General features: G+C 32.5%; 14 protein-coding genes across 16 annotated transcripts in view; 6 read left to right on the top strand and 8 right to left on the bottom strand.

The window, feature by feature from the left end:
• Positions 1-72,244, bottom strand: part of LOC148304711 (uncharacterized) — a 123,827-nt gene extending 51,583 nt beyond the window's left edge. Inside the window, exons 1-6 of the mRNA XM_088267906.1 lie at positions 71,928-72,244; positions 57,862-58,068; positions 20,280-20,402; positions 6,756-6,970; positions 5,273-5,440; positions 2,680-2,809 (exon numbers count right to left, since the gene is read on the bottom strand). Of these exons, the coding sequence (XP_088124032.1) occupies positions 2,680-2,809; positions 5,273-5,440; positions 6,756-6,970; positions 20,280-20,402; positions 57,862-58,068; positions 71,928-72,023 (939 nt within the window). The 5' untranslated portion in view covers positions 72,024-72,244. The remainder of the gene's footprint in view (positions 1-2,679; positions 2,810-5,272; positions 5,441-6,755; positions 6,971-20,279; positions 20,403-57,861; positions 58,069-71,927) is intronic.
• Positions 72,245-78,418: 6,174 nt separating this feature from the next.
• Positions 78,419-81,770, bottom strand: Pfdn4 (prefoldin subunit 4). Its single transcript, XM_088267897.1, has 3 exons — positions 81,612-81,770; positions 81,126-81,353; positions 78,419-78,919 (listed from the first exon to the last, which is right to left on the bottom strand). The coding sequence occupies exons 1-3, from the start codon at positions 81,654-81,656 to the stop codon at positions 78,767-78,769; spliced, it is 426 nt and encodes a 141-aa protein (XP_088124023.1). The 5' UTR covers positions 81,657-81,770; the 3' UTR covers positions 78,419-78,766.
• Positions 81,771-82,691: 921 nt separating this feature from the next.
• On the top strand, positions 82,692-85,819 carry Rtel1 (Regulator of telomere elongation helicase 1). Its single transcript, XM_088267903.1, has one exon. The coding sequence runs from the start codon at positions 82,790-82,792 to the stop codon at positions 85,715-85,717; it is 2,928 nt and encodes a 975-aa protein (XP_088124029.1). The 5' UTR covers positions 82,692-82,789; the 3' UTR covers positions 85,718-85,819.
• Positions 85,813-90,164, bottom strand: LOC148304708 (uncharacterized). Its single transcript, XM_088267904.1, has 4 exons — positions 89,122-90,164; positions 87,926-88,130; positions 87,197-87,442; positions 85,813-86,625 (listed from the first exon to the last, which is right to left on the bottom strand). The coding sequence occupies exons 1-4, from the start codon at positions 90,060-90,062 to the stop codon at positions 86,443-86,445; spliced, it is 1,575 nt and encodes a 524-aa protein (XP_088124030.1). The 5' UTR covers positions 90,063-90,164; the 3' UTR covers positions 85,813-86,442.
• A 626-nt stretch (positions 90,165-90,790) lies between these two features.
• Positions 90,791-97,551, top strand: Aps (diphosphoinositol polyphosphate phosphohydrolase 1 Aps). The gene is made up of 3 exons (XM_088267880.1): positions 90,791-91,247; positions 93,315-93,470; positions 94,704-97,551. Exons 1-3 carry the CDS (start codon positions 91,149-91,151, stop codon positions 94,902-94,904), a joined length of 456 nt encoding a protein of 151 aa, XP_088124006.1. The 5' UTR covers positions 90,791-91,148; the 3' UTR covers positions 94,905-97,551.
• A 2,823-nt stretch (positions 97,552-100,374) lies between these two features.
• Positions 100,375-110,856, bottom strand: Cc2d2a (Coiled-coil and C2 domain containing 2A). 2 transcript variants are annotated; one of them, XM_088267845.1, is made up of 10 exons: positions 110,082-110,856; positions 107,549-109,465; positions 107,279-107,466; positions 107,052-107,175; positions 106,226-106,388; positions 104,715-105,425; positions 103,812-104,135; positions 102,422-102,684; positions 101,681-101,798; positions 100,375-101,606 (listed from the first exon to the last, which is right to left on the bottom strand). In XM_088267845.1, exons 1-10 carry the CDS (start codon positions 110,729-110,731, stop codon positions 101,508-101,510), a joined length of 4,557 nt encoding a protein of 1,518 aa, XP_088123971.1. In that variant the 5' UTR covers positions 110,732-110,856; the 3' UTR covers positions 100,375-101,507. The 2 variants fall into 2 exon arrangements, with proteins under 2 accessions (XP_088123971.1, XP_088123970.1); XM_088267844.1 differs by having other exon boundaries at positions 100,375-101,593.
• A 165-nt stretch (positions 110,857-111,021) lies between these two features.
• Positions 111,022-112,812, top strand: Fdh (alcohol dehydrogenase class-3 Fdh). Its single transcript, XM_088267915.1, has 2 exons — positions 111,022-111,101; positions 111,277-112,812. Exons 1-2 carry the CDS (start codon positions 111,083-111,085, stop codon positions 112,413-112,415), a joined length of 1,158 nt encoding a protein of 385 aa, XP_088124041.1. The 5' UTR covers positions 111,022-111,082; the 3' UTR covers positions 112,416-112,812.
• Positions 112,813-112,975: 163 nt separating this feature from the next.
• Bulli (regulator of MON1-CCZ1 complex protein bulli) lies at positions 112,976-123,431 on the bottom strand. 2 transcript variants are annotated; one of them, XM_088267914.1, is made up of 10 exons: positions 123,138-123,431; positions 122,615-122,973; positions 120,682-120,803; positions 119,600-119,820; positions 118,734-118,866; positions 117,712-117,958; positions 116,973-117,144; positions 115,613-115,855; positions 114,630-114,876; positions 112,976-113,151 (listed from the first exon to the last, which is right to left on the bottom strand). In XM_088267914.1, exons 1-10 carry the CDS (start codon positions 123,261-123,263, stop codon positions 113,090-113,092), a joined length of 1,932 nt encoding a protein of 643 aa, XP_088124040.1. In that variant the 5' UTR covers positions 123,264-123,431; the 3' UTR covers positions 112,976-113,089. The 2 variants fall into 2 exon arrangements, with proteins under 2 accessions (XP_088124040.1, XP_088124039.1); XM_088267913.1 differs by having other exon boundaries at positions 116,973-117,140; positions 117,708-117,958; positions 123,138-123,393.
• An 838-nt stretch (positions 123,432-124,269) lies between these two features.
• On the top strand, positions 124,270-126,404 carry LOC148304703 (RNA-binding region-containing protein 3-like). The gene has a single exon (XM_088267909.1). It carries the CDS (start codon positions 124,294-124,296, stop codon positions 125,713-125,715), a length of 1,422 nt encoding a protein of 473 aa, XP_088124035.1. The 5' UTR covers positions 124,270-124,293; the 3' UTR covers positions 125,716-126,404.
• Positions 126,405-126,436: 32 nt separating this feature from the next.
• LOC148304702 (nucleolar protein 11) lies at positions 126,437-130,008 on the bottom strand. The gene is made up of 4 exons (XM_088267908.1): positions 129,789-130,008; positions 129,457-129,621; positions 128,382-128,757; positions 126,437-127,546 (listed from the first exon to the last, which is right to left on the bottom strand). The coding sequence occupies exons 1-4, from the start codon at positions 129,918-129,920 to the stop codon at positions 126,465-126,467; spliced, it is 1,755 nt and encodes a 584-aa protein (XP_088124034.1). The 5' UTR covers positions 129,921-130,008; the 3' UTR covers positions 126,437-126,464.
• A 138-nt stretch (positions 130,009-130,146) lies between these two features.
• Alg1 (ALG1, chitobiosyldiphosphodolichol beta-mannosyltransferase) lies at positions 130,147-133,693 on the top strand. Its single transcript, XM_088267911.1, has 4 exons — positions 130,147-130,779; positions 131,450-131,730; positions 132,285-132,573; positions 133,020-133,693. The coding sequence occupies exons 1-4, from the start codon at positions 130,244-130,246 to the stop codon at positions 133,228-133,230; spliced, it is 1,317 nt and encodes a 438-aa protein (XP_088124037.1). The 5' UTR covers positions 130,147-130,243; the 3' UTR covers positions 133,231-133,693.
• A 972-nt stretch (positions 133,694-134,665) lies between these two features.
• On the bottom strand, positions 134,666-136,344 carry hoip (NHP2-like protein 1 hoip). Its single transcript, XM_088267912.1, has 2 exons — positions 136,167-136,344; positions 134,666-136,079 (listed from the first exon to the last, which is right to left on the bottom strand). The coding sequence occupies exons 1-2, from the start codon at positions 136,167-136,169 to the stop codon at positions 135,699-135,701; spliced, it is 384 nt and encodes a 127-aa protein (XP_088124038.1). The 5' UTR covers positions 136,170-136,344; the 3' UTR covers positions 134,666-135,698.
• Positions 136,345-138,583: 2,239 nt separating this feature from the next.
• LOC148304699 (uncharacterized) lies at positions 138,584-140,072 on the top strand. The gene is made up of 2 exons (XM_088267833.1): positions 138,584-138,750; positions 138,860-140,072. The coding sequence occupies exon 2, from the start codon at positions 138,884-138,886 to the stop codon at positions 139,568-139,570; it is 687 nt and encodes a 228-aa protein (XP_088123959.1). The 5' UTR covers positions 138,584-138,750; positions 138,860-138,883; the 3' UTR covers positions 139,571-140,072.
• Positions 140,073-142,442: 2,370 nt separating this feature from the next.
• LOC148304698 (lipase 3-like) overlaps positions 142,443-144,179 on the bottom strand; it is a 1,826-nt gene continuing 89 nt past the window's right edge. Inside the window, exons 1-4 of the mRNA XM_088267797.1 lie at positions 144,134-144,179; positions 143,682-144,052; positions 143,417-143,575; positions 142,443-142,947 (exon numbers count right to left, since the gene is read on the bottom strand). The exon at positions 144,134-144,179 is cut by the window's right edge and continues 89 nt beyond it. Of these exons, the coding sequence (XP_088123923.1) occupies positions 142,567-142,947; positions 143,417-143,575; positions 143,682-144,052; positions 144,134-144,179 (957 nt within the window). The 3' untranslated portion in view covers positions 142,443-142,566. The remainder of the gene's footprint in view (positions 142,948-143,416; positions 143,576-143,681; positions 144,053-144,133) is intronic.

The following is a 144,179-nucleotide window of genomic DNA, read 5'->3' as shown; positions in this document are numbered from 1 at the left end:
AGATTGATCAATATATCTAGCAGTTCCAAAAATTTTAGTGTTGTGGTTGTTAATCATGCGTAGAAAGGTGGTAAAGTGATCACTTAACCAGCCTATGACAAGACAAACAGCCTGTACCATACCCATTATCCATATTCTTCTTCATCTATGTTGAGATGCCAAATTTTTAACATTACCAATACGCCGCTTTCCCGTAGACAGAGTGAAAAGAACGCCACACCAATCAGCGTTTGCAAACAATCTTCGCCTATTCGACACTCATGTATCTTCTCATACATACCCGCCGATTATTTCGACTCCTGACCCGTCCATTTTAAAGTATTTTAAAATACTTTTGCTTCTCACATACTGACATATGAAATCATTTTAAACTATTTTTCATACAAAAAATTAAAAATTTGACGTGAAAGTAAAATTAAACAAGACATCCTAGGATGTTATTAGTTTTTGTCTTCATTTCTTCAGGATTATTTCGACAGCCCCTACGTTAAGTACTCTATCTGCAAATCTGTTACTTTACGGGAGAGAGCTTAGAAGATATTTTCAATGTATTTTCTTTATTAATTAACGGTTTTATCTGAATTTTCAAACTAGTATTATACATTCAAAAACACGATAAAATAATTCAATCGTTTTGAAACTTTATGCTTTGTACAAATTAATATAGTTCAGTTCATTTCGAAAATTCGATGTAGATAGCGTCCTATACGCCTGAAAACTAGGCGGTTTTTTTTTATTTGTTTGTTTATATTTGTAGATAACAGTCAGTTCATAACATACACCAAATATCTCAAAATTGACAAAAATGTAGTTAGAGCACTTTACGTAGGGCACGTCGATTTCATCTCAATGATTACTTTTTGAGTTAAGTTCACTGAAATCGTTTTTTTTGGCTGCACGATATTTATGTTCAAAACAAATCATAATTCAATATACCATATTTCAATACATGCAGATGTTTTTTTATATCGTCGCCGTTTTGATACAATTTATTACTTTTAATTCTTGCTCATGCGATTGTGCAATTGGTATGATAAATGTGAAATGCATTTTTCGAGTCCTAAATTGAATGCATTGTAGGCAAGTCAATTATTACAATGATTAATGAAAATATAGACTGTAGTAGACTGAATGCAGTCGAAATGCGATCTCTCAGAAGAATGTGCGACAAAACGATGTATGATAGATGTACGAATAGTGAAATAAGGAAGGAATGCAAAGCTGAGATAAGCATTATCGATAAAATTAAGAAAGGTGTGTTGAGATGGTTTGGACATGTAGAACGAATGAGTGAGGAAAGAACGGTAAAACAAATTTATGAGGCGAATGTTAGCGGGAAAAGAAGCAGAGGAAGACCGAGAAAAACATGGCACGATCAGGTACGCCAAATACTTGAAAGTGGTCAGGTTAGGAGTCGTAACAATCGGCGGGTATGTATGAGGAGATGCATGAACGTGGAAGAGGCGAATAATGTTTGCAAGGACAGAGTGGTGTGGCGCTCTATTCTCTCTGCCTACCCCTGCGGGAAAGCGGCGTGATGGTTAGTTAGTTAGATCTGTTGCACAATAAAAAGTTCAATAAGTGGCTTGATATTTATTTTCAATACGTTTTATTATATTATTAACCTTAAAAACGATATATCAAATACGATTGACGTACGACGTCATTTGCAAACATTATAACATTTTCCGTTAAGGAGAATTATTTTGTGCCACCCTGTACATAAAAAAAACTACTTTTTTACTAAAGTGTTAATAAAATATTCGCAAGTGGTGAAGAATTTCGTTCTTCGATTGTACGCAAATAAGTTTATGGCTTAACATATCAGTGATAAAAGGCTTTAAGTAGGTTAAATGTTAATGTTGTGGAAATATGGTCATTAGAGCCATTGTGCGGAAAGCCTTTATTTAAATGCGTTGAAATCAGGAATTACGCCTTTGTGTATTTATAAAGTCAACAAATAAATAAGGACATTATCCTGAAATGTGTGTTGCAACCAGAATAACACTTATTTAAAAAGACTCGAGGAGCCAAAAAAATTATAGGAAGCCAAAAAGATTTTGCTGTAAATACACCTTATAAAATTGATATAATGATGTTTGGTACTTTGAAATTCAATATAAACAAAACAGAAATACTATATTTTATTTATCAATTGTTTTATATATCTTATATGTACCATTATTGCAAATAAGTAAAGTTTATACAGACTTAAAGCTCCTTTCCGCACCCTATGGTGCATAGGGCACTGCATCGTATATAAGCATCTTGTTATTGATCGTTAAATACATGGACGAAATGCCATCAGACAGCATAGTAGTAATAAAGTTAAAGATACCTACAGTTTTTTTATATAAATTCATAAGTAGATTATACAACAACAAAAAAACAAACACAAACCGTGTTTTTTACGACTTTTATTTTTGCTACTATTTTTCCAACCGGTATAGGCAAGAATCTTGTCTTCTTCAGGGATGGATACGTACATTTCTGACAAAGTCAAGGTGCTTGTCGAAATCGGTAAGAAAAATAGTACCAAGAATAAACTTGGATAAAAACATACATTGATTGCGTTTTATTTAATTTCAATTCACAAGTTTATAAAATTTACTACAAAGGATCAGAAAAAACAGGTAAGGTATTTTTTTTATAATATGAAACAAATGTGTTAGGTCCTACCTGCATGTGTTGAGCGGGCATGGGGGGGCGGAAGGGGGCCTGCGGGACGGGGAAGTGCAGGGGGAGACGTACGGGACCGCCCAGAGGTACGGGGAATCCGCTCAGTACTTCTACGTTCTCGGGCATGTCACTGAAAATAAACATTTTTTTCATATTATTTTTTGACATCTCAAAGATGAAGAAGAATATGGAAGTCTGGGCATTTACGGGGCTGACGACCGTCAAAGGCTGGTTTAAGTGATCACTTTACACACGTGTAACATTCACCAATTCTACCCATTATTGACAACCACACTACTCAAATTCTTGGAAGTTCTATATATATGAACCAATTTAGAAACCGTGTTCTTGAATCAATAGAACTTCACTAGAGACATCTATTGGTTAGGTGTAAAGAAGCTTTTTATTAAATAACTCCTGTAATTGGAGATAATCCAGATTTTGTGAACATGTATTTGGACACACTCAAAATGTTGTAAAGATTTTTTAATTATTAATTAATATAATTATAACAGACAAAACGTTCATTAAAGCCCAAATATCAAGCGTTCAAATCAAAACACGCTCGGTCGGGCTCAGGACCAGACGTTTGTTTTGTATTTTTTAGAATGTGTTTTGGAATTCTTTTGTTTTTTAGAATATATATTTAAAATTAATTTTTATTTTTATAAAACTCATTTCAATAACTCTTTTCTTTTCAACACCATATAACTATTCCGAACAAATCCTTCTATAACGCTGATATAGGTACCGCGTTATCGGAGTGGACGTTATAGGGAAGTCATTATTTTAAATTGTATTTAAATTTAAATTACTCATTATAATAATATCAGCTTATTAAAATGTAAAAATACAATTTAGAACATTATCCCCTTATAAAATTCCGTTAGATAAAGGGGTACGTATGTCAACGTCGTAGGGGGGGTTTACTGTATTTGACATTCGAAAAAACAAAAACAAAAAATTAATCGTCTTATCATAACTTAGTATTATCAATTTATGTTCAATTTTCTTAGGAACCATTTTGAAAAAATCATATTTATTTATTTACAAAGCTTATGATGGTATAAATTACATATCGCTCACTCCTTTCAACAACATATATCAAAAATCGTCAATTTTCAGCTGTGCCATATTCATATTTTCGGAATGCCCAGAAGATGTACTATATCCCAGCAAAAGCGGCATATTTTTAACTTAATATTCACCCGCTACAGAGCAGAAAGTGTTGTTTTTGCATTTTGAAGAAATCGTACTGTTTCATTATTTTTCTTAAATATACTAAATATTTTTCAAATGTTGAAAAAACATTCAGGTTTTACCTAAAAAGATCTGTTGCATAGTAAAAAGTTTAATAAGTAGCTTGATATTTATTTTTAATACATTTTATTATATTCTTAAACTTTAAAAACGATCTCCTGAAAAATCAAGTTTTTCGATAAATGACGTTGTTGAAAGGAGTGAGCTATAAGTATGTGTATTTTAGCTCGTTACACACAGCCTCTGTGGAGCCAAAATATGTAATTTCAATTAAAAATTACTATGACAAATATGTAATTTGAATAAAAATTAAAAACAGCCAATTTTTTTTGCTTAAGAAGCAAATTACCAAAGAAATATTTACACAATATAAAAGTATAAAGTAAAAGATCAATTATATAAAATGTATTTATCCGAGATTCCAACCAAAATATCGAACTAAAAGAAAAGTCATTTTATTCTTCAGATGAAATGGGGCCTTGCTAAAGAGGCTTAATACTACTCGAGTCAAGGTAACACAGATGGCGCTATATTTACTCGATGCACCATCTACCGTTAGATATTTGAAGCAAGTTCACTTCTATAAGACAGAAGGTAGTATTTATTATAACATTATATTATTTGCTACAGTAAATATGTAATTTTAATTTCTACATCATATTAACATGCATTTTATATGTATTACTAATATTTCTGAAAGTTATGCCTATCCACTAAATGTAATATCATAAATATTATACTATTTTTTAACTGCAGGCCATCTTAATTGTTATGAATAAATATTCTAAATGTTTATGCCTAGAATTTTCACTAATGAATTACAATAAATTGTAGTAAATTTTAACGTACAGAGTCAATCCACTCACGAGTAGGTATAGGCTATAAACCATGTAACATTAAAGCCTAAGTAGGGCCATGATAAGCGGTGTTACATAAGCCGTAGCTAGATTTCAGAGTCGCTTGTACGTTAGGCAACTTTTAAAAATATCGTGTGACATTTTCGTGTTTTTATCACTCTAGCGGCTATTTTAATAAACAAAAAACATTTTCCCCAAAATGGAACATCAATTTTTGGGGTCAAATAAATATAAGTAATTTTTTCACTATAACATTTATTCTTTATTACCCTGGACTGGTACCAGATGCAGAGGGCTGATCACCTTTCCTTCACATGAACACCTTCCAACACATGTTAGCAATCAAGATAAAACTGTGTGTATATGATGAAGTGCCCTATGAACCATCGGGCGCTGATAAGGGTTTGAATGAAAGTGGAGAAAATCCAGATTCATAAACAAGTATTTGGACACACTCAAGAATATTTAATTCATACCGGTTATCGTTTCCACTCTCGCAGAAAATCGCCATCCTCTCCCCGGTGACCCTCTCCAGACGAGGGTTGGTTGTGAGGTTCAGGCCGAAGGGGAGCTGCAGGCTCCGGGGCTGGTGGTCAACGAGCTCTTCCGCCTTGCGTTTCTCGACCACGCAGTTCATGCGAGACCTGGAAAACGAGATTTGATGATTTACTACGGAAAAACTATTTTTTTTATTTGAGTTCTAGAGAGGAAATAATAGCTTGAAATAGAAGCTTGGAATTCAATATTTAGGAATCGATTACTTCAATAAACTCCCTAAAGAAATTAAAAAAAAAAAACAGATTAAAATTCTAACGAAAATAATTAATGCCCATTACATGTAAAGCCTTAAAAATTTTATAAAGGAAATAAAAAAGACTATTATACCATTAATCAAATAAAACAATAAACCTTGAGTGTAAGTCCCTCACCAAGCACGAGAGCTTTTATATTTCTATAAACTTTTTTTTGAGAGACAAAGCTTTACTGTAAAATAATGTTACAGTTTCGCAATAAAACAGGCTAGGGATTTTAGAATAAAATTTAATAATAATTATTATATTTGTAATTGTATATAGATGTTTAATTATACAATAACCCACAAGTTGAATGAACTAAATGTGTATGAGTAACTCTATAAGGCATATTACATACGCGCATGCATATTAATAAACTAGAATTATGCTACATAAATTACTTCAAACTTCTTATTACTTCATAATTAATTAACTCCATAATTAATTTTATGTAAAGATTTTCAAAAGAAGTGATTTAAGATAAATATCTAAGAAACATTTTAGAACGAGACATTGGAAATTAAATTAAATCTTTCAAATGTTCATGAAAACTTTAATAAAACAACAACTACATGTATAGTTTTATTCAACATTTATTTAATTGAAAAGTGACAGAGTTTGACAGTCTGATGATATCGATAACGATGAAACCCGGTCACTGGTCAAATAAAATAAAAGTAGAAAAAATATAATATTGTTTTATCATACATTGAAATCTTCTACCGCATTTCCTTTCTGACAGAATCTCCAATCTTGCAATACCATTTTAATCTACATATTTTATATATGTATATATATATATATATATGTATATATATATATATATGTATATATATATATATATATATATATATATATATATATATATATATATATATATATATATATATATATATATATATATATATATATATATATATATATATATATATATATATATATATATATATATATATATATATATATATATATATATATATATATATATATATATATATATATATATATATATATATATATATATATATATATATATATATATATATATATATATATATATATATATATATATATATATATATATATATATATATATATATATATATATATATATATATATACATATATTTATTTATATATTTATTCATCATTTGAAATTTGGTACCTCTGATTCTTTTCCATCAAAGCTCCGGCAAGTTCATCAAAGTCCAGTTGAAGAGGCAGGGTAATCCTGATGGGCTCCCTTCCGACCTCACCCGAGGTGGACTCGTCTGAGGAGTCATCGGATTCGGAGGACGAGTCAGATTCTGAGTTGGAGTCTGAGTTAGAAGAACCTGAATCTCCTTCCTGATTGTCGTCGTCCTGGTGATCATCCAGTGACTGCAAATAAACAGAATAGTGGCTTATTATACAAGTTATTATAAATATAATCTCGTTTTTTTTTCTCATTTTATGCATCTCTGCTTAGTTTAAAAAAATCTTACTCTACTCAAATATCTACGGTTCTAGAGTTCCAAGAGCTGGCATGTGAAAGAATGTGTCAATTTAAGAATATATTACGTTTACATCGTCCAAAATTTGAGATGTGTTGTCAATCATAGGCAGAATATTAAATGTTTCACGGGTTTAAAGTGATCACTCACATCAGTCTATGATAGGTACCAGTAAAAAACCAGACTATATTATTCTTCACCTATCACATATCGCTCACTCCTTTCAAGAACGTCATAAATCAAAAATCGTCAATTTTCAGTTGTGCATGTTTTCGGAATGTCCAGAAAATGTACTATATCCCAGCAAAAGAGGCATATTTTAAATTTAATATTTACCTGCTATAGGGGAGAAAGTATTTAATTATTTTTTTAAATTAACTAAATATTTTTCAAATGGAGAAAAAACCTTCAGGTTTTACTTCAAAAGATGTGTTGCACAGTAAAAAGTTCAGTGAGTGGCTTGATATTTATTTTTAATACATTGTATTATATTTTTATACATGAAAAACGTTCTCTTGAAAAATCAAGTTTTTTGATTTATGACGTTCTTGAAAGGAGTGAGCGATATGAGTAGTTAAATCAAGATTTATGAAGATTTAAGATTTGGACACACTCATAATATTGTTAGTAAAATAACTGGTTTATTCAAAGGTTTAATTAAAATTGAAAAAGGTTTAATTAAAGTAATTCAATATGTAAAATAATCCGGTTAGGATCATTCATTAGTTATTTCTTCTTTATATAAGAACATTAATAAACACTAAAAAATATTAAAATTTAGCAGATAAAATTTATTCAATATCACAAATTTAGTCAATATTATACGTGAATAGTATTTCAATAGATTCTGTCTGACAATCATCAGAAATCCATTTCAGAGACGGTGTTATTGAGATTTTTTACGTCATTCTTCAAATTCAAACAAATCTATCACATTATGCAGTCAAAAATGATATTTTTTGTAGAAACATGGCCAGTTTTCAATGTCACAATAACGAACTCAGCAACAATCACCTGCTTCACTTTTACCACTCAAGGTTTCTGTGTGAGCTTAGAACTGCAAACATAACTCGCTCATAGCTGTTCAAAAACACTGTCTCACGCTTATATAAACACAAAATAATTCTTTATTGTGGCTGGAGTTACATAAGATTTCCTTTTAAAAAACCTTTAGAGTTAGTACAATTACCAGCGGCTTAATCCATTGTACTTCGATGTTTTGAAATACCTGGTTATTTACTGTAATGTTGAATACTATTATTTGATTAAAAATGCATCTGGCTCCTGAGAATTGCATTCAAATCTCACGTCTTCGGATAACAATGATTATAATATCATTAATTATTATCAGGTCGTGTCCTTTGCAATCACAGTACTATTTTTACATTTTGATATCGACATAAATATCCAACATAAATGAAGAACATACACACTATGGATGTCTAAGTATTTACGGGACTGTCGTAGGCTGGTTAAGTGATAACTTTGCACAAATATAACATTCACCATTCTAACCAAGATTGACAATCTCACCACTCAAATTTTTGGAACATGAGTTCATGAGTTGTATGAACATATATCAATTTTGGAATTCATACAAATCTCATAACGCTTGGATATGTGTGTTGTGTAGAATGAAAATAAAATTCTAATTTTTAAAACTAAATTACTAAATCTGGATTATCTCCAATTAAAGGAGTTATTTTTCATATTATTTTTTTCAACAAAGATGTAGAAGAATATGGATGTATTTTTTTATTGAAAGCAGTTTTTCGGTCCCAAACGTTAAATTACATATACTGTTGTGCCACAAATTTAAATGTTAAATTTTTCATGCCCGGGCAAGTTGTTACGGCTCGGGTTCGCAATGTGGAATTATTCAGAGATCACGATTTCCAAAAAATATGTGAATTCTAAACGAATTTCGTGATTCACGAAGAGGATCTGAAGCGAAGAAGAGATGGGACTTTGTGCTGAGTCACGTCGCCATACACATGACATTCTGAACCATTCTCCTCGCAGTACCGTAATACTGCATACTACACTCCACTTGTGTATGTATATACATATATACATATGTGCATATACGAGGGTTGTTCAATTAATACGTGGACGTTATAAAAATGTACTTTATTTAGAATTTACATTTCTGGATCTCCTTCAAAATATTCACCTCCCCGAGGCACTTATTTATCTTTCCGCTATTTCCACTTTTGGAAACAGTCCTGGAACGCTTCTTTGCGATGTCTTTCAGTTCTTTTGTCGCTTTTGCCTTAATCTCGGCAATCTTGTTTATATATATATATATATATATATATATATATATATATATATATATATATATATATATATATATATATATATATATATATATATATATATATATATATATATATATATATATATATATATATATATCTATATATATATATATATATATATATATATATATATGTATTTATATATATATATATATATATATGTATTTATATATATATATATATATATATATATATATATATATATATATATATATATATATATATATATATATATATATATATATATATATATATATATATATATATATATATATATATATATATATATATATATATATATATATATGGGTATGTGTGTGTACCGGCGTAACACAAGAGTGCAAATCCCAGACATGTCACAGTACAAGAAGGTCATCTCGGTATCATTTTGTAATATAAAACGAATAATAATATATAATACATCACGTTGCGCAACAGTGCCAGTATGAACATTTTAGGCCACTTCTTTTTTTAAAGTTTTTTATCTCATATATTTAAGAAAGAACTGTGTATTTTGTATCGTAACGATTTCATACAAAATTTGTTATCATTTTTTACATTATGTAACATTAACCTCTCTACCCATATATATAATAAATGTTTAACTTGAGATGAAACCTGAGCCATAAAGTTTGAGCATTCCAAAGCCTCCGTACAGCCTGATAGCTCTGGCTTATGTGATCACTTTATATATTTATGTTACATTCTGCCCGTTATTGAGCAGCATCCCTATTGCATTAACTTTATTTAAATTTGTGCATGTAAAATGTTGATGGATTTCTTCAACTTAACCAATCTAAAGCAATCTAAGCAATCGTCTAAGCTAGAGAAATGACACTTCGTAAGCCTTGAGATGCTCAGACTTCCATCGTATTTTATGCATAAAAAATCAAAGACGTTTCCTCGCAAGACATCTATAATATCAAATAAGTTTCATTCATACTTGCGTCTATATGCATTGTATTAGTTAGCGGACATTTATTACCGCATTGTCTTTGTAATTCTATTCATTCCAGCTACAGATTGCAACTAGATCGAATTGCTCTTATCTCTTCCACCATTCTTCAAAGATTCGAGTGAAGGTGCCCTCATAAGATGCACAAGCAAAGCTTAATGTAGGTCTGTAGGATTGTAAGCGTTCAATACACGTTATCCACAGTTCTCCATCCTTAAGACATCTCGCGTAGGCGGATCTGCTCTCGATTCGCTGGAGTTTCTACTCCACAACAAAGATTGCAAACTTAACGGTTATTTGGGAAAGTAATATAATATGATCTTAGATAAAAGTATTATAATTCTACATTTACTGGGTCAGAGTGGAATTAACTCTCCTTGTTGAAACGATCTGCCAACAAATCGTCTCTTTTTTAACACCTTAATGGCAGGTAAGAAAGTCAAAATATGCAAGAAATTTCTAAAATTAAACAGTAAATTTAAATCGTTGTTATGGTTAGCGTATTAAGCTACCGTGTTGGAGGTCCCGGATTCGATTCCCAAGGTGGGGGGGGGGGTAAGTAAAAATACATATTAGTGATTTTACACTCTAAGATGAGGATTAATCACCTTTTCTTCGTGTAAGCAACGATCAATATAACACTTTCTCAATACAGAGCAGTGCCCTATGCACCAGTGGGTGCGGATAAGGGTTAGAAGAAGATCGTGTAACATTCACCAATTTTACCCATTATTGACAACCACACTACTCAAATTAATTCAACTCGTATATGTGTTTAACTTGATGCTACTGAACTGTTAAATACCCATAAAATATAATATGAAATAACCGTCAATAACTTTGACCAAATAAAATCCGAAGTTACATAATAAATAATCGATTGAATTCACTGTATAACTAGTTGGTCATAGAAGACAACCGATGGTAATCTATCATTGTTTGCGATTCGAATGTTTATTTTACTTTACGAGTATATTTTCACACAATTCGCCAAACTTTCTGGCATGATTTCATAATAAAACAAAAATTTTACTGCTATAATGTTTTTATTTTTGAGAGTTGCAGAATTTTTTTTATTTATTTTAAAGATACATTTTATTTTTAATTATATGTATTACGCCTCTTTAGGCGTATACCTGTACTGAGCCGAAATACTTACAGGAGTTTCAAAAAATGAGTAGTTGTGGTTGTCAATCATGGGTAGAATTAGCGAATGTTACACGTGTGTAAAGTGATCACTTTACCAGCCTATGACGGATCATATGCCCTGTAAATACCCAAACTTCCATATTCTTCCTCATCTTTGTTGAGATTAAAAAATTAATAAATATTTTGTTATTTTTTACACTTTACTTATCAATATGCGCGTTTCATAATAAAAGCGTAATATGGTCTAGAAAACATTGGATTTCACATATTAAATTACCCGTTCATCTGAGCTCTTATTGTTTATATATATATATATATATATATATATATATATATATATATATATATATATATATATATATATATATATATATATATATATATATATATATATATATATATATATATATATATATATATATATATATATATATATATATATATATACATATTCATATATATATACTATTAATTGTAATAATGTCTATTGTATTCTTGCCAGCGCCCTTATTGTAGCCTAAAATATAATGTATACCCACACACAAGCCGGTATATACCGGTGAGATCTTTTTTTGCATTAATATTTTATTATTATAGCACTTAATTATAATTTGTCCACCTCCGTAGCGTAATGGTCAGCACGCTCGGCTCCCGTTCTGGAGGTCTCGGGTTCGGTCAAATAAGTGATTTTTTCACTCTAATATTTATTCAATATTACCCTGGACCGGTACTTTAAACGGGGGGCTGAACAACTTTTCTTCATGTGTTAACGATCAAAATAACACTGCGTTTTATGATGCAGTGCCCTATGCACCATTGGGTTACGGATAAGGTTTTGAAGAAGAAGAATTAGAATGTATTGTGAAATGCAAAACAATTTAAAATAAAGAAAAAATATTTATAAAATGGCTGACATTTCCTAAACGATGGAGGGATAGCTGGTCTTCCACCTTCCAGGAGCGGACCGGAGAATGACAGGACCTAGTCCTAAAAGAAGAAGAAGAAGAAAAGAATTTAAAATATCCAGTGCCCTATGCACCATTTGGGTGCGGACAAGGGTTTGAAGAAGAAGAATTGGAATGTATTGTGAAATGCAAAAGAATTTAAAATAAAGAAAAAAATAATTTAATGGCTGACATTTCGGTATCAAAAATAACCATGACGAGTATTTGAACGCACGGTCAAGCACCGTACCGGGCACAGAACACTGCACACCGCTCGCAGTACACCTTTCACGATCTCTGATCGTATCCGTTCTCATAGTCCGTCTAGTCGGGTCATCGATCGCACTAATAAATATTATTAACAGCATTATACAATCACCGCAAAATATCGTTATTGATCACCTTTCACGAGATTATGCCTGATATCTTTCTCTTCGCTAAAAAATACTAAACGTACAGCAAAATATTTTGTTTGTATTATTAGTATTTTTCACGTTTAAAGCGTTTACTTTGTGATTAGTCATTTTTACTTTCTCAACAACAAAAAAACTATGGCTTATGCAATACCGCTTATTATGGCCCTACGTAGGCTTCAAATTAATAAGTTTTGTAGCCTCTACCTACTCGTGAGTGGATTTACTACGTTTAAAGTTACTATAATTTTGTAGGTAAAAATTTTAGGAAAAACGGAAGACAAAAATCTGTGTAAAAGAGTTAGAAGTTGAAGAAGGCTCACATTTTTGTTAATAAAAATCTAATCTTATTCTAATATATGTTTTAACTTTATCATTTCGCTCACTCCTTTCAACAAAGTCATATCTCAAAAAATAGATTTTTCAGGATATCGTTTTTAAAGTTTAAAAATATAATTGAATATATTAAAAATAAATATCAAGCCACTTATTGAACTTTTTACTGTGCAACATATTTTTTTTTGGTAAAACCTGAATGTTTTTTCTCCATTTGAAAAATATTTAGTATATTTAAAAAAATAATTAAACAATACCTTTTTCTTCAAAATTCAAAAACAACACTTTCCTTTTCAAAAACAACCAGTTAAAAATATGCCACTTTTTCTGGGATATGGTACATTTTCTGGGCATTCTGAAAACACGCACAACTGAAAATTGTCAATTTTTTATATATGACGTTGTTGAAAGGAGTGAGCGATATGATCTTCATTATACCATGACTTCGCCATGAATTCACGGGTTAAGTTGTACCATCGAGTGAAATCTCGACGAATCTAGGTGAGGACCATCCATCCATTCTCCATCGCCATCGGATATTGCAACAGTCTAGTACAGGGATAGTGAACCTATGGTACGCGTACCATAGAGAAAAAACAAAAGTTATTATTTTAAAAAAATAAAAAATTTTCGAAATAGTATAAAAAGAATTCAAAACATATTTAAATAGCCATGTGTATTGCGTTGAGTATAATAGTCTCAGAAACAACGAAAACGAAGGATACGACATAAGAAGTAGACATACAGACGAAAATACTTCTGCTTGTTTTCTATTAAAAGCTACCAGCTATGAACTCGATATAAAAATTTTGTCATCTAGCATACAACAAAAAATCTTCACTAAGAAGTTTTAAGGGTTCTATTTTTTTAAATTTTACAAAGTCTATTTTTTATTTATATGTTTTATTTTGCTATTAAAAAGTACTTAATATTTTTTTGGTTTAGGTATACATGCTTTGAAACACTCATATTCATTCATCGTTTACTTTATGTAATACCGCTTTTTTTCGTTGTTTTTTTTTTAATTTATCTTCGAGTCCACTTTTAAAAATATTCCTATTGTGATTCGTTTGTCTTCTTTCTCTCTTTCTAAATTTAATTTTCTTACAAATGTCAAATCGTAATAATTTTATTGTAATGACCTGATGATGAATTGATTTTCCGAAACCAGTAGTCACGAATAAGTGATAACTTTATAAACGTGTATTACACAAAGTAAACGATGAATGATAAGGAGAGTGTTATATTACCATAGCACAAAGTTATCAATGCTTTTAATTTACCAAATATATGAATGATCTGAAGTAACACAAACTTTTGATGCATTTTTATTTCCATGGTATGTGGCACGCGACATATTATTGTATTTAAAAAAATTGGCTCTCAGGTTCAAAGAGGTTTGCTACCCCTGGTCTAGTACGTTCCGCCTCGTACGAGTGTGTAAGCCACTTGAAGATACATATTAATGCAGTATACCAAACATGGCTTCATTTCTAGTCTGTTGGACTTTAGCAGAGTTGCGTCACTGAAGACGCTAATAAACTTTTCTAAGCTTAGACAGGCAAATGTAATATGCAATATAAGCGAATGACCTATGGAGCATTCAAAACAAAATATTTAAAGAGCAAGGTTCAAGACCATTTAAAATGCGCTGTGATACAAATATTTACCATTTATAAATCCTAAAATACACCTTAAACTAAACATCTTTGTATTTTATTCAATCTTAAAATAGAATGTACGATTATATACACTTACTTGCTGTTCTTAGCAATATGTTGTGTGTTTGTCTCTGATATTATTTATTTCACAATGCTTCAGAAGCAGTGAAAATGTTTAATATTAAACATCGATGCAATAGAAAAAAATGAAAATGCTAAGTGACAACAGCTGTCTTCAAGCACGTTGTCCGGCGTTAGCAATGCACTGCTGTAACGTTCAACAAATGGGGCTGCCATTGTGATAAAAAATGTTTTTACCTAATAAAATTACCGGTCACAAGTGTACATTAAAAGAGGTAATGAGGGGATCCCGAGGGGTGGGGATGAAGTGTCGACCTCTGTCCGTACATCCTTCTCCCCCCTCATTAATTGAATAGAGCAATATTTATTTCTTCAGAAATATTTTGAAGATTTTCCTCTATGTGCAGCTGACAGAGAGTCCCTCAGGACTCTATAACTGCTGCGGGTGGATGGTGGGCTCAGATTCCAAAAAAAAAAAAGTGTACATTGAAATACCCGAGTATTTAACGCAACGTGTCAAATTTTAAAAGCAATAGGTGAATAACTTTAGGAGATTTAAGATTTTGAACAAACAAACATTTATAATAAGCTCTTCTTATTTTTATTACACGATAACTTGCATTACGTGTCGAACCGAAAAAGTATTAAATTTACAATACAATATACTTCAGTACCTAATTGATATCTACTATAACAAAAATTCAGGATAACAGCCAAAAACCATTGATAATATTGTATAATAAAGAAATAAATAAGAATTCTACGTTTGAATTAAATGTAGGTACAATAATAATCAGTTTCAAGGCATAAAAAGATCGTTAAAATTTATTATGTATATTATAGCATAAGAATGTCTGTCAGTACAGCTAAATTTAACAAAAATATCTAATGATAGCCAAAAACATTTAGTGCTATTAGAAAATTCAATGTATTGTAATATATCAACAAAGGTTTGATAGTCCCAAGAATTAACAATAAATATGGAAGTCGAACACTGCAATATATCATTCCGAGCATTTTTAATTTGTTGCCAATGAAGGTTAGATGTCAAAATAAAATATGGAACAAAGGCAAAATAAAGGAATGGGTAAATGATCGAGAGTTTATTCTATGAAAATTGTAAAATAGTTGTATATTTTTAATTTTTTTCTCTCTTTTTTGTGTGTATATCAATAAAATATGTATGTAAAAAGAACTCCACCACCGAGACACACAAGGTGGTTTGGTGGATCTCTGCAAAAAAAAGGTTTTAATTGTTTTTTAAATAAATGTATACAATTTATGATTTTAAAAAATAATTATAAATAATTATTGTACTAAATAGTTTTTGGATATTTTTTTAAATTATTTATTAAATAATTGCGCGTATAAATTTATATTTCTATAATACTCGAATATACACTTGACCAATTTATCATAAACAACAATTTCACGAGTAAACACTATTTATGAAACAACTTAAATTAAATTTAATAATGAGAGTATTTGTACAATATGTATATATGGACATATGTATATTGCATTTATGTGGGTTCACTTATCAAGATTTTCATATAATTTTCTACGGTTGTTGGTATTTTTCGTCATATTTTATAATTTTTATAAATTACAAAATTCACCAAAATAGAGAGCGCTGCCTTGGAAATATTTGCTATCGCAATCACAAGATTAAAAAACGAGCACTCATCACCTGCTTGAAACTATTTATCGTTAGTCAATACAGTGTTTTATTTTTAATATATTTTGGTGGAGAAATCGAGTGTATTTTAAACTCACTTATTTTTACGTTGAAATTAAAAATATATGTATGTGCGTGTGTGTGTATTTAGAAGTTATATGATTAAACTAATGGATAAATATGTTTACAACGTTTTGTGTCTGTCCAAATACTTGTTCACAAATCAGTCTTATCTCCAATTATAGGAGTTACTTTTCATGTTATGTTTTAACATCTCAACAAAAGAAGAATATGGAAGTTTGGGCCAGAAATTCAGATTTGTGAACAAGTATTTGGATACACTCAAAATGTTGTAAATAAATTAACTGGTCAAATTATAAGCTAAAATAATAAAAATAAAAAGGATATTTTCTGGCGTTTTTCATGTATGTAATTATAATGCAGGATTCGGACCTCACATACAAATAAAAGAGTTTCTGCTCAACAAAAAGCTTCTTTTCATCTCATCAATAGATGTCTAGTGAAATTCTTGTGATTCAAGAACAATGTTTCGAAATTGGATCATATATATAAAACTTCCAATGATTTTAGTAGTTTGTCAATCATGGATAGAATTGGTGAATGTTACACGTATGTAAAGTGATCACTTAAACCAGCCTATGATGGTCGTAAGCCCCGTATTGCCTAGAATTCCATATTTTTCTTCATCTTTGTTGAGATGTTAAAAAATAATAGGATAAATACGTATTTACGTCCAACCTAAGGCAGTATTATTTCAATTTCATCTAGGTACTTGTTTTGAAAACTCTGCATTTAAATGACATACTAATTATAATTAAAAACTGATTTAAATTTATTTTTTTTATTGCTCGATTATCGATTGTTCAAAACCTTAAATCTCCTTAATCTATTTGTTATTTGCTTTGATATTTTGATACAACATCCCATTTGATTTATCAATGTCTTAATAAAAAAATGTAACCTAGGAACAAGGATTTTACTTTACTTGTGACAGGTAAAAGAAAGCCTTTTTGGTCGCAGTGGCAGGGTCATCTTTTGAACGTAACTGTATACACAATACCAGACATTTTTTACGGCTAACAGCGTGTTTTTTACAGCTGCTTAAATATTTTACACCCATAAGCATTGTGAATTTTTTTTTTATAGAAATGTGTACTTTTTCTTTTCTTTCTTTTCCATTTTGTCACACTAAGCCACAGCAACGTGTGGCTCAGGTACATCAAGTTTTAAGTGATAATCAATATATATACTGTTAAAATTTACAGTTAAAACTAATTTCTAAAACGAGATTATGTTTCACTCAAATCACACAAATTAAAATGTAAAATATATTTGAATGTCACCTGGACGTCACGAAACTTTAGTTGGTAATTAAAATCAGCAGATTTCTCTTCTCTGCGTCAGTGCAAATAATTATCTATCTCAGTGTCAATACAAAACACTTGTCAAGTCTCGGGAAATTGACGGAAAGCGTTCAGTTTATTTGCTCATTCAACTATGCGAATTAGTCTCTCTCAATGATAAATACCAAAATGATAAATCTTTTCAAACGACTGAAACATGAACACTACTTATATCTATAGACAAGACTCTATGACGAGGTCATTGGTTATTTTTCAAAAATCCTGAAGGAAAAATATACATTTTTTCATTTTTATACTTACGTGAACGAATAATATATTTTTTTATTACATAAATAGTGAACATTTATTTAAAGAACAATTTTAAACATATTAAAAATATTTTTTGCAGAGACCCACCAAGCCACCTTTTGTGTCTTGACGGTGAAGTTCTTTTTACATACTTTTTTGATGTTTTTATCCATTTTAACCTAACATACACCCAAAAAAAGAAAGAAAATCAAGAACATTTTACAATTTTCATAGAATTAACTCTTGATCATTTACCCATTCCTTTATTTTGCCTTTGTTCCATATTTTATTTTGACCTCTAACCTTGAATGGACACTGCTGCTACTGACCGTTAACTGCACCTAATGGTGCATAGGGCACTAAATGAACATTTCATCAAATTGATGCAATGTTAATTTAATCGTTTATTAGATTTCAAATTTGTACGGATATTTCTTGTTGGAACTGCATTTTATGCCATAAAATAACTATACATTTAATTTGATCAGTGACCGGGTTTCATCGTTACCGACATCATCAGACCAGTGATCGTTTGTTATATTTGGGGTAGTATTAAATAAAAATGATTTATTTTGACCCCCTGGGAATTTAACCGAGGAACTCCAGCATGGTTGCCAAGTGAATGATCAAAGTCAATACAAAAATTGTTTTAATATATATTTTCCTACCATCGGTGTATGAGAAAAACATTAAAATATATCATTTTATATGATTAAACTGTAAAAAGTGCATGTCTTTCCAAATATGTATTAAAAAAACACTCGTAAGAGCTAATAAGTACCTACCTAAATATATTTATGACGATTTTTCCTTAACAATCTAGTTTCAAAAATGGATTAATTTAAAAAATAAAAAAAAACTTATATCATTTATTTTGTAGTAATCGTTCACTTACTCTAACGTAAGAAAGAAGCATCTTCCTAACAACTAAACAGAATTATAAATTAATCGTTCATCAGTGTACCTATTGTAAAATAAATTAATTTTATTCGTGTCTCTATGTGTGAATAAAAATAAATCTTCGAGTCGTAATGAGTTTCTATTCAAATAAGTTAATAATGTACTTTGCAAACGTGCAAAAATACCATAATATAAGCTTGCGTTATATAAACTTGTGTATGTGGCAACGATAATAGTACCTGGCCATAATAAAATCGTAGATTTGGCAACGTCGCAATCCGTCATCACCATAACTAATTTAAACAACGTCGCAAAAAAATTCCTCGGAGCGTCTTGTACGTAACACTGAATGCGGAAGCCTTAAGGGTAGAAATTTTACTAGTTTGTCTTATTTTTTTAATTATTTAAACGTACATAAGTTACATATATACTACTCCCGATAAGTGATTTCCATTACTCATTATGGGACATGGGATTAATATTAACGAGATTGAAAAACAAATTAGAACGTAACAAATAAGAAAACAGGGCAAAATGTAAAATATTAATCCATAAAATGTATAGTAAATAGGCGTATAAAAAACATAAGGTAAGAAGCATGTTTAGAGGAAAAAAATGAGAAAATATAACTAATCGCTAACGCAAATATTTTTCCATAAAGTATTTTTTTATAATTAAAATGTAACTTTGTTTCAAAATCACTATAAATATATTTAAAAATATACTATTTTATAGTGATTTTAAAACAAAGTAACATTTTAATTGTAAAATGGAAAATCACAAAGTTAGTACTTCAAATACAAATTGTATTTTTTTAGTTCATCCATTTTGGATTCCTGACGGGGTTCTAATTTATATATGTCAGGCAACTGGTATATTTGGGTATAGGCAATATATTTTAAGGACCTTACTCCAAGCTTAGTTGTAACTATCGGCTCCAAATTATTTTTATTATGTCCTCGTGTAATATAATGATGAATTTCTGTGTTAAAAATCGGTTTGGTGTTGCTGTGAGTCGTTTTAAACATTATTTTAAACATTGGGTTTGTAATCTGATATGTTGGGAGAATGTCAATATGACTAACCTGCAGTTTGTCTTCGTTCTTGATGTGCGAGGACTCTTGTCCTTGGAGTGCGTCGTCCTTCTTCGTGGCTGATACTGGAGCATCCTGGTGAAGGGCTTGGGGAAGCCCAGGAAGGTGAGAAAACTGAGAAAAGGAAGGAAAATAGGTTAATTTTAAATCCACGCCACAAAGTTTTAAGAAATAAAATTATATATTTTTACTACGTAGTAGATAAACTTAACTGTAAAAACAAATACACATTGCTTTTTGTGTCACCAAAAAAGCAATGTGTATTTGTTTTTACTGATTGGAAATATAAACTAACATTATCTAACAATAATAACCTACGTAGTTAAAACGTTAATTTCCGTATTTAATTGATCCCATGTAACTGGGTCTTTATTACTTTTGTTGTTATTTTTTGTTAAATGTTTCAATAAAAATAAAACAACAAAATTAAACCTTTAGGACAGGCCATGTGACGTAAATGCTCGACTGCGAAACTGGCATCGAGGGTTCGATTCCCGACAATTACAAAATGAACTCTAAAGATTAATTTTTAATTGAAGTATTTATGATGTATCTTTCACATTTACTTCTCGAATACTTTGCAGGTCATTCCTTTCTAAAAAAAATATTTTTTGAAAATCATTCATTGACAATTCACTGTTATTATTAAAATGAATTCAAGAAAAAAATATTTTTAATTTTTCCAAGTGTTTGTGATGTATAATATATATTTACCATCCCTATTCTTACTATCCTACCTGCAAACAAGCCACTATAATAAAGGCTTTGTATGTTATCCCTTTTTAAAAAATGTTTTTATAAATAGTAAATTTACAATTCACTTTATTTTATAATATATGTAATATATTAAACATATTTAAACGTTTTTTCCATTTTAAACATCTTACATATTTAAACATTTGATAAACTAAAAATTGTAATTCATTTTAACTATTTTATTATTTAAACATTTGAAAAACTAAAAATTATAATTGATACTTAGTTTCCAATGATAAACAAGTAAAAAACATTTATTATTCAATAAAAAAACATATTAAAAATGAAGAGATAAAATTAAAGCTCCATTAAACCGAGAGAAAGCAATAACGACTCGTGTATTTCTAAAATGACGCTGCAAAATTTCTTTCTGAGCGTATCTTTAAGTGTTGCCAACATTACGCCTCATAACTTTTCAGAGATGACATTTAGACGGAGTCGACCTCTGCAACTTTCACTCATTATTCCCCGCACTAACCCACACTCTGAGCCAAGAGGTCGACTTTATTAGTACAAATATAATCCTGAACAATGCGTACGAAAAAGGGAGAGAATAGAAATTGATGAAGGGTTGTCAAAATGATAATGCATCACGAATAAAACCAATTTTCACATTTTGGATGTATCCAAAGCCTTGTTCACAAATCTGGTATTCTCCTCATATGAGATATTATTATTAGTAAAAATATTTACTTAAGGCAAATAACGGAATGGATCAAGACTTATCAAAGATAAAGAAGAGTATGGAAGTCTGGGCATAACTCTTGTAATTGGAGATAATCTAGATTTTGTGAACAAGTATTTGGACACACTCAAAATGTTGGATCAAGACCTAATATTGTAAAAATGTTAAACTACATTTTTTTTTCATTTCTATTATTTATTAAACCATATAACCGGACATTCATATTTTTTTCAAAATGGTATTTTTTTGCAGAGACCCACCAAGCCACCTTATGTGTCTAGCCAGTTGCGTTCTTTTTGCATACGATTTTTATCTGTTTCAACATAATACATGTACAAACAAAAAAGGAAAAAAAATTAAAACTATTTTACAATTGTTACAATGTTATATGTAACATAACAATTTGTATATCCTCCCACCGGTCTGATGATGTCGGTAACGACGAAACCCGGTCGCTGGTCAAATAAAAATAAAGTGGAAAAGCTAAAAATATTGGTTTTAATCTAATAATATATTAAAAATGCAATTCCATCACGAAGTGTTAGTGGATATTATAAATGTATTAAATTGTTACAATATTATCTCATAATCTATTTCGTTATTTTTCCTTTGGTTCATATTTATATAAATTGGTAGTGTAAAGGCAAAGGGGTATATCTGTCTCAGACCAAATTTTACAGGAAAGCAAAAACCAACTTGTGAAATTAAATAACTCATTGGTTTTATGTATTTTTTTATTAAAATATCTTAATAAAGTATTGCAACTACAGCTATCCCTTTGCCAGATTATGGAATATACTATTTTAGACATATTGTGGAACAAACTTAGAAAATGAAAAATTTGACAGATATACCCGTTTGCCATTACACTACCGAAAGAATAATAATAACTTCTAAGTGAAGAAACGCAAATTTGTGAAGAAGGATTTGGACGCACCTGAAATATAGTGAATATAATAACTGGTCAAATTATAAGCTTCATAAAAAAAATGTTTTCAAGTGTCTCACAGTATGAAAAATAATCCGATCAGGATCATACATACTCGTTTATTTAAATAAAGGAATCTCTACTAAATAATAGTTACTTAACTGCCAAATCATCAATGTTATTCACATAAATATCAACTTATTAATATTTTTTGCAGATTTTGCTGACAATTCGTGGATTGTCTGAATTCAAACTGAAATTGAATCTTTTCAAAATTTGAAAATAAAATAAAATATGTAAATATGTAAACCACGGCCATTTTAACAAGATATGTGTAATAAATATTTTTGAGAGAAAAAGAGAAACATACTTTTGAAACAATCAAAAGCTTACTTTAAGTATCATCGTCTAATCTCTTAGAACATAAAATTTTTCACGTAAACTTACTAATTCAAATTTTCACAATGAATAATCACTTTTAAGTCTTAACTTAAACCTATTTTAAGACCGTCTTAAAAATGTATGAAATAAATATTTACGTAATTATTGCTGATGCGGTTTTTTCTTCTTCTTTAATCTTATTAACACTCGGTTAAGAATGATAAAACGTAACCTAAATTGCTTTTTACACATGTAATAATAAACAAAGTTTATTTCCAAATGACTCTAATAAATACTACATGCATGTTCCATATACTGGTGAACATTAACATCAGTCTTTACGGCTTTTTATAATGCGATATTACAAAACAATTTTTTACATACATGAATATTACGAGTTCATTTAATCTACGAAAAAGAGTTACTGAAATAAATAAACATACTGGTAACGTTTAATTTTTAAAAAATACTCTATATAAATTTTATGCACGAGGAATATAAATAAATTGCATGTGATTGCTTTATTTTGAAAGCAATGTGTTTATTTTTATGAATTTAAGTTTTATTTCGTAAATATCACTATTTCTTTAAATCTAATGTGACACGTTTTTCGGTGAATATCGCATCATTTTCAAACATGCAGTTTTTGAAAATGATGCAGAGTGCATCCAACCATACAATTTAAAGGAAAAGTGGTATTAACCAAGTAAAACATAAATTAAAAATGGAAAGATAATTCCACAAAGTGACTTATGAAATTATATTTTCATGTTTACAGAAGTTCCACAAATCAACTAATGAAATTATATTTTCGTGTTTACAAAATTTATGGAGAACATTTCATTATTCACTTCTTTTATATAATTTACATATTTAAATATAAATTCGTATTTATTTATCGTAATCATAATTTTTAATTCGCAATGGCAGCGACCTCTGTTAACCATAACAGCAACACTAAATTGCTGATGCTGGACAGAGTGCTTCTTGACAGCTGCTGTCACTTAACGATAACTTTTTCAATGTTTTCGAAAGCCTTGTTGTTTAATTTTTTTATTAATATCAAAAGATTTTTCATATTTAAAAAATTTGTGCTTTCGGATTTCTTTATTTTCCATTTTAACAGACTGAGTTACAGAAACGCGTGGACGGGTACAGAAAGTCAATGTTTTTTTTATTGAGTATGAAAAAAATGCGATATATCTAATCTATACATATAATTACTTTATTATAATAATTCTCAATAAATGATCTAAACCTGAATATGTTTCTTTGTTAATATCTCATTATTGTCAGTTCTGTATTTTACAAACACCATTAGTTATTAGAAAGTAAGAGTGATTTCAAACAAGTATTATTTACAATTTCACAGATAATTACATTTACAAATGCAAGTTCTCTAAAACTATGATAAAGACCAACGAAGGCAAGTACTTTTTTTATATATCGGCATACATACTCGTGAGAAGCGAATGAACATGAAATTTATAGAAAATAACAAGATTTTCATTGTGCCAAGTACCCACATATGTGTGCATATACCGACTTTAAGCTTTATACGACTGCATTAGGTATATTATTACTATTGTTCAAAGTTCCCACATTTTTTCACTACAATTTTCACTAAAAACAATGACGTATAATAATGTCATTCGCGCGATGAACACACTTCATTTTCAGTACGATTTTATATTGAAAACTGAAAATTGTTTGGACTGAAAAGGAGCTTTTTATTGAGCAGAAACTCTTTTATTAGTATGTGAGGTCCGAATACTGGATCATAATCACACACATGAGAAACGCCAGAAAATATCATTTAAATTTTTATTTTTCATCTCACCAATAGATGTCTCTAGTGAAGTTCTAGTGATTCAAGAACAATGTTTCAAAATTGGTTCATAAATATATAGAACTTCCAAGAATTCTATCAGTGTGTTAATGCGTGTGTGTAAAGGCCCAGACTTCCATATTCTTCTTCATCTTTGATGAGATGTCAAAAAATAATTTGAAAAATAACTCCTATAATTGAAGATAATCCAGATTTGTGAACCAGTATTTGGACAAACTCAAAATGTTGTAAACAAATCGCTCACTCCTTTCAAGAACGTCATAAATCAAAAATCGACAATTTTCAGTTGTGCTTGTTTTCGGATTGCCCTTATTGCCCAGAAAATGTACTATATCCCAGCAAAAGCGGCATATTTTTAACTTAATATTTACCCGCTACAGAGCAGAAAGTGTTGTTTTTGCATTTTGAAGAAAAAGTATCGTTTAAATTTTTTTAATATACTAAATATTTCTCGAATAGAGAAAAAACCTTCAGGTTTTACCAAAAAAGATCTGTTGCACAGTGAAAAGTTCAATAAGTGGCTTGATATTTATTTTTAATACATTGTATTATATTTTTAAACTTTAAAAACGTTCTCCTAAAAATCAAGTTTTTTTTATTTATGTCGTTGTTGAAAGGAGTGAGCGAAATATATTTATTAAAAAAATAATAATAAAAATAAAAATACGAAAATAAGAACATCTTATTTTGTTATCAGTTATGATAATTTGGAAAGTTAATAATCTTATAGGTTTTTTTTTTGTTGTATAAAAAAATCAGTATACTTTAAAAATAAAGCATCCGTTAATTTGATTAAAATTCATCGATACTAAATAAAACGCAAATACTCGTCACGATTTCTCGGAATATTCCGCAGACTTTCGGATTCTACCGGCAACCTTAATAAAATTATTATTTCATCCGCGATTCGCGAGCTTCTTTTTTCTGCGCAGAAACCGTCATGAATCAGATATGTAAATACTTTTTGACACTAATTTAAATGTTCTTCGAGAGTCACAAGCGACCTTTTTGGACCATCACGATTTGAAAGTCGGACGCGTGATTCGAATTTCAAATATGTACTTAAAAGCATAGATATTACACAGCAACAGATGGACGCGCTCGAGTCTATGGTGCATATTTGCAGGAGCGAAATGGGCAAATATTGTTTTTTGTTATCGTTGATTTTTTTCTTATATCAGTGATTTTAATAAATATAAGAGATTTTTTCACTCCAATATTTATTCAATATTACCCTGGACTGGTACCTGAAGCGGAGGGCTGATTACCTTTCCTTCGTGTGTTAACGATCAAGATAACACTGCGTTTATATAATGCAGTGCCCTATGCACCATTGGGGTGCGGACAAGGGTTCGAAGAAGATGATTTTTTTCAGCGAAAATATACTGATTTTTTTAAAAATAATCTTCTTATTAATCAGACAATTTTAACACATTCAAATCCATTTAACCCTCTCGAACATATTTTTTAGATGTTTATACGGTGATTTAACGTAAGAATGTAAATATAGAAGATTTGGGCATGAGAATCTAATGAGTGAAAAAAAAAACAGTTAAACAACAAAAAATGTTAAACTGCTTTTTTCTAGTTGATGTTGATGTTGATGTTTTTTGTAGTTGTGTTTTTTTTATGATGCGAACGTAGTTGGTAAGTAAAGCAGAGAAGAAGATCGAAGAAAATTTGACATGAACAGTATTTAAAATACTTGAATGCGGTTAGTTCAGAAGCCGGAATAATCGGCGGGTATGTATGAGGAGATGCATGAATGCCGAAGAGGCGAAGATTGTTTGCAAAGACAGATTGATGTGGCGTTCTATTCTTTTTGCCTACCCCTGCAGGGAAGCGGCGTGATAGTAAGCTAGTTAGTTCTAAGTATGATATATATAAATTGAAACTTAATTAAAATTACAATACGCTTCTGCTTTTTATTGGCACTCAAACGGAAGCCGTGTTGTATATAAGGAAAATCATTTAATTAAAATACGAACCTAAAAAGTCAACAAAGAGTGCCATTACGTCCAAGTTTATGAAACCAGTTTTATCTTCATAGCTATTGATGCTTGTCGATTGAAAATACAGCACAAGTTTAAATGCACTGTCAATTGTGATATAATGAATAAATTTTAATTTTAATTTTCCTTTTAATATTCAGTTTTTGAAAAACCAGCCCAATTATCAATATCTTAAGGGGAAATTCACAAACAAACAATTCAGAAAGCGATCGTGTTTCCATGCACATTTTTTTTAAAATACGTATTGGAATTTGTTTTTCTTTTAGAATAAATACTGAGTAGTTATTTTAATAATTTTTCAACTCATTACCTTTCAATAAGTCGTTTCTTTTCAAAACCATGTATGTATTTATTTTGATGAAAAGTTATTTTTTCAATACAAAAACGATGATTGAAGAAAAAAACGCAATTACATAAAATGTTACATGCATTTAAAGAAAATTAGGTAGCGGGCTATCAAGAGGTGATATTTTTTTATTTATCTTTTTATTACATAATTTATTATTGTCTTTCTTGTTTACTTTTACGCGGTACATGAATATTGTATGTGTATGTATGGATATACATTTAATATTATGTGTATGTAAATGTAGAGTATGATGTTTGTTAAAATATTTTTTTCGGTATTTATACTTTGATTTAGTAATTACATTAGTAACCCGATGATAAAATGCAAATCGGGGAAAAAAGAAAAAAATAATAAAACATGAAGGATTTTTAAAAAATGTACATACATAAGTAACACTAATTTTTTACTAGTAAACAGCATAATTTTTACAATATTTTGTTAAATAAAGTACTAACGTGGAGACAAAGGATTCTTTCTTATTTTTGGTATACTATTGTACTTACGATGAATAGTCTTCAGAAAGGGTTGGTAACAGGAATAGGTGAAGAAAATGAGTAAAAAGACGATCTCACACGAGATGCATAAGTATTTGTTTATTACCATGAGTTATAAACATATTTAAATAATACAGTCTTATATAATACTTTTACCAATAATATCACGTATCTTGTACTAGGATTACATAAATAGTTGAAAGTTCTATCTTTGGACAAGAAAAAATTCCTCACAATGAATCGTTCCGGTGAATTAAATTTTTCTTAAGTACAAATAAGTTCACAAAAAACGCTAAACCATAAGATTTTAATTATATTTCACGCTGGCTTGAGCGCTCTATTACTTTTGTTTTCCGTCCGATTTATTTAGAGTGCATTGTAGAACTCCGTTGTCTGGAAGTTCAGACGTGACCCAGTGCAGCTTTCTGCTCTCCGGGTAGCGTAACCTCATGTTACGCATGGATAATTATGGAGATCGTACAATAACGTTTTCTAGATGGCAATCGGAAGACGTTGAACAGTAAGACAATGGATCATACAACTCCAGCTGAGTTGAAGAAATACTTGAATAATGCTTTAAAATCTTTGATGTTATATTCGCATTTTAATTAACATTTCAAAGGCTAAAAATGACTTCAAATTTTAATCGTAAAATGATATTAACATCATCGTACTTTATGTAGGTACAAAAATTTCAGTCACTTTAGTCAATTAGTGTGTTGACAGTATTTTGATTGTGCCTAAATCTTCATACAACTCATCAAACTCTATATAACTCCTGCTGGGTTGAAGATTTACTTGAATACTGCATTAAAATCTTTTTAATTATATTGAATTTTAAATAACATTTTAAAGACTAAAAAAACTTCAAATTTTAACCAAAAAATGAAATTAACATCATCATACTTTATGTACAAAAATGGCATAGTCACTTAAGTCAATTAGTGTGTTAACAACATTTTGATTGTGCCTAAATATTCCTAAATAAATATTACTGATTTTACACTCTAATATTTATTTCATATTTCCCTGGACTAGCACCTGAAGCGCAGGAGTGATCTCCTTGCCTTCATGCAAGTAGCAAAAATATAACACTGCGTCAATACGATGCCGTGCTCTATGCACTATTGGGTGCAGATAAGGGTTGGAAGGCAGGAAATCTTAATCTATGTTGAAAAATTAGTATAAAAAATACATATCACATATTAAATGTTTAAATCAAACACTGATTTTTAGTGTTTACTAATTGTATTATATTATTAAGAACACATAAAAACATAATTTGTGATAATTGTTTAACCTTGTTCTGGCATTTTCAAACTACTGTGAAGACTAAATGTACTGAGGTTTCTTATATAGCTACACAATTCTAGGTACTTAAGTAATAGTTAGTCGTATCCGGTTTAAAATTTAATCTTCAGAGTTGTTTGATAATCCCATAATAATGCGAAACAATTGTCCCAAATTTTGTTTTTAATAATAAAATACAATTCCGTGTTCTAAAAATCAGTGTTCGATATTAATATTTAATAAATAAATTTAAATGGAGTTCTACAAATTAAACGCTAAATCTACATATAAAGAAATGAAATTCATTCCGAATTATTTATCATATACTTTTTAGGGTCCTCAGACTTCCATCTTCTTTCATATTTAAAAAAAGATACATGTTTCATCTCACGTTGAAACACTTTCGATATTGAAATTTTAATGAAATACGTAGGACTGTTCAATGTATTTCTCTAATTTAAGGGTGTAAGTTTATTGTATTTATAAATATTTATAAATATTGTTCCCAAATATATACTACATGGTTGAATTTGTATGACGTTTGAACATTACAGAGATTATGACATTGTCTAAAATGAATTAAAATAATAATACAATAAAAGACATCGGTGCAAGGCACAGAGCCATTATTTTGTATACATTCAAGGTTGAGGACTAATGTATGGAAAAGATATGACGTGGTTACTGCTAATGGGTGGATTTTTTTCATTATTTTTTTTATATTAAATATCTAAAATTACATTTTTGTAAGTACCAACAACGTTCATAAATATACTAAATATATTTAACCAATCTCCTCATAAAACAGGCTTTATATATACATATATATTTCAAACCGTTGTTATTTTAAGTCTTTCAAACCGTTGTTATTTTAAGTCTTTCAATACAGTACATTTGTATTGAAAGACTTAAAATAACAACGGTTTGAAAGTTTATATTGTATATTTCTTTTAACAAAAAAGATTTTTTTAAATACTTCGTTACCATCATATTATTTTTAATACGATTACTTGAACTGCTCCAATGAAGGGTTAAAGAAGAAAATAATTGCACTTTCTTGTGATATGATAGATCTGGAGATTAATGTTTTAATTATAATTAGACCAATTGTGTACAAATTGAGTGTATCCAAATTATTGTTCACAAATCTATGTTTGTCCACTTAAAAGTAAAGTTATTTATATTGACATCTCAACAAAGATCCATCTCATGATTGACAACCACACTACTAAAATTACATAAGGATACATACAGCTTCCGAATTATGAGTTGTGAGGCTGTCAATCATGGGTAAAATAGTGAATATTACACGTATATATGTATTTAGAGTGATTATTTCAACCAGCCTGTTACTGTTCGTGAGCCCTATAAATATAAATACCCTGACTTCCATATTCTCCTTCATCCAACAAATGTTGAGATGTCAATGCAACGATTTTTTTGTAGGATTTAATGTCCTTTATTTAATAATTACGAAATTAGTATATTATTTCGAGAAATAAAAATACTCTGTGTTCTAATCCACTCACATTTTTACTAACCAACTAGTTTCGGCAACAACCTGTTGCCCTCTTCAACATCTTCCCTTTTTATAAACGAAACTAGTTGGTTAATAAAAATGTGAGTGGATCAGAACACAAAGTATTTTTATTTCTCGAAATAATATATCAGTATGATCCACAAAGTTAATGCTTTCAATACTCAAAACGAAATTAGTAGTTTATCTAAGATATTAACTATAGAAACTAATAAGAAAAACTTGGCACGATCAAGTTGCCGAATACTTGAAAGTGGTCAGGTTAGGAGTCGAAACAATCGGCGGGCATGTATGAGGAGATGCATGAACGTGGAAGAGGCGAAGAATGCGGGGAAGCAGCGTGATGGTTAGTTAGTTAGTTAGTTAGAAACTAATAAAATATCAACGAGATGAAAGTAATCAACAGGCAATTAAAAAGATGATAAAAGAATGGAAATAATTAATGAGTAGGTAAACATTTTTACGATTGTGTATTTAGTATTTAAATAACAATAATAATACTCGGTTTCGTAATTGGCTTTCCAACTTCACACGATTAGAAGTCTGGCACAGCCTCTTTTTCACACATTTATCAAAATTAAATTAAATATTTGAGTGTTCAGTTCCGAAGGCGTCTGTCCGCGGGTCAATGCACCCAGATCCGAGAGGAGAAAGGAGAAAGCAGAGTGCCATACAAGCGGAAGGCAACACAATGCAGTGCAGCGCCATGCGACGATGCTCTGTCTGAACCGACAACAACGGAACTGTTGGGTAATATCGCTCACACCTTTCAATAACGTCATAAATCAAAAATCGTCAATTTTCATTTGTGCATGTTTTGGGAATGCCCAGAAAATGTACTATATCCCAGCAAAAGCATCATACTTTAAACTTAATATTTACCCGCTACAGGGCAGAATTTATTTCTATTTTATTTCAATTCTAATTCAATTCTGATTTTAATTCTATTTATTCTTTGTGAAAATCATACATCGCTCACTCCTTTCAAGAACGTCATAAATCAAAAAACATGATTTTTCAAGAGAACATTTTTAAAGTTTAAAAATATAATAGAATGTATTAAAAATAAATATCAAGCCACTTATTGAACTTTTTTCTGTGCAAAAGATCTTTTTAGGTAAAACCTGAATGTTTTTTCTCCATTTGAAAATATTTAGTATGTTTAAAAAAATAATTGATAAATACCTTTTCTTCGAAATGCAAATACAACACTTTCTGCCGTATAGCGGGTAAATATTAAGTTAAAAATATGCCACTTTTGCTGGAATATAGTACATTTTCTGGGCATTCCGAAAACGAGCACAACTGAAAATTGACGATTTTTGATTTATGACGTTCGTGAATAGAGTGAGTGACATGAGTTTTTTTGCATACAAATGCCTAAACAGAGGGAAAATGTATTACTCAAATAATATACTTCTAAAACAGTAAAAGTTTTTGATTTTCCTATTTATTCCTGTTTTATTTTATTTCTATGTCGTATTTTCTGCGAATGTTTAGTAACAACGTCACTCATAGGCAGTTAAGTAATCTAGGGTTAAGTCCTTATTTGAGGTCTTTAAAATAGTCAGTTAAAAGTGCCACCAAATTGTTTTAATAAAATACAGGTAAACGGCGTTATGGTCAGTTAGTTATTTATGAGATTTGGCTTGTTTTTAAATTATTTTTAATGTAATCAAGTCTTTTTAAATTCTGATTCAATGTATCCTTAATCTAAGCAAAAAATAGAAGTTAATTTTAACGTAATGGTTTAATCTGTAACGGATTAATAAAAAAGTAGATACTTAACAATCATAAAAAGTAAAAGATCGCTAAAAATTATGTTACAACATTTTATTATTCCGTATAAAAAGTTTTTTTAAGTAATATATTAACTATAATATGAATATACCGTGCATTAAGCAATGAATGAAATACAAGATAGATTATAAAAAGTAACCCGTATATTATAATTTCAACATTCAATGCACATAACATTCGAAATAACTTCATAATTACCACTCGAACAACTCGAAATCACACCCGAGATCTTATTTATTTATAAAATTGTTTAAAATACCGAAAATATATGTCTAAAATTATTATGAAACCCGGGTTTATTATGAAAACCTGTCAAACCCGAAACCCGGATTATAAACAAAATCGGGTTCGTTAAAAATTAAAAACGTTAATCATATATGGTTCGCCTTCGTAGTGTAATGGTCAGCACGCTTGGCTCGCGTACTGTAGGTTCCGGATTCAATTCGCAAATAAATATCAGTGATATTTTCACCCTAATATTTATTCAATATTACCCTGGATTTGTACCTGAAGCGGAGGACTGATCACCTTTCCTTCATGTACCAACGATCAAGATAACACTGCGTTTATATGATGCAGTGCCCTATGCACCATTGGGTGCGGATGAAGGTTTGAATTGATCGAATATTAGTCGCACTAAATTGACAACATTTTGAGTATATCTAAATATTTTTCACAAATCTGGGTTTTCTCTACGCCTGTCAAAACCAGCCCATGACAACTCAAAACCCCTGTGAATACCCAGACAAATACCCAAATAAAAACCCAAATACACTATAAATATCTCCTTCATCTATATAGAGATATCAAAGAAAAATACACCAAATTGACGCTATGATTATTTTTCTTGTGTTTTTTTTTTGAGTGAATGGGAAATTAGTTTTATTCGGTTTCTATCATTCGTGGCAACACGACTAATTACTAATTGCCTACGTCACGTCACGTCTCAGCACTAACAACCGATGGCGGTGGAGACGTGGCATTGTGACTCGAATCTTCTGTTAATACAAACAGGCATCCTCCCACTGTTGACACAGTGGTAAGAAACTTTCTTTTCTGGTTTTGTTTGGCAACCATCGAGCTCGGCTGACTGTTGCGTATCCTTCTACAAGATCCATACACAATTTTTAGGATTCGCGTATTTGGTAATAGCAGGTCGACGTGCCTCAAATTTATACAGAATTTTCATCAAAATCCACCATCAATTCAGCAGCAACTTTATGGAATGTATAGAGCAGTAATTACATGTTATAGTAATCAAGTGTCGATGGAAATACTGTAGGTTTCAAAACTAGTCGTATGTAATGAAATAAAACTCAATAAGTGGTTTAATACAAGTGTTTAGTTCCGATTATAATCCAGGATTCGGACTTCACATACTAATATAAGAGTTTCTGCTCAATAAAAAGCTTCTTTTCATCTCACCAATAGATGTCTCTAGTGAAGTTCTAGTCATTCAAGAACAAGGTTTCTAAATTGGTTCATATATATAAAACTTCCAAAAATTTGAGTTGTGTGGTTGTCGATAATGGGTAAAATTAGTGTATCATTTAAATCAACCTATGACGGTCGTCAGCCCGGTAAATGCCCAGACTTCCATATTCTTCTTAATCTTTGATGAGATTTCAAAAAATTATATTCAAATAATATGTAAACCCTAACGCATTGATAATTTAAATAGTGTAATTCATATTTAATATTGAAGATTTAACTTTAAAAAATTAGGTAAGGTTATATGTATATATTTGTATATATCTACAACACATTCGACACATATACTTGTATTAACATATTCAATGGTATTTCAATCTACCATGAAACAAAACCATTGAATAAAGGCAAAAAAGGACAAATGTAATATCTTAAACGTCCTCCTTCGGATTTGTACTGTGACATATATCGTTCTCTGAAAAGCTCGCCTTCGTTGTTTGTGTAAAATCATGTTTTGTGTACGTCGAAATGATTTACGATTGTGTGTTTTTCAGGAAGTATTTAGTAAGTAAAGATCCTTTGTGAGCAGTAGTATTGTTTAACTCGTTCTTTACGTGCATAAAGTGACCATAAGCGACCAGGAAACAAAATTACTGCGTTATTTAAATAAAAATACGAAAATTACAATAAGACTTAAATATTGGTCAATATGAATGACTATGGCAAATTATGAGTCCGCTATAGACAGCAGGTGAGATTTGTTTGTAAATAATTATTATTAAAGACTAATTTACTTGACTAAATAATCGATTTAATAATTGATTTATTATATATTACAATATATAATGAATCATATTATTTTGTCCGCCTCCGTAATGACCAGCATGCTCGGCCACCGTTCTGGAGGTCCCGGGTTCGATTCCCAGGGGGGTTTAATAAATATAAGTGATTTTTTCAATCTAATATTTATTCAATATTACACTGGACTGGTACTTGAAGTGGAGGGCTGATCACCTTTCCTTCATGTGTAAACGATCGAGATAACACTGCGTTTATATGAAGCAGTGGCCTATGCACCATTGGGGTGCGGTAAGGGTTTTATTATTATTATATATTACATCTTTAAATTTGTAAAACAAATAATTGTGTTATCCTTCAAATCCTGGAAATAAATTATTACATGATTATTACATGGATAAATTGCGTTGAAAACCATAACTGTTTGTTCGTGAACGACTCGACAACGGGTCGAACGGATCCTAATTTTAAGTTAATCTTGTTTACTACCTTATGATCTATCGATTCACAGATTTCTGATCATAAAAAGTACGGTTTTATGAGACGAAAATCCATTTACTAAACGACTTTTTTTTTAAAGATTTGCCAACAAAAATTCTACCCTCCCCCCCTCCCTTGTCTGCAGTAAAAATTCTGAGCTTAAGAAAAAATATCGTTTGAGAATAGAAATATTCTCAGTGGCCTATTTTCGGTTCTCAGCTCTTGTCAATAAAATTCGTGATAAAAATTATCTATCTAGCCTTGGCGATTTGTCTGAATAAAAATCCAATGATTAAACGTGTAATTGATCCGGTATTAGTGAACGAATCACTTAAGTTATTCGGATCCACTGATGCACATCTTTTGAATGACCGAATCTTACCCACCTCGAATTTAATATATGGCCAGGTAAACATATTCATAAAAGTGAATGGTGTGCTTTACATGTTTATAGCTTCCTTATTTGAAAAATCACAGCTCGTCACTGATAAACAGACCATAGAAAATAAGGTTTACCATAGATATTAGAATAACAATATTTCAAATTCTCCCGCCGTATCTTCATAGCGTTCCAAAATGGCGTCCTCCGAAATCGTTGGACATTTGAAGCGACGAGAAAAATAATGTCAAGTATGGCGAAGAAGTCGAATACATTCAACTGTCGTTTTAGTCTTCAGACAAAGGCTTAAAGTCAAGCCATAGGAATACGTAAACGATGAAGACAAAAAATCATTCTTATAATACTACGCACATAGGAAAAAAACGTCAATAGAAAATGAGCTCATTCAAATGCGGCAAGGTATTATGTCTTTATTTAAAAGACCATAGACTACAAACAAAAACTAGTTAAGTACCTATATCAATATATTTTTTACCCACGAACTGAATAGCGCAATTGATAGGTACCGTACACGATCGATTTGTAGTTAATTAATCACAAATTACACGACATGATTCCATAATTGTGATCACGCATACTTTAAATACAGACCAAAGATACTAATGATATTAGACAGCTTATAAAGCGCCAATTTCGTAAAAAAATATATTACCTCAAGGGTTTATCGTTGTGATATTATATTATATATACATTGTTTATTTTTGGACAAAACAAGAATAATAATTAAGTCAATGGTTTACTTTCCTTTGTGAGTAGCGTAAAATTGCCTACTCGAATTTCGCTTGGATCTGTTGGGGTCGCATAGCCATCGAGTATATTTTTAATACATATATCGCTCACTCTTTCAACAAAGTCATGTATCAAAAATCGTAAATTTTCAGTTGTGCATGTTTTCGAAATGCCCAGAAAATGTACTATATCCCAGCAAAAGCGGCATATTTTTAACATAATATTTACGCGCTACAGGGCAGAGAGTGTTGTTTTTGCATTTTGAAGAAAAGGTATTGTTTAAATATTTTTTTAAATAATCTAAATATTTTTCAAATGGAGAAAAAACCTTCAGGTTTTACTTAAAAAGATCTGTTGCATAGTAAAAAGTTCAATAAGTGGCTTAGTATTTATTTTTAATACATTTTATTATATTCTTAAACTTTGAAGAAAATGTATTGTTTAATTTTTTTATACTAAATATTACGGGAGCGATATTGTTCTCTTTAAGAGTATATGATTTTAACGACGGGAGGGTTATGATTATCATTGTTAATAATTTGACGTTATATTCGTATTTAGCGACAACACGGTTAACGATTTCAACGTTTGCATGGCAGATTAAAATCATTAGCGCTCCGTTGGCCGCTTCTTCTAATTTCTTGCATCTTGATTATCACTTGTATTCCCGACATCGCGCATCGATGGGAGAAACTGCAGGCTATACCAACCGTGAAATTACTTCGGCTCTAATCGAAATAGAGCACTTTCCTTCCACAGACAGCCAGTAACTAGAAACCTGCACTCTGCATACAATAACAACTGCGAGTTGCACTGCTCATCAGGCCATACCGTTTGTATGTTTGGATTTATTCTCTGCAAAACTTTCAGCGCCATGAAAACTGATATCTTAATTCCAGTTCAAGGGAATCTGGTCACTAACATATTCATCACAGATTTACAAGCGTGATACTTGAGTATGTGTGGTGAGTGTTATCGGTATTTCTGCCTTCTGCTTTTATATATATTTTTTGATATTGTATTTTATATGGTAAAATGTATATACCATATGAGCTTAAGAGGCTTAGACAGATTACTTCAATGCTTAGAATAAAGATAGATAATAATGTGTATATGTGTGTGTGTGTGTGTGTGTGTATGAGTGTGCGTGTGTGTGTGAGTGTATGTGAGTGTGTGTGAGTGTGCGTGTTTATATATATATATATATATATATATATATATATATATATATATATATATATATATATATATATATATATATATATATATATCATCATCATCTTCTAAAGGCAGCGCCTTGTAGTGTCAGCCACTTGTCTCTGTCAGTCGCCATCCTCTTGAGCTGCGAATAGGAGGAGACGTCCATGAGCCGCTTCAAATCCTGGAAGTATGAAGTTCTTGGGCGGCCTCTTGTTCGTTTTCCCAAGATTCTTTCTTCGAAGATGTTGCTAAGAAAGGTGCTATTTCTAATTGAGTGCCCTATTAGCTTGGCCTTCCTCTTCAAAATATGATTTAAAAGCTCTCTTCTTTCTTTTACGTCCTGCAACACCTTTTCGTTGGACTTCCTTACAACCCATGATGTCTTGGTCATCTTCCTCCAAACCCACATCTCAAATGCTTCAAGCCGGTCTTTTTCGTACTTTTGGATGGTCCAGGTTTCACACCCATACAACAATACACTCCAAACAAAAGCCTTTATGAATCCTTTTCTTACTTCAATTTTTAAATGTTTGTTTGATAGGAGGCTGTACTTTTTCATAAAAGTTTGCTTGGCTAGCGTTATCCTCTTTTTTATGTCTAGGGTACATTTATTGTTATATGTTAGCGTGCTACCCAGATAACAGAATTGATCCAACTGTTGAATTACTCTATTTCCGAGAAGTATTGTTGGATGGAGGTCAGATTGCTCTTTTTCAACGATCATTGATTTTGTTTTGGCGGCATTAATTTTCAAATGGAACTTATCCAGAGCATTAGAGAGAGTGTTTAACATGTGGTTCATGTCACTCTCGTCCTCTGCTATCAGGGCGATGTCATCAGCGAATCTTATACAATGTATTTGTTGACCGTTTATTTTTACTCCATTTGTTTTTTCCTTCAACTCTTCAATGGCCTCCTCTATGAACAAATTGAATAGATAGGGTGACAGCGGACAACCCTGTCTCACACCTTTTCTTATCTTGGCTTCTTTTGAGGAACCATTAATATCTATGAGAGTGGATTGGTCCTTGTACAATTTGAGGATGATTCTTCTGTCCTTCCAATCAATTCCTCTTTTCTTCATGACTTTAAACAAGAGGTACCAATCCACTCTATCAAAAGCCTTCTCTAAGTCTATAAAGGTCGTGTATGTTATAAGATTCACATCCAGTCGTCTTTCCAGTATCTGTCTCAGTGCCAAAATTGCCTCTCGTGTTCCAACTCCACTTCTAAAACCAAACTGATCCTCTCCAAGCTGTTCCTCCACTTTCTTTTTCAACCTGCCCTTTATAGTGTTCAGGAGCACTTTGGATGCGTGGGATAGAAGTGTTATGGTTCTATAGTTGTTGCAGTCTGCTGCATTTCCCTTTTTAGGTATTGTTATAGACTTACTCTTTACGAAGTCGTTGGGCAATTTTCCCTTTTCGTAGCACTCACTTATGATGTTATATAGTGCTGTCTTCGTCCGTTCGTCTACATTCTTTAAAACCTCAGCAGGTATATCATCTATCCCAGTTGCTTTTCTATCCGTTAAGGCCTTCACTGCAAAATCGAATTCAGCCCTTGTCAAGGGTGGTCCTTTGCAATCGGGATCTACTTCTTCTTCTGGTTCCAAATAAATCCTTTCGTCTTCGATATCATTTCCACAGTACAGATCTTCTAGATATTCCTTCCATCGCTCAGCTACCTTTTCATTTTCAAATAATAGGTTTCCGTTTTTGTCTTTAACAATATTGCTCTTTGTTTTAGGTGTATATTCTAGGCTTTTAACTCTGTATATATGTATATATATATATATATATATACATATATATATATATATATATATATATATATATATATATATATATATATATATATATATATATATATATATATATATATATATATATATAGAAACATAAATATAACCATATCCATACATATGATAAAATCCCCGTAGCATTTTTAAGTAGATTCAAATTGGCTCTAAATGTTGACGTAGGTTTTTATAAAATAAAATTATATATAATCATACTTAAAAGCCTTACCATAACTTGAATGTTACTATTGTTTTAATACACTGCTTAAATTCACTCAATTTAAAATAATTTTGTCAGAAAAAAAAATATAAAATCATGGTTTTCAACCCCTGTCTTGTCGTGTACCTATATAAAACATACAATGTTGTCTAGCCCCCGCCAGTCCGAGGATATCGGTAACGACAAAACCCGAACGCTGGCCAAATGGCCAAATAAAATATACGTGGAATGAACTATATAGTTTTCATTTTATACATAGTAAAATGTGCCGCATTTTTTACTATGTGATTAAAGCACATTCAAAAATAGATTACCAAAGCTGAGTACGATTTCTCAAGATAAACTGACGCCGAATTTGTCATTGTAATAACCAGTCGAGCTCCAAATACAGTCCGAGCATTCTTACACTAACTGCCCATTCTTATACTCTATGTATAATTCATCAAATGTTTTGGTGATAATGGATAAATATCACGATGCGTGAATATTGGCTAATAAATTAATATGAAAAATCACAACACTATCAGTAGCATTCTAATTGAAATATGTAGAGAAATAAGGGACAGATGAAGGTTTAAACATAAGATATTTTTATAAAACGAAAAACGTGCGTTCGCATACGTCATCAAATTTCCGTCATCGAACGTTTTATGACGTCATATGGTTTATTTTATATGGTTTATAGAGCTGTAATAGTAGTAGTATGGATTGTTTGTTTACCACTACACTACCATTTGTGTTATACAAATATGAGGAGAGGGGGGGTGGGAGGGTGGACCATAGATATCAACAAATAGAGCCGCCAATAATTTAGCAATGACACCAACATTAAAGTAACTCCATCGTTTCTGTGACGTCATTCATTGCCAACTTACGAAAATAACGTTTTTTCGTAGGCGAATTTTCCAAAAGAAAATGATGAATGAAAATATTAATTATACCGGCTGATATACATACAAAATGAGTCTAATACAATCCATTATAGGTTGAGTGCGTTAAATTAGATATTCCTCCCGTCTGACAAAGATCCATTTGTCATTGTTAATAACCGGTCTAGCTCCAAATACAATCCGAGCATTCTTACACTAACTGCCCATTCTCATACTCTATGTATAATTCATCAAACGACTCGGTGATAATTACCCCTTAATTGACCGGCGAGCTATTGTTATTACTTATTGTTTGATTTTCCCCATCTATTTTATTTCACCGAGATTTTTTTCCTTTGTGTAAATACCTGTCATGTGATTGGATTGGATCATTGTACATGACATCACGTAGCTTATTAAGGTGATATTCGCAAACACAGAATTCATTCAACCGGAGACCACCAGAGAGGTCACATGTCGCTCACTCCTTTCAACAACGTCATATTTCAAAAATCGTTAATTTCCAGTTTTGCATGTTTTCGGCATGCCCCATCAAATTAATCGAAGAGCTCATCGGTTTAATATAATTACGTTATTAAATACTCAAAGGTGATAGGAGATAAATGTATATGACATATCGCTCACTCCTTTCAACAACGTCATATATCAAAAATCGTTCATTTCTTAGTTTTGCATGTTTTCGGAATGCCCAGAAAATTTACTATATCCCAGCAAAAGCGGCATATTTTTAACTTAATATTTACCCGCTATAAGGCAGAAAGTGTTGTTTTTGGATTTTGAAGAAAAAGCATTGTTTAATTATTTTTTCAAATGTACTTAGTATTTTTCAAATGAAGAAAAAACATTCAGGTTTTACCTAAAAAGATCTGTTGCACAGCAAAAAGTTCAATAAGTGGCTTGATATTTATATTTAATACATTTTATTATATTTTTAAACCTTAAAAACGATCTCCTGAAAAAACAAGTTTTTTTAATTTTGACGTTGTTGAAAGGAGTGAGCGATGTATGTTCATGACCGATTTTTTTTAAATAATGTAAATTGGATATTTTTGGTTTTTTAGAATAAGTATATACCATAGGTATAGAAAAAATATTTATGAATTTTTTTTAACTGCTCACCTTTCTACAATTTTTTTCTTTCAAAACCGTGTAATTATTTTTTTTTTAAACTTATTTTTTCCATGCAAAACCGGTGTTTAAAGAAAAAATCAATACAGGGAAAATTATTTTGCGACTTGCGACAAATACTGGGCATTAATGCGATCCAATACAATGGTGGTGTACAATATATAAATTATGTTTTTCTATTAATTCTTCTTCAAACCCTTATCTGCGCCCTAATGGCGCATATGGCACTGCATCATATAAACCCAATGTTATCTTGATCGTTAAAACATAAAGGAAAGGTGTGCAGCCCTCCGCCTCGGGCACGAGTCCAGGGTCATATTACATAAATATTAGACTTAAAAATCACTAATATTTATTTTGACCCTCTTGGGAATCGAACCCAGGACCTCCAGAACAGTAGCCTAGCGCGCCAACCACGACACTATGGAGATGGACAAATGTTTTCCGTTCATTAAGTTAATATTCTGTTAGACAAATCAATAATTCACGTGATTAATATCTTGGGATGGGAAAATGATTATAGATGGGGGAATTCTAGGAAATTATTATGAATTTCCATGCAATTTGTCTTATTATGTTCATATCAATTAGTGTAATCAAGCCGTAATAACAGTTTGTATATACTGTACACTGTTTGAATGTATCAATAGTCAGTATATAATGATCATCATAATATAAGTTGTTTTTCATAACTATACGATACTGGGAATCATGCCACGTGTATGCGTTTTACATGTTATTTTACATATCTACGTACACTAACCACGGGACCACAACCCGACACAGTTAAACAATTATATTAAAATATATATATATATATATATATATATATATATATATATATATATATATATATATATATATATATATATATATATATATATATATATATATATATATATATATATATATATATATATATATATATATATATATATATATATATATATATATATATATATATATATATATATATATATATATATATATATATATATATATATATATATATATATATATATATATATATATATATATATATATATATATATATATATATATATATATATATATATATATATATATATATATATATATATATATATATATATATATATATAAAATCGTGCTCTCAATACAAAAAAACCTTTATAAAAATATTTTTAATATCATATATATATATATATATATATATATATATATATATATATATATATAAATATATATATAATATATATATATATATATATATATATATATATATATATATATATATATATATATATATATATATATATATATATATATATATATATATATATATATATATATATATATAAAATCGTGCTCTCAATACAAAAAAACCTTTATAAAAATATTTTTAATATCATACAATACTTAAATTCACTCAAATTAAATTAATTTCTCAATAAAATTATATCAAATCATGGTTATCAACTCCTGCCTTGTTTTATATATAACATAACAATTTTTATAGCCTCCCACCAGTCTGATGATGTCGTTAACGACGAAATCCGGTCGCTGGTCAAATAAAAATAAAGTGGAAAAGCTAAAAAAATATTGGTTTTAATCTAATAATATATTAAAAATGCAATTCCATCACGAAGTGTCAGTGGATAATATAAATCTATTATATTAAAAAATGTAATGACAATGCTTATAGAAAATTCATCAGGTATACTTGCACGGACCACATTAAATACTGATTGCAACAACCTTGTACTATGTACGAACAATATTGGCCAATAAAAATACAATAAATTTCCTCAAGGTTATTTTCTGGGACGTATCTAATTGCCGTACCGATGATTCAGCATCAGGTTCGTTATTGATAAGGTGATGAGCATAGTTAATGAGGCGATCGAAATAATTATTTTACTGTTTTTTGGCATCGAAACATACATGAAGAAGAATATGGAAGTGTTGGCATTTACGGGGCTGACGACCGTCATAGGCTGAGTTAAGTGATCACTTTACACACGTTCAACAATTCTACCAATTATTGATAACCAGGCTACTCAAAATTTTGGAAGATCTATATATATATTATATGAACCAATTTAGAAACCTTGTTCTTGAATCACTAGAACTTCACTAGATACATCTATTGGGAGATGAAAAGAAGCTTTTTACTTAGCATATTATCCATATTCCTATGATGAGATGTCAAAAAACAATATGAAAAATAGCTCTGGATACAAATCTGGATTATCTCCAACTGTAATTAGAGATAATCCAGATTTGTAAGCAAGTATTTGGACACACTCAAAATGTTGCACATTAAACTTGTTTAATGGATTGTCCGCCTCCGTAGTGTAATGATCAGCACGCTCGACTACCGTTCTGGAGGTCCCGGGTTCGATTCCCAAGGGGGGTAAAATAAATAAAAGTGATTTTTTCACTGTCATATTTATTCAATATTACCCTGGACTGGTACCTGAAGCGGAGGGCTGATCACCTTTCCTTCATGTGTAAACGATCAAGATAACACTGCGTTTATATGACGCAGTGCCCTATGCACCATTGGGGTGCGGATAAGGGTTTTATTATTATTATTAATGGATTAACTAGTAAGCCACGTTTAGAATCTATTCACTGAAGTATTCACTATCTGAATATGATAAATAATACAAAAAAGATGCCTCGTATGGTTGGGAAAACCTAACAGGAGTTTCGAGAATAAGTAACAAGAAAAAATGTGTGGTTTTTAAATAGAATAACAATATTGTTCGCGGTCAAATAAAGGATAAGTATTGTAAATCGTGGTATGGAAATATGATGAAAGTACGTATTATTAGAAATCGGTTTATGGACTCGTCTTTTCACACGGCAAAGCAAACCAGATGATGATTTTTGTTTTAAGTTCTTATATCCTACAAAAGTAAAGAATTGATCAAAATACTTATATTGTTTTAAACAAAAATTTTACTAATATTAATAATAAAATAATAATAAAACTCTTATCCGCACCCAATGGTGCATAGGGCACTGCATCATATAAACGCAGTGTTATCTCGATCGTTTACACACGAAGGAAAGGCGATCAGCCCTCCGTTTTAGGTACCAGTCCAGGGTAATATTGAATAAATATTACAGTGAAAAAATCACTAATATCTATTTGACCCCCCCTGGGAATCGAACCCGGGACCTCCAGAACGGTAGCCGAGCGCCATTACAATACGGAGGCGGACACTACTAATATTAGTATATTTATAACCACTCATTGACATGCGGTGAGTGGTTATATACTAATATTACTAACATTTTTGTAAAAAAAATACTAAAGCAAAAATAATTACAAAAACTACAAAGTAAATGACACTCTCCTTATTATTCATCATTCACTTTGTTAATATACAAAATATAAAGTAAATGCTTTAAATATTAAAAATATTGAATTGGTAATACTTTAAAATCACTAGTTGAATGGGTCAATATCTCTTTAAGTCAACTTCAAGGGGATATTCGCCAACACAGGATTCATTCGCCGGGCAACCACCGGACAGGTCACATGGCTGGTCACGCTCGATTTTGTTTTTAGCGAATGTATATTGGATATTTATTTGTTTTTACAAATCAACAAAGATTTTTTTTTTCAATCTCTACCTTTCAAAAACTTTTTTTTGCCCACCAAATGCTGGGCCAAAATTAGCGATTTTGGTTTTTATCGTTATTAACTTTACAATATTTGAAAGGTTATAAAAAAAATCGTGAGAAAACATCTAAAAGTATTTTTAAGTTAATTTATTGGATTATATATATATATATATATATATATATATATATATATATATATATATATATATATATATATATATATATATATATATATATATATATATATATATATATATGTGTGTGTATATATATATAAATATATATATTTATATATATATATATATATGTATATATATATATATATAGATATATATATATATATATATATATATATATATATATATATATATATATATATATATATATATATATACATATATATATATATATATATATATATATATATATATATATATATATATATATATAACATAACAATTTGTATAGCCTCCCACCAGTCTGATGATGTCGGTAACAACGAAATCCGGTCGCTGGTCAAATAAAAACAAAGTGGAAAAGCTAAAAATATTGGTTTTAATCTAATAATATATTAAAAATGCAAATTCCATCACGAAGTGTCAGTGGATAATATAAATCTATTAATTTATTGGGTTAGGTATCACCCAAAATTGGGTGCTTTGCCAAAAAAAAAAAAAAATATTGTGTTTTTTTCTGACACTAAGCATTCAGCCCATGACAAAAAATAAATCACGGGAGATTGCAGTAGATATAAAAATTAGTATGATGATACCGGAAACCAGTGTCTTTTGTTCATCAAATAATAAATTTTGTATTCTCGACTTCATTTTATCGGATAATCTCTGCTAAAAAAAGCAGCCTTCGTAATATTATGTAAGTTCCTGCAAGCTAGTTCTATGAGTACATATGTATAGGCTAGCTCAGCGATTCCCAAACTGGTGCATGTTGTTCATATGACGACGACGTCTGAGCGGGTCCTGAAAAGGCTAGTAGAAAAGAATTTAAAATTTACCCCAAATATATATTTTTAATTCTTCTTCTCGTGTATGCGTGCCATGTCAGGCTTTCCTGACGTCGACTATCACTTGAGAGTGCTAATCGTTCTCGTCTTGGGCAAATATATACTGTTATTTTTAATTAAAAGTTTAATTTAATGCTCGATTTATAAACTTTTTTGACATATAACTAAAGCGTTTTATAATTTTTTTCTTTACTTTTTTTAATATTACCTTTAACTAGTAATTAAAGGAAAAGATTCACTTTCCAACCATGATATAGGTAATCAAATTAAACAAATATCGATTTGATGTAGCGCTCTATGCACCTTTGGTTCTAGATAAAGAAGGAAGAATAGGTAATTTAATTGTTTATTATTCATACAGCGTGTAAAATATTCAGTTACATATAGATATTTGATCTGTTTATTATTCAAAGTATTTTTTAAAAAAAAACATATTACCAATATATTTCTTTTATTGTATATTTTTAGTTAATTTCATACAGTATCGGTCATTTTTTTCATTTGAATAATAAGGTTTAGAGCCGTGATCGTAAGTCTTCGTCGCCATTTTTGTCATATATAATACTACTTAAAAGGTATTTGACTTTTAAAAAAAAACTCATTTCAAACAACAAAAACGATACATTTTCTTTGAATTATCATTCATTAACTAACACATTTCAAACGTTACAGGCAAAAAAGGGACGATGATTTATCATCACAACTTCAAGTAAGCGTTGGGCCAAAAAAGTTTGAGAATCATTGGTCTGACAATAAAATCACAGTATGGTCAGTTTTTCATCTTCCATTTGAACATAACAATTGCAGATTACATCAGTTCTTAGAAACATCCACGATTGTAATAAATGTGGGTATTTTTCTTCTAAAGATAATATTTAATTATCTCATTTACGTACCTTTTTTCAGTGATATTTTGTACAAACAACTTGCAAAGCAGAAAAATTAAACTGCCAGGTACTGCAAGAAATCGATAAATTAAATATACGAAATAAAAATTTTGTAAGAAAAAAAATAGCATATTATAGAATAAACGAAAACTGCGTGAAATTTAAGAATGGTGTGTTAAGATGGTTTGAACATGTAGAACGAATGAGTGAGGAAAGAACGGTAAAATAAATTTACAATGCGAATGTAATTGGAAAAAGGAGCAGAGGAAGACTGAGAAAAACATGGCACGATCAGGTATGCTAAATACTTGAAAGTGGTCAGGTTAGGGAGTCGTAAAAATCGGCGGGTATGTATGAGGAGATGCATGAACGTGGAAAAAGCGAAGAATGTTTGCAAAGACAGAGTGGTTTGGCGTTCTATTCTCTCTGCCTACCCCTGCAGTGAAGCGGCGTGATGGTTAGTTAGTTGAACGAAAACTGGATTTCTTTACAAAATTTGATTTCGTACAAGTAGTGTTGAAAAAAAAACAAATGTTGATGTATAACAATGGTATTCATTACAAAAAACGTACGTTTGTTTAACAAAATCCACTGTTTTGTGTAATTTACGTGTATGTTGGACGTCGACTGCAGAAGGAAATAACTGATGGTAATGATAAAGATTATTTTCTTCCGCTATAAAAACTTTGATAAATCGTTTTTGTACAAAGGTACTTTAAAAAAACAGACCGTTCTTTTGTTTGATTCGTTTTAAAGCAGATTGAAAATTTTCGAGAATATAATAATCATGAAATGGTATTAATATTGAAAATTGGTGTGCATACATAATTAAACTAAAGATGTACATATGGTGATCAGTTTCAACTAATAAATTTTATTAGTTACTGTTCACTATATATCAACGTATCCCGAAAAATCACAAGATGCTGACAAACTAGCAACTATAAAATAAAATGGAATTTCTTTTTAGTATACACTGTTCTCTTTGTGTGCAGCATTGACGTGCGGCTCATATTTATACTCGCTTTGAGACAAGCGAGTATAAACATGAGCCGTCCAGGTTGACTAAAATAGAATTTACACTCACAAATTATATATTTATACATAAAATTGTATTATTTCTATTTTGTATTTTTTTTAAATAATTACACAGTAGCATAAAATATTGTGTCAAGACAGTGAGGGTGTACTTTTGATTGCGCAATGATATTTTTAAACCACTTAACTCATCGCTATCACTTTTAGGCAAACGCGCCTAGCGCGTATTCGTCACTGGGGTTAATATAACATGTACGCGTCTGACGCGTACCTACCCCTCATCAACGTGTTAATAGACGTATTCACAAATCATGTTAAAAGTTAGGTATAATTTGTGTGTGTGTGATTTTTAAGTCATATTTTAACAGGTTTTATGAATACGCCTATGCGTCATTGTATTTATCACATGCGGACACGTTCTCCAGCTCATTTTTGTATGCATAGAGATCGCAAGAACTTGGTGACAGGCTGTACCAGTCGAGATGACTATTTTTAGTATTATTTTTAAACTCCCGTTTAAGTGTATTTGCATATTCAATCAACAGGAAAATAGCTTAAAATATTCGTGAGTGTTTTGACGTTTCGTTAATTATGTGAGTGTTTTCTTGATAAAAAATTAACGAAAATAAATAAATACAGAGTCTTAGAATTAGTTTATTCTATCAACGTTATTAATATTGTAATATGACTTTATAAAAAAAGTCGTGGATAAATAACTTTTTTTTTAATATTTAACAGAAATAATATGTCAAGATTTTTTTTTATTTAAAATTAAGTTAATCTAATTTAACACTTTCCTGATCATTTTTCATTTTATAAAATCACTTTAAAAATACTACTGTATGACGGAATATGCATTCCATCATCAGGTCCAATGATGACTAGTTTACATTTGACCTGATGATGGAATGATTATTCAGAAACCGGCAGTTATGAAGTGGTGTTTTTTAAAGTGGTATTATACAAAGTGAACGATGAATGATAAGGAGAATGTTGTATTACCAAACCACAAAATGCTTTTTATATACAAAATGTATGTTTGGGTTTTACTAAATATAAACTAACTAACTAACCATCACGCCGCTTCCCCGCAGGGGTAGGCAGAGAGAATAGAACGCCACACCACTCTGACTTTGCAAACATTCTTCGCCTCTTCCACGTTCATGCACCTCATACATACCAGCCGATTGTTTCGACTCCTAACCTGACCGCCAAATATAAATTGAAGCTTAATATACAAAATATAATTTACTTAGTAAATACCAATATTTCTTAAAAAAGTGATATTAACCATATTACCACAAACCACCGTTACCACAAAGTGACTGCCGAATATATTAATGAAATAATTTAATTATGGTTTGAAAATAGGATCATCCATTCAAGGCTTATTTGGATTTTAAAGCTCAAAAGTATACAGGATCGAGCATATTTATTTAAGTTTTATTTTTTTAAGAAAAGCATTTCAATTTTTATTTATTTTTTGGCATAAGTATTGAATTGTGATAGAGTGGGCTCGAACCCAGAAATTTCGACTCAAAACCCGCGACACTAAACAAGGTACCAAAACCCTACACATGTTGCAATGGAAGAATGCAAACGTCCGTACATTTTCCTTTCAAGACCGCTATTCGTGCAGAAAATTATTCGTCTTCGATTGCATTGCGCAAACGTATTACGTCACATCCCGGACTCTTCGGCTGATTTATATGTTTATTTATCTACAGCTGATTAATATGTTCGTATTGCCAATATGTTCTACAATATCATGTCATAAAAAACTAGTACGACGACTTTAACAGGGGCCTTGTGACTAAATTCAAAACATATTGTATTTTGAATATTTAAAGCACTAACTTTGTGGATCATTGTAATATATTATTTGGAGAAATAAAATTACTTTGTTTTTTGATCCACTCACTTTTATTGTTAAAAACCAACTAGTTTCGGCAACAACCTGTTGCCCTCTTCAGGTATTTTGTAACTTATAGTTAAAAAACAAACCCTGAAGAGGGCAACGGGTTGTTGCCGAAACTAGTTGGTTCATAATAAAAGTGAGTGGATCAAAACATAATGTTATTTTATTTCTCCAAATAATATAAAACATATTGGTTTATTATTTATTAACTATTGATTTATTTTTCCTGATGTAATGTAGTAAAGCATGGAGTTTGGAAAAGTAGGATGAAAGTATTAAAGATTCAATATAATTACGATTGAGGAAGGCATGTTTGAAGGCACAATCTAAAGAGAACAACCCGCTTAACCGACATGGACCAAATTTTCTCCAAATGTGTTGTAGCTTGCACGCCGAAATGAAGAGACGAGCAGAGGTTAATTGTATATAATATCATTCTTTAACATTTTGCACTTATTTTTTAATTCAAAACATTTATTAAAATTTCTTCATTCAAACCCTGTCCGCACCCCAGTGGTGCATAGGGCACGGCATCATATAAACTCAGCGTTATCTTGATCGTTAACGCATGAAAGAAAGGTGATCACCCCTCCGCTTCAGGTACCAGTCCAGGGTAATATTGAATATAGAGAAAGGTGGATACTGACCGGAGCATTTTTTCGTAATGTAACACGTTACGATGCGAGCATTCGTATAGTCAGTACAGCGAGCCGAGCGCTCCGCTCGGTGATGTTCGCCGCGAGCGATATTACGACGAAATGCTTCGGTTAGTCTCCACATTTAGAGTGAAAGAATCAATTATATTTATTTCACCCCTCCCCCTGAGAAACGAACCCGGGACCTCCAGAACGGTAGCCGAGTATGCTTACCATTACACTACGGTAGCGGACAACATTATTATTAAAACTTACAAAAGCGTTTATTACTAGAAATTCCGCCGGGTCAGCCAGTATGAGGATAAAACTTACAAAACCCATAAATATTCATGAAACATGCATTTTCAAACAAAGTACGCCGTAAACAGAAGTAGCGTTTTAACGTTTCTACTTTGTTCATAGACCACCTACATCAGGTTTGGAGACAAAAGACTTCCTTGATGGTAACCGACTGTCTAAAAACACTGCCCATTTGGCCTAGAAAGTGTCATTAGTGAGCAGTGTGAAATTCACGTCCAAACCAAGTGTCCTCGATTTACGTTGTTTTGTCACAAGACTTGACAATTGTTTATTTTGCTTTAGTTTTCAGAACGCTAAGCAATACAAGATTCTTTACTGTAAAAAGTTGTACCGAATTACAAAACGATTCAACATATGACAGTCAAACAACTATACGCTAAAACAATCATAAATGTACATATGTACATATGCATTTAAGTATTACTCTCATATAACACAATAAACCACCTCCCAGCAGAGCACACTAATCACAATTAACATATTTTATGGAAACATCGATATAACTCACTCCTTTCAACAACGTCAAATATCATAAATCAACATTTTTTGTTGTGCAAGTTTTCGGAATGCACAGAAAATGTACTTTTATGTCCCAGCAAAAGTGGCATATTTTTAACTTAATATTTACTTGCTACAGGGTAGAAAGTGTTGTTTTTGCATTTTGAAGAAAAGGTATTGTTTAATTATTTTTTAAAGTTTACTAACTATTTTTCAAATGGAGAAAAAACATCCAGGTTTTACCTTAAAAGATCTGTTGCACAGTAAAAAGTTCAATAAGTGGCTTGATATTTATTTTTAATACATTGTATTACATTTTCAAACATTAAAAACGTTCTCCTGAAAAATGAAGTTTTTTGATTTATGACGTTCTTGAAAGGAGTGAGCGTAAGTATTACTCTCATATAACACAAGAAAGCACCTCCCAGCAGAGCAAACAAATCACAATTTACACATTTTATGGAAACATATATACCTAGAACCAGTGATGGGATTAAAAAAATTCAAGAACCGGTTCGCCCTTTAGAGGTACGGTTCGCCCTTTAGAGGTGAAGATGCCACCGTCTGCGTCAACTCCAAGCTACCTCCGAATTTCGAGTTACGTATGTTTTTCAATATTTTATTCATTTATACGCAAAAAATATCAAACGCGGTTCTCTTTAGGCCCTTTTAAAACATCTGCGCCATATTTACAAAACATTACATATTCGAAGGTCGATCCAACATTAATTCCTCTTCACACAAACTACCCAACTAACTAATTATCATACTGTTTCCTCAAAGAGTAGGCAGAGAGGATAGTTAGCCAGATACATCAGCCTTATTATTATTATTGATTTCTTTAGTTTGTTAGTAATAAAAAATATATGTTCAAGTAATATGTAACTTATACCAATATTTTTTAATATTTTAGATTCTTGGCAAAGGAATTGCATATGACTGAATTGAAGGAAAATGATAAAAAATAAGATTTTTTAAGGCGGTATGGACATGTGGAGTGATTGGATAGCGAGAGAACGACTAAGAAAGTATATTTAGCTAATGTAAACGAGATAATAGAACGAGGACGGCCGAAAAAGACCTGACACTAATCGGAGGATATGTATGACTAGATGTATGGTTATGAAGGAAGGTAGGAATGTGTGTGAGAAGAAGAGTGTAGCGTTCCATCCTCTCTGCCTACCCCTGTAAAGAAACGCCGTGATAGTAGTAGCAGTAGACATCCTTAGTGCATGTCAAACCCTGGCCTTTAGTGCACGTTGTTCTTGGGCCGACCAAAAACGCATGTGATTAAAAAAAATTGAAGTAGAAAGTGTATGAATTGTGCTTATAGAGGGACCCTGACATGACACACAAAGAAGAAGAAGAATGCTTTAGATTGGCTACCACTGAGTGAATCAGATAAACTGGTATTGACGATTATTTCTGTTGAATATAACTCGTATATTTTAATGAATTGAAAAATATCATCGGATTATTGAAGAGACCTTTTTTATAATGGTAATATAACTCACAACTGAATATTCCTAATAATGCACAGCGTTCAGGTATCCTTGAAATCATTTATAATCGCTGACATCATCTTCTCTGGCGTAGGTATAATTTGTTCCCGTCATTCAGTAGCGGAGAAGCAACTAAAAACACTAATTTGCGCAAATGACTCCCCTAATAGAAAATCGGCAAGCTATTATAGCCTCTAACGCAGTGGTCCTTAACCGGTGCTCCGCGAGCTTATTGTAAGTGCTCCGCGAAATTATGAAAACCAAAATTTCATGTTGTCTCATTTACTATGCGATTTGAGTTGCAAATATCAAGAAGAAGAACAATTTCTTAATTGCTCTATCAACAGATCGTACTCTTACAATAAAATTCAATTGGGTACCAAATATTATGAGATCAGTGTGTTAATATTTACCCTTCAATTTCCAATGTACTCGTATGTACATGTTCTTAAAATACTATTCTTCTTACAATATCTTATACTAATGTTATTAATGATTGCAATTTTTGTGATCAATCAATAAAATTACTGCTTGTTTATAACAAAAAAACTATTTTTCACTTTGTATAATTCGAGGCGGATTTAAACAAATTTTCTTGATATGCCTACGAACCCCACTTCTTTTATATACCTATATACCACACTTATTACTTATTTTACTTATAACCCTTATCCGCATCCAATGGTGCATAGGGCACTGCATCAAATTGACGAAGTGTTATCTTGATCATTACTTACATGAAGGCAAGGTGATCACTCTTGCGCTTCAGACACCAGCCCAGGGTAATATTAAATAAATATTACAGTGTAAAATCACTAATATTTATTTTCACAACCCCTGGGAATCGAACCCGGGACCTCCAGCACTGTAGCTAAACACGCTGACCATTACACCACGGAGGCGGACATACCACACTTATACTTAACACAAACAACTCTGGTATTCTTATTTTTATTACACACATCGTCTAAACTCACCAAACATCATTTAATACACTCCCACTTTTTTATTTTGTTTTGTATCTAGTGATGTTTTTGATCGTTATTATAACATAAATGTGGAATTGTGTTATTGGCTTTTTTTATGTGACTATTTTTTATTATATACTTTTACTAAATGTAAAGCTGTACAATTCCCGAATAAATAATAAAAAATAAAAAAAAAATAAAAAATAAAATAAAATAACTATAGATGAATTTTGGATTTTTGTTCGAGACGAATACCCAGATCTAACTAAAAGGGCACTTAAAAATTTATTACAATTTTCAACCTTATATTTGTGTGAGCTAGGTTTCTCGATATTAACCAATATTAAAACGAAGAAACGCGAAAAGCTTAAGCAATTCGGATAAAGAAATGAGAGTAGCCATATCAAATATTACACCTAATATCGCTGAAATTTGTAAAAGCCGACAAGCTCAGGTGTTACATCAAAAAATTTTCGCCGCAAAATATTTCATTGGAGTATTTATGTATTTTTTAATTAATGTAATTTTTAACTTGTCTGTAATAAAATAACCATTTTTTTTTAAATATTTATCTTTGTCTAATTTTTTAATCTTTAGTTTTGGCGTACCAATTTTTCTTATGATTAAAAGTACTCCCTGACTTCAAAAAGGTTCAGTACCACTGTTCTAACGTCATAAACGACCAAGTCCACAATAATATCTGAACATTTTGTTTGTGTAGGAATATTGATGGAACTCATTACACTCGTATCTAGTAAATATGTACATAGGAAATGATTTAGGATAATGATTTGTGCATGTTTACCAACGAAATTCTTGCCATCGCTTATGTAAGACCCTACATATCGTCACTTGAATGTAGAACTATACTAAGTCCCATAGAAGTCAATTTCGTTTTTATTCATATATTGTGTTCTTTGTGCGACTAAATGTGTTGCGCAGAAAGTACAGTATGCTCTTAACTTAACGTAGGATAATCAATATACAAAATATATAAACCCTTATCCACACCCAATGGTGCATAGGGCACTGCGTCATATAAACGCAGTGATATCTTGATCGTTTACACATGAAGGAAAGGTGATCAGCCTTCCGCTTCAGGTACCAGTCCAGGGTAATATTGAATAAATATTACAGTGAAAAAATCACTTATATTTATTTTACCCCCCTTGGGAATCGAACCCGGGACCTCCAGAACGGTAGCTGAGCGTGCTGACCATTACACTACGGAGGCGGACTGATAATCAATACCTGCAACTTAATTTTATTAAAACTCAGGTAAGATTTAACGCAATTGATTTTTTTCTTAAAATACCGTTTTTGTGTAGAAAAATAAGTTTTAATTTGAGTTTTTCTTCGAAACGTATTCTTTAATCGAGTTTGAAAATGTAAAGAGCTAAAACACGATTTTTTTTTAAAAAAACCATTTAATATATATTCCAAAAAAATCCAATTCAAATGTATATTTTAGAAAAAAATTGTGCTCGGAAAACAATTGTGGCTTTTCGCGCAGCCGATCGCGCACTGAATTTACATGAATTAATTGAATATTGTCCGCCTCCGTAGTGTAATATGATACCGTTCTGGAGGTCCCAGGTTCGATTCCCAATGGAGGTAAAATAAATATGTGATTTTTTCACTGTCATATTTATTCAATACTACCCTGGACTGGTACCTGAAGCGAAGGGCTGATCACCTTTCCTTCATGTGTAAACGATCAAGATAACACTGCGTTTATATGACGCAGTGCCCTATGCACCATTGGGGTGCGGATAAGGGTTTATTATTTTTTTTAATTATTAATTGAATATTCATGAATTTACATTATTAAATTGAATATTTGAGATTACGCCCTTCACAAATTATCAACAACAAAGAAACATTTTTTTTAATATTGTTTGTATTAGAGATAGTTCTTTTTGAAATATTGTACTAACAATGTATTGTATTTTACAATGTAAGACCAGAGCGGAGCGCAGGGGCGGATTCGATGTTGGGCAACCAAACGGAACACCGCGCGCAAACATTCCAGTGGACCGTTAAATGGTACCGTTGCTTGAGTGACTCTCAAATGCATTCAATTAATTTTAATTAAAACTCTTGACAAAATTCTTCTTCTTCTTCTTCTTCTTCTTCTTCTTCTTATTGTAGGCCTTACGGCCTGTTTTTAAGAGGGATTAGCCTCCTGCGACGTCCATTCCCAGCTATCGGCCCATCTCTTTGGTGGTCTGCCCGGGAGTCGTCTACCATGGGGTTGGCCGTACAATGCGATGTGGGGGAGTCTGGATGGTTCCATTCTCCTCACATGCGCATACCATTGTTTTCTTCGTTGCCTTCCCCACCTAACGACATCTTCGATCTCGCATATTTCCCTGATCTTGGCATTTCTCAATCTATCTCGAAGACTCTTGCCTGTTATGCTTCTCAGAGTCTTCATTTCTGACACTCTAAGCGTGTTTTTTGTGGCAGCGGTGTCTGCTCTACTTTCGATTCCATGCGTCATGATGGGTCGGACACAAGTTTTGTATATCTTGATCTTGCTGCCGATCTTCATCTCAGGGTTTTTCCATATAGCATTTTTCAGGCATCCTGAGATGGCTGCAGCTTTTTTCACTTGCCCCATCACTTCGTATCGCAGATCCGTCTGAGCACATAGGTCCACACCCAGGTATTTAAACTTTTCCTTCTGCTCTACCAAGACGCCGTCCACAGTCACGCTACATCCCACTGGGGTGCGAGAAAACACCATACTCTTGGTCTTTGTAGCGGATATAGCCATATTGAATTTTTTGCTAGCAAGGTGGAATGTGTTCAAGAGTAGTTGCAGCTCCCCTTCAGTCTCAGCGAATACAACGGCATCATCCGCATAGCAGACAACATCGATGGTTTTCTCTCCCAGTCTGTATCCTTTATGTAGTCTTTTAATATCCTCCACAATCCCATCCATGATGAGATTGAAGAGGAATGGACTCAGACTGTCACCCTGCCTGATGCCTGTACCGACTTTTACGGGATTTGAGAGATTACCATCTACTCTGATTCTGGTGTTTGTGTTTGAGTTGAGTTGCCTGATTACGTTGACTATTTCCGGGAGCGTTCCTCTTTCAGCCAGTATTTGCGTTATATCATTAAGTCTGGCTCGGTCAAACGCCTTTGTGAGGTCAATAAAGCATACGAATGCCGTATGCTTTATTGACAAAATTAATAAAATTAAAATGAAATCTTTATTAATAATACCGAAAAATAAATAACTGACTAATTCACCGCAAAAAAAGAAAAAGCAAAATATCTTATGATATTAATTTAAAAAGTCCTCATTGATTGATTTGAAATTCCCGCTAGTCTTTAAAATGGTCCTTTATTCGATGCTGCAGGAAACCTATGTATATCTGGCAACATTGTAGTAATGAAAATTGTACAAATGTAGCCCACCACACAACACCACACTTGCATTCGAAGTACACAAAACACTACAATTGTGCAATACGATGTTTTCTGAGGCAAAAAGAGAACAAAAGCGATTTTCGAGGATCTAAAAGGACCAATCGGTTTCATAAACCTAGGCAGGCATCGTGATGTAGTGAGGTAGATGCTCGTCTATGAAACTGACGCCGAGGGTTCGATTCCCCCTGATTGCAAAATGAATTGGAGAAAAAATATTTTCATTTAGTCTTGGTGTTAGTAACGTATTTCTCACATTTACCTTCCAAAGGACATATAGATAGCCATATTATCCTACCTGCAGACAAGCCTCTAAATGTAGAGGCTTTGCGGGTTAAAGAAGAAAAAATAGCCTGACTTTGTTTTCTTATAAGAAAATGGGTTTGAAACTTATAATTTAAAAAAAAAATTAATTGGTTAAAAATCAAGGTGCCTCTTATAATCCGTAGTCTTAAAGTCTCTAAAATATGATATACGTACTCTCTATCGTATTGGTACATATTCACAATTAACACCTCTTAATTTGCGTCAAGATTTATTTTTAATTGCGTCAATTTTCAAGTCTTACCTCGTCGTCGGCCGCGCGCAGCCTGGACTCGTAGGCAAACTCCTTGTCCAGCATGGCGTCCAGCTGCTCGAGCTGCTGGCAGCCGGCCCTGGCCTGCACGTAGCTGGCGCCCAGCAGGAAGCCGCCCAGCAGCATGGAGGACAGGATGACGGTGAAGGCGGCGATCCTGGCGATCTGCACGGCCGTCGAGCGCGGCTGGCGGTAGGCCTGAGGAGGGACACCAGGTCGGTCATTATGGGGAGCAAAAAGACATTTTCACAATTGCCAATGATGATCCCTAAAACCGAAATCATCGGGGCAATATGGGACACGTCCAGAAATATGTAAGTTTGTTGCTTAAGGATGAGGACCCGTTAATCCGATGCGTTACGTTGCGTCGTCGCAGCGTCCACCGCATAGGGTTGACGCGATGTTAGTTGCATTATTAATCATGTAATTGCAAGGTGATTAAAATCTGGAGCTCAAAAATTCCATATTCTCGGATTTAGGAGTGGAATTAAGAAAGCGTAAAGGTTATAATAGGGTCGACGCTGCGACGACGCAACGCAGCGCAACACACTAATGGGGCCTCACCCTAACACTTCAAATTGTTATCTGTGAACGCGGGAAAATCGATAGCCCGCAACTTTATTTCTTTAAACATAGGTATTTCTTTAAACCTAGGTAAAATTTAACGTAATTGTTTTTTATTGTTGCTTAAAATGCCGTTTTCGTATTGAAAAAACAAGTTTTCCTTCGAAATAAATGTGAGGTTTTGTAAAGAAAAGAATTATTGAAAGGTAAGGAGTTGAAAAAATCATAAATGTTTTTCCAGTACCTATATATTCTTTAAAAAAATAATTCCAACGTTTATATCTACTTTTAAAAATGTGCGTGGAAACATGTGTGTCTTTTGTATTTATTTATTTTCATTAAATTATTCAGACTGTTAATTAAAATATAAATTTTAGTTACAGTTTTTATTTATTCAACATCGGGTAAATTTCAATGATATACGTATTCATATCACCAGATTCATGATACCAACTTATATGAATTAATCATATAAATCTCATTATAGACTACGGGTGAATTTGATTAGTTTCGTAATAAATTAAGGGTTGAAAAGTGAAAAACTACGCAATATTAAATAAACATGTAAAAATATGTACTTCATTAGTGTTTCTTTAATATTTGATTTTAAAAGTACTGATAATATTGTATTGATAACAAAGTGCAACAGAGAAAAACCAACATGGCGAAGTAACGTCAGTTTTTGAGAGAGACTAAATTACTTAAAATGTCGTTTGTTTTTACAAAGCGACACAAATATATTGAGTCTAATTTTATAAAAGTATTTTGATTTTTTTTACTTGTAACAGTAATTAAAGAATAAAGATATTAAAAACTTATTTATAGAGAGTAAATTTCTTTACACGAGGTTTACAAAGAGATGTTTTTACATATCGCTCACTCCCTTTCAAGAACGTCATAAATAAAAAAAACTTGATTTTTCAGGAGAACGTTTTTAAAGTTTAAAAATATAACACAATGTATTAAAAATCAATATTAAGCCACTTATTGAACTTTTTACTGTGCAACGGATCTTTTTAGGTAAAACCTGAAGGTTTCTTTTCCATTTGAAAAATATTTAGTATATTTAAAAAAATAACTTATTTTTTCTTCTATTAACTCATTTTCTTAAAAATGCAAAAACAACACTTGCTGCCCTGCAGCGGGTAAATATTAAGTTAAAAATATGCCTCTTTTGCTGGAATATAGTATGCACATAATATAACATGCACAACTGAAAATTGTCGATTTTTTATTTATGACGTTCTTGAAAGGAGTGAGCGAATCTCAAACTGTTTCCTTGCTCTTAAAAAAGTCATTAATACATTTATTAAAAAGTAAATTGTTCTTTAAAATTACCGACGATTTTACCATTATTAGATACACAAATGCAAAAACAGTTGTAACATTGATTAAAGAAAACACTTCGTTTTTTACCACTTGAGTTTTATTATAGACTACATGTTTCAGAAGTTAAACTTCCATCATTCAGGTCTGTATAATAACTAAAATATAAAATATAAAATTGTAATTTATAGAACAATTTTATATTTTATATTTTAGTTATTATACAGACCTGAATGATGGAAGTTTAACTTCTGAAACATGTAGTCTATAATAAAACTCAAGTGGTAAAAAACGAAGTGTTTTCTTTAATCATTGTTACATGTCTTACCACAAAGTTAATGCCGAAACAATAAATAAAATAGTTGTAACATTCGTACATGCGCAGCGTTTCTTTTTCCATTGTAAAAATTTTGACAAAAGAACACAAGACGAACTTTAAACACGAGGAATATCCAACTTATTTTGGAAACCGAAAAACTTATCACTGCTCGATTGTTCCATTGTCATAGAAACGTGAGAAAAAAGATGCATTGAATATAAATAATTCGTGAGACTTGTTTTTAACACAACTCTAATTGTAAAAAATGCATTTTATTATCCCGCAAATAAGGTCAAGTTTCATTTTGATCTGTAATGGTTGATCTGTGTACTGTGTACAAGGTCAGATAAATCCTATTCACTGTGTATATGGTGATCGGTGATGGACGCGATGAGTCGGCAACATTTTTAACAATCGGCTCTATGAACTAGAACAATCGGTAAATTATATTAAATGGCAACACCATGGATAAAAACGCGGGCGAAATAAAAAACGATTTCGAAGAGAGATTATAAATATTGTACCATAGTGCATTATTGTTGCACTATAAATGTCTTGTGATATAAATATCTATAAATATGCCCGATATACATTAGTTTGTTTGAAAAAATATAACAGAAAATAATATTTTCTATTAAAAACGCATTTTCATTGTTATTTTTAAAAATAGATGTGATCTTTATAATGCGTATTTTATAATCTATAAATAATAACGTAATTTGAAGAACTTAATACTTTATTCTAACTAAATTATAATGGTGACAGGTTTTGAAGCAAACTGCCTTTTTTCTAAAATAAAAAATTCTACCATAACATGTATAAGCACTTCAAATTATATGTTAATAAAAATAATAATAAAACCCTTATCCGCACCCCGATGGTGAATAGGGCACTGCGTAATACAAACGCAGTGTTATCTTGATCGTTTACACATGAAGGAAAGGTGATAAGCCCTCCGCTTCAGGTACCAGTCCAGTGTAATATTGAATAAATAGTAGAGTGAAGAAATCACTTATATTTATTTTACCCCCCCTGGGAATCGAACCCGGGACCTCCAGAATGGTAGCCGAGCGTGCTGACCATTACACTACGGAGGCGGACAAATTATATGTTACATATTTTAAACTAATACACTACTACTACACAATAATAAACTAATACGGGTGGCGCAAAATTAATCATTCTATTGAAAAAGGTTATAATTATTGCAAATTGCGTCATACGTCAATCATATTCAACATTTTTGAACAAGACAGCTTCAATATACAAACAAATTTAGAGTGGCGCAAAATTATTCATCTAATTTTGTTTATGAATTACCTTATTACTAAACCATACAATAAAAAAAAATTGCAAAAATAATAACCCCTTATTTGGATTTTCACTTTTTTTCTGTTAAGTAGAAAAGATGACATCCCTCAAGTGGGTGCCGCCAGTGTTGATACACATTTGTGCCCGTTTTATCAATTTGTTTGTATGTATACTGCAGCTGTCTAGTTCACAAATCACTAATATGACTGACATACGATGCCATATGCAAAAATTATAGCATCTTCCGATAGGGTGATCAATTTTGTGCCCCCTGTATAATACCATAAAATACGTCAAACCGTTTATTTTAAAGAAAATCATTTAATTTTAATGTCACGTACGTACAGTTACCAAAAAAAACTTATGTATTATTAATATATTTGTAGCCATATATTATATATGTCGTTTTCATAATAGCTTTGTATTAGTTTTTTGTATATATTTGTCCCTGAATTTTCCTTTATAAATGGAAAAATGAAACCAGAGCATAAAATTTCAGATATACTCGTATATTTAGGCACGAATAACAAATGTCGTGATCTGAATGTGACTCCTCTTCAACTCTCCAAATAAGGAAAAAGCTCAAACGTTTTGTGACGTCTTGTATTTGTTTTATTATAATAATATTCATAATTTTCTTTTTGCATTATATATATAACTGTATGATGTCCTAATTATTATTTGATCGATTTTTGTTTTTTAAATTTATGCACTATCAACTTTTTATAATTAACAATGAATTTAGTTTCACATCAAATCAAAATTGCTTTTACATCATATAATATAATTTTAAAATGTTTCTTTAGGCTTGTAATATCTCGAATGGGTGGACTTTTTTTAATTACGTACGTAATACTATATGAATTATGTTTTTACATAACTCACGATTAAATTATATATCCGACAATAATCAGTCATATATAACAGGCAAATATGTAAAAAAAAATGTTTTAGTGATTAATATAATCTTCCATTAATTTTCATATTTTACTACTGGATGTTTAGTTTTATTTTATTAAATGGCTACACGCTTGTTCAGCTCCATAATGTAGTGGTTAGTGCGTTTGGCTACCGTACTGGACGTTCCGAGTTCTCGGGAGGGAGGGGAGTCAAAATAATTATTAGTGATTTTACAGTCAGATCTTAATTTATTATTACCCTGGACTAATTACGTATGAGTGATTTTTCTCTGAAATATTCATTTAATATCACCCTGGATAAGCACCTGAATCGTAGAACTGATCGCTTTGCCTTCATGAAATTAACGATACGATGAAATGCAATGCCTTGCAAACCATTGGGTGCAAATATAGATCATCAAAAAGAATATGATCACACTAAAAAAAAATACTCATTTGATTATATATTCTTCATATCTTTCATAAAGCAAACGTTTCGTAAAATCCACACGTAGAAAAATATAAATACGAATGCTTCAATAAAATACTATATTGTATTTGAATTATCGTAATGAATATTTATAAGGCAAAGTAAGAACAGCTGAAAATCGTATTGAGAATCTAATTTAATTAAATATTTTTATTGGCTTTGAAATAAATTTAAAAATTTTTTTTTAATTATTAACACATGTTTTGCGATTACTTAACGATTATTTGAAAACAACATTTTGAGTGTGTTCAAATGCTTGTTCACAAATTTGGGTTTTCTCTTAGAAGTTATTTTTTACATCTCAACATAAATGAAGAAGAATATTGAAATCCGGGTATTTACAGGGTTTATGACCTAACATAGACTGGTTAAGTGGTCACTTCACACACATGCAACATTCATTATTATACCTATGATTGACTACTACACTACTCATATTTTAAGAAATCCTCTAAATGTATTTATCAATCTCACGACAACATAGATGGCTGTTGTAAACTCATATGTACTTTGTCGTGAGATTCATCAATATTTCTATGAGTTTTGAATTTTTGATTTGTGTGGTTGTCAATCATGGCTAGGAATGGTGTATGTTGCACGTGTGTAAAGTGATCACTTAACCAGCCTTTGACCAGTAATAAGCCCTGTAAATACTCAGACTTCCATATTCTTCTTCATCAATATTGAAATGCCAAAAATGTTTATTTGATCATTTACGATCGAAATAAATCTTTCCGCAGAAAAAATATACCTTGTTAGTTTTTATTCAAGCAAAAAACATTATCGATTAAATACGTTTTAAAAGTGAAAGTAATACGCTGAACTAAGTTTATTTCTACATTTGGTACATTAAACACTGAAAATGTTTTTAAAAGTAATCAAACCTCCGTGAAATATTCCATTTCCTGTCCTCGTAAATGAAATCGCAAGAACCTAATGTAAATTGAATGGTCGCTCTGCGAATGTGTGCAGTACCATTCACTCGGGTTGTATGGAAGATGTGTGTAAGACATGTGAATCTCTCATTATTATTAATCTTATGGTAACCTTTCACTTCCTTGTTTGTGCAATAAATGTTTCCGCGTCACAGACTACCAACTACTGTCTGTTATTTGTCAACGTAATGTACACGTTTAGAAAAATATCTAAACGCGTACATTTTATTTCAAAATATACCGGATGTTCCGAAAATTCATCTACTATCAATTTGACTTATTTTATTCATAATATTTTGAATGTGTCCAAATCTATATTTTTGTGGGGCGCGGTCACTACATTTTTTTTAAACTCTCGTCACTAAACGACAGTTACTCCTAGAACTCGTTCCTATAACGCGTTTGAAAGCACAAAATCTTATTTTTTTAGGTTAGTTTAGTGTTAATCATCCCATGGCCGATCGAGGACCACGCGTTTGCCGTGGAAGCCTACTTTCCTTCGGCCGTTCTGTCATCGCAACTCAGCGTGCATTCAGAAAACAATTCAATATCGCGTCTGCAGGTCGTGTGCTTAATCGTAAATTGATTTTTACAACAGGTGTCATACATAACGATGTGGATAAACACGTTTAGGGATACTGGTAATGTGGAAAAGAAACAAAATGGACATTCCAAAACCATCAGGATGCCTGAAAACGTCGACAGTCGAAAACGTCGTCGTTTTATTTTTTTTTTCACTTTTTTTAACATCCAAACTCGAAGTAAAAGATTTAGGGAATGGTTCCAACTGGTGTGGTTTCAACTGGATGATGCAACAGCTGACACGACACAAACTTTCATTAAAAAAATTGTAGAAACACCACACAAACGATAGGCACAACCGAGAATTACGCCATAAGTAGTATTTTCCTCTCAGAGGCATCCTCACCAATGTGAAAAGGTCGATATGCCAGGAGATACGGTTGAGCAGGCATACTGCTCTCCCAATTGGCACTTCCATTGTTGACAAAACAACCTAATCTTCCAAATCCGCTGGGAATCGGACCTGTACCTCGGGTACGTTAACGTACTCACCATGACTCTACGGAGGCGGACATTGCATTTAGTGAAATAAAATTCCATATTATTTTTTGACATCTCATCAAAGATGAAGAAGATTATGGAAGTCAGGGCATTTACGGGGCTGACGACCGTCATAGGTTGGTTTAAGTGATCACTTTACACACGTGTAACATTCACCAATTCTACCCATTATTGACAACCGCACTACTCAAATTATTGGAAGCTTTTTTTATAAATGAACCAATTTAGACACCTTGTTCTTGAATCACTAGAACTTCACTAGAGACATATATTGGAGAGATGAAAAGAAGCTTTTTATAGAGCTGAAATTTTTATATTAGTATGTGAGGTCTGAATCTTGGATAATAATCACATACATGAGAAACGCCAGAAAATATCATTTTTGCTTATAATTTGCTCAGATAATTTATTTGTGAACATTTGGACACACCAAAATGTTGTGAATAAAATCCCAATAATTTCGATCAATAAATGACAGGTGAATAGATGTTTTTATTATCATAATTGAGTTCCGGTGTGTCGGGTTTCTCTGTGCAATATGAGTTTAGAGTTGCTCTGTCGAAATTTTGCGAGTAGAAAGTATATTCACCTGATGCGCTTCAGCGAACACGACAATCATTATTTTATAGTGAAAATGTCGATTCTGAATAACGTTCTGCATTGGAGATTTTTTCAATTTATTTATCATTAGATGGAACTCGCAAACATCAAATTCAATCCACGCGAGGGGCCAGACGTGTCTCCATGTACAAAACATTTTCAGAATATATTAAATATTGGATTATTTCATTTTTATTTTTTAGAAAATACAGTCGAACTCGGTTATTACGAGCTCGGTTATAGCGGGATCTCGGGTATAACGAGGAAACATTCGATGATGTTTTGGTTTCTGATTTTCTCCATACGGTTATATCACGGGCAACTTCTCGGCTATAGCGAGCAAAAAGAGATCGCCTATTTTTAAATGCTATAAATATTTGAATATTTATAAAATTATATTAAAAATATATTTTTATACATTTTTTAGCTCCTTATCTTTCAATAACTATTTTTTTTCATACATATACATATATATATATATATATATATATATATATATATATATATATATATATATATATATATATATATATATATATATATAATATATATATATACAATATATATATATATATATATTCCGAAGAAAAACTAGTTTTTCCAATACAAAAACGGAGTTTTAAAAAAATCTATTACGTCAAATGTTACTTGGGTTTAAAGAAAATTTTGTTAGTCGTGAAGCGTCCTTGAAATTTCAATAAATTCTCGTCCAATTATCGATTTTCGAATCACCGCCGAAGCTTCACATAAAAACAAAAAAAAATATTACTTTTATCATCACAATTACATAAAAGTGTAATTAAATTTAAAACAAGATACTTTTGTTTGTGTGTACAGTAAATTACATATTTCAGTAGTAGGTAGGTAATGTTATGTACTCCAAAGCAGAGGTGTGACTAATGGGTAACTGTTACCGATTCGGTTACCAGATCGCGATGGTACTCATTACTTTTTCTCGGTTTATATTTCTTTCCAGCTTAACTTTTCAATGTCAAATTATCAAATATATACAGCTAGAAATACGTAATACAAAACCATATTCTTTTGTTTTATTTTTGAACTTTTGTGTTTTATATTTCTATTTTTGCATTGTTGAATAGCAGTATCTTGAAGAACACACTTATATGCTGGGAAAAATGGTCTTTGAATCAGTCAACAGCCAAGCCGAAATACAGTCATAGATTGCAACAGTTGCTGCTTTCCTATCAGGAGTTGTATACCCACATAAATATGAATAAATATATTACAATAGGGTATTATCAGTCGGGAGGAATATCTAATTTAACATACTCAACCTATAAAGGATTGTGCAAGACTCGTTTTGTGGTTATAACAGCCGATATAATCAATATTTTCATTCATAATTTTATTTTGCAAAATTCGCCTTCGTAAAAACGTTGTTTTCGTAAGCTGATAACGAATGACGTCACAGAGACGAATCCACACTACTACTATTACAGCTCTATAAAGCAGTTACATAAAGGGATACGCCCCGTATCACACTCGATGACATAAAATTTGATGACGTATAGCGGTGTCCGTTTTTCGTTTTATTCAAATATCTAAACAGCTCCCTTGCTTCTGTATAGATTTCAAGAGGAATTTTATTCTTGTGATTTTTTATATTAATTTTTTGGCCAATTATAACACATTATGAGAATGATCCATTGAGAAAGTATGGACGTGAAGCATAGAGTAGGAAAAAAAAGGATGAAAGTAAACTGAATGCAGTCGAAATGCATTCTCAGACGAATGTCCAACAAAACGACGTATGATAGATATTCGAATAGTGAAATAAGGAATGAATGCATGGCTGAGATAAGCATTATCTCGGAAAATACGTGCCTAATGAATGAAAATTATGTAGTTGGCAAATTAATATCTCAGACGAATGTGAATCAAAACGATATATCGCTCACTCTTTTCAACAACGTCATATACCAAAAATCGTCAATTTTCAGTTGTGCATGTTTTCGGAATGCCCAGAAAAATTACTATATCCCAGCAAAAGTGGCATATTTTTAACTTAATATTTACCCGCTACAGGGAATAAGGTGTTGTTTTGCATTTCGAAGAAAAGATATTGTTTAATTTGTTTTGAAATATACTTAATATTTTTCGAATGGAGAAAAAACATTCAGGTTTGACCTAAAAAGATCTGTTGCACAGTAATAAGTGGTTTGATATTTATTTTTAATACATTTTATTATATTTTTAAACTTTAAAAACGATCTCCTGAAAAATCAAGTTTATTTTATTTGTGACGTTGTTGAAAGGAGTGAGCGATATGATAAATGTTCGAATGGTGAAATAAGAAAAAAATGCAAAGCTGAGATAAGCTTATCTATAAATTTAAAAAAGGTGTGCAGAATTGGTTTGGATATTTGAAACGAATGAGTAATAGAAAGAACGGTAAAACAAAATTATGAGGCGAATGTAGTTGGAAAAAAGAGCTGAGAAAGACCAAAGAAAGCTTAGTATTATCAGGTATACCAAATGTTTGGAAGCGGTCAGGTCAGAAGTCGAAATAATCGGCGGGTATGTATGAGATGCGCGAATTGAATAATCCATTTATTAATCATGGAGGTGAAGTTAAGAAAAGTCATAGCTTGGTGTTTGGATTATCAATTTGTTCTCCGCTTGTAATTATTTATTACAACAAACTATCTACTTCTTCAATATCTTACGCAAAAACTGCGTTTAGACACAGAAGTAATCTTGTTTTATTGTAATATTCACCACAAAAACGTAAACTAAGAAATGCGCAATGCCCGCATAAAGAATATTATTAGTTTTACTGATATTATTTTCAAAACATCGAGTGAGGGCGCCTTTATTTGCGGTTTTCTTTTATCATAACTCCGGATGAAATAAAAACAAAGAAAGTTATTGCACCGAGAGACGAACAATAAGCGGACTCATAACTTCATATCGACTTTCACTTTCACAGTCTGAAAAAATATATGAAACTTTCGTGCGCAAAATCTCTTTTTAGAGTTTTCACTTATTTTTAAATTGAAAGAAAACGGGGTTGAAGATGACTGAATATTTGCATTTTGTATCTGATTAAAACAAAAAAAAAATACCTTGGTTGAATACGAAATCTGAATGACTAAAAAATTAAAATAAAGCGTGTGTATCTTTTTATGTAACCGAACCATATTAAATACCGCAGAACGAATTAAAAAAAATCAACTAACAGCATTTTGAGTGTATCCAAATACTTGTTCATAAATCTGGGTTTGTTTCACTAAGGAGCTATTTGACATTATAATAAAGATGAAGAAGAATATGGAAGTCTGAATATTTACAGGGCTTATTCACCATTCTATACATAATTGACAACCACACTACTCAAATTTTAGACAACTCCTAGACAAGTAAAATGTATTTTTAATCATATACATCAATGTGGACCTTGCATATATTGGAATAAAGGATAAGTAAAAAGCTTTCTGAATCCAACATAGATGGGTGTTGTAAACTCATATGTACCGTGTCATGAGATTGATCGTTCATTCATATATTATGTAGATGTCACATTCATACATACATTCATATTTGAGATGTCAAAAAAAAACGTAATTTTTTAACATATATTTTTATAAGAAAACATTTACATAACGTTTTCTTATAAAAATATATGTTTTTAGCAAACATTTCGCATAGCGAACTTGCTCCTGGTAACGAATTAAGTTCGTTAGATGAGGCATCACCGTATATTTGCGCATTGTTATATCGTATTATGTTTACAACAAAAGAATACTTCGGTCATTTCTGACGTGCTTTGAATAACAAAGTAATGGAAATTAGCCATAATTATTTGTTTTTATTTTTGGCACGTTTGTGTTATGTTTATCTCTCGTCCTATTTACGCCTTTGCTTTGTAACGAGCGATATGGTAATAACTACAGTCGTGGATGTACATTCAAAAAATATTCTTCTTTTTCTTCTTCTTCTTCTTGATGTAGGTCTAGTGGCCTGTTTTCAAGAGGAATTAGCCTCCTGCGATGTCCATTCCCAGCTGTCGATCCATCTCTTCGGTAGTCTGCCTAGGAATCGTCTATCATGAGGTTGCCCGTGCAGTGCAATATGGGGGAGTCTTTATGATTCCATTCTCCTAACACACACCATTATCTTCTTTGTTGCCTTCCCACCTAACGATGTCTTGGATCTCGCATATTTCTCTTATCCTGGTGTTCCTTATTCTATCTCGTAGACTCTTGCCAGATATGCTCCTGAGAGCAGTTTTTTGTTCGGTTCAAAAACTTTAAGTAGGTACCTAATAATTCTGTTCAGTTAAACTTCTTCACTGTACTCTGTTACTTAAATATTTATTACTTCGATGGAAAGAAGAAAGCTTTATTATTATGATTATTACTAACTAACCAACAGAGAACTGAACACCTTTGCAAACATTCTTTGCCTCTTCGCATTCATGCATCTCCTCATACACACCCGCCGACTATTCCGACTCCATGCCAAGTTTTCCTCTGTCTTCCTCTGCTCCTGTTTCCACCTACACTCGCCTCATAAATTTGCTTTACCGTTCTTCCTTACTCATTCGTTTTATATGTCCAAACCATCTCAACATACCTTCCTCAATTTTAATGATTATGCTTTTCGCAACTTGCTAATTGTATAAATTTTATTAATTAAGCAATAAATATCACTAATTGAAATCTCTTATCGTGACTGCGAAGAGACGTTGAAGTTATCACGAACGTAAAATTAACATATTAACGATATGGGAGAGGTAAATCGTAAATCCAAAACGTAAAATGTTCTTGAGAGACAAACAATTGTTTTTGTTAATAATATTCTGCTCATTGTCTTTAGGAACCAAACATAATAATATTTTATTATTAAATATAGTATGACTATGTTAAATCATTTTATGTTTAATACCTAAGAACTGCCGGCGATTTTTTTAAATACTCTCTATTTGGTTTTTGCGAACATTTTACATCTTGGATTTACGAATGTTTTCCCCGCACCTCCAGGTATAATTGCTAGCAGATAAGGGCCAAAATCAGAACATAACTTCTGCATATTTTTAATTTTTTTTTTTTTTAACTTTTATAAAAAATATTTAAGATAATTTGTTTTTTAATTTTGGTAACTTTGAATGATTATTAATTAAAACTCATATGAATGTTTTGACATAAATAATCTCGAACAGTGCTCAACGACATTTTTTAATAACAATTAGAATCAAATAAGATTATAATGAGTTGTTCTAAAATATTTAATTTAATGTAAGAATATCATCATTATATTTACAGCTAAATAAAAAAGAAGTAAATAAAAATTAAAAACCCTTAAGTTATTATTTATACGCAGAGATTAGGAATTTTTGAAGGACCGAATAAAAACACTATGAAAAACACGTAACCAAAAATATTCAACCTGCTAAATGTATTTGTAAAGTACAAGATATCCATTAAAGCTGTTTTTTAAGATTGCATAACTGTTAAATATTTTTTTATAAATTAATAATAAATAAAATTTAAAACTGGTCTTTTTTTCATGAGAAAATTATTGAGCTAAAAGCAATTCAACTCTAGTCACCGCGACCCGCGACTAGAATAATAATCTCAAATTAAGTGCTCATAAATTCCTTAATCTTTTTTTTATATACATAGATAAATTAAAACTCATCTATTGTTGTTTTACTCTTTTAGAACTTATAACCTTTGTACTAGTTGAGTGTGCGAAAAACTTTCTCGTACGTGTATGTACCTATATAAGAACGTGTGTATTTTCATATTGTCGGATTTGTGTTTCTCCTAAATATCAGTTTTCAATCATATGAAAACCCGGCCCTATGTAGAGATTTTTTCGTCAAAACACATATATCCGTTACTTGCTAAAATCTTCCTTTCGGATTTTTCCGCTAGGTAGGTACTAGCTATTTTCGATTTATGGTTATGACAATACAAAATGTCGATATGCATCTATCCGGTAGGTAGGTACTTGCTAATTTTAATTCATAGTAAAAATAATTTTTTAAAAAAAAGTCAATACGCATTTATCTGGTAGGTAGGTACTTGCTAAAAACTTACATACGCAATTATCCTCTACATAGGAATTCGCTTTTTTCGATTTATGTTTATAATTTTATAATTGTATATATACTGTCGGGTTGTGGTCCCGTGGTTAGTGTGTCGGACTCTTGAGTCGGAGTTTCTGGGTTCGAACCCAATCTACCACAATTTAATACCTAATTTTAATAATGAGCCGCTTAGGTTCACAGAAATAGTGTGAAATTAAAATATTTTTATAAATAATGAAAAATACAGATATTTCTCTTTTCATGAAATAAAAAATAATAATACAAAACGTCAAAACGCATTACCCGGTAGGGTAGGTAGGTACTAGCCAAAAACTCGCATACGTATTTACCCGGTACCTACCGGGTACCTAGTTAAGTACTTAATAATAATAATAAATAGCAAGTACCTACGTAGGTAGGTACTTGCTATTTTTAATCTATGGTTATAGAAATACAAATAATAAAGAAGTTTTACCGGCGGCGGCTCCGAGCTGCTGTACACCTCGGAAGGGGGGTAATCCGGCTTCATCGTCACCGTCGCCATCGAGTCGGGCTGGTGATCCTTTTCCATGATAAAATCACAGAAATATGTACTACGCGAACCACAAATTCACGCGAAGCCTACAGCGACTTCACAAAACGTCGACCGTGCAGTCTAGAAGGCAGCGCGCGACTCGGTGCAGACTGTGTGAATTACGGAAAAATCGTGTACGAGTACTTAAACGCGGTTTGACAGATTTGAAAGTGAGCAGCTGAGGATGATGTTGATACTCCGACGTCTACCGCCAGTATGAAAGTTGTTCTTGCGTTCGTCGGGAAGCCGAGCCGGCCGGAGTGGGGGTGAGGAGAGGCAACTATGTCCCGTGCTTGGCGGGGAGCGGTGCGATTGTTCTAGCCAAATGAGTTTCGAGCGATCGCTGAAGACGCCGTTACTGTGTGAAAATTCGTACTTCGGATGGTTCGAAAATACAGGAAAACACTCGTTTTACGCCGGAGCTCTATTGCAAGAGACAACGGCGTAAAAAAATCGACGTAAAATTTTCACAAATATAAGAAAATCTAACAAACGAATATAAGGAAAATATATGTGGATTTAAATTGTATGTTCAAAATAAAATAAAAATATAAAAGAATCTATCTAACAAATATAAGAAAAATCTACATGGATGTATGCTTAAAAAATCGACTTAAAAAGGTCACAAATATAAGAAAAATCTATATGGATGTAAATTGTATGTATTGCATTGCATTTCGTCTTCTAAGAATTTTTGTGCATTATTTTGTTTTTAACATGACTGTGACATAATTATGCTGTATATTTACAGTAAAAAATAACTAACTAATTATCAAACCGCTTCTCCGCAGGGGTAGGCAGAGAGAATAGAAAGCCACACCAATCTGTCTTTGAAAAACAATCTTCGCCTCTTCCACATACATACATCTTCTCATACATACTTGCTTATATTACCAACTACATTCGCCTCATACATTTGTTAAACTGTCCTTCCTTCGCCCATCCTATTAACAAATATAATGGATGATATAAGGTTAGGTTCTGTGTCAAAATTCTAACAGCCGGCACCAACCGACGTAGTTGTGAATCGGAGTAAATCGAACCAGCGCAAAACGAGGTTTACCTGTATATTCAGGAATAACTGGTGGAAAGATTCGTATCTCTACACCAGTAAAGATATCTTTTAAATACCGTTTAAAATGCCTTTTTTATTGTATCGTGGAAATAGTGCTTGACCGTGAAATAGAAAATGTAAAGATTTTATGATCAAATGATAATATTTTAAAATCGACACGTTCAAATATGTTAGAGTTGAAAAACACAAAAATGAATTATCGATACTTGGAAACAAGCATCATTACTATTCAATACTTGCAAATGATTTACTAATAGAAATAAAAAAAATCGTTAAAAAATTATTTGAAATCTCCAATCAACGAACTAACGAAAACATAAGTAGGGCCAAGTACTGTACCTGTGGACGATTCTATCTATGGACAGTTTTTCCAATGGGCTTGATCGTGTTCACAACACCCATCTTTTGTTGGATTTAGAAAGCTCCCATTTAGCAAAGACCCTTTCATGAAAAGTCATGAGATTGATCACATATCGCTCACTCCTTTCAAGAACGTCATAAATCAAAAAACTCGATTTTTCAGGAGAACGTTTTAAAGTTTAAAAATAAAATACAATGTATTAAAATAAATATCAAGCCACTTACTGAACTTTTTACTGTGCAACAGATCTTTTTAAGTAAAACCTGAAGGTTGTTTCTCCATTTGAAAAATATTTAGTTTATTTTAAAAAATAATTAGACAGTACCTTTTCTTAAAAATGCAAAAACAACACTTTCTGCCCTGTGGCGGGTAAATATTAAGTTAAAAATATGCCGCTTCTGCTGGGATATAGTAAATTTTTTGGGCATTCCGAAAACATGCCCAACTGAAAATTGACGAATTTTGATTTATGACGTTCTTGAAAGGAGTGAGCGATAAGTGTGGCTTCAAAAATGTGCGTAGTGTGGTTGTCAATCATTGGTAGAATGGTGAATATTATACATGTGTAGAGTGATCACTTAACCAGCATATGAAAGGTCGTAAGCTCTGTAAATACCAAAATATCACTCTTTTTCATCTATGTTAAGATGTCAAAATTGAATAAATATTTATTTATCGAGAATTCGTCCACGGTTACAACTTAAAACAGTAATAACTTATAAAATTGTTTAAAAATAAAAAAGGTATTAATTTACTGAATTATTCTTTTGTTTATAAAAACCCATAGAAAGCATTGCGCATATCCGACATTATTTGTTGGACAATGTGTTTCCATCATTTTACGCCTATGATACTGATGTCAAGTATAGCGATTCCATGACGCTCTGCATTTTGCCTAAATCAAATCTAATAGGCGCAATTGAAGAAAAAATCTTATTTAAAACCTCATCATATAGTGAGACCTCGCATAACGTACTTAATTTGTTCCAGGAGCAAGTTCGTTATGTGAAACGCGTTTTTCTATAAAAAATGTACGTCAAAAAAACCATAAAATATGGTACTGTAACATAAAAAAGATATTCTCACGATTTTTTTTAGTCATACTCAGATTTTGAAGAGTCTACCGAGGCTGGCTGGGTCAAAACCTTTTGTTCCATCTTCGCTTCTTGGCTGCTGGCTTCTTGAAAAACGTTTGCAAGGTTTTCTGTTTCTCCCTCTTCTTTAACATCTGCGGGAAATAACGGGCAAGGGTGTCATTGTAGAGATCGTTGATCCTGTCGGCCTCATCTGAGTTTGGATAGTAAGTGTTGGTAAACTCCTGAGCCTCTCCCCATTTGACCAGGATGTCCTTAATGGCAGTAGTTGAGATTGTTTGATTTGATTGCTCCTCCTCGTTGTCAGATGAAGCTTCCCTTTGGGCTTCCTCAGCTTGCCGGACTATAAGTGCTTGGAGCTCTTCGGCTGTCAATTCTTCTTGTTGTTCTTCAATAAGCTTTTCCACATCAGTAAAATTCGTATAAGTGCATTGGCTACGCTCGACCTTGGAGCATTCGAGCGACAAGATGAAATACGATACAGTCCGTTGTGTGAAGCGAGATTCGTTGTGTTAGTCGCGTAATGAACAAAAAGAAAGACGTGTGCAGCGTTCGTTATGCGAGGCAATACTGTATTGATATTTTGTCGCTTGTGCAAGGAAAGAGCTCATCGGTTTAATATAATTACGTTATTCAATACTCAAAGGTGATAAGAGATAAATGTATATGACATATCGCTCACTCCTTTCAACAACGTCATATATAAAAAATCGTAAATTTTCAGTTGTGCATGTTTTCGGAATGCCCACAAAATGTACTATATCCCAGCACATGCTGCATATTTTTAACTTAATATTCACCCGCTACAGGGCAGAAATTGTTGTTTTTGCGTTTTGAAGAAAAGGTACTGTTTAATTATTTTTTTAAATATACTAAATATTTCACAAATGGAGAAAAAACCTTCAGGGTTTACCTAAAAAGATCTGTTGCACAGTAAAAAGTTCAATAAGTGGCTTGATATTTATTTTTAATACATTTTATTTTATTCTTAAACTTTAAAAACCATCTCCTGAAAAATCAAGTTTTTTTCATATATTACGTTGTTAAAAGGAGTGAGCGATATACATAATAAATACATCAGGATTCTTAAATATTTACGCGAAAAAACATTGCAACAAAAACATACTAAAGACATTTTATTCTTTGCGATATACCCAACTCCATTACTGTAAAGTCAGACGAAGTTCATTAGAGACGACCTCTAAAGCATCAATCGACCTTTGGAACGGAGATCGACATTAAGAAATCAGCTGGTATTGGAATCGAATGAGAATTACAATTGGAACGAGGTGCCGGTAACCTAGTCTGTGAATTTTCTGACAACTTTATATTGTGATGGAGTATAACCGCAAATCGTGATAAATATATTTTCTCTTTACCTAAAAAAAAACAAATGAACACCTCGACTGTCACCAACTTGTCACTTTCTCTTAAAATACCGAATATTCATTAAAATTTCATGTAATGTATTTAAAATGGCAGCACACGTCAAACTCACAAAGACGTGATCTCAATGTGCAATAGGTTAGTTTATCTCATGACAACTCTCGAATTCAAAATCGAAAAGTGTGTTAAATATTGTACTATGCGTGTAATCTATGCAAGAAATCAATTGTTTTTTTTTATCTTTTTTCTAATAAAATTCCTGAAAATTTAAAAAATTTCGGTAAATATTTCATTCGGTTTGTTTGGTTTGGTAGTCCTTGTATTAAATCATTGTTACTAAACGTAAATTTTATGACAGTTTTAAAATATCAGCTTAATATCCAGTTGGAATATTTTATATGTTTTATTTTTCTAATCTGCACTGTGCTTCTGAAAATTCTTATTTATTTATTTTTCAAAACATATTACATACGTAAGTCATATAATATTCCACATCGTATATATATTATTCCCGATGAGTAGTTTCTATTTCTCATTTGGACATGGGATTAAGGTTAACAAGACTGGAACACAAATAATAAAGTAACAAATAATACAGTATAATCTCATTTAACAAATACGAGTAATTCGCGATACGAGAAAATATGATTAAAAATTACTCGCTTAACGAGCAACGTTTGGCATCACTAATGAATGGTGAAAAAATAACGGATTGTCACAGATTTTAATCTCGGATATAGCAGCAAAGATGGCGTAAGTTTACAGAAGGATCACCCTTATAATGCGGTGACTGTACCATCTACAACTTTATTTTAAAAAAAACAATGATGTGTCACTTTTTGACAAAATTTTGAAGCGTTTACAAAAGTAAGCAGTTTTCTAATAAACAAATTAAGGTATAATAAATTACGTAACACAGATTTTTTGTTTTGTTTTATTCAATACGAACTAGCATTCTGAAGTTAGTCCCGCGATAGAAGAGGAGATGAAGAAAATACAATCGTATAAAAATGCTTAAGGCCCAGATCTCAAGCTTGTCTCGAGCATTCAAATCAAAATGCGCTCAGCCCCGCTCAGGGCTGGTCGTGTGGTAAAGCCCAATTATTTTTTTTTAGAATGTAATTTTTTTTTTTTGTTTTTGTTTTAAGAATATATTATAAAGAAATAATATTTTTACTTTTTTTAAATTCTTTTCCTTTCAATAGGTCTTTTCTTTTCAAAACCATATAATTATTTCGAAAAAAAACTTATTTTTTCAATACAAAAACGATGTTTTTAAAAAAACTCAATTATGCAAAATGTTTCCTGAATTTAGAGAAAATTAAGTTGTGACTTATCGAATACTGGGCCTTAATTGCTTGCTCTTTGTAATTTGCATGTAAAATATAATTTGAACATAATTTTTTTAGTGTATTCGGAATCAAATGCATTGTCGTATTTGACATTGATTCATATGGGGATAAAGGTTTCGCTTAACAAGTCGCACCCCTAGATCTAAAGACTAATAGCTCAAAAAACTGTTTTTTCAGGAGACGAAAAACGTATAGTAATGTCTTATTTATTGTTTCGGCATTAACTTTGTGGTAAGACATGTTACAATGATTAAAGAAAACACTTGTTTTTTACCACTTGAGTTTTGTTATAGACTACATGTTTCAGAAGTTAAACTTCCATCATTCAGGTCTGTATAGTAGTTATTATACAGACCTGAATGATGGAAGTTTAACTTCTGAAACATGTAGTCTATAATAAAACTCAAGTGGTAAAAAACAAGTGCTTTCTTTAATCATTATAGTAATGTCGCCTTATGTAATAGAAGTTTCCTGTTTTCTTTTATGAATGGACGATGCATATTAAAGAATATTTACATTAAAACATTTCATACTAACTAACTAACCATCACGCCGCTTCCCCGAAGGGGTAGCCAGAAAGAAATGAACTCTTTTATTCACCAAAAGGAACATATTATTACGGGGCTTGGGTATAGGTAATAATAACTCGTAATTAGGAGGCAATCGGTTTATTCAACAGGTCGCCATGACAGTACAATGACAAGTGTGTGCAGTCTTCCCTGCCTCAATCTCATAAGGGATAACGTAAACATTCCCCGCGTACACCCCGCCCTGCCCCTAGCGGGCGCTTGGGGTCATAGTTCATGTTGCTAGAATTATTGCGCCGTAACAATATAGTGCTATATTTTGAAGAATATTTAAGAGATTGACAAATCGGATAAATTGATATATGCATCTTCATTTGTGCAATCCGAATTAATGATTATCTAAAAAAATCATAATTTTTGAGTTGATACAGTTTTGATCTAGCTAAGATATCCCACTGTATATATTATGTATATGAGTATACTTAACGGTATTTTAAATTATCAAAAGTACAAATATACTAATGCGGATTGCATTCAGTTTTTTCGCCTACTGTTAAATTGTATTTTCACATCTGCAAGAAAAAGAAATGAAGAAAGTTTTTTTGTGTTAGGTTTTTTATTTGATATATAAAAATTATAAATTTAAATAAATGTGTAAGTTTGCATTTTTTAATGAAATTAAATATATTTTGATCATTTTTAAAGTTCTCATTAAATGGTTTTAAGCATAGTAACAATATATGAAACAATTGCAGTTGACGGATTAGAATGTTAAATGCAAATACTAAACAAAAGTCAACAAAACTATGAAAATATCTTGGTGCATGAAATGATCATCAAGTCAACAAAAGCCTCTATTTTTGTGTGATACAAAATATGATAAGCGTAAACATTTTTACTGGTGCAAATGTTATTAATAAATTATAATTATTTTAGCTGATAAATTTAATCTTCTTCATTTTCCAGGTTTATATGTGTTGAGAATTTTCCATACAGATGGGCTTTTAATTCGCTCATTTGAACCTTTATTGTTTCTGCTTGCATTTGCAATAATTCAGTTTCTGCAGTTTTGGCTAGTTTTGCCTCCTCTAATCGTTTCTGAAAAAATTAAATTATTAATTTTTTTTTTTTTTTTTTTTATTTATTTCTTAAGTTAGCTTATATTAACACTAATATAAACTATTATATACATTTACATCATCTTTATATATTTACATTTCCTTACAATAACTTAGACATTTAATTTTAAATTCTTTCAGACACTTTTCATTCTTCATACATTCAGGCATCTCATCATACATTTTTAAACCCTTATACATCAAGCAATTTTGCGACTCAGCTCTTTTCAATAATGGTAGTCTTATTTTATCCTTTTGTCTAGTAGCATATTCATGACAATTTTTGTTTAAGACAACTTTATCCTTAAAATATTTTGGCAACTTATCGTGAAAAAATTTATGTACAAATATCAACATATTAAATTTAAGTCTTCTTCTTACAGATAACCATTTTAGTTTATCTCTCATTCCTTTTACATTGCTATATTTATTCTTCCCAAGAACTATTCTCATCGCCCTATTTTGTGCAATTTCTAGTTTATTTAGATTTCCTTCGTTTGCTAAAAATAACACTGTTGAGCAGTAATCTATGTGTGGAAGAATGATTGTTTTGTAAATTAGTTCTGCAGTATCTTTATTTAATTTATTCCTTAATCTACTAAGGAAAAATATTTTTTTTGATATTTTTTTTATTAACGTGTTCAAAATTTGCATTTAATGTCAATTTTGAATCTAGTATTATGCCCAAATATTTCATTTCATCAACCATACATATAAAGGTTTTTTTTTCATTATTTTTGTATTCATAAAAATTAAAAAAAACACACATTTTCTTTTGCAAAAATATGCTCATTGAAAATAACATTTTATATTGGCAACACACTGCATTCTAAAGGTGGAGACTGACCGGAACATTTCGCCGTAACATCGCTCGAAGCGAGCATCAGCGAGCATCCGAAACTATGGATGGAGCGCTCGGCTCGGTGTACTGTTCGCATCGTAACGTGTTACGTTACGACGAAATGCTCTGGTCAGTCTCCACCTTAATGAATCAGAACATAGGTCAGCAAAGTGAGTTTGACCTTTTAAGTGCGGCTTCAGCAAAAATATCCACGGGAAGGTTCTTCGACTCAACGTATTCATGCGAATAATATTTTTGAAGCATGAACCTTATTAAAAGCATACAGAGAAATCATCTTGTTCACGAGAGCCTGGAAACGTGCTAAAAATAATGATATGCAAACCTAGCTTGATCAAACTTTCAAAAGAGATGCAAGGATATTATTTAAAATAAGTAGTGTTCTTATGGATAACTTACAGTTAAAGGATTTTTTATGAATGAATAAAATCCTTATTAAATGTGAAATCAAGTTTTATTGGGTGTACCCGTAATTTAAAAAGGGTTTAAAATTATAATAAAGGTGTACTAGAATTGCAAACGGATTTGGTTCTGAAATTATTTAATCATTTAATGTGCATATTTGGGTATTTGCTAATAAGTTTGCCGACCACTAGTTAAAATGTTTCTCAAAAGTTGGTACGAAACTTTATACTCGATTGCTAAATGATAAATATGAACAGGTTAAAGTGTGTGTTAATAAACAAAACCTTTTGAAAGTATGTGATTCATCTCTTAATAAAACACCTTATCCATCTCGCGTCGACTAGAAATCTTCATACACTAATTCTTCCAAATCGAATAACATAATCATTTTCAATTGATTCATAAAAATTACAAATTAATAAAAGTGAATACATAAAAAATCATAATATATGTAAATAATAAAATCAGAGCCGATAAGGGCCAATTACTGTTAGTCCAATGTACTTTCAACTGTTGGCCTGAGATGCCTACTTCTGTTTTTATCCCAACTACTTCTCAAAAGACTTTATTGCGACCGACTTTTAATCATAAACCACGACAAACCTAATACCCAAACTTCAGTATAAAATCATTAAAAAATTGCACTTTTTTATCTTTGATACATATTTTTTTATTCATTAATTACATATATTTAAAAGAGTATGTGAGATTTCAAGAGTTATGTAAAATTTGGATAGTGAAATAGTGTAATTATTAACGAAAAAACTTAAGACATAGATTTTTGAGTTTAGTAGACCCAATCCCGTTGATGTTCCAGTCACAAATGACAAAAATACATTTATTTAACAAGAGTTTCAAATTTAGACTCCCCTCAATTGTATTAAGAATAATATAATTTAAAAAGATATAGGTAAGTACTCACAAGTGTTTCGTCAACATTTTGACAAATGAAGACTTCCCCAATAAGATAGGGAACTTTTCCGTCACTTTCGTCCATAAGAGAAAGCTCATCACAAGCCTCCTCTAAGCTCTTCATATCGTTCTGTTTGTTTTTTAGTTCCTCTTTAATATCTTCCAATTTTGCATTGAATCTCGCAAATTTGTTGATTTTTTGTTGATCTTCAAATGTAATCGAAACATCGTCATAATCCTACAAAAAAGAATGACAGTAAAAGAAGTTAGTGTGGGAGTCTATCAAGGCACATTGCAAATTAAAATACATTCAAGGCAGGATTTTTTTAACAGTATGAGTTACCACGCAGCTTAACAACTATTAAATTATAATTAATTATCTTAAATGTATACATAATAAACTGATAATCAACAATAACTTCAATTGTAAATTATCGACATACGACACTACAAACACATTGCATTACAAATTTGAAAATATTAGCATTGAATTTACCGGCATGAAATTTTCCTTTGAACTTGAACTAGCCATTTTAGCCATAACAATATGAACTCAAATTTTAGTAACTTTTGATGCGGACTAATTGACTAATCTGAAAAACCTGAATCCGATTAACAATTTTAAGGTTAACTTATTTCAGAAGAACCAAAGACAACACGCGAACATGCTAATGGTATGTAGGTAAGTACCTACTTTTGGTAAAATCTAAAATAGTAGGAATAGAAAAAATGTGTATCCAAATACTTGTTCAAAAATCTGGGTTCTCAATATAGACTGAGAAAAATATAGAAGTCTGAGTATTTACAGGGCTTACGACATGTCATAAGCTAGTAAAGTGATTACTTTACACACTATGATTGGATTCGCAAAGCTTTTATATGGCAGAGACTCTTTTATTTGTGTGCAAGATCCGATTTTACATACTGGGAAATGCCTGAAAACTTCATTTTCAAATTTGGTGCTGCTTATACTTTGACCAATTATTTTATACGCATTTTGAGTGTATCCAAATACTTGTTCACTAATATGGGTTTCTCCACAGTTATTTTACATAGATAAATAAATTTATGGAGCGAATGTAGTTGGAAAAAGAAGCAGAGGACGATCGAGGAAAACTTGGCACAATCAGGTATGTCAAATACTTGAAAGCGGCCGGGTCAGGAGTCGTAATAATCGTCGGGTATGTATGAGGAGATGCATGAATGTAGAAGAGGCAAAGAATGTTTGCAAAGACAGAGTGGTGTGGCGTTCGATTCTCTCTGCCTACCCCTGCGGGGAAGCGGCGTGATGGTTAGTTAGTAGTTAGTTAGTTTTTGATCATATATGAATGACCACACTACCCAATAATGTGAGTAGTGTAGTTCAAGAGTAGAATGGTGAATGTTACACGTGATATTACACCATCCTATGACAGGTCGTAAGCCCTGTAAATACTAAGCTTTCCATATTCTTTTTCATCCATGTTGAAATGTAAAAAAAAGAATTTAAAAAAATATGAAATGGTCGGTCATCTGGCCACAGATTATATAGTATAGTCTATGGTACGATCATTTGGCGCAAAACTTAACTTCAAACGTCAAATTTGACATTTTCACATTTTAGTTTTCGTTCGCTGCGGAAAAAATTGGGTGATATTTTAATTTTGTTTTTAAATCACAAATATACTATACATCATGTCAGATGTAATGATAAAAGGAATTCCGGTTTCCTTTCCTTTTAAACCGTATGATGTTCAAGAAGCATACATGGAAAAAGTTATAGACTGTTTACAAAACGGTTACAATGGTGTCTTGGAATCCCCTACAGGAACAGGTAAAACCCTCAGTTTGCTGTGTTCCTCTTTGGCTTGGCTGCTCGTCAAGAAGGCTCAGATGCAGATAAATGCGCAAATGGGGATTAGCGACAACCCCGGTTCCTTCATGAACTCTCTGGAGAACAAGTTGAAGAACGTTGCGGGAAAAGAAACCAAGAATGAAGGATCAGCAGGGTGGGGAATGCCCAAAATTATATACGCTTCGCGAACACATTCCCAACTATCCCAAGCCATGCAAGAATTGAAAAGGTCCAGCTATCGGAGCGTGAAGGCGGCTGTTCTCGGATCTCGTGACCAAATGTGCATCCACCCGGAAGTTTCTAAAGAGACTAATAACGCCAACAAGGTTACTCTATGTCAGGCAAGAGTGAAGTCCAGAACCTGCTACTTTTTTTCCAACGTAGAGTCTAAGAAAGAAGATATGGCTGTTAAGGATGGTATTTTGGATATCGAAGACCTCGTCAAAGTCGGGAAGAAGCTAAAATGCTGTCCGTATTACATGGCCAAAGAATTGAAGCAAACAGCGGACATAATATTCTTACCGTACAACTATTTATTGGATCCAAAATCGCGTAAAGCTAATGGAGTAGACCTTACCAACAATGTGATTATTCTAGATGAAGCTCATAACATAGAGAGAATGTGCGAAGAGTCGGCGTCCTTACAGTTTACTTCTACAGAAATAGCTTTGTGCATCGAGGAAGTAACGCACATCATGAAGGCTTTATCCGAAACGCAAGATGAAGGCTCAGATTTTTCAGTAAACGACAATTCACAACCCAAAGACTTCACTCCTGATGACCTCTGTACCCTTAAAACTATTTTACTAGCTCTCGAGAAAGCGGTCGATGAAATTCCCGTAAAGCCAGGAGATGGTATTACTTTCGATGGTGCATATATATTTGATTTAATGTTTAAAGCACAAATTAATGAAACCAACTGCGTAATTGTAACTTCATTAGTGGAAAATTTAATACAGTACCTCACTACTACGGGCGGTAACTCTCCTTTTCAAAGGAAAGGTAATGGATTGCAAAAATTTGCAGATCTGTTAAACATTTGTTTTAGTAACACTAAAAACATTCACAGAGATAGAGTTTCCAAATGTTATAAGGTACACGTACATTTAGAAGAAAAGAAAAATAAAAAATCAGATTCGTGGTCGGTAATTAAAGCTCCCACCGGAAGTACCGCGGATAGAGTTATCAGTTACTGGTGTTTCAGCCCCGGATTCGGTATGAAACAACTTCTAGACCAAAATGTAAGGTGCATTATACTCACCAGTGGTACTCTGGCTCCCCTTAAACCACTCATTCTGGAACTGGGTATTCCCATCCAGGCGAGACTAGAAAATCCACATATCGTCACCGGAAAACAAATATTTGTGAAAATCATCGGCCAAGGGCCAGACTCGCAAATTCTCAATTCAAACTACGAAAATAGAAATAACCCAAAGTACATCTCATCCCTCGGTCGTACCATTCTCAGTTTCTGCAGAGTAGTTCCCGATGGCCTGTTGGTGTTCTTCCCTTCCTATCCCATCATGGCCAAGTGCCAGCAGGACTGGCAGATGGAGGGCATTTGGGGGAATATATCTGACATAAAACCTATATATGTGGAACCTCAAAGAAAAGACACATTTAACGCAACAATGGCGGATTTCTATAGCAAAATTAACGATCCCAACTCGCGTGGAGCGTGTTTCATGGCAGTGTGCAGAGGAAAAGTGTCCGAAGGTTTGGATTTTGCGGACATGAACGGTCGCGCGGTCATTGTAACCGGACTACCTTTTCCCCCGCTCAAAGATCCCCGCATCGTTTTAAAAAAGAAATATTTGGAAGAGCAACGTAATAAGGACAATGAATTTCTATCCGGAGATGAGTGGTACTCTCTGGAAGCCTCCAGAGCTGTCAATCAGGCAATCGGTCGAGTTATCAGGCACAAAAATGATTATGGAGCCATTTTACTGTGTGATACTAGATTCAATAATCCTAAATTGAAAAATCAACTGTCATCGTGGCTGAAAGGTCATTTAACTTCTGGAAACAAATTTGGCGAAACAGTCGGTGAATTATGCAGGTTTTTTAAAAATGCTGAAAAAACTCTTCCCTCTCCTAAACTAAAGCCGTTGATTGACTCAGAAATCAAAAATGCTACTCAAAATAATGTTATGTATTCCCTAGAAAATTCTAAACCGATTGTACGCACGATACCTAAAAAAGAAAAAATGGGAAATTTAAATCATTTACCAAAATCCAATGAAGTCTTAGGAGATATTGCGTATTACAAAAACATGAAGTCTAACTCGAGCGATAATCAAACCTTGAACAAAGCGTCTGACCTATTCAGTGCGCTTGATTCATGTAACGACACAATATTGCAAAATACCGCCTCTACAAGTAACTATGAGGTAACAATTCACAAGAGAGAGAGAATTTCTAACATAGATGATATGAAAAGCAAAAAGAAAAAATTGAAAATGTTGCCTTTTGGTTTTGACTCTCCGAGTAATGTCTCTCCAGAAATACCGCATGTGAAAAAAATGGCACCCAAAGATTTGATGGAATTCGTAAAGTGTGTAAAAAGCTCATTAAACAAAGACGTTTATAAAGAATTCCAATCTTCCATATCTCTATACAAATCTAGTAATAACTACGATGACTTTGTAAAAACCCTAGACCGTATATTTTATCCGGATCAAAAAATTCATTACCTCCTGCAGGACATGGGCAGATTTTTAAAAGAATCTCACAAAAAAAACTTTGAAATTTACTGCCAAAAATTGTGATATTATTATGTTTACGAGTATCGTATTGGGGAGAAGTTTTTATATGAATTAATATGCATTTTATACAATTTTATTGTCTATTTATTAAAATAAAATTTAATCACCAAACTTTTGTTTAATTATTTTAATAAAAGTGTTCATTGTATTGTATTAGATTTACAAGTTGGTGATCAATTTAAATATAAAATTAAACACCTGTATTGACCAGATTTGAGTTTATTAATATGAACACCACTAGTTCAAGAACTACAGATGTTCACATCAACAGGTGAAAATACAGTCTGTATTATTACCTGTTGATGAGAATATCTGTATTTCACGAAACTAATCATGTTCACACATTAATAAATGCAAAAACAGTGTTATATTTTTATATTTAAATCATGTTATTTCACAAACTTTATGCCAAATCAATAAATAATGTGATCAATTTCTATAAATAATTATATATTAATATAACTTTTTACTTAATTTCACTATAAAATATGGCAGTAGTAATATCGCAATGGAATACATGCATGTATTTCTTCTCGATCATTCACTATGTAAGAGTGGTCATGGTCAAACATTGATCAGCCTCATAGCACATTGAACGATCTTACACTACCTATTATGCTGCAAGATCTGTCTCGCGTATTCATTCAGAGCAGACCTAGTGACTGGCGACTTGTTCCTCACAACTTCCCTGGCCAATAAGCTGTTCTGCAGATTCTTCTCAGCGAATTCTAGAGTTTACGACTTTGCTTTACTTCAGGATGCATTTTTTTAATGTGTCGTCGGAGTCCTGTCTTGCGAGTGTATGTTGCTCCACAATGCTCACAGCCGTGAGGCCTCAAACCCGCATGCACGGCCATCATGTGTTCTTCTAACGGTGGTTTGTCCACATAAGTTTTGCCGCAAATATTACACTGTAATAAATTAATATTGAATCAATATTTTAAAGATCATTCTCATTCAAGGAAAAATCACTATATATAAGAATGGGATTTTCGACTTGAATATGCAGTTGGATTCCTTAGTATATTATAGTTTTCCCATGTCTTTAATCTTTAAGATCACTGAATTTCACAAAATCCTGAAATTGAATAATGAAGTTATATTATTTTTAACTTCTTTTCTCAATTAAAATTCATGTTACAAGATCATAGACCTATTTTTAATGCACTCAATTTTCGGGGATGGATGGTTCTAAAAAATCCTGTATAATCTATTTCCCGGTTAATCATTAAAGACAAGAACCAAAAATCAGATTTTTCACATCCTCAAAGTGAAATATATACTTTTGCATTTCGTCATAACGTAACGTCGTAACATCGCTCGCGGCGATCATCCGAAACTATGGATGAGCGCTCGGCTCGCTGTAGTGACTTTACGAATGCTCGCATCGTAATGTGTTACGTTACCACGAAATGGCTCCGATCAGTCCCTACCATAAAAGGATTCCATAAAAACATCATTAATTATTACTTCAATACTCACTTTAAAATCCTTAACACCCGTGTGCCTCTTCCGATGGGAATTGAGGTTGCTCTTGGTGGCTGTGAGCTTCCCGCAGACCTCGCACGAGTATGGCCGTTCGCCCGAGTGCTTGCGCATGTGGAGGCTCAGAGAGTTGCGAGTGGAGGTCTTGAAGTTGCACTCTTTGCAAGTGAACGCGTTGTGGTTCGAGTGTAACTTTAAATGGCACATCAGCCGGATGCGAGTTTTGAAACATTTCCCGCAAATCTGTTGACCAGAACAACTTACATCAAAAAATTTTTTTTTAAATATAATAACAGAGTATCATCAGTCAGCAGAGATATTTGACATAACGGTGTCGGGCTGTGGTCCTGTGGTTAGTGTTGCGGACTCTTGAGTCAGAGTTTCTCGGTTCAAACCCACTCAATTTGATACCTATTTCTAATAATGAGCCGCTCAGGCTCACAGGAATAGTGTGAAATCAAAGTATTTTTGTAAATAATAAAAAACACAAATATTTCTCTGATAATTTTTTTTAAATTAAAATAAACATAGCGTAAGAAATGTCCATTTCATTTAGAATCATGGGTGTCTTTTTCGAATACGAAAATTTTGACGATTTAGATACCCTTTTAGGAATAAAGAGTTTAATTTTTTTTTGCGTTATGGCCCTTTGGCATTTAACCAGCGATGTGAAGGGTCCCCCGCAGGCTTAGGGATGGCATAATACCACATAAATGTTTAGTTTACCTCACAGACCGAATTGGGATTTTGGTTGTGGTTCTGAATGTGTGTGTACAACGATCCATATGTTGCGAGAGTTTTGGGACAATGCGGACACGGGAACAGGGGACCCAACTCCAATGTTTTGGCTTTAGGAGTTGCCAGAGTGGGACAATGTCTGCGTATGTGTACATCAAAATCTTTCCGGGTCTCCCAAACAGTCTCGCACTCTCTGAAATATAATTTTACTAATTATTTGGTAGAACTTACAAACTTTCAAAGAACATGTAAAAACATATACTCCCATAGTTCATTTGTTTTTTAACAATTTTACTTATATGTTTATACTTTTTCAAATTATATTTTCAATATATACTGGACAGTTTAAGCATATACAACTATCTGCATGCATATATTTTTGTATGTACTATAGTATGCATAATTTAATATACATAGGTTCTCTGCCCAACATTTTACCATAATTTACTTTTTAAAAAAGGAAGTCTATTTTATTTTATAACTTACAAAATAACTTTGTCATAAAATCACTAAACAACTTAATTGTAATGTCGACCACTTTCAAATCAAATGGTTTCTTATTGAACTGAAGACGAAAGAAGAAGCTGTTGGCTTAGAAACCAGTCAAAATTATAATTAAGTTAAAAGTGGTTTTATAATTATTTTAAAGTTATTTTGCTATAAAATGAAGAATTTATATATTTGTAAAAGATATTTATAAAATGAATATATTTTTGATAAGTTATAAAATGAAAAATCACAAAGCTAGCGCTTTAAATATTAATTATATTAATTTATTTTATTTTTAAACAAATTATCTATCAAAAGTAGCAACAGGAACAAAAATGATGTTGTATTAAAACATTGTTAGCATGCGGTTCTTCATCAACCCCAACCCTAATTAGTATATAAGCATACTAATTAGGATCGTATACTAATCACAAGTAATCTAACCACGAGTAACTGCAAACCCAAGTCTGATCTGTACAATGTTTTTTGGCGTCTCGCGCTGAACAAAACATAAGCAAATAGATTTTCTATAACCATAAGCATCTCCTGCTCTCCTTGCACCAAAAATCTTCAACTCGCTGCCTTTAACCATAAAATTTTCAAATTGCTCATGTATTTAAAAACAAAGCGTCGTTAGTTACTTCCTATTGATAGAGACAAAAGTTGTATATTTTTAATAATTTCTAATTCTTTACCTGCAATTATATTTACTGCCTGGAGGCATCTTGGGACAGTTAGTTCGTTCGTGTTCTGAGCGTCTGTACATTGTGGGAAATGTAATATCGCAGCCATAACATTTATATGTCTTCTTCACAAGGTTCCCGTGTTCTTCCGCCATGTGCTTGTAGAGAATTATCTTATTAGGAAATTCTTTTTTACACTCAAGACATCCATAAAAATTGTCCATAAAATTTACCCTCGATTCAAATTCTGATTTCGGACTAGTTTCTTCTGGAAATTTTTTACATGTTATTTCTCTATCAGAATTAGATTCATTCCCCTGAGATCCATCAGTGCTTTTCAGTAAACTTTTGTCTTTTGTTTCTTCATCAAAATTACAAATATCATCCTGAAATCCGTCACTCGATTGTGGACTCATGTTTTTGCTGCATTCAGTTTCTATTTCATCGAATTTAGAATTCTCTGATTCACTGTCGTTTCGATATAAATCATTTTTCTTTGATTTTAAGACACGCGGTGTTTTTGCAGACAATTTGTTTTTAAGTTTGAGTTTAGTCTTGCGAAATATTTTAGTCTTTTTGATACTGATTGCAGTAATTTTTCTTTTAGGAGTTGGTTCTTCGGGTTCAGATTTACACGATTGTGTCGACTTACTATTGTCTTGTTTGACATCAATTAAAATATTCCTTAATTTTCTGTCGCTTCTTTCGCTACATGTTTTAAATTGATAGGCATTTAGAAGAAGGTCAACACATTCCTTGCAGATATTGCTAGGCAGTCCATCACCGTTACCCACTTTTATATCAGCGCACAAATTCATTTTTATAGAGAGGTCGTGAACTTCCTGAGAACTTAATATTTCTTTGTAACTAAAAATTGAACGAAGTTTTCCTTTTTTAAGACAAACTCTGCATATGTCATTAAAATGAGAGATGTCTATATCAATTGTACTCATTTTTACCTTATTACACTTAATAATAACATTTAGCAAAAATCAAGCTCGATTTCCGTCGTATAAAAATTTCAGAATTCATTCATTCAAAATAATTCAAATGTCAACACAGAATGTCAAATACTATCCATAGATGATCGAGTAGCGAAAATATTTTAACCTTTCAGCTATAGCAAACATTTAAAAACCAAACAGTGCTCTAAGCACCTTAACGTCGGATCTCACAAATAATCTTGAATACTGTAGAAATAGTTTGCAAAAAGGTATTTTTTCTTTCTACAATACCTTAGCACTTCACTGATACATGTTTATAATTACAAAAATTATGCAAATAAAAAATTATGTGATCAAAAATATATATTAAAAATTATCAGTCTCTCCTGCATACTCATCTTAAATATCACTTCCTATTTAGAAATTTAACCTACTTACTAAAGTACCTTATTTTAAATTTAACATCCTCATTTCATAAAAAGCATGACTTAAATGCGGTCAGATTAGGAGTCAAAATAATTCGCGGGTATGTTGAGGAGATGCATGAATGTGGGAGAGGCGAAGAATGTTTGCAAAGGCAGATTGGTATGGCGTTCTATACTCTCTGCCTACCCCTGCTGGTTAATTAGCGAGTTAAAAATCTGTCTCGGTGTTTAAGTAGGTAAGTAGGTACTTACTTATTTCGCCATTACTATAATTTTGTTTAAGAAACACTGGTTTTCAGGCGGCATCCAATCGTCATTTCCTTCTGTCAGCTGATGGGTCGGTCGACATTATTAAGTCGGTTTCCATTTCGATTTTTGTCATGAGAAAATGTCTGTCACGCGCCATGCAATATGGGCCTTAAATATTGTGTTGACAGCTAGTTTTAGCTTGATTACTTTTTAAACGGTTCGCTACCATCAAGAATCCCGATAAGTTACAGTGTTAGTACAATCGGTGAAGTGCTAAAAATGCCTCAAAATATTACGATGTTCCGCAGTTATGGCGATTGTTGATTGTTAAAAATTTCACTTATTTGTGGCTTTTGTTGGTGTTTAGAATCCGTTTTTGGTTAAGTTGTGTGTAATATCGTTTTGGGTTTAACCAGTGAAAATGGTGAAAGAAAAGCCTAATTCAATTAGAATTTACGACGAAGACGGGTTCCGCCGTCGCGCCGCTTGTATCTGTGTTCGTTCCGAGGCAGAATCTGAGGTTAGTTTTATTTACTCAACGCCAGTTCATCACTATGACCATACCAAGCCATTTTAACATTTTCAGGAGCTTCCGATGCTTTTTTTATTCCGTTTTTTGGTGTATCCTCTTGCCGCTTTGCTGATCTGTCACTGAGGCGTGCGTTGTTTTTCGGTATTGACAACACCAAACTTGTTGTGCATTACAATGTGCGTCTTTAGGACACGCTTTTGAATATTCATATTAGCTTTATACACACTTATCTAGTACTTTTATGTTTATGCATGTTACAATATCGAGAGAAGCCGAGTATTGCCTGAACAAACTCCTTTCCTTTGAAACAATATTAATTTTGTATGGAAATGTAAATTTTAAAAACGTCATTACTTTTTATTATTTCCATTATTATGTTTAGGAGATAGATAAATGTTTTACATTTTATTGGAAACTATTCATTTAAAAAATATATATTGCTTTATAAATGAAAATGAGAGAAGCTGTCACAAAAAAATAATTAATTCAATATAGTTATAAATAATTTTTTTATTGGAATTGATAATTATTGTATGCAATATTTAAAAAAAAAAATTATCTTTTGGCAACACCGGTTGTTGAAAAATGACTACAATTTCTAACAGTTTAATATCTTTTGATTGCATGAATTAAGTATGATTATTTTTACCAACAAAATTAATTTATTTATAATATTGTAAATTATCTCACAAACAGTTTAGTTCGCAGGAATTCACCTACAACCGGTTGAAATTTAAATTGTTGAAATAACTTTTTTCACAACACTTGTATTTTTTTTGTACAACACTTGAATCTTGATCACTGGCCATGGTGACAATGTCGATAATGACAAATCCTGGTATAGTGGGTGTTTTATTATTTTATCAAAAAATGCAGTTTCACCAAGAAATTAATTTAAGTAAAAAATATAAATGTAACAATATCGCCAAGATGATTATGAAACTTGCATACTTGTTATAAATGTTAAAAAATAAATGCTGTTTTTATTTTTTTATTAACTCTGCTTTTTTATCAAAATATTGACGATCACTGGCCACATAATCCATAATTTTGCAAAGCATAGTATCAACATTTGGAATTTTACTATTCGCTACCTTGTTTTGGGATAACGGCACTATATATCAAGATATAGCGATATCTCAACATAAGTGAAGAAGAATATGGAGGTCTGGGTATTTACAGGGCTAACAGCCTGTCACTGGCTGCTTTGATTGATCACTTTATGCATGTGTAACATTCACCATTCTACCCATGATTGACAACCACACTACTCATATTTCAGAACTTGTATATATCCTTTGATTGACATATTCTTTCACATGTGAGTTCTCGGCACACGCCATGACTGAAGAACACATTTATTATTGCATAAAATTGTTATATATATATATATATATATATATATATATATATAACATAATTTTGTTTAAAAATTATTGATATGTTAATAAACTTGTATTGGTACGATACTATATGATTGAAATGTAAAAAGTTGCAAATAATGTAAAAAAAACATCACATATCTTAAAAGAAAAAACATCATATAGTACTTCATTAACATGTTGAATACTAGGCAGCATAGGGTGGCACGTGCAATGTAACCACTGTAGTGTAAAGCAGTGTTCCGCAAACATTTCTATTCAAGGTGCACCTACCAAATTAAGAAATTTAATAGATGGATATTTACCATATTATGGTTACATATTTAACATATGTTTAATGCGAAATGTGAGCCTACTTAACTGAGCACAGGCAATCAAAATTTGTAGCAATTGTGTTATTTTCACAAAACTAGATGTTTTTTCCGCGGCACACCCACTAATCAACACGGTACACAAGTGTGCCGCGGCACACACTTTGCGGAACAATAGTGTAAAGTATTATGTATGCACTATATTACAAATTTCTTAACTAATCCGAGTTTTTCCAAAACCAAACAGACCACAGACCCAATTAGTTCTAATTTCCGGGGTACCACTGTACAAAACACTGCTTATGAATGTATTATAATTGTGATTTAGAATATTAGTGATAAATATGTTTGATGTCTTCCAGGTTTTATTAGTGACATCATCCCGTCGACCGGACAACTGGATCGTGCCGGGGGGAGGGGTGGAGCCGGAAGAGGAACCCTCCGTAACGGCCATCCGGGAAGTGTTTGAAGAGGCGGGAGTCATCGGGAAGTTGGGGAGGTGTCTTGGTGTCTTTGAGGTTCGCACTCTCCTAATACATTCTACTTCGTATGAGTTTTACAATAATATTAATTTGCGATACATCAATTATTCATACAGGCATCAGCTCTACATGGGGCTCTATCATAATGATTTTTAATTTAAGTTTTTCTTTTTAAATATGTACTACTATTTCTTAAAATCAATTCGCTCACTCCTTTCAAGAATGTCATAAATGAAAAATCGTCAATTTTTAGCTGTGCATGTTTTCGGAATGCCCAGAAAATGTACTATATCCCAGCAAAAGAGGCATATTTTGAACTTAACATTTACCCGCTACAGGGCAGAAAATGTTGTTTTTGCATTTTGAAGAAAAGTTATTGTTAAATTATTTTTTTTAATATACCAAATATTTTTCAAATGGAGAAAAAACCTTCAGGTTTTACCTAAAAAAATCTGTTGCACAGTAAAAAGTTCAATAAATGACTTGATATTTATTTTTAATACATTGTGTTATATTTTTAAACTTTTAAAACGTTATCCTGAAAAATCAAGTTTTTTGATTTATGACGTTCTTGAAAGGAGTGAGCGAATTGTGACACATGTTTTGATGCATTCAGCATCATGTATCATGCGTGAATCATTCATGCATTAAGGAATAGTGGTATCTTCTACGTTTTTTCTATATATTTTTTTAAAGGAATAACCCGCAAAGCCTCTATTAGAGGCTTGTCTGCAGGTAGGATAGATAGTAAGGATAGGGAAGGTAAATATGAAAAATACATCACAAACACTCAGACCAATTGAAAATAAATCTTGTATTTATTTTAAGTAAAACATAAATAAAAAATGAATTGATTTTACCACAAAGTGACTGACGAATCAATTAATGAAGGTTTGATAATGCCCTAACAAGGCGAAACATTTGTCTTTATTTTTTATTTTCGTGTTACCTCAAAATTCCGTGTTTGATTTTAATATTTAAACATGGAGTTTTACAAATTAAACGCCAAATCAATAAATAAATCGTTATAATATAAATATTTTATTATAACTTAATTATAATGTCTACTGGTTAGACTTCTAGCTTCGAAACCGGTAGACATTATAATTAAGTTATAATAAAATATTTATAGGGATTTTAAAACAAATTTACGTTTTAATTATAAAATGGAAAATCACAAAGTTAGTCCTTCAAATATAAATTATAAATAAATTATTGTTATTGAAGGCAATGCGGCAATGTGGAGTACATGTTTGGTTGTTTGCGCAGAACCGCGAGCACAAGCACCGCACCAAGGTGTACGTGATGACGGTGACGCAGGAGCTGGCCGAGTGGGAGGACTCGCGGCAGATGGGCCGCAAGCGCCAGTGGTTCCCCATCGAGGAGGCGCTGGCGCAGCTGGCCCTGCACAAGCCCATCCAGCGCCACTACCTGCAGCAGCTGCGCCGCTCCAAAGAGTCGCCCACATAACCTCGCTCCGTAGGACGCTACTTCCCCTAACTTTGTAATGTATGTCCTAATTTATTTCCAACGGATTCTTCCCTCTCGCGTAATCGCCGGATTCCGCTTTTTTCACCGCCCTGTACGTCACGGTATAGCGATTAACTTTCATTAGTTAGATGACAGAAGAGACCTTCGACCGACTGTCTCACTTCATGCGGCATTTACACAAGCACGATGATTACCACATTCGAGCCATGCCCTCATGTTAACATTTCCGATGGGTGTTTTTTACGCCTGTGGACTACTGGCGACGGGATTTGATAATTGTGTACACATATTCATATAGGTTTGACCTTAACAAAGAGATTGGTGCATAATATTCATATAAAAACAAAACAATCCCTTTTTTTTTACTTTGAAATTAGGCCGGCGCAGAATCTAAAATTACACTTCCCATCATTCAGCATCAATCGACCGAATGGGTAGAAATACCTTTCCCGTCCTTAGTGTGTTAATAGGCATTCCGAGCTTGAACACTTTCTATCTTTAGAAGCTAATGGCTTCTACTTGCACGCTGGATCGGCTTGTCTATTGACCCGTTGTAAACACACACCTTGACAGAAAGCAAGACAGTCCACAGCCGGTCAACGTGCATCTTACATCTCACCAGAGATATTCATAGACAATTACAAAACAATATTTTGGGACTTACTTGAGTGCACAAAAAAATCTTGACAACCATTTTATCAAAATATCCTCATTACATCAAAAATTACCAACAGTATCAATGGTCACTGTCAAAAATTACATCGAATATTTTTCAAATATATAGTGGACTGCCTCCGCCACGCGTATGAACTCAAATCTGGGAGTGGATATTGTCATCGGAATGTCTTGTGCAATTGCCGCATTTATTTTAACCTTCCAATGGTGGCCCATTTATCCTGCAGTCTGCACCTTTGCCTTTTTGAGATTCACATGAACCGCATTAACAATAATAATGATAACATGGATCGACACATTAGGATGTATTCTTGCGTCAATCGGAGCTACTCTTGTCTTACAGTTGACAATTTGGTGCTTATCGAGTAATGATTTATAATATAATGCCACCACTCAAAGGTTAATACGAGTATCCTCACTTAACCATGGTCTGTTCCACAAAACCTGATTATACGGTGAGTCATTTGGTAACTCACAATAACTCACCTCAATGTTGTCAACATAGTTGAACAGGTGCTCACTTGGTTCAAGAGATAGACATTGCAACGCTTTTTATAACATTAAGCGTCTCTTCCCTGCCTATGGCAATGATTCTCGTACAAAAGGAATGGCGTTACAAATGCCCAATAATTCAACTGATCATTTTGTTTAAACAAAGCGGTCGTTAAGTGAGAAATACCCGTACTACTCATGAGAGCAAAAATATGTATTTGATTTGTCCTAATACCCATACACTTAAGTTGAATAACCCATGTTCTCAATCAAATAAAATTGTAATTTTTAATGGAGAGATAGATAACGTGGTCGACTGACATTTTTGCCTATGGACATTTCCCAGGTGAACATTTAGCCAAACTGATATTTGACCAAATAAAATTACCTATCTTAACCTATCAGTCAAAAGTTAAACAATGAGAAAAAACCCAACTTTAGGAAATGGAAATTAATTTAATCAATTTGAAATCTCCATTTTTACCAAATGTCCGTCGATCAAATTTTCAGTCATGGATGTGTTTAGGCATTAGTTTCTTTATTTTTTTTTTTAATCTTGAATATCAAAAATTCAAAATAAAAAAATGCAAAGGGGGACCGTTCTGCCATCTGACTATAATATGTATTTTGTTTGAGATATGACGCTCCATTTATCTTCCGACTCAAAGTGGTGTCAGCCTTTCTGATCATTTTTTTTATAATTGTATAATAATCAGTTCTGGAACTCAAATATTTAATTATAATAATTCTAGTCTTCACTTAATCGCTATTCATTTATAGACCTTAAATATCATATTGTGGAATGATTTTGTGGTAAGCATTTTCTTAGTTTAATTTTATACTGAGTTCTGAAATCACTCAATTTTGACTTGGGCCTTATGGAAGTGTAGAGATCCTTTCTAGCAATGGCCATTGTAAGGTTTCTCTTGATAAATTAATATTTCTGATATCGGGTCAATTATTATGTATTTTTCTAAGCGTTAGTGATTATCATTCCCTTCATACCGATAAATCCATTTATGATTTCTGACGACGTTTATTGATTTTATTTTTAACCGAGTTTAGACATTTTTACCAGCAATATATACATGTATTACATATTTGTATAGACTCTGAATATTTATGAGTCCGATTTTGTTGTATTTTTTTAAAATAATTTCAGTACATCATAGTACAATTGATTTTAATCAAGCCATCCACGGAGCAATGTTCACTTGGGTGTGTATTCAAAATTAAGTAATGGTTTTTGAGAGCTAAATTTTAGAATACCTTATAGTTAAGGGATCAATATTTACCTCCAAATCAATTGTGCTATGAAGATATTTAATTCATTGATTTTTTTATTCTTTTAGTATTTAAATAAAGTATGTATACTGAAAAATAACTGTCATGAAAAGCTTATACCCTAATGATTTTGTAAGGTGAATAAAAAAACTTAATTAATATATGTTTAGGCTTGCTATGTATTTTTTTTTATACTATCAAATCTCAATGTTTTCATTTTATTTTTTACTGTGAATGAAAGATTATAATTCAGATGTTTATTGATTTAATATTCATTTTAAAAATTAAATGTTACTCGAACTTTTTATACATATCAAACGCTATAATATTGGGCACATAGATTTTTTAAATATTTTCACATTTTGTATGTTATATTGTATATTAGTTTGTTTTTGCCATTATTTAAGTTTAAACAAGAATTAGTCTCTCGATACTGCAAAAGGGTGGGTACTACTGAAGGAGGGTTTGTAAAGCGAACTATCCACATTCTTGTGAAATCTGCCAGTGAAAAGTAAATCATTTTCAACCAATAGGGTATTATCATAATTTTTTTATTATTATTTTAGTTATTATCAAATAAATTTATGTAAAAATCATAAGACAATCGGTACTATTCTTACTAAAATCAGCAATACAATATTATATTAAAGGATCAAAATGTAGTAGTTGAAATTGCCACCTGGTTACTGAGATCGTAATGATGTCAGGTGTACTTGCAATGCATGGTTTCTGTACTCTACTGTTATCATTTAGCTTGCTGTCCCTATTCCAGGTATGTAGTACTTACACGGGAAATTGGCAGAACTAAAATCTATTTTGCACTAGTTTTAACAGCATTGGCACCAAACCATCTAAAAACATGTATGTAATGTGTTGCCAGATTACTAAAATGCTATCGAAATTATAATTTTTCTTTTCTGCAAAGAGAATCTAAAAATATCCTTTTATACGTAGAATATGTTAAATCTGATATTCCTTATAAATGGTAATGTAATCTTACTTTAATTGACTCTATTAATGTTTGCTTATAAAAGTTTAAACATAATTAGTTTTTATATTATTTTTATAACCAAAGTTGAAATAATTTTCTACATGTAAAATTCAATATACTCTCTGTATTTTTGTTTAGTATTTGATATTTGTTTTATTGAGAAAATTCTTATAATGATTATCTTTTTATACAAACATATAAGTCATCTTAGTTATAAAATGATATGTATAGAAATGTATATTAATAATTGGCATGTTGAGTACCGAGTGCCGGTTGGTGCTCCGTATATTGTTACTTCTGTAATACCTGTATGCCATTACACGCTGGTCATATAATATCCAAGCAATTTACTAATTACTTCTCGTGTCGGTCCAATGCTCCAAGTTAGCTTATTTATTTGGGTATTTGTGGAAAGCTCGCACTGTCCAGCCCTCGTTCTGAAGAGGGTCGGGGAGGGAAGGGTAGCGGGGAAAAAAGCCCAACGATAGTTGCAAAGTTCCGCCTCTAGCGTGATCCAACATCTGCTAGAACCGAACTGTGTAGAATGACTGAATAAACGGAATATATAATAGGTGAAATATTTATATAATATGTATGTCTACTTTTCTCACATAGACTAATTTCTAATGTAACTTTAGGATCCATATTTTGTTACGAAATGTGTTGCGTAATTTGTTGAATGGTCAACGTGCTGTGTCTTCAAAATCGGAATATGCCTAAAGTTGTTTATAATTTTATACTCATAAATATATGTTTTTATTTTCACAAATGAAAACTGTTTCCCTTATTTTTATGGGTACAAACTCGGACGGCCGTCCGAACGAGTTAATATTATTTCGCATAGAGATTTAACTAGTTGCTTGTTTCTATCGGATTAAGTGTTCTGGAAATCTAGAAGCGCACATTCTAACGCTTGCAAAATTGTGCATGTAGCTAATCGTTTACAGAGAAACATTGATTCTCCGATAATAATCATTTTGTTGGAAACATCTGGAATTGCACATTCTCCCAGACTTAACAATAATTTCGTAGCTAATTGTAAAAAAAATGTACTTCATTCTTTATAGTAAATATTCTAATCTGAAAGCCAATGTTTGCTCTTCCTGAATAAAGTGGTAGTCCTTAAGTAAACATTTTTCCGAGTTACGAAATACATAGTGATTCCGAGTACATAATCTGATCGTAAACCAATTCAATGATCAAGAGTACACACACATGTAGTCATATTACGCATTGTCTATATGCACAGCAAATGATATATTTGGCTTTTAAAACCTCCTGGTAATTTACTTGAACTTAAAATGATCTAAGCTCGTGTAACTGTGAATATTTGGGAAAATACACGCATAATTTGGACTTTGTAGTATAAAGTAAATATCTATCCAATTTTCAAACCGGAACATCTTTGTAAAATAAAAGTAACTTCTTATAATATCATCATATTTTGTAGTCTCAAATTGATGACTGATGAATTCAAAACGCTCTTTATGTATTTACTTTATACTATGACAAAAAATGTATGTGTAGTTGGCATTGGAATGAATTTACATTACGGGAGATTGAGGAGAAACTATGTGCGGGAGAAATTATGAGCAATTTATTTCACTTTTCCAGCATGAAGAATAAAGTAGCATTATATATGACTCGGGCGATTCTTTAGATTCAACCAGTTAATATAAAAGAATTAAACATTTACGAGCGTACTACATCACTGTCCACAAATATACTACAAAATGATACAGTACATGAATAATTAACATTGAAATCTTTATGATTATTTTAAGCCATTTAAGGAATCCTTATGTTTTAATTATATTTATGTTAAAAATTATTAGTTATATGATTTAATCGGTTGGATCTGAGGTTTCGCTTATAGATATTTTTACGGACATCCAACTTATATATTAGTTTAAACTCAAAATAAAACATTTGTGAAAAATATGTATTTTTTTTATTTGTGAAATATTCCAACCAACCATTTATATTAGTAACCCTCTGACAGGAGTTTAAATGAATAATTTATTTGGAAAAAGGGCAGTTGTTTATTTCAAATATATGATATTAACCCTCCCTTCCCGGTGTTGTGTACCTTGTACACATTGCTTCTAATAACCATAATATCTCTATAAATATAATAAATACAAGGCTAAGATTTTAGGTATTCCTCCATAACATATTTACACGTTGATTTAAAAAATAATATCAGTGATAATCAGAATTTATCGGGTACATCGGAGGTATTTTGTGAAAATCGGAAACAAATTCGCCTATAAACAGCGCGTGAAGAGTGTACGGGAACCGCAACACTATATTTTCATAAAATAATTCTAAATTATTATAATTTTTTACTTCATTTATAATGAATTAAGGGGATTAGCTATGAATGTCCGTATTTTTCCCATTTAAAATTGCTAATTTTTTATTGTGTAGTGACTACCCAACACCCGGACGCGCGTTTTATTTTAACACCGGAAGGGAAAGGTTAACAGAGTATAAGGGTCGAGGTTGGTGAAAAAACCGCCTGACAATAATGTGTTAATACGAGACTATCGTAAAATGTACAACGATAAGAAAAACTCACATTTTACCAAAAACGTTAACTAAGAACATCTAAAAGTAAGTGCAACGTGTTTTTTGAGAACTTTATATAAAATATCGGTAAAAAAACTAAGATACATGCTACTTGTCACTACATTCTTTATATGTGTTGTAAATTTTACGAATGTCCCGTAATCTAAGGTAAATTTGATGCAGTGCCCTATGCTTCATTGGGTGCGAATAAGGTTCAGTAAGTACAGAAAGTACAAGGATTTGTAAATGCCTTTGTTATCTGAATTCACCCCCGTCTACATAAGAAATACCATCACTAAATATGACCGATAGATATAATGAATGCATTGTAAAAGTAGATGCTATATCAAAATCAAAATGTCTTATTGAACATGTAACATGTATTATCTTTGGTAAATTTCTGTCGGATGCTGAAAAGTATCACACAAATAATTAAAAGTCAATTGGAATATCTTGAAGAAAACCACATTTATTTCCTGACCACGGAGGCAAGGTAAATCCACACAGAATAAATACGGTTTGGGTATGGAAATACTTCTACGCCAAGAGCAAATTCAGTCGAAGTGTGCTCATCTAAGTGTATCTGAGTAGCCTTTATCGAAGATATTATCTCGCTCATAGATGTGTACGTTATATTGAATGGAAATCCGTAGATCTGAAATCACAACCTGAGATAAATATGTAACTATTTGTATAACATAATCATTATATGTTTATACATAATTACATGGGTATACAATACCTGATAGGAAAGCAGCAACTGTTGCAATCTATGACTGTATTTCGGCTTGGCTGTTGACTGATTCAAAGACCATTTTTCCCAGCATATAAGTGTGTTCTTCAAGATACTGCTGCAGTGCCTATGGCAAGAAATTTCAGTCGAATTAAACATATATTATTTGACTTACTTGATTGCCGGTCCCAACACTGATGTATGGAAGCGAAACATGGAACTGGAAAAGGAAGGATGAAAGCAGAGTGAACGCCGTTGATATGCGTTCTCTCAGACAAATGTGAGGAAAAATTGTATGACAGAATTAAAAAAAAAAAAAAAAAATTGCTTCTCCGCAATGGAAGGCAAAGATAATAGAACGCCACACCATTTTGTCTTTGCAAACAATACATTGTAAAGGAAATATTGGCAATAATATATATATTTTTTGAATACAATTTTAAAATACAGCTATATTTAAGGGCCTTATGTGATGCTAAAATTTCATAGTAAATTTTTTATTTTATTTAAAGTATCTACCCACAAAACCTCTATTTTCAGAGGCTTGTCAGTACGTAGGGTAGTAAGGAAAGGGAAGGTAAATGTGAAACATATCGCAAACACCCTATTGAACACCTATTGAAAATAAGTATTTCTCAAATCCATTTTACAATTGGCAATAGTCAAACATCTCCCTAACTACGCCATGGCGCCTGTCTGAAATGAAATAAGAACATTTTGGTCTGCAATGATGATAGATTATCAACTAACCTGTTCCATATAGTTTTCCTGTGGCCCCGCCATCTCTGTATTTTACTTCTTATTTTGTCTTCCACAGCATCTCGGAGTCTCTGGACATCTTGCGTGTTATAAATGTAAAGAGATTCCTCTATCCCCATATTAGACATTCCGGGTAAAGGACCCGGACATGTTACGAGACTGCCTTTCTGGAATACGGGACGCCAGTCCGATGTAGCATCGAATTCAAACCTGGTTAGGTTGCACCTTTCAACTGGCTGTACGTTGACCCATATCTAATGGCAGAAAAATTTAACAAAAATTTAAAAACACAAATTGCAGTGGGAAAATCAGCAAAAGAATAGATACATGGTCTATTCAATTCATTATTAATTATTCTTACAAGGGCCCAGAGCAGCCGTGTACTAAGCTTTGAGAATAGGTGTTTGCGGAGAATCTTAGGCGTGCGGTGGTTTGACTTTGTGAGGAATGAAGAGATAAGGCGTAGGACGCAGCAAATCTTGGTCACAACTGTCGTCAAGAAAAGGCGATTCAGTTGGCTTGGCCATGTACTCCGCATGCCTCCTGAGAGCCTTAATCAAGCTTGCCTCTTTTACAAGGCATCAGGTTCGCGCCGCCCAGGACAACCACTGCTGACAATTCGTCGGCAGTTCTCGTCAGAACTTCGGGACGTGGATCTGACTTGGGAGGATGCAAGGGAGCTGGCAACCGACAGAAAAGCCTGGAGACAGTTTGTGGACTCCATATGCTCCACCTAGGGAGCGGATATGGTTAATAATAATTCAATTAATACGTAGACTGACGTCACAAAACAAAATGGACTTTATTTAAAAATACATGCTGGGTCCCCTTCAAAGTATTCACCTCCCCGACACATATACTTATCCCAACAGTCCTTGAACACTTCTTTTGTGATATCCTTCAGCTACTTTGTCGCATTTGCCTAAATCTCAGGAATCGTCTCAAATCTTCCTAATTATTCCTTCTTCTACTATTATCTGCACCCAATGGTGCATAGGGCACTGTATCGTATAGAAGCAGTGTTATCTTGATCGTTAAATACACAATTTAGGAAAGGTGATCAGCCTTGCGCTTCAGGTCAAATAAATATTAAACTGAAAAATCACTAATAATTTTTTTTTTACCCTCTTGGAAATCGAACCCGGGACCTCCAGCATGGCAGCCTAGCAAGCTAACCATTACACTATGGAAGCGGAGACGAATGATTCCCAGTTATTTTATTAACTTTAATTGTCCATGAATTGTTTATTTATACGTTAGCCTAGATCATGTTAGTCTTGGTTAATAATTGCCCGGCAAATCAATGCTTGGTCCAATTAACCAAAAACGGTTTCATTCTGATGTTGCGCTACTGAAAAATGCTAGAAATAAATTTACTCACATTTTCATTATTGCAAACTGAGTAAACTTTCTGCAGTGGGCAAAATGGATCTTGGGTGTCATATTTGATGCCAGTAGTAGCATCATAGATACAGCACTTCCACACAATCTTGGACTTCACAGAAAGCCTCGAGTAAGTTCTCCCCTCTTCCTTGAGTCTGATCTCTTTGGTTTGTTGATTTTCCTTAATGAGAACATAGGAAGACAAGCCCCGCGGTAGTGCTTGGCCCGAAATGAACCAGCAATCAACGCCAAGATATAAAAAATAGTTCATCAATAATACTGTGTGATCCATCATGGAGCCGCAGACCAACCTTAAAGTTTGCTGCAAATTCATTAGGAATATAAGTAAGATTGTTTTATTAACACATTATTTGCAGTAAAACGCTTAAAAGCATCTTTTACATACTGTTGGTAGAGAGCAGGAGACGCTTATAAGGGTTATATTTGCTTACTTTTAGTAGAGCGCAAGAGATCCCAAAAAACATTGTTCAGATTGGAATTAGGTTTGTGATTACTTGCAATTAGTATACGACCCTAATTAGTATACTAATTAGGGTTGGGGTTGATGAAAAAACCACCAGATAACAATGTCTTTATAAAATAGTGTAATTTAACAGCACTTTATCTGTTATGTCTTCAATTTATTTTTAAAGTTTGATATATAGAATTTATATTTTTTTTAGTTTCTTATTTGTTCAAGGTATATATTTAATAATTTAATGAAAGAGTGATCTATAAAAACATATAAATCTGAATATATATTTGTGTCTGATCGATCTGGTAAAATTTAATAGACTTGTATACATAAATAACACGTAAAAAATTTCCGGGTTATAACGTAGAGTAATTTTTCAAGAACTAAAATAGCATGTATAATATAAGTATCTGTTATTGAACTTACATAACCGGAGAGAGCCACTAAATGTGTACTCAAGATATTAAGTTCAAACAATGGGATCATCGCTACGAATCTCGCACAAAATTGTATTTTGTTTATTAATCCTTTTTCCCCACTGTCAGATAAGTTTTCCTCTAAACTTTTCATCTCGAAAACATCTTTAGCAGCTTTAGACTGGCGCCGACCGTCTCCGATATTCGATGAAATCACAGACTTTACGCTGCGTGTCGCCACTTCATCGCTATTTTGATTCTTCGAAGATCTTTTTCTGTTCGGTGTTGAGTTTTTTGAAGACAGCGATTCTTCGTAATTTGAAAGATTGGAGTTGCAATTTCTCATGTGTTCTCCAAACTCAGGCAATGGTATCGGCTTAAATAACCTTGTGACACAGATGTATTTCCCACTTGTATCCAATAAAAGTAAGTTTATTTTCCTGTTTGGAAATGTATTATTGTAGTTTTCAGAAAAAGTGTTGAGATATTTGATCATGTAGTCCATTTCGTTTGTTTCTGTTATCTCAATCGGCAAATTTGTATCTATGTAAGATGGGAATATTTCTAAAAACATGGAAATAAAAAACCCCTCCCTCTGTTTGAAGTTAATATCTCTTTTCAAACTGTCGTATGATACATGTGAGTGTGCATACTTTTCTTCCACATTTTGTTTATATCCTAGCAACTCCGGGGGAGAATACATTAAAAATGTTCCTTCAATCTGAAATCAAGCAATAAAGATTTAAAAAAATATATTTATAAATAAGAATGTACAAACACGTGTAAGACCGATTGCCACATATCGCTCACTCCTTTCAAGAACGTCATAAATCAAAAAACTTGATTTTTCAGGAGAACATTTTTAAAGTTTAAAAATATAATACAATGTGTTAAAAATAAATATCAAGCCACTTATTGAACTTTTTACTGTGCAACAGATCTTTTTAGGTAAAACCTGAATGTTTTTTCTCCATTTGAAAAATATTTAGTATTTTAAAAAAATAATTAAACAATACTTTTCTTCAAAATGCAAAAACAACACTCTTGTTTAAAATATGCCTCTCTTGCTGGGATATAGTACATTTTCTGGGCATTCCGAAAACATGCACAACTGAAAATTGACAATTTTAGATTTATGGCATTCTTGAAAAGAGTAAACGATATGTGATAGAGACCAGAGCAGACACGGCGTGAACCAAATCTCTTCTAAGAACTTCAGAAATGAGGACATTGAGGTACATAACCAGAAACACATTAAGTGACTGAATAAGAAAAATAAATTTGGAAAATGCGTAGTATGGGGAAATAGTCACATGGAGAAGACAGCGAAGATGATTCTGGAATGCCCATGTCAATAAAATGTAAGAAAATAGACTGGCCCGAATTGCCCTTCAAGAGAACCCAGGCAGAAGAAGACCACCTGGAAGACCTCCAAAGCGATGGCGTGACATCTAGCAGTCCACGTCACAAGCTTCACAATGTGGTATTTTAATAATATATAATATAATAGTATAAATTTACCTTTCCCTGAGAAAACACTGTAGGTAGTAAAATCTTCATAGAACCTAACCAGTTAGCGCTATATTGGCAGTATATTGTAGAATCTTCCAGCCGATTGTCAGCCAACAAGTCTTCGAACAGCTCGTCAAATAAGTGAATTGAGATTGCCGATGATGTATTATACCTTTAAAAAACTCCATTTCTTATACAATAAAAAAATAAACTATACAAATGTTAATTTTAAAATGATCTTCAAATTTATTTATTTAGTTTGTTTCAATAAATAAACGAGGTATGTCTGCATAAACTATTTATCAATATTGGAGAGCCAAATGACACTTCTTATTCAAATAAGTTTCATAATTACTATTACTATTTGTACTTGTATTTTTGTGCATTGAGTAGACCTGGAGTTGAATGAGAGTAAAATATTACAAAAATAACACATATAGTAAAAATTATGGTCAAACATGAAAAATAGTACAATAATGAAAGTGATGCGATTTTGACAAGAATAAAAGGCAACTAATTTAAAATGTATTAAAACAAGCATGATAATAATCCTAATAACCATAATTTTACGTAATTTATCAAAATGTATTGTCTGTCTCCATAGTGAAGTGACCACGCTTGACTACCGTTCTGGAGGTTCGGTCCTCAGGGGGGTTAATATAAATAGAAGTGAATTGTCACCTTAATTTTTGTTTAATTTCACCCAGTACCTGAAGCGCAAGAGCTATCATCTTACCTTCATGTAATTAATGATCAAGATAACACTGTCAATATGTTGCAGTGCCACTGGATAAGGATAAGGGTAAGAAAATGGAGAAGAAGTTAAATATTTTACCTGATAGGAAAACAAAGTTGTTCATTCCATGTTGGATTATTTCCCATTGCAGTCGATGTTCGTAAGCTTTTCCCTTGACACGTGACGCGGACAAATGGTTTAAGGTTGATCATTTTCAGTCCACCTAGAATGTAAAATGGTTTATTCATAAATTTTTTGTAAAAATACTTTCCAAGCAACAGGTCACACGACCTCGCATGGCATACAATGCAGAGAGTCAGCCTTACCTTCGGAATTTGTACTAGTTTCAGGTTGAACTAGTTCCGATCTACAAGGTAATTGGAATGCTTTAAGAATACAAACTTTTAAAGTGTATTCTCTTATAGTATCAACCTGTGGCTTTGGTGCAAAAATTTGCTGTTTCACTTGGTAAAACAAGGGTCTTTTTGGTCTCAAAAAGTTGACGGTGATGGTCCTAAAATAAACAACAAAAATTATTTTACAATATTTTTCTGTGTATATTGAATACAATTGTACGGGAAAAACTAGTGGCTTACTTTATACCGGGGTACTTGAACGCTGTGACTATATCGTTTAATTGTTTATCTTTTTTTTCGTCTTCATTTTGTAAGGAAAGATGTTCGTTTACTAGTTGAAGGTAGCGTATACTCGTTCTCCTTTGCAAATCAATCGGATCTAAAATTTTGCCAAGCAGAGATCCATCATCGAGTACACTTCCTCTCGGTCGGCTCAAGGTGGAGGTGCTCGCGCCATCATGCTGAATTCCTTCCGCAAGATCGGGCAGGAGTTCTCTGATGCCTTTCCCGTTCATTTGTATATCCAAAGATAACTTTGAATTTCTTTTGATGAGAAAATCAAAGTTTAAAAAGTTATTTAGGTAAAATTTGTGACTTGAAATTAGTTTGTCTTTGAAATTATCCATATAGGTAATAAGAAATGAGTTTTTTGGATCATTTGGGTCCAAAATATTTTCACACAATGCTGACATTGCTTCAACACTTAACATTTCTTTTGTCATTAAACTATCATTATTGAGGATTTGAACTTTCGTGTAGTTTAATTCCTCAGAATTTGTTGTCCAACCAGTTTTTAACTTTACTGACCCCTCGCAAATCAAAGGTTCCTCAAGATCTATATTGTGAATGATTCCTTGAGAATATTTCTTGTTTATAAAATCAGAAAGGGTGTTACATATTCCGACGCCGGAATGCTTGTAATTTCGTTTATTGTTTATTAAAAAGGGATATGCCTCAGTCTTTGTATCAGAAATAAGAACATTTTGTTCAGGAATAGTTATAAATATTTCCCCGATAGATATTGGAGGTAGAAAGGAACTTTGCTCAAACAAAACAAGTTTTATTATTAAACTACTGTTTGGTAAATGAACAGAAAAACTCTCATCGTAGTTCAGAACAAAATCTTGATTTAATTTTACATCTTTTGTCTTGCATACTTCTTTATTATTCACAAACAGTTTTAGAAAGATTTTAGTTTTTTCTACATCATTTCTTCTATTTGATTCAGGAATGGAATTGGTTTTTTCATTTATGATATCTGAAGAATAGCTTAATTTGAAATAAAAAATCGGCTCTCCAGGCTGCCTAAGAGCTTCGCACATTTCATTGAATAAGCGTTTTCTTATCTTTACTTCATCGTAATCCAGACGAGGTTTTTGTGAGGCTTCACTCGGTGTATTTGAGTCGGGGCTACTATTCTTAGATTTTTTAGTTTTCTTTATGTATTCGGATTTTGATTCTAAATATTCACATTTCAGTTCATCTATTACATCATTCACTTCCATCTCAAACATCTCCTCCCAGTTATCTCTATCTTCTTCAATGACTACTTTACTTTTAGTGATTTCCAAAACAAGGCTGGTGCTTGTGTATTTCAGTTGATTCCTTATGTGTTTGATATTTCTCCATAGTTTAAGTATTTCATTTTGTAAGTTCTTTTGACTGAGGGCTTCTTTAAGTCTAGCTTTTCTTACTTTTGATATCTCTTTTACATATTTTCTGAAATTTGCATTTTTATACAGTTTCTTCTGACTATTTTCATTTTCTGAAAGAAATTGTTCCGCTAATGAAGACTTTGTCCTTCTTAAAGAAGACAATAAATCATCTAGTTGTTGAGACACCCTCTCTAATTGCTTTGCGTGGTATATATCATGAGCCTTAATGACTTTTTGTGCTATGATGTGTTCCAAGGAGAACAACGGATGATGGTTAAATGATAATTTATTCAAATGAAATTCTAAAACCGAGCTTGAAAAGTCTTCTTGTTCTCCGTATGATTTTGTTTGTGTTTTTTTACCGTTTCTTGTGAAAAATACAGGGTTTACAAATGTAGTCAGAAATTCAACTTTTTCAGATGGAATATATCGTATTTCATTGGACATTTCATGTACTGGATTATCTTCGACAATAAGTTGTCCATCTGCATCAAACCATTCGCTAAAAACAAAAATAACTGAATTTCTTACAATTTAGCTGTAATTTTTTTTACAAAAAATTAATAAATTTATAGCACTCTGTACGCATTGAAGAGGTAATGTTTTGATTACAAAACATCAAAAATCATTCTTATGCTAAAGGGTTAAGAGGAGAAGAAGTCGTATATTATTAGAAAGTCTTAGTTATAAGCTGTAAGTCAAAAAAAAATATAGATGGAGACTAAAAATAGATATTTGCAAGTGCCTATTACCATCATTGGCTATTTTTTCTTCTGTTCCCTAGATGGTGCAAAGGGCGCTACATCAAATCTGCATGGTGTTTAATCAATCATGATTACACACAGGATGGCCGATCAGTCCCACGACACAGATTAAAAATAAAAAAAATAATATGCTTAATTGGATGCAATAACGTAAGTGAAGCATATTAATCCATTTTGAGAATAAAATGGAGGAAAGTGAAAATAACATTAATGGCTAGGGCACTCAAAGTTGTATACCCATATTCTCGTACTAGTTTGTTAAGTTGTACACTGTTAATATGTAAGCCTTAAGGATAAAAATCTGCTGTACTAAGCTAAATTTTTTCACAGTTTAAAATATATTGTGTTACATACTTTTGATCATCTGAGTGGCTTAATATGCCTTTTAAATGATTAGATATATATTTAGGTTTAGACCCAACGAAGAAACCATCTTCTGCAATATTTATTGATTCTTTACGTTTGATAATTGTGTTTTCTTTTCCATCCCAGAACAATGATTCAGCTTTAGGATCTTTCTTTGCCCTGGTTATGATCGAAGAAGTAATCACTTCTCTATCGTTTATCTCTGTATCAAAATATTTTAAAGCCGTTTTTGCAGAAACTGGCTTCTTAGTTTCTTTGTCCTCTGCTGAACTTATATTATCTGTAGGCGGTGAAGATTTCTTTTTCTTCTTGGCTTTTTTAGACAGCTTAACATTTTTCTCATCACTCAAAACGAGAATGAAGAAATCCAATTCTTTTTTACGCTGTTCCTCATTTTCCAACGTGATTTCTTTTATCCTCATTTCGGCAATATTTTCTAATGCTTCATCAATTTCATTCTCATGGTGGAGTTGAGGTAAAAACGAATCCACACATTGCTGAAACTCTTTATTGTCAGCATGTTTCAAATGAGTTATATAATTCCCTCTGGCATTTAAAAGAGTATCAGAGGATTTCTGTTTTACAGTAGAAAACCTATCTTTTATTTTATCCTTAAATGTTTTCTTTGAACTATCCATTTTAATTAATTATTGTTGCAAAACGAATAACAAAGATTTTTTTAATGAAATAAATTGTGAAATCTTTTATAAGCACTAATTAGCAATAAATAGCGGATAATTAAATTTTCGAACGTATATTTGTATTTTTGTTACCATGACGACATTATTTCATAATTAATTTTTAAGCTGTTAATGTACAATATCCGGGAAGAAATTAATAGGTACTTACATAGTATAAATAAAATAGTAAAGGTGCCCATATACAGGTTTCAGAAACATTAGATTTTTCTCTAAAATTAAATTGAACCCTATAGTTTGTAGCTCCTCGTAAAAAGCACATAATATTTTATCTTTGGTGATAGGTGTCAAATGTCAGCCGGTGTCAAAGGTATCTCAGCGATATAAATTATTTAAAAATATGTATATTATCTCGTTTTCCTTATCTCAAGCGTAGTCGTGAAGTGTTTTCTTGGCGTATCACATCAGTATTTACTGCCAACAAATACTTAAACTACTACAAAACGTTTAAAAGGTTATTTAATATTAAGATTTTTCGTCTTCAGATAACATGTCCGAAACTGCTGGAAAAGTGATTCAATGCCGAGCGGCAGTCGCTTGGGAAGAAAAGAAGCCATTATCCATTGAAACTATAGATGTTGCGCCTCCGCGGAAGGGAGAAGTCAGGGTAAAAGTGGTGGCAACGGCGCTATGTCACACTGACGCGTACACCCTGTCGGGAGCTGATCCCGAAGGGTTGTTTCCTGTGGTCCTGGGACACGAGGGCGGCGGAATCGTGGAAAGCGTCGGCGAAGGAGTTACGTCAGTCAAGCCCGGTGATCACGTAGTGCCGCTGTACATTCCCCAATGCAAGGAATGTGAATATTGCCTCAATTCCAAGACCAATTTATGTCAAAAAATTAGAATATCACAAGGGAAAGGACTCATGCCCGACGGAACTTCGAGATTCACTTGCAAGGGTAAACAGATATACCATTACATGGGTTGTTCTACATTCAGCGAGTACACAGTCGTGGCTGAAATATCAATCTGTAAAGTTAACGATGCGGCGCCTTTGGATAAAGTTTGTCTTCTCGGCTGCGGAGTCCCCACAGGGTACGGTGCGGCTTTGAACACGGCCGGCGTCACCCCGGGCGCTTCTTGCGCCATTTGGGGGTTAGGAGCCGTAGGGCTCGCTGTAGCTATGGGCTGCAAAGCGGCCGGGGCTACCAAAATAATCGGGATAGATTTTAATACTGAAAAAGCTAAAGTCGCGGAGACGTTTGGCGTTACCGAGTTCATCAACCCTAAAGACTACCCCGACAGACAGATGCAGGAGGTATTGGTCGAGATGACGGGTGGGCTCGATTACACGTTTGAGTGCGTCGGGAATGTCAATACTATGCGGGCAGCGCTGGAGGCCGCGCACAAGGGGTGGGGGGTGTCCGTCATCGTGGGGGTCGCGGGGGCGGGCCAGGAGATCAGCACGCGCCCGTTCCAGCTGGTGACGGGGCGCACCTGGAAGGGAACCGCCTTCGGGGGCTGGAAGAGTCGCGACAGCGTACCCAAACTTGTCGATGACTATTTGAAAAAGAAGATTTTACTGGACGAGTTTGTGACTCATAATCTGCCATTTGAGAAAATAAACGAGGCTTTCGAACTGCTGCATGCTGGAAAAGCTCTTCGTGCAGTTTTAAGCTTTTAATAAACTACATTTAATTTTGTTGGGTAATACATCCAAAATTAAACAAGGTTTATTTGGTTGAATTCTACATTTATTTATGTATATGTTGATACGTGACGCGTTTCGTCTTCTTAGGGACATTATCAAACACAAAAGTTTTTTGAAAATATTTTTAGTCAGTGTTCGATAATGTCCTAAGAAGACGAAACGCGTCACTTATTAACATGTACATAAATAAATGTGAATACAACCAAATAAACCTTGTTTAATTTTGGATATATTACCCAACAATTCAATATGGAATTCTACCAACTGTCTGCAGTTACAATAAACATTTAATTTTGTTTTGATATCCTTACGTTTTAATTTGTTGAATAAATAAAGGCATTGTCATATTCCATCTCAAACACTGTCAATATAAGTTTGTTTTATTATTGTATAAAATTTCAATATATTTTTATAGATGTTTATTATTGAAATTTCATCATAAATTGGTTTCTTTCAATTTACTGAAGAAACTTCCAACACATAAAGATAAAATATCGCATAGTGGGTTTGTGTGTCAATTCATAAAACAAAAATCAATAAATATTTTTATATTTCTATATAACATTCTTACAATGGATTTTACAATGTGCATAAATAAAAAATATATTTAATAATCTCTTATTATTATTCCACATAATAATTTGTTATTATCTGTCATGTTCTGGAAAAAGTGACTGGTAAAGTTGAACATACGAGTCACACTGCTCTCCTAAAAAAGAAAATATACAAAAGTTAAGTCATGCAAACAAGTAGAATTTAATACATTTCACATTCCATATAATTTTATTTATACTACGAAAGAAAGAAAAATGTTATGTCTGAAATTAGTAATGAATAATCTACATTTTGCTATTGAAAATTTATATACTGTAGTCGTACAGGAGAAAGTGACTAGCTAACAAAATGTAAAATGTTCAGGAGGGCCATTTAAGTCCCTCTTGCTTGGCAAGAAAATAAATATCAATGCAGTTGGTCATTTTTAACAAGTCAATATATTATACTTCCAAGTTTAAAATCCTTTGGGATTTTTCTCAGGGCAATATTAAGCCAGTAAGATATCAAATAGTCGATGGTCACGTTTTTGTAAGAAATGCACTTGGTCACTTTCCCCTGTATGACTACGATATGTCTGAATAAATACTAAATTAGGGATAAAAAACAGTTTACTGTCCGTATTCATAGAAATGGTTGGGAGAATTTAAATTTCAGATGTCAAAATGCCATTTCTTGAGCTGTGATAGTAAAGTTCTAGGGGTGCATTTTATGCAAAACTTAATAGGTATGTATTTAAATACATGTATATAAAAAAAACACTCCTTTTCATCCATCGTTTACTTTGTGTTATAAAACATTTGTATAGTATTGCAACTGATATTGATTGTAATAGGTACATCATTTATTGATTGTAATAGGTATTGCTTTATTTTGAAAAATCATATGCAGTAAAGTGATATTATCATTAGCAGTGTTATATTATACTTTCATTAGAATTTTTATTACAAACCTATAAAACACTGGAAAATTATATGTATTGCGAAGCCATCCAGGGTAGCGAATATTGCTAAGCTATGAAGCTTGACAATTAAATCAATGCCAATCACTACTAATTAAAATTTTAAGATGGGGACTGACCGGAGTTATTTTGTGGTAACGTAACATGGTACGATGCGAGCATTCGTATAGTCAGTACAGCGTTCCGAGTGCTCCATCCGAAGTAGGATGCTCTTCGCGAATCTTATGTTGCGACGAAATGTGAAAGTCAGTGCCCACCTTTAGGTATCCTTTTCATGTTATTTTTCAAACAATTCAATTTAATATCCGTTAATTTTAAAAAATACTTTATTTTAAAAATAAATATTTGTGTTTTTATTATTTACACAAATATTTCAATTTCATACTATTTCTGTGAGCCTAAGCGGCTCATTATTAGAAATAGGTATCAAATTGTGGTTCGAACTGAGAAACTCTGACTTAAGAGTCCGCGACACTAACCACGGGACCACAACCCGACACTGATAATATCATTCTCGTTTAGACAAAAATCTCCAACTATATAAATGGCACTTTTGTGTCCAGTATATGTTACACATATACTAAAATTAAAAGTTAGAATTTAGTCGAAATATTTTCTCCCCATTATTTATCTGATGGAATTCGGACTCGATTTGTTTTTTTTTATTTGATTACCTTTGAAGAAGCATTGTGAGTTTCGTGTGGCTCTGTTTCTATTTTCGAGAGCATGATACACCGAGGTGAAGGTGCTGACATCTCCCGAAGCAGCAGAAAGCAGCTTCCTCGCCGGAAGGGAGTTCCACACACTCGTGATGGCTGTCTGTGGTTGCCCGACAGCCACGGGACAGGCTGCACTATACTGTTTGGCAACTCCCACAGCTGCTATTACTTCCCCACCACCCAACAACACTTCCACCGCTTCCTGTGAAAATATGCAATGTATTATAATATTAAATAAATCAAATACAAATTTTTAATCAATGACAAGTTGAAATAATTTATAAATTTAATAATTTGTGCAATAATTTCAAACAAATCTTCAAAGAATTTAAGAATGTGACGCAATTATTGTAAAAATAAATTTACAACTCACACTCTAAATCTCAGTTGATTAAATTGTAACCAAAGGAAAAATTTATATTATGTAATTTGCGAAATGAATTCAAGACACTCTAATTTTCAAGCATGTGTATTTTTAATGTAATTTTTATATACTCCTCTATGGTACCTGCGTACAAGCCTCTAAAAATTGAGGTTTTGTGGGTTTTGAAATAAAATTTCAAAGTAATTTTTAAAAAAAATTCATAGTAGTATAAAATTCTACCATGTCTCTTGATATGTTGATATGTTTCTTCTTTTTTTAATTCTTATCCAAATCCTATATTGCATAGGGCACAGCATCATATGCAAGCAGTGTCATCGTGATTATTAATTACATGAATATGATGATATATCTTGCGCTTCTGGGTAACTATGATATGTATCAATTACCCTTGTCGGTTTATCAAATTATACATATCTAAGTGGCCATTCTGTCTACTGATGACAGAATAATGAACAGCAAAAAAACGCTCCACAATTAATTACCAAACTGCAAAAAATGCATTAGTCTAATTAATAAATGAGGTTGAATTTTTTTATTATTTATGGTTTATTACCTCATGAGCATTGAGTCTATGGAGCATGTCCAATGCCAACTGATGTGCTGCTGGGTGTAAATTCGCCAGAGATAAGAGAAGGCAAGCGAGAGGCTTAGAATCTCCTATAGCTCCGTATTGCAGCAGTTGGTGTAAATCTGAGAAACGTCCAGACTTAACCAATGCTCGGACTAGCATTTCTGTCAAAGCGTGCTGGGGGGATATGCGGTGTCGAGCTAGAGAACAAAGGTAATTGAGAACCACCTGAAAATATTACAAGATTCATGAGCATTTAAATAAATAAATAAAACACTCATTATCATTCATTGTTCGCTTTGTGTAATACCACTTTAAAAACTTTAAGCGGTATTACACAAAGTGAATGAAGAATGATAAGGAGAGCGTTTATTACCATGCCACAAAGTTAATTATGCTTTTTATATACATAATATAAAAATAGAACACTTTTGAGTTTATTAATGTTTTCACTGCTAGTTTCGAGAATGTTCTGTTATTCCACAAAGTTAATGCCAAATCAATCTATAATATGTATAAGGTTCATGAAAATTCAACACAAAACATTACTAAGCAAATCAAATGCGAAACAATCAAACTCAATTTAATATAATCATTTTGTTTTATTGAATGAGAAAATGAGTTGCTATAGTATTTAACCTTAACGGAGATAATATGTAATGAAAAATGTTATTATATAAGCATTATCGATAAAATTAAGAAAGGTGTGTTGAGATGGTTTGGACATGTGGAGCGTATGAGTGAAGAAAGAACGGTTAAACAAATTTATGGAGCGAATGTAGTTGGAAAAAGAAGCAGAGGACGACCGAGGAAAACTTGGCACAATCAGGTATGTCAAATACTTGAAAGCGGCCGGGTCAGGAGTCGTAATAATCGTCGGGTATGTATGAGGAGATGCATGAATGTAGAAGAGGCAAAGAATGTTTGCAAAGACAGAGTGGTGTGGCTGAGTTAGTTAGTTAGTTAGTATATAAGTATGTATAACTAAAATATCATTGTTGGTCCTCAAGTCGCATGTGATCAACATTTTGTGTAGTTATAAGTGTGTGAATTACTATGGTGGTGGCGTGTAGTATTGTTTGCATGCTGTTCTAGTGATTATCCTGATGAATAGATGGGTACATCTCAAAACCGGTAGACAAAAAAAAATCTGTGAGTATTATATATTAACATTGTGAATATTATGTACTAACATTTTAGACTACTTATAGACAGAATGAAGACGTATCTCCCCAACGTAGCCCTAATAAAAATGGACTTTTAAATGCTTAGTTCAAATCATTAACCATTTTTATATTTGTTAGTTAATATTTAATGAAACTACGTATTGTAATAAATCAACTACCTGTACAATATGTACGGAGTCAGTATGGTGCTGCAATACATTAGTATAAATATCCTGCTGCGATATGACAACTCTATATTTCACTTGAACTGGAGACGTCTTGCTGAGTGACTCAGTAAATTGTCCAGAAATTTGCCCTGTTTGTTTAGCCAACTCTTGTTCTGCCCACTTCCTGAAATAGGGCAAATTTAATTAAATTATAAAAGCTGTTTATTAAGGCCTAAATTGAAGGCAGTGAAATCCGGTTCATAAATAAATTTTATTCAAAGTGTTTTTATCTTGGATTTTGAAAACTTGGTAAATCACGAATAAAATGAGAATTTACGTATGTGTGGATAAAAAATAGCAGTAGGTGAATCAAGCAGATTCTTAAACAAGGTGATAAGATAGGGATTAAAAAAAAAAAAAAACAAAAGCTACAAAAAACATAAGATAAGGATTATGAAATAATATGTAGAACATAGAAGTTTTAAAACAAGGTAATTCACTCCTCTTAGACATTTATTACATTTAACTAATTTTAAGTTATTTAATTTTAAAAGAATACGAAAATTGTAGCTGCCACGATCACCGGTCAAATCGTGAGCTGATCGGGCATCACATACAGTTATTTCTCCATATCCTAATAAATATTTTTTTCAGTTCAATGACAGGAAATTATACGAGGAGTACCACAAGTATATATGATAATTATCGCAAATATCGCATTTCACAATCCCCATCTTTCATCATAACTTGCCTGTAAACTGCGTTTATTTGATCAAATATTTCCATCAAAGGAGCTAGATTTTTACCCCCATCTGCTGTCAATTCTTTAAGTATATCAAATATGGGTCCACGTCCATCTGTTCTTCTCAGCAGAACACCGACTATTTTTTCAGAAGCAGCGCAAAGCAAACCACTCGGTTTTAAAATGACTTTCCAAAGACATCCCAAGCGAGCATCTATAACTATATCCGGTTGGAACACAACCCAGTTTCCAGAATCTAATATTTGTAAGAAAGAATTAAGGTAAGATATTAATCATATCATTACATTGGAACTCCATCTAGAAATGTCAATAAAAAGACAATTTTCTTATATCAATGATGTTTTTAGGAATTTTAACAACTAAGAAACAAAAACCAATTCAATATTATTTCATTTTTATAAATGATAATAAAACATACTTAATTGACAAAAGAAATCATTTTACTATGTTATGTTTCAAAACTATATTTATGTTCTTATTACATAGAAAATTATTACTTATTACATGCTTTATTCTTCGTTCATAGGCCTAAGTGACCTATTACATATTAAAAATAGGAATCAAGTTATGATACAGTGGACTGTAACTCAACCTTTAGAATAATTTTTTACTGTTTAAATCCAATATTTAACCAAATTATATGCAAATTTAAATGGCTCAATTACATGGAGCAGATTTATTTTCTATAAACTATTGTAATTTTTTTAGCCAATACAATGATTGAGCACTTTTACCTCTCAACACCGATATTCATTATCATGCATTTTGAAACATAATTATATTATTTATTTATGAGGGTGATTATGCAAAACATATACTAATTATATTGAATTCTACTATTCAACAGATATGATAGGGGTTATCTTGGATTTGATATTGACTTAACAAAAGTTACGTGCATTGCTGTAGAAGGTACATATGTGTATGTAAATAAGAGTATGGTCATTACACAAATGTCACAATTTTTAGTGATATTTGAAATTTAAAAAAAATAATGATGAAAAGGATACACATTGGACATTGCTGTTCTGGCAATATAACTGGTTTAAGCGATTTAGGGGGAGCTATTGGAGCGTGAATTATTGTGTTTCCCTCCAAAACTCCATCTTCCATTATATCAAATAACATTGAAGTTTGGCTAGCCTGAAACAAAGATATTGAGACTTTGAAAAATGTTAAGAAATGACAAATAATGCTTAAGTTAACATGTAATAACCTAACATAGATTACTGCAGTTTCCATCCTAGAACGATACTTGGGAAAGTTACATAAATATAGCTTTATTTATAGGAAAGTCATGAACTCATGAGCCATTTCGGTTAGCTTTAGTTTATTTCAACGCCGAACATGAATGTGATCAATATAACTACTAACTAACAATAACGCCACTTCTACAGCAAATCACGTTCCTTGCACACATTATACACCTTTGTCACCACCGCCTGCAGGTCTTCATTCTCTATTATCGGCAAGAAGCACAGTATCGTCAGCATACAATAGGCGTAAGAAATGTGGGTATGTTGCTAACATAGTTGCGAGAACAACATCCCGACACCAAGTAAATAACTACGTAGTCTGGCAAATGTCATTCTAGAATAGTCTCTCCTTAAAAGCAGCCACTTAGAGCTGCTAGTAACTTAAATACAGAATAAACCAAAGTCAAAGAACTAGCAATCTTTTACTGAAAATCTTTCACCACATAACTTAAACCCACAACTGGCAACGAGGATAGGATACTGTTCATCATTCACAACAATTGGCAACAGAAAGTCAATATAAATTGATCTATTATAATGTAATAACACGTGATCTGTATAGTACCAAGAGAGTAAATAAAGTAATCTACAAACAAAACTAAATACAATGGGAAAGTTACCTGATGGTGTACAACAACTAAATCATCGACAACATTTATTGCAAATCTCCCGACTAGTCCGGTTCGGAAAGCGTGAGCCTTATGCTGCCCCGTAGTGTCCAGTGGGAGAGCCAATACTTCTGCGGGACACTCCCCTCCGTGACGCAATACTAAACACCACGAAGACTCGTAAAGTCTTGCACAACTTACATCACGCTCATTTACCGCTCGAGAACCTTCCACTAAAAAAAATACATTTTTAATTTAACCAGTTGCCAGTTTATCCCGAGTCAGGCAAGGAGTTTGGGTTGCATTGATGAGTCCGAGTGCTGCTTGGGCAAATCGTATTCTAACTTGGAGGTATTGATTTGCCCGAGCCAAATATATTTATGTATTTGTTTTTATTGACTAACCCGAGCAGTGTTCAGGTAGTCTTGTTTCGAATTATTTGGTGATGATTTCCTGTACTGACAAATTTTCTTGCCAAAATTTGACTGTTAAGTGGTTAAAAAAAAACTGAATTTTTTGGCAAAAAATTCATTATGTTTTCCAGACTCTAAAATTGATTACTTTATTATATTAATAATATATAATCACATGGAATAATTTGCTAAATATATTAATATCTCCCTCTTCAAGCGCAACAGCTTAATTTCTTTATTGGAGAGAACAGCGTAACGAATTTTAAGATTTTCAAAAGTAAAAATGTCTAAAATATGTATTGAATTATTAAAAAAAATCTTGTAACTATATTAAATACTAAATAAATTATGTTTACGATAAAAACACTTGGAATAAATTGTTAAGTATATTAAATTTACTGTTAATTTAAGTTTTTCTTAGTAAATACCACTATTTCTTAAAATCTACTGTGACACATGTTTCGATGCATTCCAGATCATTTTCACACAGTTTGATGCGGAATTCATCGAAAAACGTGTCCCAGTAGATTTAAAGAAATAGAGGTATTTACTAAGTAAAACTTAAATTATAAATGCATATATGTTATCACAAAATCACTGCCGAATCAATTAATAAAAATATTATATTTATGATATAATCACTTGGAATAAATTGGTAAATATATTATCTATATGACCTACTTTCTACTTTTGTCAACTTTGTAATGGAAGAGTTGGTCAACAAAAATGGATGCAGATAAACTCCATTCTCACTGGCAAGCAGCACAAGCTTGCTACGGGCACACCATGAAAACCACGAAGCACTGAAAAAAACATCAGAATAATAATAGTTTTGAATTGCTATAATAACACATTTTAATGGTTTTTTTTCATTGAATAAACAATAAATTTTGTATATTAAAAGCATTAATGGTATGGTAATAGTGTTTTTTAAAGTGATATTACACAAAGTAAACGATTAATGATAGGGAGAGTATCTTTATGAGTATGAGTATCATTTTACAACTCTCAAATTGATACAATGTTAGTTTTCTTATTTTTTTTATTTGGCAGTCACAGAGTGAGAAGATGTTTCTGCCAGTGTCAAGTCTTATTTTTATTTACAAACAAAGTAATAATAAAAATAATATTAACAATTAATAAAAAATTTCATAGTTTGAATGCGTTTAGCTTTATCGTTTTAGAAATTATGACTGCAATTTAAAGGTGGAGACTGACCGAAGCATTTCGTCGTAACGTAACACGTTACGATGCGAGCATTCAGGCAGTCAGTACAACGAGCCGAGCGCTCCATCCATAGTTTCGAATGCTCGCCGCGAGCGATGTTACGATGCTATGTTATGATGAAATGCTCCGGTCAGTCTCCACCTCTAGAATAAGTTTAGAAAGAAGGGTAGATACTTGGGTGGGAAGTTGAATACCTGCCTATGTTAAGCTATTTAGAAAATTCTCCTTCTCTTTTGTGAGCGGACACTGAAAGAACGTATGGTTTGCATCCCCTAGCAATGTTAGTTGATAGTTAATTAAATAAATTAAATTAAATTAAATGAAGGCAAGGTGATCAGTGCATGGTTTCAGTTTCTAGTCCAGTTTTTTTTTTTTTAAACCCTTATCCGCACCCCAATGGTGCATAGGGCACTGCGTCATATAACGCAGTGTTATCTTGATCGTTTACACATGAAGGAAAGGTGATCAGCCCTCCGCTTCAGGAACCAGTCCAGGGTAATATTGAATAAATATTACAGTGAAAAAATCACAAATATTTATTTGAACCCCCCTGGGAATCGAACCCGGGACCTCCAGAATGGTAGCTGAGCGTGCTGACCATTACACTACGGAGGTATAAATTTTTTTTTTTTTTTTTCTAGTCCAGGGTAATATTAAATAAAATTTAGAGTGCACAAACACTAATGTATATTTATTTAACTCCTCCCCCCTTGAGAATCGAATCCGGATCCTTCAGCATGGTAGCCAAATGCATTAATCACGGATTATGGAGGCAGAAGAAAAGATATTAGGTTGAGTTTGGTCCATTTCTCTAATACAATAGTCAGATGGGAAATATAAAAATTTTCAGAAAAGTATAAAATATAATATGTAATATTATTTAAATATATATTATATAAACATATCTATTGTTTTTTTTAAATATGTGACAGCTAAAAACCATATGATAAATAAAATTAAAAATTAAAAAAGAATATTATCTGCATTTTTATTATTTACAAATATACTTCTATTTTATACTATTTCTGTGAGCCTAAGTGGCTCATTATTAGAAATAGGTATCGAATTGTGCTAGAGTGGGTTCGAACTGAGAAACTCGGACTCAAGAGTCCGCGACAATAACCACGGGACCACGACCCGACACTTATATAAAATAAAAGAGGATTGTAATAAAACACTTAGTCAAAAGTAAAAATGTTCAAAGATACTTCGTTTTTATACCATTTATAATATTATGATTTTCACCATAGACTAGATTTTATTTGATAAAGATCAAGAGCAAATATGGCAATGTGTCCTAATCTAAAGAGATTAGGACACATTGCCATATTTGCTAAATTTGCTTCCAATAATCCGAATTATTAAGTATTATAATGAATTATATTACCTTATGGATGTAGATTTCAAACTCTTTAGCTGTTTCTTTTCTGACAGGACTTGCAAAATCTCAATACCATGATCCGATATCAGCACTATTTCATTGGCTTTTGTCCAGACAAATCCCAACAATGAGCCGTTCTTCCACTTACAGTTTTGGGTATATTCAGCACCAGTTGGTGACAGATTTTCGAAGTTCATAAAATCAACCGATGTATGCGATCTTTGTATTGCCAGGACTGATAAATCTGGAGAGAATTTGATAGATATAACAGGTCCCTTATCTTCCATGCGAAATGTCGTACAACTGTTTTGATCCGGACCTTTTACGATAACACCCGTTACCCCGCTGGACCGAACGGCGAAAACCTGCAAAATTGAATGATAATTATTGATATAAAACATGAGAACATTAATTTTTTTAAACACGGCCATCTACAAGCGAAACATTTCAAATTATTTATATCGTTTGGTAATTTAGTATGGCAACGCCCACTTTATTAAAACATAAATATATGTGATTTATGTATTACCTGCCCATTTGTATCGTCAAAAAACACATTCGTAAGCTGGCTTACGGCATCGAACCTAATAGGATTTTCTGAAAGCTGTAAGTAGAAATCCTCTGCATTTTCGTTTCTTGCACTCAACGATGCCATTATCGATTTTATATTGTTACTGGTAATAATATGGACAGTGTCTAACAAAACCAATTTTATAACCAATATCTACGCCTATTCCATCACACAACGCTCGACAAGCGAGTATTTGACATTGACAGACACTTGACAGATACTTGACAGCTAAAACATTATTTCCATAGACTTATATTTATTAGCGAAGAAATATACAATTGACATAATAACGTTCATTTATACTGGAGTCCTCATTGAATGATCATTCTTTCATGCGATGTCTATTTTAGAAAACCTGAAAAACTTGTTTGTTTCATCAGAGATTTCCAAAAACAAATTTGAAAGAGTTCGTCTCGGTTATGTTTCAATTAAAGTGGGGACTGACCGGAGCATTTCATCGTAACGTAACGTCGCTCGCGGCGATCGCTCCAACTATGGATGGAGCGCTTGGCTCCCTGTACTGACTATACGAATGCTCGCATCGTAACGTGTTACGTTATGACGAAATGGATCCGGTCAGTACCCACCATTAGATTCAATTGTTTATCTATCAACTTAGGCCCTATTCCACAGTAAAAAATCTTAAGGTAGAGACTCACCCGAGTATTTCGTCGTAACGTAACGTTGTAACGTCGCTTACTACGAGCGCTCCATCCAAATCCAGAGTACTGACTATACGAATATTCGCATCGTAACGTGTTACGTTACGACGAAATGGCTCCAGTCAGTCCCCATCATTTAGTTTTATACATGAAAACCTTTTATTCCAAGCATAGGTTGGACATAAATGTGAATGCACCCACTTTATCTGGCTGTGAAATTTCTCTCTATCAAATAACAAAGATATGTGAGAGATGAATTGGAAAAAAATGAGGTGAATGGCAAAGGCTTATATTTAGCTATCATTTTCCAAAAAAGATTAATTGTTTAACTTATGGAAACAAAACCTTACACAGATATTGCGATGAACATTTAATTTAGGTGAACGAACTCTTTTTCCCCACGATATCCTTTCCATAAAGAAAATAAATTATTTATTGTTTTTGTGTATTGAATGTGCGATATCTGTGGTTTTAAGCTGTCACATTGGTTCAAATTCGTCAAGAAGGAAAAATATGATTTTTATCAGTTTGCTTTTAAAATGTCTACTACTCTCTTAATAAGACATTTGTGTGGTGACCTCAGTACACTAGAAAGAGAAGATTTTTTAAAACACTTTGGAGCCCAGAAAGTTTGGTTTATTAACCCTAAAAGTCATACAGCATTTGCGTCATTCCAATCAAAAACAGACGCTGAAGAAGCCTTAATTCGTCTCCATCAGCTAGAAATACTTGGAAGACGATTAGTTGTTGAATATACAAATGAATCAAGCGATAATAATTACAAATGCAGCACTGAAAATGATTTTAAACAAGTTAAACAATTTGTTGACTGTCTGAACAGCTGGAATCCATCGGTGGGATTACTTCAACCTCCTCCTCCGTATTTAAAGTATAACTATCCTTCAGCATCGCCTCAAATACTTGTTAATATTATGTATGCACTTCAAAGCAACAACAGCTTCTACATACAGACACTTCATTTGATGAACAAAATGGGATTGGACCCTCCATTTGATGGTCTTCAGGCTGAAGTTAAGTCTTATATCGAAGGATGCTTATGCAAACTTGGAATTAATCTAAATACACAAGAAATTCAGCCCCAGAACAAGATTAGCCTTAAAGAAAGCAAAGACCTTTCATCCGAGGAATCAGAAATGTCGACTGATGAAGATATACCGTCGTTTAATGATTACCAGTTGCCAAAGAAAAGAGCTTCGAATTCCAAACGAATCAACAAAAAACCTAGACTTCTATCTCAATTATTACCGGTTCCTAATACCAATAAAAAGAAACCTACATTGAAAACAAAAGAAGTCTTCGAAGAGATACCTTTACAAGAGACAAAGAAAATCGAAGTCAAAGTAAATCAATCTCAACTAGTTAGACCTAATGAAGCTGAAAATAAATCAGAATTTATAGGAACGATAGGTAAAATTAATCCAATGCCTACAACCGTAAATGTAGATGTTGAAAACCAAAGTAAACCTGAAGAAGTTACTAAACCTCAAGAAAATGGTACCATCACTTCGAAAGAACTTTTAGATAATAAAATATCCCTCAAGGATATGAAATCTCTTCCGATATTCAAAAATTATCACCCAGGCACTCCTTCGATGAGATTGTATATAAAGAACTTGAGTAAAGATGTCGACACATCTGATTTGGAGAGAATTTATAAGAGGTACCTGGTGAATTGTGGCATAAGTGAAATGGACATGTTTAGTATAAGAGTAATGCAAGAAGGCAGAATGAAGGGTCAGGCGTTTGTATCTCTACCATCGGTAGAGCTATCCCAAAAAGCTGTTTCAGAAACCAATGGATTCATATTAAAAAATAAACCAATGGTAGTGCAATTTGCTCGAACTGCTAATTAATTACAAGTGAAAATTAATTTGTTCATTCAATATCACAGTGAGTTTATTGTAAGAGTTGATGGATCTATTTACTTCAGATTTTCACCATCTTTCAACTACGGGTCGTTTGCATAGTTGACTCTTAACGTGTGTACTCCCGTTAGTCTAATTTGCTGCATCCACTGAAATATGTTCATCAAAATTGAGTACAAATCTATAAAAAATTCTTTTTAACAAAGAGGTTCATTATTTTATTTTAGATATGATTACATTTTTTATTTACATAGTACTCTTTTTACAAAAGATGGAATATTTTTTACTTGCTTTATTTACTTTTTTAGTGGTTTTCATAATACAAACTATGTTGGTTGATCCGATTCCTGTAAATCAAGTCTGCTGTAAATAAATATGCACATTCTGATAATATGTATCATTCTGATTCCAGTTTGCAAAATATTACCATAATGGTGGGGACTGACCGAAGCCATTTCGTCATAACGTAATACGTTACGATGCGAGCATTCGTATAGTCAGTACAGCGAACCTAGCGCTCCATCCATAGTCGGAGCGCTCGCCGCGAGCGACATTACATTACGACGAAGTGCTCCGATCAGTCCCCACCTTTAGACACTGAATTTTATATTGATTTCAAGGATTTATTCATGAAGTTGGGGTTTTGTTTAAAAAAAACTGAACACCATTAACAATCCACTATATCTAAATATGTACAAATGAAACTCAATTTATTTGATTAAAAATATTTTATTTTGTTAAAATGCACTGATTTTTATTTCCTCTACGTAATATGTAGAGCTCTCATCGACGCAGGTGTTTTGGTTGATGTCCTTTCCGGCTGATATAGAAGCTAACATAGGAATTACACTTTCCGTGCATTCCACCTGACCGACAAGGTCATCAATAGTCGCCACTAATTCGGCAATAATTTTTACAGTCTCCTCCTTCTCATGCGAAAGAACTAGCTGTTGATAGTTTGAATCTATCAAAACAGAACTCCATAAAATAATTTTTTGTTCATATTCAAAGTCAAAATCTGTTTCATCAGAAAGTAAGTGATTGATATACCTGAGTAAAAATAACATTTCGTCAAATTCGAGGCTTTTTCTTAAACACGATATAATATTTTCTTTGACATAGGGTAGTCCTAAGACGAAATCTAATAAGCTACGTAATTCTAATTCTTTTTCAGATGATCGATTCATAAATTCAACATCAGGAATAACTAGAGAATTTTTTCCATCTAATTCTTTTATCACAAATGATATTAAACTAACAATAATATTCTCGGGAATATCTTTAAAATCCTTGAGAGACTTTTTGATTAATTGTATATTATTGTCTTCAAGTAACTGTGGGAAATATTCCAAACATATTTCTCTCTCCGACATTCCTTTGGCTGCCAATTCTTTCCAACTTGCTTTGCATTTCCACTGAGGTTTCCCTTTTCCCCAATCCGCCGTCAATACATCGTTGGATTCTTTGTCATTCTTGAACGAGCCAATCAACGACAGGGTGTTGCGATGGGAAGACAGGATGAAGGGCACAACTGCCAGGTTTTGTGTGGCTTCTAATAAGATGTATTCGGGAAGACACCATAATCGGGCTCCTTTGCAGAACAGCTTGAGGGGGTGGCTGTACGATCCGACACCAAATAGGACATTGAAGACTGCGAGCACGGCGCCCTCCTGAGCGGAGTCCGCACCGTATATGGCGATGTGCTTCCCTCCCATCCATGCAAGACTGACTTCTACATCACAACACACCCAAGGAACGTGACCAACGAGAGAAAATGAATCCTTGGTTAATTCATTAGAAAATAATCTGCCATCTGACCCTGAAAATTTAAATATTACGATATAAATATTTTTTTCGACTGACATAAAATACTCGTAATAAATTAACTTTAATTTCCTTAAATTAGATTATAATAATTTTGATTTATATTATTAAGGACAGAAAAGAACTTTGGTCATATCATATATATAAATCTACTGCCAACTAAGCGGCAGCCTACTTAATACATTGAAGATGTTTCAGGAGCATCATCTAAGAATCGTGTAAACCAACTTTGCTTTCCAATACATATAGCAATGGATTAAAATTTTAATACTAACCCTTTATAATATACCTTGGTATTATTAAACGGTGTTTATTATTATATTTTACTTGTAGAGGTAAAATGATATTTAATTTATTTAATGATATTTCTTTTGCATTCTTCAAAGTCAAAGTATTAACACAAAAGTAAATACTTGTCTGCCGCGATAGGCTACCATGCTGGAGGTCCTGGGTTTGATTCCCAAGAGGGTCAAAATAAATATTAGTGATTTTTCAGTCTAATATTTATTTAATATGACCCTGGACTGGTACCTGAAGCGGAAGGCTGATTACCTTTCCTTCGTGTATTTAACGATCAAGATATCACTGCTTCTATATGATGCAGTGTCCTATGCACCATTGGGGTGCGGATAAGGGTTAAAGAAGAAATACTGTATTATAAATACCCTCATTAAAGGCAATGGGCCAAAATATAAAAAAATACCCATAACAGGTATAGACATTACCTCAATATTCCAACACATCTACAGATGTGTCCACCAAAGGGTCCAAAAGTAAGGACTGCAGAATGCATACTAAAATAAATATTTACATTATAGAGCATAACTTACACAATACATGAACTTGCGGAGGATGAGCACGAGCCGATATTGTAACACCGACAACCCTCCCTCCAATGAGTTCCTCTCGCCGCACTTGTACCTTGTGCACTGTCTCTACAATAGGAGTGTTGATGTCGGTGTTCAATTCACAAGTCAATATGTAATGTTCTTCGTTCTGTTTGCATACATAACATATGTAATTTCTCTCTTCCAATGTAAATATTGCCACTTGGTTAATGGCGAGTCCTTGATCTATCACACTGGAAGGTTCCAAATTCTTTCTAGCGTATAGAGCATATTGGAGAGCGGCACAATCGCCGTCCTTGAATACAATGATTCCCTTTCCTTCATTGTCTCTGATCAGCTTGAAAATCGGTTTGGTAAACTGTAAATCAAATATTATTAGTAAGTATATGAAGCACATAAAGATAACTCGCAATCAGAGAATGTTCACACTTGATTACGTAATTTGGTTCTTTAGCCCGTGACATGAAACAATAGTTTCTTCTGTGTGACTATCACAGATAGATGTATGATTTGGCAGCAGTGTATTTGCTTAAAATATGGCTAGATTTTGCATGGCTTCTAATAAGTTGTATTCGGGAAGACACCATAATCAAACTCCTTTGCAGAATAATTTGATAGGATTCATACTACGTTTTAACATCTCTCTAAATATGACAAAGCAAAATTCATTTCTTGTCACAGTGATCAGGTTAATAATGCAAGTAAATATATAAGAAAATGTATTTGAAAAACAAAAAACACAGTTCAACCACTGTTGTGATTTATTTTTCAAGCACTTTTGAAAATTTGTGGCATAGCCGAGTAACCACAATGAAAATTTGGAAGCTTTTTTTTTTGATAACTGATACGAGCAGGAGAAAATTTGTAGGTCACAAATTTCCATATTATGTTCATTTTTTTGTGTCCAATCGCGGTAGAATACAAAAACTGAAAAATGTTAAAATAATTGAATTGTGAAGACATTATTTAAATGATCTTTGCTAAATTCCATCATCATATCCACTGAAACATAATTTTGAAAAACATTTTTCATTTAAGAGTGTTGCTGTATAATTACCTTATTCTTTTTTAATTTATCCAAAGTGTTAACTTGATTGTCCCACACTTTAATAATATTTTCATTAAACACGCCAACATACTGATTTTCTCCCATGTCATATATTACTGGAGCTGATATATGGTCTTTCGACGTCCATCCTCCCACCTGTTTCTGATCTGAAAGCTTAAAATGGAAAGAAAAAAAAATCGTATAAAAGTATTGTACATAAATTTAAAATAACAAGCAAAAACCACTTTAAAAATAAACGAACTACGAACATATTGTGATATTTAAAATTTAATTGCAAAAAAGACGTCGCGATTCAACTTTAATTTATTTGAGAAACTTACTTTGTATCTGGTGACCACATTTCTGCCTAAAGTTATTATTCCACAACCTGGATCACTATCTTCTGATACGCCTAAAAATGACTTTCTGTCAATAAGTGGACACAAACTATAATACGATCTCAGTTGAACCATTATAATTAATTTTTTATTTCAAACCAAATCAAAACTGACAGCCCCTCCAAACACGTGTGACACGTCCATAGATGTTAGATTACGCCACAGACCACCAACGTCTATAGATTGGTCATGCAAAAAAGCGCTGGGGATATGTTCATAAATAAACATTATTCCGAACTTATATGAATGTCCACTCCTAAGTAATAGAACGTAATCCCAGATATCAACAAAAATATATTTTGAAAGTGACGTTTGACACCTCACCGCAGGCATGTCGAAAGATGTATGAGTTAGCATTGATATTTTGTTTTATCCATAAAAATAACCATTAATTTGAAATGACGAATAAAAATGTTTGTGTGGTTGTCTTGGGTGATATCGGAAGAAGTCCACGAATGCAATATCATGCATTATCGCTCGCCCGCTGCAAATACGATGTAGATCTCATAGGCTATGCAGGTTCCAAACCATTACCAGATATAATCGATAATGACCAAATAACGATAAGAAATATAATGCCACTGCCAGAGCTGCAAGGACCTAAAATATTGCAATATGTTTTGAAAACCTTTTGGCAAACAGTTAGCCTTTTGATGATTTTATTCATTAAGAAAAGAAGTGACTTTGTACTTTGTCAAAATCCTCCAGCTATACCGACACTTCTCGTTTGTTGGTTGTATTGTCTTTTAGTCCGAGCAAAGTTTATAATTGATTGGCATAATTATGCATTTAGTATTATGGCATTATCGCACGGGGAAAACCATCAGCTTGTAAAAATAGCTAAAAAAATTGAGTTCTTCTTTGGTGCCAGAGCGCACGCTAATTTGTGCGTCACTAATGCAATGAAGAGAGATTTATTGGATAGAAATATTTCGTAAGTTCTGCTATTTGCCCTTATCACATCCATTTACGTTTATAAATTGATTCATGTTTATTTTATTAAGTTAAAACAGGGTAAAAAATAAAATAGTTAATTTGATTACCAACCCTAGATACATAAAACCATATTTAAAAGTTAACTTTTCATAATCTTAATCAATATTAACATTAAAATGGCATAAAACACAATTCCATTTAAATGTCTTATTTAGATCAGTGTTCCGGAAACCTTTTTTCACCTGCGACACACCACAATTCTTCCTTGTATTCCGCTATCACCAAATGCTAAAATATATATGTATTCTATTAAGAAATTATTGAGTTATTGTAATTTAAAATTTGAAAAAACGGCAATTTTATGAAAAAAAATGTCATTGTGTATTAAATACACGTTGACAAATTATATTTGTACTTAAATACGTTATGAAAAATTATAAAATGTCAAATACATTGAATTTGACGGCGGCACAACTGAATCCTGCTCACGGTACACAAGTGTGCCACGGCACACCAGATGCGGAGCACTGATTTAGATAACTTATGAATATACTATTGCACAGTTTGAAAGCAATAATTAGCTTTGAATCCAAGTTTATGTTTGGAAATTAACTGTAAAAGCTATCACTAACCAACTGCATTTTTATTAGATTATTTGTTATTTTCAGTGCCAAAGTACTCTATGATAGACCTGCTGACATATTCCATCCGATATCAGATAATGAGAAACATGACTTCATAAGTAAGATAAGCGTTCAATACCCAGAGTTTACTATTCCAACGAGATCAAATCTTAATGAATCTCAAATTGACGATAATGTTTCTACAATATTAACTGAGCGGGTGGGCACTGAGGTTAAGTTGCGGGACTCGAGACCCGGTGTGTTGTTTAGCAGTACGAGCTGGACCCCTGACGAAGACTTTCAAATTCTTCTGGATGCTTTAGAAAGTAAGATATTGTTACATAATATGTATGTTAAAACCACGAGTTTGTGCACTGATTCCTATGCTTTTACTACCTTGCATGTGGTCACTGGTTTAATTCCCGGTTGGCATAACACATGCATACTTTTTTTTAAAAACTTCAACAATGCTATAAAATTCTTTCAATTTCTTTGTTTCTATTGAAACCATATTTGTTGTAATCGATCTTATTTTCAAGATATAATATTTAATTAAATTCAAGCTTTTCTTTATAATTTTAGGGTTTTAAACTTTTTAAAGATTTATTTTTAAATGAAATTTTAACATACAATTGTGGTATTATATTTACAGTATTGAACATGAAATTACAGTGTGTTTATGTACTTTATAGCTATTACAACTTTAGGAGAGCAGTTTAGCGCAATATTTTATTTATGCTTCGATCACTGAATAACAAAAAGACTGAGAAATTTACAAAAATGTAAAATGCAACCACTAATTATGCAGTACGTTCTAGCATAATAAGTTCCATGATCTTTGATTTGTCTTAAGATTTATTTACATTCAAATTGCTTGTAGATTATGACCAAGCATCAACAATAAGCAGTAATTCCCTTCCAAAATTGATCTGTGTTATAACCGGGAAAGGTCCAATGAAAGACTATTACTTGGATTTGATTGGGAAAAAGAAAATGAAGAATGTTGAGGTGATCACTCCTTGGTTGGAAGCGGTTGATTACCCAACGATGGTTGCAAGTGCAGACCTCGGAGTCTGTCTTCACACGAGCTCATCTGGATTAGATCTGCCAATGAAAGTTGTCGATATGTTCGGGTCAGGTTTACCTGTTTGTGCATTCAAATATCAGTGGTGAGTTGTTTTATAATCAATCAATTATTTATTTCCAACATTTTGAGTGTGTCCAAATACTTGTTCACAAAATCTGGATTATCTCCAATTACAGGAGTTATTTTCATATTATTTTTTGACATCTCACCAAAGATGAAGAAGAATATGGAATGTCAAAATCGAAAAGAATATGGAATATCTTTGATGAGATGTCAAAAAATAATACAATTATATATCTCCTCTTTACACACTTATGTCAATCAGACAGCCCAAAAAATATGAGAATATTTTATATTACCTGTTTTTTTTTTTATAACTCTTCTGACCAAACACTTTCCCTTGAAGATACTAATTTTACTTTTTACAACGCAAAAAAAAACTATTGCATGTGAAATTTAAAAAACTTATTATCCTGTACAAAATGATAAATATATAGTTAACTTCAACCAATTTTTTTATGATTTCAGCTTAGATGAACTTGTAAGAGATGGTGAAAATGGACATGTGTTTGAAAACTCAAATCAGTTAGCAAATCACTTCAAAGTGTGGTTTAAAGGATTTCCTAAAAATGCAGAACAAAACAATGTTGTGAAAAAATATAAAGAGAATATAAACACATTTTTCAATCAGAAATGGGAGAGCAATTGGGAATTGCGTGCTAAGGCATTTTTTGCTTAATGATAAAAAAATATTATATTTGTAATTTTATAACATCGTGATTTATAAAATGTACAAAATAAATTGAAAATATATAGACTCTTGATTAACAGGGATGTTTCATATTTACAAAATAATTGGAAGAGTAGGTTCCAAAAATCATACAAAAATATTCATTTTTAAATAGTCAAACCCAGATTATTATTGTTGTCCTTTAGAAAAGAATCACGAATTTAGAAGAATACTTAACACTTTTATCATTTTAGGTTTCTGTTTGAATTAAATTTTTCTTCTATTCTAATTAAAAGTTTTGTTAATTATTACCAGGAAATCAATTATCTGGGAAATTTATTATAAAATCAAGAGTCTGCTTTATTAAAAAAGTAGTGATTATTATATGGGATCAATTATTATCAAGTATTTAATAAAAATGTAAATTAGATTTACTGTGTTTTTGGTAAAATATATCATTTTCCTTTTTTTATCACTTGGTTTTCTTATTTAATATTTATTCCTTGCAATGAGATGGGTTATGGTATTACCTCCTAGACAATAGTACTTCTAGTACGTGATAATTGTGGTCCCGTGGGTTATGCCAAAAATTATATCAGAGTTCACCGGTTCGATCCCCACTCTACCAGACTTGATTTCTATATTAAAACACAAGATCTTCAAACTTACCTGAAAATAGTGAATTGAAGTTTTTTTACGACTAAGTACAGCGTGTGTTTTATCAGCCACTACAGTGTGTGTTTTATCAGCCTCGTAAAGTGAATTGGTCAGCAAACAAATTTGATTATTTTACATTGCAAATAAAAAAATATTCGAAACATAGAACAGATTAATATCCAAAGCGATTTTGTTCAGCATAGCGGCAGCTATCCCAACACACATAACCATGGGCAGGTCAGTTTTGAATATTGGAATGTGAAATAATCTATATCGACACTGTCTTAAGTATCAGCAACATACAAAGCAATGCTCCGTATAGTTTCAAAATTATCAATTATACCACGAACAATCAATAAAAATGAATAACAAAACTACTACGAAATTTTGGAGCTTCGTAAATAACAAGATGCTAAAGTAATGAAGTGAATTTTGTTTATTCAAATAAAGGCTCCATACCTACTATTGAAATTAAGGAAATGAAAATTTAATTAACACATTGTGAGCTCTGAAAATACATAGACTTCCATATTCCCGTACAAGTATTCAGTTACACAGTTTTTATAAGAAAAACTGTTCCTATATTTATCAAGTCATATCCATCAGGCACTCAGGAATGGATTATGATATATATGAAGGTTCCGCCATACGCTTTATTGTATAATAAAATTACAATGTGCGCAAGTAGGCCTATGTAATTTAATATTTAGCAATAAGAGTAAATTACCTGATAAAATGCAATTAGCAAAAAATAAATACACTTAAATTAGAAATAAGTAACAAGTTATTATGTAAAAATTAAAATTTATTCAAATATGAATACAGCGATAGGACCCCATGTATTCGCTTACTACCAGCAAAATGTGTTGAGTCAAAAATTCAGTATTGCAAATTATACAATGTTTTACAAGATTAGTAGCAAGTTTTCCAATAATTTTATGACACTAAATATTAAGGTAGGGACTGATCGGAGCATTTTGTTGTAGCGTAACGTCGCTCGCGGCAAGCACTAGGCTCGCTGTACTGACTTATACGAATGCTCGCATCATAACGTGTTACGTTACAATGAAATGGCTCCGGTCAGTCCCTACCATTAAGTAAACGAGTGTACCATTCAATGTATTCCGATATAAACTACTAGAGTTGACCCCAACACACAAAATGAGCACCTGAGTATGTGTTTTTAAAACGCCGGTGATGTTGGAAATACCACAAATGATTGCATCCCATTGTCGGTATATTAATAGCGAATTTTTTAAAATTCAGATAGAATAAATTCCCAATACTTTCAGAGCAACAACATTAGTAAAAAATATTTTTTTGAATGAAAAAAAAATAATTTATATTTGAAGCAGTAACTTAGTGATTTTCCATTTTATAATTGAAATGTAACTTTGTTTTAAAATCAAAAGTTACATTTTAATAATTAAAAAAAACAAGTGTTTAACGAGCAGATTGAAATATAAAATTATTCATAATAAATTATTATTTTGAATTACTGTATGTTTCAATCTTCTCATCAAACATTTGGTTTTTTTTTAAATATTTTTTACAAATGTTATTCTGAAAGTATTGGGAATTTATCCCGTCTGAGTTTGAAACATTGTCGCTATTACTGTAGGGACATCGGGATGTAATCATTTGTGGTATTTCCAACACCACCGGAGTTTCAAAAAACACATACTCAAGCGCTCGCTTTGATAGAAAGTTTTTTTTTACTGAAAGTAAATCTTTTTGACTTAATCATTTTAGCTGGTGAAGCAGCAAAACAGTGCATTTAAATCATGGGATCTTTGTACATAATATAATATTTACAACTATTACACCAACAACTTTTCAATTTCTTGTTGAATGTTCTGGATTTGTGGTTTTAGTTGAGATCCTTCATTCACCGTAACCGAGCATGCTATGATAGGTCGCGAGACGCCACACGCCCTACCCAAGGCTTGCTTGGACCGTAAAAATACGTAAGGCACATTCTTATCTTCGCACAACAACGGAAGATGCAGTAATATCTCCAGCGGCTCGGCGTCAGCAGCCATGACGATGAATTCAGACAAACCCCTGTTCAGAGTTTTCGTAGCTTCATTTGCGCCTTTTCTTAATTGCTTGTAATTCATAGCCTGCTGAACCAGATTCAAGATTTTTGACGTCAACGTCGCGTCAGCGAGGGGGTACGCCTTAGGATTTACTTCGTCAGTCTGAAATGCAGCACGTGTTAGTCAAGTCAAATATTCAAGTGACGGAAATGAAATAAATGAATAAAAAAGTAACGGAGGCGTGCTTACCATTTTTAATTATGTCAATAAACCTCTCGGCGATATCCTTCGCTTCACTGAGGAGTATAACTTCACAGCAACTTCAAAGTTAAGTAGTCAATAAACAACGTGCCGCAAGCAACGATTTTTGTTTATAACCTCAAAATTTTTGTTCAACGTGATAGAAACGAACGCACGCGCGCTGAAACACAGACTAACTATTTTATATAAAGACCGCCAACTACCTCGATTTTTTATGGCTGGAAGTGATATTCGCCAGCGGCCGGAAGTGACGTAAACGGCTAGAAGTACTAAGCTCCCGGCTGGGCGTGACTTCGCCGCGGCTGAATGTCAAATCCACCCGCCGAAATATTTATCATTCATTTTTCAGGTTAAATGGTATTTATATTGAAATTTGTTGTATAACATATTTTCAAAATTATAATATTAATATTACAAAGAAGATATTTCACTATATAAATTTATTTATTTCAGTGTAAACAAAAATAGAAAGGTCACGGCTAAAACGCGACATTTATAAAAAGAGTTCAGGCGATTAATAATGGTTACTCAACTCAGCCTTACAATGGTAAATGGTAATGGTAACTTTTTTGAAATTATTATCCCAAACTATGTATAAATATAAGGCTTTTCAACAAAAACAAAAACGATAGAATTTTCAAATTACTATATTATATTTAAAATTCTAGAAAATACAATATTTTAAAAGGGTGGAAGGAGTGCCCACCACTTTCTGAAGTTATGTTTCTTAACGGGGGTGCCAGCGCCCCTTTGTGGGCGTTTTGGAAGTCTGGCTAGGCGTTTTTAAATTTTTTGCATTTGGGGGGTGCTGCAGAAGTTCAAGGGAGCGTTGTGTTAAGTAAGAAAAACTACACTTTCATACGCAAAATTTAACTTTAACTTTGGCATAATACTCAATATTATGAAGTTCTTCATAGACGGATTTCTATTTTTCTATCGATAATTGTCTATAACCATAGTATGTCTATATTTATTTGAAATATTTGAACAACTTGTTGGTATCTCGTATTTTTCGTTCCCGTTTTGGTGTTTTTGTTAGTGTATTAGTGTGTCTCGTCATTTTCTGGTCGTTTTTCGAACAATCTGACGTTTACGAGTCGACCCCCCCTGCGCTGAAAGTAACGTCAAAGCAATGTTACCACCACGAATACATTTTTTTGGTATTGCCAGTATTAAAACCGTATATTTTTCATACGTGCTAGGTACCTACAACATAACGAGACGTGCGGATATGTGACACTTCCCCCCTCAGCAGCACAGAGAAAACGGAAAAAAGGAAATGCTGGAAGGCGGGGCTCAAGGAGGCCGGGAATGGATTGAAACTCTATAACTCTACTTTTTCACTCCAACTTCGTTTATATATTTTTTTTTAAAAACACCTACAATATAAGATTTTTAAACTACATACCATTTGATTACTTTCTTTGACTACACTAAATGTACTTTTAACTAACTTAATTAAAACTTTAAACTACCTTAAATCTACACCACTTAACGCTACACTATTGAACAGCGTCGGTAAGACGAAGCGGCCAAGGCGCTCCGGAGGCAGGCCCGCGAGAAAGAAGACGCTGTGAGGAGTCGCGTATGAGGGTGCAAGTGGGCCCCGTATAAGATGGCATTAGCGGCCGTGTGCGAGGGCGCGTGCCTGAAGCTGACCGATGCTTCAAGTTTCAGCTTCCCTTACGACAATTTGTATAACGAAAATAATATTTAACATATATATTTTTACTATTGCGGAACTGAATTTTCGACCACGCTCAAACGCCTCACGTCATATGTATAGGCTAAGAAACTTTAAAAAAAGTTGAAGCCTTAAGGTGGGGACTGACCGGATTCATTTCATCGTAGCGTAACACGTTGCGATGCGAGCATTTGTATCGTCAGTACAGCGAACCGAGCTGCTCACCGTTCGTTACGCGTGCTCCATCCGAAGTCGGACGCTCGCCGCGAATGTTACGTTACGACAAAATGCTCCTCTCAGTCCCTATCTTAAGTAAAGCCATGATAATCTATGTTGCGTTAGTCGTAGATAGATTTCATGTCACTTAGACGTTAGGAAATTCAAAAAAGGGTATATGTATGAGCCCAGTTTTTTTAGGCGCATGTACAGATCCTGGTTCAAATTATAAAATTAGCCTCAATTAAATCAATTTCAACTCCATTCAAATCCTTAAATACTAACAGTAATAAACAAAAAAAATGTAAATGAAATCCAATTTACATATGGTTGAGATTATGTTTCTATTTTTGATGACAAGTTAGAACCTATTTCATTGTAAAACATTTTCCCTATGATGTAAAAATATCGAGGTGTTTTGAATGTAAGTAGGGCACCAATCGTTTTAGATATTTTCAAAGTCTATTCGTAATTTAACTTTTTTTGTCTATTCTCGTCTATCACTGTCCATCACTGTCTATGCTCCCAAATGGTTCTCTGCGTGTTTTGTTGCGTAGAATGATAAATAAAAATTAAAAAGTGCTTCATTAGACGTAAAAGTATTAAAAAATACCTTCAATCTTTACCTAATTCTTATGATGCAAAGAATTTTACTCTCAAAGTCGGGTTCTAGTACGTGATTTCGTCAATTTCCTTATGCCAAATTCCAATGTTGTGACGTTCGTATGACATTGCAAATGTTTATTTCCGCATTACCTCCTAATGTTGTCTTTTTTTGTAGGTGTGAATAATCCTAGTTTCGAAGATGTCTGGCGAAGATCATACCCTGCCCGTGGAGCTGGAGAAACTCGAAATAGTGTCTGGGAAAGGGAGCCCGAGTTCGACGTCCGCGGATGAGAACCCCTTCCAGCGGAGAAGCTCCGGGGCTCGGGGAAATCTCACGCTCTGGGGAGGTCGCTGTAACTGCTCCTTGAGCAAGAAGTCGTCCAGGACGAAGGGGGTCTCCAAGAGAAACAGCGGCAAACTCTTGAAAGACCCCGTTCTCAAGTACGTCAATACATGCTGCCAAGGTATCTCGCGATCCGAAGAACTGGCCAACTCATTATCGACCGTTTCTCTATCCATCTCGCCCAAAACAGCCTCCAGGACAGAGGAGACTTGCACAAGCACCGAACAATTTAGTGACGTTGTACCTGTCCTAAATGACTTCCCATCCCTCGTCTCCGGATGCAGTCAGCTCCGAATCTCTAACGGGAGCGGGTTCTTCATGTCGGAGAGCTTCCGAAACCCCCAATGCCGCGATAGTGATAGAGTAACTAGTATTGGGAACCCAGGAAGTGGACCGGGGGGACAGAACGGGATACGCGCGTGTTCTCAGCAGGCTCTGAATCCCCCGTGCGATGTCACAATAGACGAATTGGCCAGCTACTTTGAAACCCTAGTTCATATCCCTAAAAAGATGTCAACTATGGCAGAGATGATGTATATATAATACCTGTTTACGTTGACTGATAAACAATGTTTTCGATGTAAGTACAGTGCAAATAAAATGTGAAAATTTAACATTTAATGTCATCCTCCTTACATATCTATATTGAATTGTATAGTAATCTTCCTCAAAATTTCCATTGAAAAAATTGTCAAGAAACTTAGTAAGTTTGTGTGAATATTGTATTATAAAAATATAAAACAATTGTTGCATAGATTCAATTTAATGTAATATAATGATATTTTTAAGGTTCATTGTTCATTTCTTCTTGAGTCATAATTTAAATGGTTAAAATAATGTCTATTACATTTGAGTAGCGTACTATTTTAATAAATCTTTTTCGATTTTGTATTCTGAAAATCACTTATTTTGTATTTCTTTATATTTATGTAAAATTATATGTTTTCAACAAGATTTTTCCTATTTTCTAGCAATTTTTAGCGGTAATGTTTAATTCTCATGTTTTAATAATCTCATGGAATAAATAACCATTTTAATTTTAAAATGAGCTCTCTTTTATTTCACCTGTTTACTGCATAAAACTCGATGATAATAATCATGACACAGAGTTGAACTGAACATCACCCACCACTCCCCTTAGGCCTACATGTCATTCTAAACTGCTCACTTCTGACAAAGAACTTGTGCAATATTTGCATACCGATATCAAATAATATGAATAAATAGGAGTTTACACTGGGGTTATAACAAATAACTAGTAAGAGCAATTGTATTTAAATATCTAGATTTAAAAATAACTCGCTACATATGTTACTAATAGTTTCAGGTGAGCACTTTCAATCGACTCATGTTAATACTAGTTCTGAAATAATAATAAATAATTACATCTTGAATATATCAACTTTAAATAACATTATTTTTGTAGATTTTGAAGGAAAAAAGTTTTAATTTTTATAGGACATCATCGCCACATTACTGACATCTCTATTTTAATAGATTTACGCCAGAATAAACAACTACTATCATTGTAATTTGCAGTATATTTTTTACTGCAAATTAATATTGCATGTATGCGACATCTTTGAGCAAAAACTACAACTAAGACTTACATAACCGCCATCTAAATATATTTCAAATTAATTGATAAGGTGTATATGACATCTTTGTATGAATCACAATGTTTATTACTGCCATCTTTAGTTCAGTAGGCTTATTATTATCAGCGTTGCTTTCATGTTTTCCTGAAAAATAAATGAGCACCCATCAATCTAATTCAACGAAAAGTGAGGTCAAAAGAATGTACAAGAATGACAGCTGCGCGTGGATCTCTTTTTAGCGTAATTTTCGCTTCATCAACTGACAATACTAAGTAATAAATATCAAATACACTTTTCTCTGCTGTTCCCGCCATACCACCCCAGTAGGTACCCACTACAGTTCTACATCATTTATAATCCTTTTTTTATCGATCTCAGTATTGCGTTTTTTATATCTACCTTTCCTATCCTCACTATCCTATCTGCAGACAAGCCTCTAAAATAGGGGCTTTGCCGGTTATCCCTTTAATTTACAAATAAATAAAAACAAATCAGCATGATACTGTAAAATGTTGATAAAAAAATGATAATTAATCACACTAACACTAAAAATCCTGTAGTAAATATAATGAAAACATGATTAAAAACTCATTAATTTTAAATATCTACACATCTAACAAATTGTACATATTCCATTAATCATGATGATATTGAATACCGGATTTTATTTTTGGAAAAGTGGGTATACTCGTATGTACCTAATCGCATGTTTCCACAGAGATAAGAAGTACCTGCACCTATTATTACTATGGTTGTCCTTTAAAATTTTAATTCATATTTCCATTCAGATTCTTATCGTGGCACCAAAAATGCACAAATGCACTTAGAAGTTATCATGTGAAATGTGAATGATCGATTGCAATTAACTTTATTCAAATAATATATGTATGTAGGTATATCAATTCATGACCTCGGCAAATATTTTGCGAGACTTCAAGAATATTGATGACTGGTAATTTTGGATTTACTCAGGTACATTCTGATGTGCTCTTTTCATTTTTTCTTTTATCTCTATCAGCGCTTAGGTGGCGGTTAGGGTACCTACTGCATCTAATCGACGCTGTATTGCCTTGATTATTTAAGATAAAGTGATCAGGTATTTATTCTAACTCGGTCAACTCGCCGCTGGTTTAATTTATTAAAATAAAACTTGTAAAAAGATCCTAGATGTCACTTTAACAGTGACCAAACTTTTCTGAAAAATCTATACACTAAAAATAATGTAGATGAAAGACTAAAGGTAAATGATAAACAATCCTCCGTCTGTTTGAATCGAGTCAACCAGTTTTTTTGGACACATCGTCAGAAGAAATAATAACAGCCTTGAAAAGTTAATTAATGGTCATGAGAAAGGTCGAAGGCAGTAGAAGAAGAGGAAGTTCCCCACTGGATGGACCGACTAAATCAATACAGCCACAAGTTCATCAGTGGTTGGAGAGATGCGGATGGCAGTGTTTCGGGAGAGGTGGAGGACGATTACACAAAATATTTTAAGGACAAGGAGAGAGTCTCGAACCTCAGCAATGAGGATAAAGACGTAGAAGAATATGTACTTAAAATAATTAAAATTGCATCAAAGTTACGGAACAATTGAAGACTTTGGAGGACAAAAACCACACGTATTATAAAACCCTATTTTTACAAGAGACAAATACGGTAAAAACCAAATATCTGTCACTGATTTGGGAACGTCATTATAGACTAGGAATTTAATTATAATTTAAGATTTGATCAATACGTTTTCGAGATTTGATATGATTTCCCAAAGTCTGAAATTATCAAGTAAAAATAAAGAAAAATCCGTACGGTATAAAAATGTATATTTAAAAAAACATCATATTAATATAATATATCAGACAATAATAAACATATTTTCGAAGAAATTACTCGTTTGCTTAAGCAATATGAATTTCTCCGTATGGTACGAGTACCAAAAAATAATCAATCGTACGCTTTCATCAAATTGACAATACGATTATATAATAGCTTCCTGACGTCGATTGCCCACAAAAAGTCGAGATGGTTGAATTTGGGATCTTGTACCCTGAACTTTCCCTGAGGGTTTCCTAGTTCTCTGTACAACTGGTCCACGTCAACAGGCTCCGCCATCCAATCATTATCAGAGTAGTGGAGAAACACGGGAGCCGTGACAGACTTAAGAGGGTAGTTTGGAGGACTTGTTGATCCATATTCGCCCATGTTTCCGATCAAGCCAAAGTCATATTTACGGAACTTGGCTGACATGTATTCTTGACCATAGTGGACTAGCTGCTTGCTTGAAGCTCCCGCCGGAGTGTGGCCCATGACAACAGGTAACATTGTCTAAAACATATATCTTTGTACATACATATACATCATTGTACATACATACAAATAAAATGGTCTAGGGACTAAAGTATTAGTAAGTGGACTAAATAAAAGCTATCTCAATCCAATTGTTCCAAACTGTTGTGAACTCATATGTCACGAGATTAATCATATTATATCTAGGAGTTCCACAATATGAGTAGTGTGGTTGTCAATCATGGGTAGAATAGTGAATGTTGCACGTGTGTAAAGTGAGCACTTAACCAACCTATTACAGGTCATAAACCCTGTAATACTCAGACTTCCATATTCTCTTTATCTTTGTTGAGATTTGAAATAATGGTTTGAGATGACAAACATAAGGTTCCACTTGTATTACTTACACATATAATTAGATCGAAAAAATCGTTCCATGGGATCAAAAAAAGTAACATATAAGTACATATTACAAGCACATATGGTATTCTAAAAAATGTTGACTTACAGCATTCATTTGATCGGGATTAAATCCACAAAGAAGGAAAAGAATATTGGTGCACACCGGTTGGAATAGTACGTCATCGTCACAGAGAAGATGTCCCGCAATTGTCATCAGCTCAGTACTTGGCAGGAACTCATTAACACCAATCAGAGATGTCAATAGCTAAAATTTTGGAAGAAGTTTTAAATGGAGATATTTTAAGGTTTCAAAGTAATTGAATAAGTTCAGTCAAATGGAAATACACGGTTATGTTTAACTACAAACCCACCTCTATTGTGTTCGCTATGGGTGCTATTAATCTAACTAGAGGACTCTTCATATTTGACATGTAAGCCACTGGAGCAAGAGCGTGCATCGACCTAATTTTCTTATTGTAATCTGGTCTTGTAGATCCCATCACGAAGAATGAGGTCGTTCCTTGAGAGTGGCCAGCATAGTGCAGCTGAGTTTTTCCTGTTTTGCCTAACACGTAGTCAATCATGGCAGGGAGATCGTAATAACCGATTTCATTCCAGCTAAACTTCCAGAATTTAGAATTTAAGATTGCGTCTGGATTAAGAGTGGTGTGTTTGCGGGAGTAAAAGTTTCCACGAGCATTTCCCATCCAGACATCGAACCCTTCGTCAGCCAACAGGTATCCTGGAAGAAAAATATGAATATTTATTATTGTATTGTGCATGCATGGTTTTTTTTCTAAAATAAAATAGTCATGATAATTACCGAAGCCACTGTGAGGTCCCATGTTTATCCAGTCTGCCGAAGAGCT

This window comes from Brachycentrus maculatus, unplaced genomic scaffold (assembly GCF_059751285.1).
Source record: "Brachycentrus maculatus isolate JH-2025_06_01 unplaced genomic scaffold, ASM5975128v1 h1tg000306l, whole genome shotgun sequence".
NCBI lineage: Eukaryota > Metazoa > Arthropoda > Insecta > Trichoptera > Brachycentridae > Brachycentrus > Brachycentrus maculatus.
This window is presented reverse-complemented; position numbering and strand designations above follow the sequence as displayed.

Excerpts from the sequence above, each read along its gene's own strand:
- Pfdn4 (XM_088267897.1), bottom strand. The coding sequence starts at position 81,656 with ATGGCTAAAATGGCTAGTTCAAGTTCAAAGGAAAATTTCATGCCG. Across the intron at positions 81,354-81,611 it reads CAAAGGAAAATTTCATGCCG|GATTATGACGATGTTTCGAT; the intron begins GTAAATTCAATG and ends TCTTTTTTGTAG. Across the intron at positions 78,920-81,125 it reads AAAATGTTGACGAAACACTT|AAACGATTAGAGGAGGCAAA; the intron begins GTGAGTACTTAC and ends TAATTTTTTCAG.
- Rtel1 (XM_088267903.1), top strand. The coding sequence starts at position 82,790 with ATGTCAGATGTAATGATAAAAGGAATTCCGGTTTCCTTTCCTTTTAAA.
- LOC148304708 (XM_088267904.1), bottom strand. The coding sequence starts at position 90,062 with ATGAGTACAATTGATATAGACATCTCTCATTTTAATGACATATGCAGA. Across the intron at positions 87,443-87,925 it reads ATCCCAATTCGGTCTGTGAG|ATTTGCGGGAAATGTTTCAA; the intron begins GTAAACTAAACA and ends TCTGGTCAACAG. Across the intron at positions 86,626-87,196 it reads CGGGTGTTAAGGATTTTAAA|TGTAATATTTGCGGCAAAAC; the intron begins GTGAGTATTGAA and ends AATTTATTACAG.
- Aps (XM_088267880.1), top strand. The coding sequence starts at position 91,149 with ATGGTGAAAGAAAAGCCTAATTCAATTAGAATTTACGACGAAGACGGG. Across the intron at positions 91,248-93,314 it reads GTTCCGAGGCAGAATCTGAG|GTTTTATTAGTGACATCATC; the intron begins GTTAGTTTTATT and ends GATGTCTTCCAG. Across the intron at positions 93,471-94,703 it reads GGTGTCTTGGTGTCTTTGAG|AACCGCGAGCACAAGCACCG; the intron begins GTTCGCACTCTC and ends TTGTTTGCGCAG.
- Cc2d2a (XM_088267844.1), bottom strand. The coding sequence starts at position 110,731 with ATGGATAGTTCAAAGAAAACATTTAAGGATAAAATAAAAGATAGGTTT. Across the intron at positions 107,176-107,278 it reads AACTAGTACAAATTCCGAAG|GTGGACTGAAAATGATCAAC; the intron begins GTAAGGCTGACT and ends TTTACATTCTAG. Across the intron at positions 101,799-102,421 it reads AGGAAAACTATATGGAACAG|GCACTGCAGCAGTATCTTGA; the intron begins GTTAGTTGATAA and ends TTCTTGCCATAG.
- Bulli (XM_088267914.1), bottom strand. The coding sequence starts at position 123,263 with ATGGCATCGTTGAGTGCAAGAAACGAAAATGCAGAGGATTTCTACTTA. Across the intron at positions 122,974-123,137 it reads TTGACGATACAAATGGGCAG|GTTTTCGCCGTTCGGTCCAG; the intron begins GTAATACATAAA and ends TCAATTTTGCAG. Across the intron at positions 117,145-117,711 it reads CAAATAAACGCAGTTTACAG|GAAGTGGGCAGAACAAGAGT; the intron begins GCAAGTTATGAT and ends GCCCTATTTCAG.
- LOC148304703 (XM_088267909.1), top strand. The coding sequence starts at position 124,294 with ATGTGCGATATCTGTGGTTTTAAGCTGTCACATTGGTTCAAATTCGTC.
- LOC148304702 (XM_088267908.1), bottom strand. The coding sequence starts at position 129,920 with ATGGTTCAACTGAGATCGTATTATAGTTTGTGTCCACTTATTGACAGA. Across the intron at positions 129,622-129,788 it reads ATGTGGTCACCAGATACAAA|CTTTCAGATCAGAAACAGGT; the intron begins GTAAGTTTCTCA and ends TTCCATTTTAAG. Across the intron at positions 127,547-128,381 it reads TCCGCAAGTTCATGTATTGT|GGTCAGATGGCAGATTATTT; the intron begins GTAAGTTATGCT and ends TTAAATTTTCAG.
- Alg1 (XM_088267911.1), top strand. The coding sequence starts at position 130,244 with ATGACGAATAAAAATGTTTGTGTGGTTGTCTTGGGTGATATCGGAAGA. Across the intron at positions 130,780-131,449 it reads TTATTGGATAGAAATATTTC|TGCCAAAGTACTCTATGATA; the intron begins GTAAGTTCTGCT and ends TGTTATTTTCAG. Across the intron at positions 131,731-132,284 it reads TCTTCTGGATGCTTTAGAAA|ATTATGACCAAGCATCAACA; the intron begins GTAAGATATTGT and ends AATTGCTTGTAG.
- LOC148304699 (XM_088267833.1), top strand. The coding sequence starts at position 138,884 with ATGTCTGGCGAAGATCATACCCTGCCCGTGGAGCTGGAGAAACTCGAA.